We start from the raw sequence: 107,555 nt of genomic DNA, 5'->3' as shown, positions 1-107,555 counted from the left end.
AATTAATGAAATTGTCTTTAAATTTGTTGTCTTTTTGCATCTTGACTACATAGCAAAAAATCGTTCAAATATAGGACATGTTTTTCAACACCTTATTTTAAAGACGGTTTTTACTTGAAACATAGCATAATTTCTACAGACTTCTTTCGAGTCTGAGTTTAGAAAATAAAGTTGTCGTTAACTCGTTTTTAAAGGACTTTGATAGTATATGAAGAAAAAAAACTGAAAAACAGCCTGTTTCTGTATGTCGAATGAACTCTGTCGAGCGACTAAAATGGAAACAAACAGCTGAATTTTTAACCAAAAAGCAGCTGTTTCTATACATTTCAGTCGATCGATTGAACTCGTTCGACCTACAGAAACAGGCTGTAAAATTTGCTTCCTAAAAGCAAGAACAAAAAACCCAAATTTAAAAGAAAATTGTGTCTTAAAAGTATTCTTACTTGTATTCTCCGCAATACCAAAATTTTTAAAGTAAAGACAAAATCTTTGGAACCGGGCATGCTTTTTTTCAGTGTATGTAAACAAAACCATGTCGAATAACGATGGGCGATATATTGAAAGAAAATTTTCCATTTGAGTAAAATTTTGAGAAAATATTCGATAGAAATAAAATTTTGAGAAAATATTCGATAGAAATAAAATTTTGAGAAAATTTTCTATAGAAATAAAATTTTGAGAAAATTTTCTATAAAAATAAAATTTTGAGAAAATTTTCTATAGGAATACAATTTTGAGTGAATCTTCTATAGAAATAAAATGTTAACAAAATTTTCTATAGAAACAAAAATTTTACAAAATTTTGTATAGAAATAAAATTTTGGGAAATATTTTGTACAAAAAAATACATATCGAGAAAATATTCGATAGAAATAAAATTTTGAGAAAATTTTCTATAGAAATAAAATGTTGAGAAAATTTTCTATAGGAATACAATTTTGAGAAAATTTTCTATAGAAATAAAATTTTAACAAAATTTATAAAAATAAAATTTTAACAAAATTTTGTATAGAAATAAAATTTGTACAGAAATTAAATATTGAGAAAATATTCGATAGAAATAAAATTTTGACAAAATTTTCTATAGAAATAAAATTTTGACAAAATTTTCTATAGAAATAAAATTTTGACAAAATTTTCTATAGAAATAAAATTTTGAGAAAATTTTCTATAGGAATACAATTTTGAGAGAATTTTCTATAGAAATAAAATTTCAACAAAATTTTCTATAGAAACAAAAATTTTACAAAATTTTTTATAAAAATACAATTTTAACAAAATTTTGTATAGAAATAAATTTTTGGGAAATATTCGATAGAAATGAAATTTTGAGAAATTTTTCTATAGAAATAAAATTTTGAGAAAATTTTCTATAGAAATAAAATTTTGACCAAATTTTCTATAGAAATAAATTTTGAGAAAAATTTCTATAGAAATAAAATGTTGAGCACATTTTCCATAGAAATAAAATTTACAGAAAATTTTCTACAGAAATAAAATTTTGAGAAAATTTTCTATAGGAATACAATTTTGAGAGAATTTCTATAGAAATAAAATTTTAACAAAATTTCTATAGAAACAAAAATTGTACAAAATTTTTTATAAAAATACAATTTTAACAAATTTTTATATAGAAATAAAATTTTTGGGAAATATTTTGTACAGAAATTAAATATCGAGAAAATATTCGATAGAAATAACATTTTGAGAAAATGTTCTATAGAAATACAATTTTGAGAAAATTTTCTATAGAAATAAAATTTTGACAAAATTTTCTATAGAAATAAAATTTGTAGAAAATTTTCTATAAAAATAAAATTTTGAGAAAATTTTCTATAGGAATACAATTGTGAGAGAATTTTCTATAGAAATAAAATGTTAACAAAATTTTCTATAGAAACAAAAATTTTACAATTTTTTTTAAATACAATTTTAACAAAATTTTGTATAGAAATAAAATTTTGGGAAAGGATTTTGTACAGAAATTAAATATCGAGAAAATATTCGATAGAAATAAAATTTTGAGAAAATTTTCTATAGAAATAAAATGTTGACAAAATTTTCTATGGAAAAAAATTTGTAGAAAATTTTCTATAAAAATAAAATTTTGAGAAAATTTTCTATAAAAATAAAATTTTGAGAAAATTTTCTATAAAAATAAAATTTTGAGAAAATTTTCTATAAAAAAAATTTTGAGAAAATTTTCTATAGGAATACAATTTTGAGAGAATTTTCTATAGAAATAAAATTTTAACAAAATTTGCTATAGAAACAAAAATTTTACAAAATTTTTTATAAAAATACAATTTTATAAAAATTTTGTATAGAAATAAAATTTTGGGAAATATTTTGTACAGAAATTAAATATCGAGAAAATATTCGATAGAAATAAAATTTTGAGAAATTTTTCTATAGAAATAAAATTGTGAAAAAATTTTTAGAAATCGGTTTTTATAAACAGCACCATCACTGATGCAACTCCAGAACGCACGAACCGGTTTTCACAGTTTTCCATTCGTTCGAAAGTCTGTGTCGGTTTGTGTGAAGTTTATAGCAAAGAAAATTCAAGAAAAGTTTCAACGGAAAATCTTTTTTTACATACAGGGCACATTACAAAAAATTATAAATTGAATTTATCGCAGTTGCTTTTGTTATAAAATAATTTTTTTTTTTTTACATGAAAAATGTTCGGAGAACGTAGAGGGTAATAATGTGGTGAAAATATGCTGCCTCATTTTTTGATATCTGGTGGGAGAGGACATTCCCCGATTTTTTTCAAAATTGGGCCAAATTTCTCCGATTTGGGTGAACTTTCCAAGGAATGTTAGGGGCGATGTCGAGACAGAGACCCGCTACTTTATTTTTCGATATTTGGTCGCGGAGTTGGACCACCTGTTTATACGATTTTTGTTTAAAGTACAGTAAAAAAATCTCTGATTTACTTGAGATTTACAGAGAACACGTCGTGAGGTTATGAATATATGTTATGGGGTACCTGAATTTTTAATATTTGGGCGGGAAGGTGACCTCCCCCTTGCCCGACTTTCTGAAAATTGGAACAAAATTATCCGATTTGTTGAAATTTTCAGGGAATGGTTTAAGGGGGCGTCTAGGCAAAGAACAGCTACTTTATTTTTCGATATTTGTCCGATGAGGGGGGGGGGCTCCCCTTTGTCCAACATTTTTTAAAGTACAGTATGAGATATATAATTTTTTAATATTTGGTCGTGGAGAAATAAAAGGGCACAAGGAGACCTCATTTCTCCTCAAGTACAAACCGTAAAATAATTAAACTTTTCCAATTTACTTGAAATGTACAAAGGATGTGGGGTAGGTTATATTGTTATAATGGGTATCTGATTTTGTGATATTCGGAAGGAAAGAGGGGCCTCCCCTTGCCCTACTGTTTTAAAAATTTGCCTTTGATTTGCTTGAGATTTTCTGGGACGTCTACACAATATACGATATATCATTTCTCGATATTTGGACGGGGAGGAAGACCTCGTCTAAAACTGAAAAAAAACTATAATTCTCAATTATAGGTTAAAAAACAAAAAATTGGTTGCAAGGAAACACCCCCTACCCGACGTTTGTTAAGCCTGTCCCTTTTACATCTTCATAACCGCCCTATTTCTGTATATAAAAGAAAAATCAAATAGTCGATTTTTTCGAAATGTACGGGACACGTGTGTGGAAACCATGGAATGATTACTCAGTATTTCAGTTTTTGTGCCAGACTTCCCCTGACCCTACTTTTTAAAAGAGTTCAAATCTTTTCGAATATGTTTATAGATCTGGTTGACTAACTTAACGAAAATATGCTTCGGGAGGCGCAGCGAAGCGGGCCGGGTTACTCTAGTTTTCTATAAAACTAAAATTTTGACCAAATTTTCTATAGAAATAAAATTTAGAGAATATTTTCTACAGAAATAAAATTTTTAACAAAATTTTCTACAGAAATAAAATTTTGGGAAATATTTTGTATAGAAATTAAATATTGAGAAAATATTCTATAGAAATTAAATATTGAGAAATTTTTCAATAGAAATACAATTTTGAAAAAATTTTCTATACAAATAAAATTTTCAGAAATATTTTGTATAGAAATAAAATATTGGGAAATTTTTATCTAGAAATAAAATTTTGAGAAAATTTTCAATAGGAATACAATTTTGGAAGAATTTTCTATAGAAATAGAATTTTGACAACAATTTCTATAGAAATAAAATTTTGAAAAAAATTTTCAATAGAAATAAAATTTTGAGAACTTTTTTTATAATTCAATATCTATAAAAATTTTAATTTTCGTGTTATTTCAAACTATCAAAGTCCCTTGTACGCAAAAACAAAATCACGAAAATTTTTCAAATTAAAATCTTAATTGAGTTTTAAAAATTGTTCAATTAAAAATTTAATTGATTCGACAATTTTTTTAATTTAAATAAAAATCACACAAATTAATAGTATCAACTAATTTTTTAATTGGATCAATTAATTGTTTAATTGACTGTCAATTAATTTTTTAATTGATACTATCATTTCTGTGATTGAAGACATTTCAATTAAAAAATTAATTGGATCAATTAATTTTGTGATTGAATCAGAAAAAAAAAATTGTGTGTTATTTCTCCCAAGTCAAGCTAAAGTCGTTAAAACGTAAAAAAATTGACACATGTAAAATTCAAAGGTTTTTATAAGCCCAAAAAATTGTCACTAATAGGAGAGATCATTCATTCATTCGAAGAAAAAAATCATTTTTTGCATTCTAACCACAAAGATTTAAACAACAACTTCAAAATAAAATTGTTTAATTTGGTAGATTGTGGTAAAATTTTCTTCAACTTTACAACATTATAATTCAATTAAAAATGAGAAGTTCAAATTAAAATTGGTTTAAATTCGAGAATATCTCGATTTTTTCGTTCTAAAAAATAAATTCTTACAAATTACGAATATTTTTATTTAATTAAAATGTGAATTGGGACAGTTTAATTAAATATGTAAAAACTTTCAATCATTTTCTTAACTGAATTAATTGATTACATTTTCAACTTTGATCAACATTTCGTTTGGAAACCCTTTTTGGCCATATTATGCACTATTATGAAATCATAGTTTGGCGGGTTACCATTAATAGCACATTATAATTGTAAATCTCTGTCGGCAAATTAAAACATTATATTTTATATTTTTAAATTTTTATTAAAATTTGTAGTTGAATATTTTTGTATTTGTTTCTGCTTTTTTAATTGTTAATCTTAATGATACGTCTGTGTTTATATGCATCAAAATATATAACTTTAAACAGCAGAATAATATTGGAAATAAAAACAAGGTGGGGTGGCTGTGGGTCTTTTCTCGTTAACAAATTGTGTTCAATACAATTTTATAGGTAAATTAATTTGTTTTGTGTCTAACTACATAATATAAAATTATTCATTTGTTTTCTTATTTTTCAAAATAAATTAACTAACAACTAATATAAAAAAAAAAACATTGTAGAAATTCTTTGCAATTAAATGTCATCGTTTCGTTTACAACTATTTTAACTGACTTTGTATGCTTTGCCATAGCAATTTCTAAAATTGCAGATGTTTGAGCTTCTCAGCAAACTATAAAACGATTTGTCTGCTCGTAATTCCCATTTACAAACCACCGCCTGAACGATCGACACTGATCTTTTGTTTGAGTTGTTGAGCTTCGTGTTTGGCCTCTTCCATTTCAGCCATGCGGGCAAAACGTGAATATGCCACTTCACCAGTTTTAATGGCGGACATCATCTGCAAAGGGAATTTTTAAATTTTTTGTTTTATTTATATTTAAAGAATAAATGATCAATAAATATATACCTGTAGATATTCATCAAGCTCTACTTGACCATTCATGTTGGTGTCAATTTCTTTCAAAATTTCATGTAACTGTTCTCCGGAAATATCAGCATCACCAAAGTTCTGAAATTTGGAATTTATAAAATTTATCATTAAATAATTTATAAATAATATTAATTAATAAGAAATTTTATTTCTATAGAAAATTTGGTCAACATTTTATTTCTATAGAGAATTTTGTCAACATTTTATTTCTATAGAAAATTTTGTCAAAATTTTATTTCTATAGAAAATTTTGTCAACATTTTATTTCTATAGAAAATTTTGTTAAAATTTTATTTCTATAGAAAATTTTGTCAAAATTTTATTTCTATAGAAAATTTTGTCAAAATTTTATTTCTATAGAAAATTTTGTCAAAATTTTATTTCTATAGAAAATTTTGTCAAAAATTTATTCCTATAGAAAATTTTGTCAAAATTTTATTTCTATAGAAAATTTGGTCAAAATTTTATTTCTATAGAAAATTTTGTCAAAATTTTATTTCTATAGAAAATTTTGTCAAAATTTTATTTCTATAGAAAATTTTGTCAAAATTTTATTTTTATAGAAAATTTTGTCAAAATTTTATTTCTATAGAAAATATTGTCAAAAATTTATTTCTATAGAAAATTTTGTCAAAATTTTATTTCTATAGAAAAATTTTTGAAAATTTTATTTCTAAAGAAAATTTTGTGAAAATTTTATTTCTATAGAAAATTTTATGAAAATTTTATTTCTATAGAAAATTTTGTCAAAATATTATTTCTATAGGAAATTTTGTCTAAATTTTATTTCTTTAGAAAATTTTGTCAAAATTTTATTTCTATAGAAAATTTTGTTAAAATTTTATTTCTATAGAAAATTTTGTCCCAATTTTATTTCTATAGAAAATTTTATCAAAATTTTATTTCTATAGAAAATTTTGTCAAAATTTTATTTCTATAGAAAATTTTGCCAAAATTTTATTTCTATAGAAAATTTTGCCAAAATTTTATTTCTATAGAAAATTTTGTCAATATTTTATTTCTATAGAAAATATTGCCAAAATTTTATTTCTATAGAAAATTTTTTAAAATTTTATTTCTATAGAAAATTTGGTCAAAATTTTATTTTTATAGAAAATTTTGTCAAAATTTTATTTCTATAGAAAATTTTGTCAAAATTTTATTTCTATAGAAAATTTTGTCAATATTTTATTTCTATAGAAAATTTTGTCAAAATTTTATTTCTGTAGAAAATTTTCTCAATATTTTATTTCTATAGAAAATTTTGTCAACATTTTATTTTATTAGTTACTTGCTACTAATGCACCCATAATTACCTTAAGAGCTCTGCGAATATCATTGATCGACACATAACCCTTTCTATCCTTATCGATAAGTTGGAAGCGTTTGATGTACGTTTGAATTTCATCCTTGGATAATTTAATTGGTATTCTTTCCTTGACAGCACGGTTAACCATTAGACCCATTTCACCAGCCAAGAATTCGGAAGCTTTTTTGATTTGTTTCTGTAAATACACACACACACATCAAATTTCGATTCAATTTTTTTATCAAATATTTATCGTTTACCTCTTTCTCGTCCTTAGACCATTTCAATTCTTCACCCATAATATCGACTATTATGGGCAAAGCCTCTTGAGCAGCTTGAACATTAAGGAATGACAAACGCAAACGACGAGCAATCATATCAACAGCATTACAAGCATATTCGCGTACACCATAACGAATTTCAGCATCGATATAGGGGAAATCGGGATGAATGCGATTACCAATGATGGGCCAACGTTTGCCGGTGAGTGAAGCCATTTTGGCAACAGCAAAGGCACGATCACCATAGGATTTGGCCAAGTGTTGAGCAACTTCACATTCCAAACCGAAATCCTGTACCAAACGAATATACATGGTAGGTGTCCAGCCTTGACCACCTTCAATCTTCAAAAGAGAGGTAACAGCTTCAGGGCGTTCCGGTTTCAAATTACAAGCTAAAATTAAGAGTACGAATAATTTTTTTGATTTTTCTTCGCTTAGGTTATGGGCATTTTCCCACTCACCTTTAATAGCAGCATCAACGGTATGCTCAGCCATAGCTCTATATGTGGTCCATTTACCACCGGCAATGGTAATCAAATTCGAACTACTCACATGAACAATATGGTTACGAGCCAATGACTGAGTATCGTCTTTGTTGGGATCCGAAACCAAGGGACGAATGCCACTCCAGGCCGACAAAACATCACCACGACGAACCTCAACATCAGCATTAAGATAGTTTTTGATTTCATTTAAAATGAATTGAATTTCATCTTCGGTGGGCTTAGGTGTGTGCGTTATGTCACAGGGTAAATCTGTGGTACCAGCAATTGTTTGCCTCTGCCAGGGTAAGAAGAAAATGACACGTCCATCCGAGGTCGAAGGATCCAAAAGACCCATTTGTTCGGGACTATAATAGCCTGGCAGCACAATATGAACACCTGAGCTGGGACAGCAAATGCTTTTAACGGTGGGATCATCCATTTTGCGTATGGAATCGGTAAATGGACCGGTGGCATTGATTACACACTTGGCTTTGACGGTGAATTCTTTACCAGACATATGGTCCTTGACTTTAGCTCCACACAAGACCTTCTTGCCGGAACCATCATCCTTCTTCAAGAGTTCTTGAACTTCCACATGATTGCAAACGGTAGCACCATGACGAGCTGCTGTTAGGGCCACAGCCAAACACATGCGAGCATCATCTTGTTGACCTAAACAAAAAAAAAGCAGAAAATTCCAAATTGAATCTCCTACAATGGGCCAATACTTTAAACACCCACTTACCATCATAGTAAACAATGGCACCACATAGTTTATCTTTCTTCAACATAGGGAATAGCTCCAAAGCATCCTTTTTCGATAGATAATATGAACTCTTTACATTGCGATCTCCAGCTACCAAGTCATAGCATTTAATGCCTACCCAGTAATAGGGTACTTGCCACCATCTGTATACGCCAAAAAGGAAGAAAACGAGAGAAAATCCAAAATTATATACTCCACAAAAACTTTTATGATTTCATCAAGACATTACTGATATACGGGCAGCATAATAGGCAATGGATGAGCTAAATGAGGAGCCGAATCAAGCATATTTGCCCTCTCTTGCAAGGCTTCCTTAACCATACGGTATTGCTCGTAATCTAACTACAATAAGGCAACAAAGAAATTTACTTTTTTACAAAAACGTTCAGGCATATTGAACTACAGTGCAGAGCTCGACAAAGCCTTTTACTGTTTCACTGTGAAACTTACGCCTAAAATGGCCTTTTGCAAATAGCGAACACCGCCATGAATCAATTTGGTAGAACGGGATGAAGTACCACTGGCAAAATCATCTGCTTCAACTAAAGCAGTCTTTAGACCTCTGGTAACAGCATCTAAGGCACAACCAGCACCTGTGGCACCGCCACCAATAATAAGTACATCAAATTCGTCACCACTCATTAGGGATTTCATTTGTTCAGCGCGAGAAACTAGAGTACGTTTACGTTTCGGTGGTCTTTTCATTTCTGCGACAGCCTGAAATGACAAAAAAAAAAACAATTAAATTACCACTGGATTAGTTTAAAAATAGTTGTATGAACCTACTGTATGTGGTGAATTCCAGCGGTCTATGGTCCATGTTGCCAAAACGGTACCAATTGTAGCACTAAGGGTGGTTACACCCACTTTGTAGAACCTTGATGCCATGGTTTATACTAAAAAAAAATCATGAGATAGAGGTTAGTAAAGTATTTCCTAGAAAATTTGTTTGATTTAAAAAATTAGATAGTTCATTAAAAAAATGTTATCCATTATTATTTATACTTGGATGATATTATTGAATTAATTAAATTTCGAATTGATTTTTTTAAGATTCAATTAATATTTTAATTGAATAAATATTGGCGATATTTGTTTCTGTGTACCCTGCGTCGGCAGAATGTTTTTAAGGTTAAATACGTATCGAAGCACCCGCGTATTTTATTTTATATACAAGTCAATTCAAAACTTAAATTAAATATTTAATAGAACTCTTTATTATGAATGTAGTGGACTGGACCTCTAGTAGTGGTTGAAGAAAAGTACTGTATAAAAAATATTCGTGTACTGTGCCAACAATAATATTCTTGCTTATTGCTATTGTGTACTAGATTGTGGATGGCAAGTAGTTTGAATAGCACTAGTTGGTACTTACTACACGTATTTTTAAAGGTCATTGCTGAAGGTCAAAATTCTTATTTGATTTGCCTGAAATGTGTCGTCCAGAAATATCCCACATTATATATCGATCGCCATAGAAACACTTACTGAGACTATGTAACTCTATGATATCTTCCGACTAGCCAATAACTTCCAGATCTAGGACATAGTAGATTTATCTAAAGTCTTGGGGACATACGATCATGATTGCCACAGTTGGTAGAATTCTACCAAAAATTATAGATTTTTACTGTTTGGGAGATTGGTATAATTCTTGATGTTTTGGTAGATTTTGCAAAACATTCCTCTCCAATTAGTAGGTTTTTCAATTTTCTATAGAAATAAAATTCTGACATAATTTTCTATAGATTCTTTAGTTTCTATAGATTTGCATTTTGAAATAAAACGTTTCAAATATTTTTTTCTATAAAAATAAAATTTTGCAAAAATAAAAAAGAAAACAATTTGACAAAATTGTTCTACAGAATAAAATTTTGCAAAAATTTTCTATAGAAATAAATTTTTTCAAAAATTCTCTATAAAAAAATTGCAAAAATCTTCTATATAAACAAAATTTTGCAAAAATGTTCTATAGGTATAACATTTTGCAAAAATTTTTTATAGAAATGAAATTTTGAAAATGTTTCTATAGAAATTTTAACAAAATTGTTTATATTTTTATTTTATTTTATTTATTTTTTATTTTTTTAACTAACCACAAAAATGTGATCTAAAACTTCAAAATAAGATTTATTTAATTTGGTAGATGTTTGGTAAAATTTTCTTCAAATTTTTGTAGATTTTTTTTCGGAACGAGTGGCAACCGTGTTCCCATGGCTTTCAATGGCTTTAATCCAATCTAATTTTTAAATTTTTAATCAAATTTTAACTAACCACAAAAATGTGATCTAAAACTTCAAAATAAGATTTATTTAATTTGGTAGATGTTTGGTAAAATTTTCTTCAAATTTTTGTAGATTTTTTTTCGGAACGAGTGGCAACCGTGTTCTCATGGCTTTCAATGGCTTTAATCCAATCTAATTTTTAAATTTTTAATCAAATCTGAATTCTACTTTTCGGACCCTTCCTGGCGTTGTTATCGTTTTTTCGTCTACAGTTTGGGCTGGCTTCGTCCACTGCTGGAGGGCTCATACGATAGCCACGTGTGGTTTTCCAGGCAAATATAAAGGCACCGCCCTGCACACTTGAATTCCATCACGAATAGCATTACTTCTGAATGGAATAGATCAAAATGAATTTGTAAGCTTGTCATGATGGGATTTGGTTCTTTCGAGGGTACCCTCTAGAGTTATAAAAAAAACGGGTTTTTGAAAGTCGGTTTTTATCGGTTATAAAAAACCGGACAATTTTTTAAACTGGTGGGCGGTGTTCTAAAAAAATAAATAACCGGCTTAACAGGTCCAACCGGTTTTTTTCCAAATGTAGCAAAAAAACTTACTTTAATATAAATGAAGGCAAAAATACTTCAATGGTTGGATTTTTTATTTTTTGGTTGGATTTGCTTTTTGTGAATATTTTTAAAACATTTACAAACAGAGCTCATTTTATACATAAAAGTACACTAAATTAAGTCGAATAATAATTACCTAAGTAATATCATATATTTTGTAGACAAAATATACGCTGCGAATTGAACAAGCACGAATTGTTTATATTACATCATAGATTTATCTCTGGGATTTCTTTAGAAAATTAACGTATTTTATTTAACAGCTTGGAAATGTTTCGAAAATAGTTGGAAGTTCGCAGAAAACACATTCGGGAAGTTTTTTTTTCATTTCAGATTACATTGAAAATAGAAAACCGAAACCCGGTTTTTATATGATATTAAAAACACCGGTCCACCGAAAATGGCATTTTATACAAAACCGACAATCGGTGCAAAACGAAAAACCGGTCCACCGGTCTTCACCGATCGGTTTTTATCACTCCAATACCCTCCTAAAGGTTACTATTTCTGCACTCGATAATACATCGTATGCACTGTTGCCACTCGATCCCAAAATAATCTACCAAAATTTGAAGAAAATTTTACGAAAAAAAAAATAACCAAAATTTTGCAAAATGTTATTGTCCAAATTTTATTTTTATATGAAATTTTGTCAAAATTTTATTTCGGTTTGTTTTGTTATTGTTGGTTTATTCTCAATCATTATTGTTTTTTATTCAGCTTAAAACCATGCATTGACTAAACTACAAGTGTAGCTTAACCAACAGAGGAAAATAATGTTTGTCAAATTTATGTGGGCAAAGTCCTATAGACTGCAAGATGGTTGTATGGACGCACGTTTCGGAATTACCACATTCCACATCAGCATCCTCTACTTGCAGCAAAACTATCAACCAATTATCAGAATAAATTCGGACAGTTCCCTAAACCCAAACTGAACCACATTTGAACCTTCCGAAAAAAGGTTTATGATAGTGAGCTTTTGCCGAAATAAATCTTTGTACAAACATCTCTCTTTTCCTCTGTTTGTTAAGCTACACTTGTAGTTTAGTCAATGCATGGTTTTAAGCTGAAATCGAAAACAACAATAAAATTTTGTTTCTATAGAAAATTTTGTCAAAATTATATTTCTATAGAAAATTTGGTCAAAATTATATTTCTATAGAAAATTATGTCAAAATTTTATTTCTATAGAAAATTTTGTCAAAATCTTATTTCTATAGAAAATTTTGTCAAGAATTCTACCGTTTTTGGTAAAATTCTACCAACTGTGGAAACCATGCTCACAAGTGCTATTTCTTATTGAGAAACAAGTAAGGAAAGTCTAAAGTCGGGCGGGGCCGACTATATTATACCCTGCACCACTTTGTAAATCCACATTTTCGATACTATATCAAATCCGTCAAATGTGTTGTGTGCTATATAAAAAGGTTGTTGTCCCAAATACAAACATTTAAATCTGACTCCATCTGAACAAAATTTATAATTTAAAATTTAGGTCGGCTAATGGCCTGGGATGGTACACTATGTTAGTAAAAACAAGTAAGGAAAGTCTAAAGTCGGGCGGGGCCGACTATATTATACCCTGCACCACTTTGTAGATCTAAATTTTCGATACCGTATCACATCCGTCAAATGTGTTGGGTGCTATATATAAAGGTTTGTCCCAAATACATACATTTAAATATCACACGATTTGGACAAAATTTGATAGACTTTTACAAAATCTATAGACTCAAAATTTAAGTTGGCTAATGCACTAGGGTGGAACACAATTTTAGTAAAAAAAATATGGGAAACATTTAAATTCGAAGCAATTTTAACCCTGGACAGTCATCCTTCGTCAAAATGACGACGCGTAATTTCATTTTCGATTTAAAATGCATTTTAGTCGATTAGGAAATGATAAATTTAAGTAATACTAATTCAACAATTTTATGAGTTTTTGTTTTATACTAATTAAAAACAAATTGAATAAGAAAATAAACTCAATTTTGGTTGTCATTTTTGCTTACGATGTAAATTATAGCGTCTTGAAATAAGCCGTAGTCAAAATGACGAAGGATGACGTTTGTGTACAAAAAATAAGGATGACTTTCCAGGGTTAAGGAAACTTCGCAAAAGTTTATTTATGATTTATCGATCAATATATATGTATTAGAAGATTAGGAAAATTAGAGTAATTTTTACAACTTTTCGGCTAAGCAGTGGCGATTTAACAAGGAAAATGTTGGTATTTTGACCATTTTTGTCGAAATCAGAAAAACATACATATGGGAGCTATATCTAAATATGAACCGATTTCAATCAAATTTGGCACATGACTATACTACCAATTGTACTCTTTGTGCAAAATTTCAAGCTAATCGGGATAAAACTCTGGCTTCTGGTTCCATATAAGTGCATATCGGGCGTGAACAAACGTGGGAGTAATTTCTAAAAATGGACTGTAGGTTAATGTTTTGTTAACTCCCAGAGTTGTTAAAGCAGAAGCCAAGATCAGTAACCAAAAAATAAAGAAACAGAAAAAAACCAAGTTTCAGATTCAATATTCAGATTTATTGCTGGTGCTCTCGATTATGCTTCTTACCGTCTTCGATGAAGGTGTACAAGTGAAGTTGAGAATTTTAACAATAGTCTAGTAGAGCAATGTTAGTTAAACAACTCAGTAATGAAAAGGACAACTATTTTAATTCATTTGAGCAAAACTATTGTTGTAGAATGGATAAAAAATAGGGTTGCCGTTTGGCTGGTTTTAAAGTTAATTCATTACAATTCAATAATTCGTTTCTATAGTAGATAATTCAATAATAAATTTAAATAAATAATTCATAACTTGAACAAATAATAAACTTGTTGAACTAGATTCAACAGGGCGAAAGATATATATTGGAGCTATATCTAAATCTGAATCGATTTCAAGCAAATTTGGCAAGCATAGCTGCAATGCTAAATCTACTCCCTGTGCAAAATTTCAACCAAATTGGGCCAAAACACTGGCTTCTGTGGGCATATAAGTCCATATCGGGCGAAAGATATATATGGGAGCTATATCTAAATCTGAACCGATTTCAATCAAATTTTGCACACTTGACTATACTACTAATTGTACTCCTAGTGCAAAATTTCAACCAAATTCGTCCAAAAATCTGGCTTCTGGGGCCATATAAGTCCATATCGGGCGAAAGATATATATGGGAGCTATATCTAAATCTGAACCGATTTCAATCAAATTTTTCACATTTGACTATACGACTAAGTGTTATGTTTGTACAAAATTTCAAGCAAATCGGTATAAAACTCTGGCTGCTGGGTCCATATTAGTGCATATCGGGCGAAAGATATATATGGGAGCTATATCTAAATCTGAACCGATTTCTTCCAAAATCAATAGGGTTCTATTCTGACCCAAATTAGCAACATGTGCCAAATTTGAGAGCGATTGGACTTAAATTGCGACCTAGACTTTGATCACAAAAATGTGTTCACAGACAGACGGACGGACGGACAGAAGGACATGTTTATATCGACTCTGGGACCCACCCTGAGCATTATTGCCAAAGACACCATGTGTCTATCTCGTCTCCTTCTGGGTGTTACAAACATATGCACTAACTTATAATACCCTGTTCCACAGTTTGGCGCAGGGTATAAAAAATATCTCGAATGGATTTTCGCGCGAATTTTAAATCAAGAAGTTTTACTGATATTTACCCACTGTCTATTCTCTACATTTTGTAAATATAAATTGAAATTTGTCAAAAAAATTATTAGTAATCTGTATATACATACATATATGATTTTTGTCAGCATGTCTATTTGTATACAACAAAAAAATTAATGCCATCAACTTGTTATTCAAACAATATGCCCATATGGTGGTTCTCTGAAGAACACACAGAAGCTGTATCTCGTATCTCACTCAGTATTTTTGTTGCATTCAACCCCCTTATGAAAATTTGTTGGAAAATCTCCGTAATTAAGAGAAATAACAGTCTCAATTGCCTTCATCAAAATGCGGTGTTATTTCATTTAATATTTTATTTCGGCGTTTTTTTATAAAAAAAAAGAATTTATGTATATGCATATATGTATCATTGAAATGAGTGTGACAAATATTATTTTTTTTATAGTTTTTTTTTTTTTTTATATAGAAACAATGCGTGTAGTTAATGAAAATAAAGAATTATTTATAAATGTATATATATGTAAAAAAAAGTATATGTTTCCATACCCCTGTATTCTCTTATATTGGTAGCTACTATTATATATTGTATAGCAAGGTAAACAAATTAAGTAGAGATGGAACAAATAGCTTCATTATAAAAATTGAGTCATCACCCTGTTTAGATATTTCTTTTTTAATGTTTTCTTTCAATACGAATATTTCAAACATGGATTAACGTTGAAATGATTAATTTGTTTATAATTAGTAACGACCGACCACCACCAAACATATACATGATGTAGAAAAATTTTTGTTGATTGTTATGTTATAAAACACCATTAAGAATTCTGTCTCGGGTTGTTGGTTAAGCCATATTACAAAATTGGTTGATTATTTTGTTTTTAAATTTTATTTCATATAGCACTTCAATGTTATTATTAGTTGTTTATATTAATACGTACATTAAGGAAATATTTAAAACAAAAAACACTTGAAACACTTTTTTGTTTGCAACTCTTTTTTTCGTAGCACTTTTCACATGAGTGTGTCACCTCAATAAGAGTGTAATTCAATTTCCAATGAAATATAAATGCCGCCCTTGTTTCTGCTCCACCTCAACAACTTGTGAATTCTACACTAAGCAAACGATTTTACGCATTCTCTTCTCATATAACACTGTTTGGTTGTATGATGTGGTGGTGTTGTCATCCAAGTCCGACTGAACATTTCAATCTACTACGACACAAAAATATACCCGACGTGCTTGGCGTGGAGCAACCACGGCTGATGCCATAGCATCAAACCTCTAGGGCATTCATTCACCATAAACAATGTTTATGGTTGTCTATAAACAAAAAGGAGAGAACATACGAAATAATTTTACTCACTGGAAATATTCCAGTGTGTATTTTCATTACCCAGTAACAAATGAGAAGTTTGAGAAGTCTATTAAGTTTAGGTAAATGGCTTAAAAATCCAATTTAAATTAATCGTAAATGTGTCATTTTATTTTAATATAATTTATTTAATTTGATTTTTTTGATAATTGACTAAATTAAATAAAAAAACAATAAAAAAATTGAAAGAAATATCAAAAATATAACCAACTCCGACATGATATAGAAAGTAAATATTTTTGCAATATAACTCATTTAATTTGTTTTTTTGTAATTGAATAAATTAAATTAAAAAAAATAAAAAATGATAGAAATATCAAAACAAACTCCTACATGATATAAAAAGTAAATATATTTCGGCAAATAAAAAAAAAATACTAATAAAAAATAAAAAAATAAATAATAATCATGATATTACTCAAAGCAATGGTCAATTCCAAACGTGAATGAATTTTGAAATTTAGGATTTCTTCTACAAATTTTTGGCATTCCAAAAATATTTTTAAAATATTGAAAATACTGCTGTTTGAATGGGTAATACCTCATATCAGCCACTCTTTTTTATATAAACGGTATATATATATATATATATATATATATATATATATATATATATATATATATATATATATATATATATATATATATATATATATATATATATATATATATATATATATATATATATATATATATATATATATATATATATATATATATATATATATATATATATATATATATATATATATATATATATATATATATATATATATATATATAATCACATATAAAAAATTTATTTTCAAATATCAACTATTGTTTATGCCATTAAGAAACATTTGGCTCCTTTCAAAATTGGCTCAACATCAATTTCCTAACGGTCAAAGAACGACAAACATAATGTTCTGAAAGTCAACAAAAAAAAAAAAAAAATAAACAAACCCAATTAATTAAAAATAATAATAAAGAATTTAGTGTGGGAGCGGATTTGTCTGGTCTCATATGAGCTATATGTATTGGTATTAATTTTTCTTTCTATCTTTTAAAGTTTTGCACTAAAAGAAAATAGTTTGGGGAAATGTTCATTTATTTATTTTAATTAATGAAAATTAATTGATATTTTCTTTTTTAATTTTCCAACTTTGAAAGAAAATTAAATATAAAATTATGGAAAAAAAATTTTTGAAAAAAATGTCCTTATTTGGTGACTATATTAAATCATGGATATGGTTCCATTTTCCATATTTAAAAAAATATTCTTATATATAATTAAGCACCGATATGGGTCAATTTTCCATATTTTAGAAAAAAATTCCTTATTTGATGTGACTATATATAATTATGGACCGATGTGGTTCAATTTACTATATTTGAAAAAAACTTCCCTTATTTGGTGAATATATATAATTATGGAATGATTTCGACCAATTTTCGAAATTTGCAAAAAATAATCCTTATTTGGTGACTATATATAATTATGGACCGATATAGGTTAATGTTCCATATTTGAAAAAAAAACCTTATTTGGTGATATAATTATGGACACCGATATTGGTCAATTTTTCATACTTAAAAAAAATTCTGAAAAATAATTTTCCTTATTTGGTGACTATATATGTATAATTTTGGATCGAAATGGGTCAATTTTCGAAATTAAAAAAAATCCTTATTTGGTGACTATATACTCGTATAATTATGGACACCGATATTGGCAAATTTTTCCAACTTGAAAAAAATTTCCTTATTATACATAATTGGACCGATATGGGCCAATTTTCCAAACCCCCTAAAAAATCCTTATTTAGGTTAGGTTAGGTTAGGTGGCAGTCCGATGTATCAGACTCACAAATCGAAAATCGACTTTTTGAAATTTGGTAAAATCGGAAGGCCTACACCGACAGAAAAAGTTTCGTTATATTAACGAAAATTGTCATTAAAAGTGAGCCAATGAAACAAATTCGTTAAAACTATGAAATTTTTCGTTATTATAACGATTTTTCTGTTAATCAATGTAACTTTTCCTACAATTAACGAATATTTTCATTGTATTAATGAAAACTTTTCGTCATATCAATGAAAATTTTTCGTTGGCTCAATTTTAATGATATTTTCTTTGTGTGTAATTTTGCGAAAATCGACTTTTGGTTGTTTTGTCGTATTTGGAAATGTCTAGTTTTAGTCTATTTATTCGTTTTTTTAAATTAAACAATTTCGAATTTTGTTTATATACAAAAGTTGAATTTTTCAAATTTTAAAAAACTCGAAATGCCTTATTTTGACAATATTTAAAAAAATCGACTTTTCAATTTTTTTGCCATATTTGGAAATATTTATTTTATGAAAAGTCGATTTCTTTTTTATTTATTTTTTTTTTATATAAAAATTTCGAATTTGTTATATACATAAGTCGAATTTTTAAAATTATGAACTTTTTTTATATTTTGGAAAAACAGTAATGCCTAATTTTTATAAAATTTGAAATCGACTTTTCTATATAATAAAAAAATCGAAATTGTCAAATAAAAAATCAATAAAAAAAAGGAAATCGACTTTTCTAAATTTAGAAAAAGTAGAAATTCGAAATTTTTACATTAAAAAAAATACTATAAAAGTCTACTTTTCTAAAAAAAAAAACTGAAAACTAGACAAATTAAAAATTTTTTAAAATATTTTGTTTTTTGGGGGTTTCGATCTTTTTATTTTGTATTTATTTTTTAAAATATTTATGGAAAATAAGATCTAATGTATTTCCATATTATTTTGTTGCCAGATCCAATATATAAATCATCTCAGATTAGGCTGGAAATAATCCTAGCGAAACGAATAGTTCAATATTTCTTATATTCGAATTTAGAAATGAACTTGAGAGCCCAGAAAATTTTTTCCCAACAAAGAAAAATCTACTTTTCCAAAATTTTTAAAAATTTCAAATTTTTCGAAAAGTCTTTTTTTTATTCTCACTACAATGTCGATAGCAACTTTCCATTTCAAAAAATATTTTATTGACATTGCAGACAAATTTTTGTTTTTATATATTATTATACATATGTGTGTATATATGAACAAGACGCGCCAATAACAAATAAATTCAATCATCATATCAATCAACATTAAATAAACCCACAAATCGTTGACACCACAAAAATTACAAATGTCACTTAACTGGGGACTGCATATGTGTAGTTATAGAAACTATTAGTGTTTAAAATCAAAAAGAAAATCTGCTATCTAAAGAACACAAGATAGAAGACTATTTAAAAATAGATTTACTTTGTTAATTATTTAATTTTCGACAATTAACAGTGGTTCGACAACTGAGCAAGCAACCACATGCCACACAGCAATGGCATTTGACTTTGGATCGTCTGAGATTTTTCACATTCACTTGGGCCATACACAATAGTGAATCTGTAAAGTGTGCCATAAAATGCACATTTCAAAATAACAAACAAACACAATCACATATCGAGACTTACATATGTATAGATTCCAAAAAAAAAAAATATTTTTTTTCCACTGAATAGCACTTTAGTCTAGACCAGCCAGACATTGGACCAAATATTATTTTTTTTTTATTATTTTTTAGTTATTTTTAAGTTTTTTTTTAATACTTGCTTTTTTTATTCACACACATAAAAAGTGAATTTATTTTAGGTGATTAATTAAAAAAAAATTAAATTTGCAAAAACGTTCATCATGTAATGTGATTGCACAACACATTTGTAAAAATTTTACCAAAAATTTTAAAATTTTTTTGATTTCCATAATTTTTATAAATAATTCGGTAATTGCTTTTGTAATCTCGTTTATCAGCATGCTTACCCGTTATATATTTTAAAAAAATATATATGTATATTTTTTGAAATAATTTTTGATTTTTTCACCGGCACACAGGGACTACGACCGCACCGAAACGACACACTTTCACTATGAGGATGAGATCCTAATGAATTTGTTTCCGCCTCACTCTATTTTCTCTTGCTTGAGGTGATGGCCGATTAATTGGGATTGATTTTCATATAGGTATGTATGTGTGTTAGTATCAAATCGTGTATAATCTTTAATAAAAAAAAAAAACAATTTTTTATTTTTTTATTTAGTAGAATTTTTTGAAAGTAATCACACTCGTCGAATCACCTCTCTCCGTTGATTAGAAGATGTTATTCACTACCATACCGAACGGCTGTGTATTTATTGTGCAACTGCAGTCGTGAATTTTTGCTACAACCAAACGTTGGTCGAAATACCAACAGACAGACTGCTGATAGAAATCAAGTAACCATAGTGGTTCTCTCACCACCGGCAAATGGAAAATAGCAAAATAGAATAGAATTTTCTTAACAACTTTTACTCATTCACTATGCTTACTACACTTTTCTGGCCGAATGACAAGCAGCAATGAGGACTTCATTAAACAAGTGGCGGGCGCTTTATTTTCTATAAAAATTCCTATAGAAAAAAATTTTGACAAAATTTTCTATAGAAATAAAATTTTGACAAAATTTTCTATAGAAATAAAATTTTTACAAAATTTTCTATAGAAATAAAATTTTGACAAAATTTTCTATAGAAATAAAATTTTGACACAATTTTCTATAGAAATAAAATTTTAAAAAAATTTTCTATACAAATAAAATTTTGAGAAAATTTTCTATAGAAATAATATTTTCTATAGAAATAATATTTTCTATAGAAATAAAATTTTGACAAAAATTTATATAGAAATAAAATTTTGAGAAAATTTTCTATAGATATAAACTTTTGAGAATATTTTCTATAGAAATAAAATTTTGACAAAATTTTCTACAGAAATAAACTTTTGAGAATATTTTCTATAGAAATAAAATTTTGAAAAAAATGCTTACTACACTTTTCTGGCCGAATGACAAGCAGCAATGAGGACTTCATTAAACAAGTGGCGGGCGCTTTATTTTCTATAAAAATTCCTATAGAAAAAAATTTTGACAAAATTTTCTATAGAAATAAAATTTTTACAAAATTTTCTATAGAAATAAAATTTTTACAAAATTTTCTATAGAAATAAAATTTTGACAAAATTTTCTATAGAAATAAAATTTTGACACAATTTTCTATAGAAATAAAATTTTAAAAAAATTTTCTATACAAATAAAATTTTGAGAAAATTTTCTATAGAAATAATATTTTCTATAGAAATAATATTTTCTATAGAAATAAAATTTTGACAAAAATTTATATAGAAATAAAATTTTGAGAAAATTTTCTATAGATATAAACTTTTGAGAATATTTTCTATAGAAATAAAATTTTGACAAAATTTTCTACAGAAATAAACTTTTGAGAATATTTTCTATAGAAATAAAATTTTGAAAAAAATTTTCTATAGAAATAAAATTTTGACAACATTTTCTATAGAAATAAACTTTTGAGAATATTTTCTATACAAAACAAATTTTGACCAAATTTTCTATAGAAATACGATTTTGACAACATTTTCTATAGAAATAAAATTTTGACAAAATTTTCTATAGAAATAAAATTTTGACAAAATTTTCTATAGAAATAAAATTTTGACAAAATTTTCTATAGAAATAAAATTTTGACCAAATTTTCTACAGAAATAAAATTTTGACAAAATTTTCTATAGAAATAAAATTTTGAGAAAAATTTATATAGAAATAAAATGTTGACTAAATATTCTATAGAAATAAAATTTTGACAAAATTTTCTATAGAAATAAAATTTTGACAAAATTTTCTATAGAAATAAAATTTTGACAAAATTTTCTATAGAAATAAAATTTTGACAAAATTTTCTATAGAAATAAAATTTTGACAAAATTTTCTATAGAAATGAAATTTTGACAAAATTTTCTATAGAAATAAAATTTAAAAGAAAATTTCTATTGAACTAAAATTTTGATAAAATCAAAATTCTATAGGCAATAGAAATAAAATTTTTACAAAACTTTCTATAGAAATAAAATTTTGAAAAAATAAATTCTATTGAACTAAAATTTTGATAAAATTTCCTATAGAAATAAAATTTTCTATAGAAATAAAATTTTGACAACATTTTTGTAGAAAAAAAAATTGACAAAATTTTCTATAGAAATAAAGTTTGGTAAAATTTTCTATAGAAATAAAATTTTGACAAATTTTTCTATAGAAATAAAATTTTGACAAATTTTTCTATAGAAATAAAATTTTGACAAAATTTTCTATAGAAATAAAATTTTGACAAAATTTTCTATAGAAAAAAAATTTTGACAAAATTTTCTATAGAAATAAAATTTTGACAAAATTTTCTAAGGAAATAAAAATTTTGATAAAATTTTCATACTAATCACAAAATTTTCAAAATAAGATTTGTTTTTAAATTCGGTAGATTTTTGTTACTTTTTTTTCAAATTTTTGTAGAATATTTTGGGCAAGAGTGGTAACCGTGTACACGATCCATAGCAAAAGGTAAATAATATTCGGCGCCGCCAAACTTTCCTCATATAAATTTCATTTTTTGTTTTTGTTATTTTCTATTGCATATTATAATTATCTTGTCTTTTTATTACTATTACTATTTAAATATTTGCTTTGCAGTGTTAATCTAAATATTATATGGTGTGAAACATAGCTCTTCTTGCTTATTTTTTTTTCGATTATAGTCACATTAGTTGGTTGTCTCCCTTGCATTCTTATTCCCTATCCCACTTTGAATTTTGTTAAGTCATTTTCATGATGTAATAAAAGCTGTTGGTAATGTTGTTGCTTTTCATGCTCAGATTTATCTGTGTAGTGTCTTTTGAGTGTTTGTATTATTTTATGGGCATTATTGTCTGTTACTCATAGTGCTCTAAAGTAATTAAACATTAATTGGAGAAGTGTTAATTATCAGAGAGAGAGAGAGGGTTTAACTTTAAATAGTGACCTCCATATATTGCAAAAGAAATATAGCAAAAAAAATTGTTGGTAATAGTAAACACAAGTTGCGAGATTTCATATTAATTTTTAATATACAACAATTTTTTTATTTTTAATCGAAAACTGCATTGCAATAAAATATTGTATAAAGGTGGGTACTAAGTTCGAGTCTAGCCGCTGAAATAAAAAAAGAATGAATTTGTAAAAGCAGAATAAAATTATATTTTATTTTGAGCAAATTTTATTATGACTTGAAGGGGAATGATAAAAAAGAGCAATTTAAAGTTTTTATACTTTAAAATGAATTATTAAAGAAATATGACCATTAAAAAATTGCTATTTGTGAGTGATAATGCGAACCGTCCTTAAGAAAAAAATGTCTATAAAATTTTTCTGCCTGCCTGTTAATGGTAGTGAAAATTGAAGCCAGGCAATTCGTTCGTTGGATATAAAACTAAACTAACCTGCTTTTATATTTAAAAAGCCCAAATGTTGTCTTCCATTCATCCTTTATGATTTCTTACATTATGTTGGCGAATGATATTTGTGTTTGTTTTTTATTTGTTCCCATCGAATCGAGCAATTTGGTTTATAACTATTGCTGGAGCAAATAATAAGATGTTATTGTAGTACTAATAAATTCTCCAACCAAGAAGAAAACGCCTAAAATCAAGCTTTATTTATCATCAAATTTTATTGTACTAATTTTTCATAAACATCGGAAAATTCAAATATATATTTTTTATATATATTTTAATAAATATTATAACATATATGATATATAAAGAGATTTTGTCAAAAACAGAAAGTGTAAATATGGGCATTTCTTAATTAATTTAAATTTATTTTAGATTCTAAAATACATTTTTGATTTTATCCAATTGAATTGATATTTTTCATCACAAAGTTTAATTTTGTCTATCACAGATTTTGATAACAAGGTTAACTAAATGGGAAAACAAACATTTTTTTCCAAAACGGGTAAACAAATCGCATTAAAAAAAAACAATACAAATAAATAACCACATTATTCGTTACACTTAAGAAGTGTTCTAGACTACACTTTACATCGTCACAGACCTAAAAAATTACACGAACATATTTTCTGTGTTGGCCAAGTGTACACCTATCATATGCAAAATTAGAAGATTTTTAAAACAAACAAATAACACATTTCGAAACTTTAATGAGTGTTTTTTTTTATATTTTGCACATTCTATTGAGCAAAATCAGTTGAATATGTCACGAAGTAAAATTTTATAAAACTATCTAAAATTCGAACGAAAAATTCTCCTGACTGTTGTACATTTTTACGGAATGTTTTTTTTTACACATTCTACTGTAATTTTCCTGTAAAATAGGTTTATTTTATGGCTCCTGTCTGGAAATAAAATGTATTGAAATGAAAAAATCAGCTGTTTAAATTTTTCGATCAGAAATTCCAAAATGGGAGCTATATATGATTATGGACTGATATGGACCACTTTTGTAATGGTTGTTAAATATCGTATAGTAAAACCACGTACCATATTTCAATCAGATCGGATGAATTTTGCTTCTCCAAAAGACACCGGAGGTCAAATCTGGGGATCGGTTTATATGGGGGCTATATATAATTAACATATGGACTGATATGAACCAATTCATGCATGGTTGTTGGATACCATATACTAACATCAAGTACCAAATTTCAACCGAATCGGATGAATTTTGCTCTTCCAAGGGGCTCCGGAGGTCAAATCTGGGGTTCGGTTTATATGGGGGCTATATATAATTATGGACCAATTTCGACCAATTATTGCATGGCTGTTTGAGGCCATATATTAACAACACGTACCAAATATCAATTGAATCAGATGAATTTTGGTCTTCCAAGAGGCTCCGGAGGTCAAATCTGGTGATCAGTTTATATGGGGCTATATATAATTATGCACCGATGTGGACCAATTTTTGCATGGTCATTAGAGACCATACACTAACACCATGTACCAAATTTCAGCCGGATCGGATGAAATTTGCTTCTCTTAGAGGCTCCGCAAGCCAAATATGGGGATCGGTTTATATGGGGCTATATATAATTATGGACCGATGTGGACCAATTTTTACATGGTTGTTAAAGACCATATACTTACACCATGTACCAAATTTCAGCTGGATCGGATGAAATTTGCTTCTCTTATAGGCTCCGAAAGCCAAATCGGGGGATCGGTTTATATGGGGGCTATATATAATTATGGACCGATGTGGACCAAGTTTTGCATGGTTGTTAGAGACCATATTAACACCATGTACCAAATTTCAGCCGGATCGGATGAAATTTGCTTCTCTTAGAGGGTCTGCAAGCCAAATTTGGGGGTCCGTTTATATGGGGGCTATACGTAAAAGTGGACCGATGTGGCCCATTTTCAATACCATCCGACCTACATCAATAACAACTATTTGTGCCAAGGTTCACGTCGATAGCTTGTTTCGTTCGGAAGTTAGCGTGATTTCAACAGACGTACATGCTCAGATCGACTCCGAATTTCACCACGACCCAGAATATATATACTTTATAGGGTCTTAGAGCAATATTTCGATGTGTTACAAACGGAATGGCAAAGTTAATATACCCCCATCCTATGGTGGAGGGTATAAAAAAAATGGAAAAGCGGATTATTCGAGTTCTCGTCTTTTACAAGTCGAGATTAAACTTTTGTCGTCTCGACTTTCGACTTTTTGATGTGTTTCTAGCTAGCATCACTTTTACCTTTCGATTCAAAGTCGATTTTGATCACTATCAAAAACGACCATATAAAAAATGGATTCTCCTCTATATTGTCAGAGGAAAATTCGATAAATAAAATAGATTTTTGATGAAATGGGTTCCTCTTTCCCGATCAGTTAAAAAAATGATGGGACAAACTTTTAGGACCCTGTATCGCATCAGAAAGGAATATGTTGAACAATAAATAATTCTGATAGTTGCATTGTAGTAAAAGTGTGGATTCAAATAGATTTTAATATCAAGTGACTATAAAAATCAATAAATTATATGACAATTAAAAATGTTGATAAACTGGAGCACTAGTACCCGTCCTGTAATGGGTCCATTAGTGGCAATTTGCACTAATTTTCCGTAGGGTAGTCATTTGTTTCTCACCTTCAGTATATCCGCAAAATGTTCCACTTTTGGAAGAAATATATGAAAAATAGAAATTTCGTTGAAATACAGAAAACCGGTTAACCGATGGTCAAAACGATTAACCGAAAATGCAAATTTTTTCATTATCCGGTTTCCGTTTGTGTAACTGAAACCGATTAATAGGTTAACCGGTGCCGGTTTTGGACACCCTAATACCTACTCGAAGTCCTTACCTATGCTAACCAAATAAAATTATCAAATGTGATAATGAGTGAATATATGAAAATATTTTGTCATTTTGATTTTTAGGTTAGGTTAGTGGCAGCCCGATATTTCAGCCTCACTTACGACTATTCCGTCCATTGTGACAGCGGTGAACTTCTCTCTTATCATTGAGTACTGCCAGATTCTATGTTAAACTCAATGACAAGGGACCTCCTTTTTATAGCCGAGTCCGAACGGTGTTCCACATTGCAGTGAAACCACTTGGAGAAGCTTTAAAATACTCAGAAATTTCGCCAGCATTACTGAGGTGGGATAATCCACCGCTGAAAAACTTTTTGATGTTTGGTCGAAACTGGTTTTAAACCTACGACCCTGTGTATGCGGATTTAGATGTTAAAAAAGTCTAAAATATTTTGCCAAGGTTTTCTAAATTTAATTTACTAACATTGCTTATTTAATTTAAATACGTTTGCGATCAAAATTTGATAACTGTGGACCTTGAATTGGATACAAAAAATTGTTGAAATAAAAAAACTACAAAAATAAAAGTCGAAAGTTTATAGATGGATTTTTTTGCCCTACGACTTCTTGATAACGTCATCGAAAATTATAAGGGAAAATTATTTTTCTGAAAGGGCCTGTTCGAAAGCGAAATAGTTTACCGCCATTGATAAAAATTTTACATAAATCAAGGTGAGCATAATTTCACTAGCCCATGGGGGCAGTAAGAAATTTGACATTTGTTGAAAATTCTTGACATTTATCACATGTCTTGAATATTTTGATTATATCAAAACAAATAAAAAGTAGTTTTACTAGTTAAAGAAATGAGTACAGAAAACTAGCAATTTTTTCTCATCATGAAAAAATTCACAATGTAAAAACAAAATCAACTTAAGTTCCTTCAACTAAAATAAAACAAAAATAAATGAAATTAAGTACTAAACTATTTAAAAATTTATTCGAAAATAAAACCCTCGATAACTTTATCAATATAATAATGTTGTTTTTGTTATTGTTGTTGATGTTATAACATTGTAATCTTATTAACATAGTGTATTTTCTCTTTTTTGTTTTTGTGTTTCTTTTCATAACATTAACCAATATATTTATAATTATACAAAAACGTTTTTTTTGTTGCTTTTTTCTACTTGTATATATATGTATGAATGCAATATGTATGTTATACATATACAATGTACAAAATAAAATAGTAAATAAATTATTAAACGATGTTTTGTTATGTATGTTTTTTTTTTTTTGTTTAAAATATAACATAAAAAATGTAAAAGGGTGCATGGTTGGGGGGGGGGTGTGCAAAGTGTCTATGCATATAAAGGATAATAATAATAATGATAAAAATTAATAATAATAAAAAAAAATATTTTTGTTGTACATTACAAATTTCGATGGTTTTTGTTTGCTTCCATTTGATTTGTTTTGCTTTGTAAATTTATAAATTTGAAGATGAATCGACTGCCGATTCTGAGACCATGGTTAAATGTTCTCCCCCTTTTCGGCCAGTGCGAGCTAACATTAACACATTTATCAACTCCAATATGTGTTCATCTGTAAATTGACATTGTTTCAAAATATTCTCAATAAAATCAAAACGTTCCACATCGTTTTTGCTGTGTTTCAAAATATCAGGTAATTGTTGCAATAGATTATTGCGACATCCCGAATTGATTTTCGATTTGGCGCAAATGTAATCGATAACCGAATTCAAATTCAAACGATCACATACAACGGAAGACAAGTTCTCTTGCACAGCATGATCGAGAAAATCTTTCGAATGATTTTCCGATAAAGTTTCCAAAACATTGATTTTAATTTTGGGATGTGTCTCCATAGCATTGGAGAGGAATTTCGCTAAAATCCGAGATGATTTCAATTCGGGTGAACTTTCTTGGGCAAAATATTTTTCCAGAATTGTATCCAGTGAACATTGTTCCAAAACCATATTCATGGCCATATCTAAATTAAGTTCTTGAGGTTCTGGATGCTGGCAATGGGACGACATCAGTGTGTCACTATGTGTGGCAGCTGTTGTTGCATTTGTGACGGTATCAGTTGCCATTGTACTTGTTGTAGATTGTGGAGGTAATGTGTCATCTGCTGTTGTATTACGGCTATCATTCCATTTCAATGATGATAAACTCTCCTCCATTACACTGTCTGTAGATTTATTGGCCGCACTTACACTGATGTTAGTTGAACAAGATGGCATGGCTGCAGCAACATTCGTTTGAGCTTGTGTAGAACTTTTATCTGTGGCCGTGGCATTAGTATCAGAAGGATGATTAAACTTCTCAATTTCAATAAGGCTATCCAATTTACTGCGTCTACGCAAAACATGTTTGGCCTCTGAAACTTTGTCCATTATCAAGCACCTAAGAGAATTGAATGAAATTAATAGTTTTCTTTGTTTTTGCATAAAGCCTTAATAGTGTTTCAAAGATAATGAAGAATTGTATATACAAATGTACATTAGGGTTAGTCAACTTTTGTCACTGACCACATTAGGGTTTAAAGCGACTGAATAACATATTAGAAAAAAAATTAATTTACGAAAAAATTAAAAAAAAAATTATATATGCGTAAATAATCATAAAGTAGCTGGCCATGGAAATCTAATGTTACGCTGTTCCCACAATAAATCATAATCGTATTTTTCAATATAGGCGTCGGAAACACAGTTGGTAGAATTCTACCAAAAATTGTAGATTTATAGAAATACAATTTTGACAAAATTTTCTATAGAAATAAAATTTTGACAAAATTTTCTATAGAAATAAAATTTTAAGAAAATTTTCTATAGAAATACAATTTTGAAAAATTTTTCTATGGAAATAAAATTTTGAGAAAATTTTCTATAGAAATAAAATTTTGAGAAAATTTTCTATAGAAATAAAATTTTGAGAAAATTTTCTATAGAAATAAAATTTTGAGAAAATTTTCTATAGAAATAAAATGTTGAGAAAATTTTCTATAGAAATAAAATTTTGAGAAAATTTTCTATAGAAATAAAATTTTGAGAAAATTTTCTATAGAAATAAAATTTTGAGAAAATTTTCTATAGAAATAAAGTTTTGAGAAAATTTTCTATAGAAATAAAGTTTTGAGAAAATTTTCTATAGAAATAAAATTTTGACAAAATTTTCTAGAGAAATAAAATGTTGACAAAATTTTCTATAGAAATAAAATGTTGTCAAAATTTTCTATAGAAATAAAATTTTGACAAAATTTTCTATAGAAATAAAATTTTGACAAAATTTTCTATAGAAATAAAATTTTGACAAAATTTTTCTATAGAAATAAAATTTTGACAAAATTTTCTATAGAAATAAAATTTTGACAAAATTTTCTATAGAAATAAAATTTTGACAAAATTTTCTATAGAAATAAAATTTTAACAAAATTTTCATTAGAAATAAAATTTTGACAAAATTTTCTATAGAAATAAAATTTTGACAAAATTTTCTATAGAAATAAAATTTTGACAAAATTTTCTATAGAAATAAAATTTTGACAAAAATTTTTATAGAAATAAAATTTTGACAAAATTTTCTATAGAAATAAAATTTTGACAAAATTTTCTATAGAAATAAAATTTTGACAAAATTTTCTATAGAAATAAAAATTTGACAAAATTTTCAATATAAATAAAAATTTTACAAAAGTTTTGACAAAATTTTCTATAGAAATAAAAATTTGACAAAATGTTCTATATAAATAAAAATCTTGACAAAATTTTATATAGAAATCAAGTTTTGACGAATTTTTGTGTGGAAATAAAATTTTGACAAAATTTTCTATAGAAATAAAATTTTGAAAAAAAGAAATAAACATTTTGACAAAATTTCTATAGAAATAAAAATGTGGACAAAATTTTCTATAGAAATAAAATTTATAAAAAAAAAAATTTCAATAGAATAAAATTTTGACAAAATTTTCTATAGAAATAAAATTTTGACAAAATTTTCTGTAGGAAATTTTGACAAAATTTTCTATAGAAATAAAATTTGGACAAAATTTTCTATAGAAATAAAATTTTGAGAAAATTTTCAATAGAAATAAAATTTTGACAAATTTTTTTATAGAAATAAAATAAACCGTACATGAATTAAAAAAAAAAAAAAAAAAAAAAAAAAAAAAACAATATTAGGAACCTACATATATGGGTCCTAGTGGATGATCCTTCCCACCTAAAAATACGTTAGCTAACCATATAAAATCATAATTTTTTAACATAGCCGTTAGAAAGAGAGATCTTGGTCCTTTAAATGCTTAATCTTCCCGCCTTCAAAAATCTGTTTTATTATAAAGAAGTAAATTTATGTTATTACATTAACGGCTATCGAGATATCGAAATTTTAAGTCAAATCAAATCTTTTTTTATGTTAAGTTAATAACAACCCTAATATGCCAAAGACTTTACCAAATTTCAACATAACTTTGTTTATATAAGTGATTTACATTTTGTATTTTGGCATGTATTCTTGGTAAACTCATTCAGCGTTAAGATGTGATTTTTTCTTCGAAGACTCATATGCGCATTTTGGTTCGAATTCTTGTCACGTGCTACCAGTTTTGTTTTAGAAAGCAACGCCGACAACTAATTACTACATAAATATAAAGTGATATTAACAGGGATATCTTTTATGCTGGTATCCATCGTAAGTCGGTTTTAATTGGCATCTATTTAATTCGATGAATAAATATGTATACGGGTAAAAAAAGCAAATAACAGTAATCTATGGGAAAATTTCTCTTCAATATTTCGGTATCGTAAATACAATCTACTACCGAAGTGGTAGAATATATAGTATAAACCAAGCAAGACCTTCGAACAAAATAGCAAAGTTCATACAGAAAATAATTGTTTGGAACAAATTAATCAAATTAAAAAAAATCTATAAAAATCTGTTGAAAAACAGATACTTTTACGATTAACCTCCGTTAGAGCAGAGTTAGCTAACCAGTCGACTCAGGATATCGAAAATTAATTTATGTTCCAAAATTAATTTTAAAATGTTGTGTTCCTAACTAAGTTTAAGTCGACTTTTGAAAATTTTTTTAATTCTATCAATCTACTTATGGGATTTTTATCATCTATCCAAACCGATGAATCGACTTGATTCTGACCAAATCTGAGTATTGATACTGACTAAAATTGATGAAAAAAATCATAAAACAGACATTTAATTGAAATGAAAAATGGGACTTCGAGAGTATGTGTATAGGATATCTAATAATTTTCTTGGCTTATAAAAGAAATTTTAGATTTTCAAAAAATAAATTCCAAAAACCTTGTACGATTTATTGATTTGGCAGAAAAATTTCTTATTACATTAAATCGGCACAAAAAATGGTCTAGCCTAGTTACTATAAATCTTACGAAACCCCATTCGAAAGAAATATTTGAGTTTTTGGGTTATTTGAAAATCGGCACAAAAAAAGAGTCTACCCTAGTTCCTGTAAATCATAAGAAACCCAATACGAAAGAAAAACCGTAATCGCAAACTCCATAAGGAAGGCTAAGACCACATCGAAATTGCCAGAAGGCGATGTAATATCACCCTTGCTATGGGTATTGATAGTAAACGAGGTTTTCATTGGGCTGAGTAGCAAAGGCACCAGCGGGTGGCGTACGCGGAAGACATCGTAATATTAGTATCAGGAAAATTCCTGGATACGTTTTCATATGTCTTGAGTGAGACTTTACAGTATCTTTCAGACTGGACTCTTAAAGTCTGGATGCGGATTGGGTGTGAACCTTGAAAAAAAATAGAGCTGGTACTCTTCGCTAGAAGAAGAAAGATCATTGGATACAAAGCTTCTGAATTTCAAGGAACAAAGTTGAATCTCTCGAAATCAATAAGATATTTGGATGTTTTCTTGGACTGTAAACTGAACTGGATGGAAAATACCGCAGACCGCATAAAGAAGGCCTATGCGACATTATACTCTTACCAAAAATTAGTCACGGAACGATGGGGAATGCAACCTTCAATTTTTAATTGGCTTTATACTGCGGTTGGCTACATATAGCTGTCACATTTGGTGGAAAATTAATAGGATAAATAGAACTGCAATTATTTATATGCAAAAGTATTTAAAATGTTGATTTAAGTAACTGTATAAGGCCTTTGTAAGGCTTAGTTACATATGAAAATAAATTAAATTAAATTAAAAGTTGTCATCCTTCACAACCTAACCTAGCCTAATCATCCGGTCCTTTCTCTTCAATATTTTCTATCTCAATCACGGTTGCCACTCTAGCTCTACCAAAATTTGGAGAAACTTTTACCAAAAAACTACCAAACAAAAAAATTATATTTCTATAGAAAATTTTGTCCAAATTTTATTTCTATAGAAAATTGTGTCCAAATTTTATTACATAGAAAATTTTGTCCAAATTTTATTTCTATAGAAAATTTTGTCCAAATTTTATTTCTATAGAAAATTTTCTGAAAATTTTATTTCTATAGAAAATTTTGTCCAAATTATATTTCTATAGAAAATTTTGTCCAAATTTTATTTCTATAGAAAAATTTTGTCCAAATTTTATTTCTATAGAAAACTTTGTCAACATTTTATTTCTATAGAAAATTTTGTCAAAATTTTATTTCTATGGAAAATGTTGTCCAAATTTTATTTCTATAGAAAAATTTTGTCCAATTTTTATTTCTATAGAAAATTTTTGTTCAAATTCTATTTCAATAGAAAATTTTGTCAAATTTTATTTCTATAGAAAATTTTGTCAAAATTTTATTTCTATAGAAAATTTTGTCAAAATTTTATTTCTATAGAAAATTTTGTCAAAATTTTATTTCTATAGAAAATTTTGTCAAAATTTTATTTCTATAGAAAATTTTGTCAAAATTTTATTTCTATAGAAAATTTTGTCAAAATTTTATTTCTATAAAAAATTTCTCTTTAAAATTATATCTATAGAAAATTTTCTCAAAATTTTATTTCTATAGAAAATTTTGTCCAAATTTTATTTCTATAGAAAATTTTCTCTAAACTTTATTTCTATAAAAAATTTTGTCAATATTTTATTTCTATAGAAAATTTTTTCAAAATTTCATTTCTATAGAAAATTTGACAAAAATTTTTTTCTATAGAAAATTTTATCAAAATTTGATTTCTATAAAAAATTTTGTCAAAATTTTATTTCTTTAAAATTTTTTGTAAAAATTTTTATTTCTTTTTTTCAAAATTTTATTTCTATAGAAAATTTTCTCAAAAATTTATTTCTATAGAAAACTTTGTCAAAATTGTATTTCTATAGAAAATTTTGTCAAAATTTTATTTCTATAAAAAATTTTGTCAAATTTTTATTTCTATAGAAAATTTTGTCAAAATTTTATTTCTATAGAAAATTTTGTCAAAATTTTATTTCTATAGAAAATTTTCTCAAAAATTTATTTCTATAGGAAATGTTGTCCAAATTTTATTTCTATAGAATATTTTATCAAAATTTTATTTCTATAGAAAATTTTTTCAAAATTTTATTTCTATAGAAAATTTTGTCAAAATTTTATTTTTATAGAAAAATTTGTCAATGTTTTATTTCTATAGAAATTTTTGTCAAAATTTTATTTCTATAGAAAATTTTGTCAAAATTTTATTTCTATAGAAAATTTTGTCAAAGTTTTATTTCTATAGAAAATTTTGTTCAAATTTTATTTCTATAGAAAATTTTGTCAAAATTTCATTTCTTTAGAAAATTTTCTCTAAATTTTATTTCTATAGAAAATGTTGTCCAAATTTTATTTCTATAGAAAATTTTGTCCAAATTTTATTTCTAAAGAAAATGCCCTAAAAAATAGTTTTTCTTCCTCAACAACCGAATACCAAATTCATGGGCCACCCCAAAACAAATGCAGTTCTCCATTTGGAGAAATTTTAATTGCAAAAGTAATAATTTTGTACAGTGTTTAGCACGGCCATACAAACTCTACCTCGAATTCGAATCAATTTGAGATTTCCTATTTTTGAAAGTTCATTTTGTTTCTATAAGAATACAATGGTTTTTAAAAATGAATATTTTTTAAAATTTTGGCTTGCAAATTCATTCACATTCTACAAATGTTTTTACTTTTTTGTGGACCCATTGTGTGTACGTTCAAACAAAAAAAAAAGCAACTAAATCCATGACCTAGCTACAGCTAGATGTCCTTAAATCATAAAAAGGCCATTTAATTTTACAATATGTATTAGAAATAAAATGCCTGTAGAGCAAAGGTTATCATTGTCGATTACCTAACCTTCTAGAAAAATAAAAATATCAGATTTCAACTCAAACTTAATCTTATGCATTGGCTACAAACAAATGTTTCATAAACAAATGTTCATAATTTTTTTAATACATGAACGCATTTTGTTACATGTATGCAATTAAATACAAATCTATGTAGAAGTCAAGCTTACCTCTTGGGTTTAGTTTTTGTCTCTTCAGCATCCCTCAAATATTCTTTTGTAACCGACACTGGTGGATCATGAAAACTCACACGTTTACGCTTAAAGGCCGGAGATTCAAATGATAGATCCTCAATGCTATCATTTCGTAATTTCCGTTTTAAAATACTTGCCGAGGGACTGGCCGTCGGTGAGGGTAAACGCTTTGAGAATACCAAAAAATCTTTATGCTGAACTGGGGTCGATGTCTGATCAGTGCCGGTTAATTCCATAAGCTCAGTGGCGGGATTACGATGTTGTGAAGGTGTTGAAACCGATGCGGAGGCTTGGCCCGAGGTCGATGTAGAAGAGGATGCTGTGGCTGATATATCTACTTTCTTATTACGTATCATATTTATCAATTGTGCACCTCGACCAGTAAGGTGGGCTGAGGGTTTAGGTCTTAATGTTGGGCTACTACTGTTATTAGTAAGTTTACGATCAGGAGGAGACGACTATAAAAAAAACAAGCAAAAACATATTAGTCCATTACTTAGTAGTGATCATGTGTATTTACTTACCAAGGGTGTAAATCTAGTGGAAGTCTTTTTTGGTGAAACTTCTTTAGTTTGTAAAATCTCTGTTATGGCATTTGTGTTTGATTTAGTGTTGAGATCAATTATTAGTTCATTTGAAAGAATTTCAACTGTATTGTCGGCTTTCTTAGAAGCCTCATCCTTTTTATTGGTATCAGTAGTCACACTATTGGAAACCTTGGCAGTGGTCATCTTTTTTTCACCGTCTTGGGTCTGACGTACTGTATTCATTTGAGTCTCTGTGGCAATTTCTGTTGGTGGTAAAGATTCCACAATTGTTGGTGGTAATTGGGTTTCCTGTTGTTCCATGAGAATATTTTCCTTATCTTTTTCTGTTAGAGGAGTCTCATGATCATCAAATATATCTTCTGTATTAATGGTTGCAGTCGTGACATTTTTGTTTGCAGCACTTTTGCTAGGGCCTAAAAAAATATTTTTTGGGAGAGTTATTCCACTAGACTAATCAAGTTGTTTCTTTCAGTGTACATAATGTGGTGTGTGCATATCTTATCTAATGCTTGCATGTAACAAAAAAACTAAATAATAATAATAAAGAAGGCCACACATACTTGATACATTCTCCATTTGATGGTGGTGTGGTTTGTCTGCAACACTTGATTTTGATTTTTCGCCTGAGGTTTCTTCGGCTTTTTTGTTATCGTTCTTGGTGCGTAGACCAGAGCGACGAGTTTGCTGGCAGAGGAAAAAAATAATAATTATTTTGCTTTGTTGATAATAAACCATAGCCAATGAAAATTGTATTAATTACCCTTCTAATTATGCTGTCCTCTATCGAGCTCATTTTTTCTTTAGGCTCTTCCTCTGTGGTAGTGGCTAGTATAGACCGTTTGGAGTTGCGAGTACTGCGAGTCATTTCCTGTTCAGATTTTTTATCCTCTTCTTGTTGTTGCTGCTGCTCCCTGGGGGTACCTTGAACTTTAGTTTGATTTCGCAAAGAGGTCTTTTTGCTAACTGGAGTACTCATAGAAGATTTTTCCATCTCGCTAGGTCTTTCCACCACTATGGGCTCTGATTCTTCTATAACCTCCTCCGATTGTTGACCTTCCAAGACTATTTCGGACTTATCTTTTTGAGCTATTACAATTTTCTTGGGCGTCCAAGGTTTTAGAGAAGTTTCTTGCGATTGGCTCATATCATTATAGAGAGCTGGTATATCTGCCTTTTCGGCCATTTTCTCCTTTTGCCTTTCGGTCAGTTTATCTGGATTCAAACTCCATACAGATGGTATGACAATGAACACATCGCTATTTCCTTTAACCACTTCTTTCACTTGCTGGAAGGATTCTTTGTTTAGCAATGACCGTAATTTGTCCACTACGTAACGCTTCCATTCATCAAGAAATTTATTATCCACTGAGCAAGTGGAGCCCTTTGCATTGAGAGCCACAACTGCTGACAATACTGCCTTGATGTGCTCAAACATTGCAGAGGCCTCGGTACTTTTGAAACCCACCAAAGCATTGCGTAAAGTGTTCAGGCATGCCTCCAAGGGCTTCTTAGGCAATTGTTGCTTTAATATTTCCTGCATCAAAGCGAAAAATTCATGGTGTTGGAGACTGTCCTTTTCACATTCCAATTTCATAACGGCCATGGCATAGGCATCGAATATTTCGCCAAATGAGGACTCCTCGTGGCGTATCTTCGGTAGGTCCTTTAGTACCCCTCCTACCTTACTAATAAAAGGACGCCGATCTGGAGCATTCTGTCCAGCATTGATTAGTTGTCTCCACAGGGAACAAAAGCCAGTATCAAATCCACTTGTTGACTTGGAACCTGCAAAGCCCACACATACCTGAACCGGCCAAAGTATCCATCGCTCCATTAGTAAAGCATTTTCTCTAACCCTAACGTCCAAAGCATTTTCCTTTAGGTGTTTCAAAAGACCTTGTGACACATTGCGCCATATGATCAATTTCGTTTCGAATGCCTCGAAATCTTCATCGTCTTTTAAAAGGAATATTTGGCCCATCATTATCGAAAGCGACCGCCATTTAATGCGACCCGACTCATGGGCCTCCAAGGAGAACACCTTATCCACACAACGTTGCAGTATAGCTGGCGGTACTATAGATCGTGCCGATATGAAGAGTTGGGTAAATGAATTCAAAACCTTTGGATATAATTCCGAATCATCAAAAGTTTTCTTGGCCACCAAACCTTCGGCGGCCAAAGTATTGATGGCTATGATAACAGTGCGCGGGCTTTTGTTTTGCATCTTTTGTATGGCTGTGCACACATGTATGGTTAAGGGGGCAATGTCCTTGCGGAAAGTCATTTGTAGAAGTTGTCGTAGTAATTGTTGGAACAGGTGTTGTTCTCCCACGTCGGCATCAGCGGATTCATTAACCTAAAAAACAAACAAACATAAAACAATAGCAGCTCAGCGGGGGGTGGTTACGAAGAATATTTGCTTTACACTTACCATTAGTTGAATGGACTCTAAGGCTGCACAAGCAACCGAGGACCAATGTTTTTCCAAAATACTATTTTCCAATATAGCCGAAGGGGATTCCATAGCTTCGAGTTTGTGGTCTCTCAAACAACGATCCAAAAATTCACTTTTTTCACTTGACAGCAACTTGGCCATACATGGTATTGCTAATTCTCTGACAACTTCATATTGCTTAGCAGCACTAATCATCTGTTTTGTATTGGATATCCCACCAAAGCAAAACTGGAGAAATGGTTCTACAACACTCTCAAAGTTATCACCCAATTTTGAACCAAAACGTGTCAATAAATACCACCACACCCTTAATTTAACCTCAGCAGCCTGGGCAGATTTTGACTGAGAACTCTTTAGGGGAATACAAATCAATTTCAAACGTTTGGGCGATGATAGTTCATCGTATTTGGCAAAGATTTCAATTAACAAACGCCAACACAGAAATGATTCTGCCCTTATGGTATTGTCAGTGCTACGAAAACCCAATTCTACTATAGCCAAAAATGCATTAATCGTACTTGCCCCCTTCAACAGTTCTTTGTCAAGTATACGTATCATGTAACCCCACACCCTATGCCAGTGAGGATTACGTTCCTCTCTCAACTTGTGAATCTTTGGAGCCTGTACACTGGCCAAAGAGGCCTTAAGCGCTGGCCATTCTTTGCTGTTGTGTATCTTTTGAACATCCATAGAGGCTAGACCCTGTTCAAAGGCTTCCACAGCCTTTGTCTGTATGGCACGATCTGTATCGAACATCAAGGCCAATATGTCCGACAACCAGAACTGTATCATTTCATCACTTACAATTTTGCTACCCACTAAACCCGTTGTTTTACAGGTGCTCGTCAATAAATCCAACATCTACATATCGAGAAAAAAGAAAGAAAAACGCAATGGATCAATAGAAAAAAACGGTAAGTTTAGCCCATAGCGAAATAAAGAAACGTAGAAAGAAAAGTGGCACAAATGGTCATGGTGACGTACACTGCAATATAAATGTCGCTGATTATTCTTGAGAATTTCTTTTGATGAGCAATAAACTCCATAATAAGCTTGACTCAATTCCGTTTCCATTTTGTTTTTCTGTATTTTTGTGTAAAATTTTGTACTTTAAGGTGTCTTTTATTGAATCGAACGATGTAAAATTCTTATTTTTTACAGCAACTGCTCTTCTTCTCTTTCTTCTGTGACAACTCTGTAACCGTCAAAGCGCGCCAATTTACTAGTAAAAATAGCCAAACAGAGTTGCCACGGCAAGGGAAAAAGCTAAAAAGCCCGCGTAAAAACATCTGATTGTCAGTGTTGTATAAAATACAATGGTAAACAAAGTGCATTTAGGCGATTGTTGATGAGCTCCCACTAAAAGGTTCCATCGATGCCAGATTTATTATTATTATGAATATCAACAATTTATTACTATTAAATAATAAAATTAATAAGACAAAATTTTAAGGCAGGTTTTAAGGCTCGAAATGAACGAACCATTTAAAAATACTCATAGATATCTCACGATTTTCGACCTTTGGGCATGTCAAATTTATCCCTGCCAGCATTTCAAAGTTCGATCGCTACCACAGACTCGTAAATGACATAAAAAACATGATCTGATAAGAAGGTGGCATCGCTGAAACAGCCCTTCCAACATTTTTTGAATTTGACGGCGCTTCTGAGAATCCGCACCACGTCGAAAACAATCGTATACGACATCCAAAAACTCGTCGGAAAAGCTCCATCACTATTGAGAAGTTGTACCACGCCAAGTTACTACAAAAAAGTATCGTATGAGTGCAATTATTAGGTGCCTTTTTTGATAAATTTAGATCGACGCCAATAGGAGCCCCTTCAAACTATCAGGAAAAGTGAATTTTAAGGTAGTTGTAAAAGAATCATTGTGGTCAAGTAAACACGATTGTTTTGATGTTTATTAATTTGATTATACATTTATAAATTCTTATAAATATAACATTTATACAACTATCACATCACATTTTTTTTGCATTAATAAAATAATAGGGCTGTTTTCTTTTTGCACTGGATAGAACTTTTGTATGGCAATCGTTGCACTGGTGTTCTATCCAGTGCAACTATCAGTGCAAGTCGCACCAGAGTCACCATTATATGCGAATTTTGTAGTTGTCAAAATATGAATTGGCAACTAACTAAAATACTGGGGAGGAACACATCTCAAGTGAATGTCACATACTGAAAAGAAGAAGAAACAAAAGCAAATGTAAATAAACAAAACAGAAGTATTTGTTTAAATTTTGTTTCACTTCAACAAAAACAGGAATATGTATCGAATTATGTAGAAATATCTAGTGGCCCAACTTTAAATGTAGCGTCTCTAACAACTTCCAATAAAGGAACTCTCACGGAAGTGACGATTTCATTTGGACATTTCGTCAAAGGCCTTCTCTGTATTTCGTGAGACTCACAATAATTATGGAGTTCGAAAAAATTTAACCGCGCCTTAAATTTTTACAAAAACACCTTAAATGGCATGAGAATCAGTGAAATGTGTTTTATTTTCCTACAAATCAAAGTTTAAATTGCATGGCTCGGGTGGTGGAAGTTTAGTACGAAGGTCCAAAGAAAAGTCTTAATCCAAGAAATAAAAACAGTTCCTTCAATAATGGTGGGGGTAATATTATGGTCTGGGGGTCGTTTTTTGGACATGTTATGGCTCCGATTTATAGAGTATAGAGGGCACTATGCTTTTGGAAATCTTCAAAAACAGTTTGTCCCATGTAATATTACCATAACAATCACGGGAAATACCGTCTACATGGATTATTCAGTGCGATCATGATCTCCAGCACTCGTATAGTGTGCTAAAACAACTTATTTCTAATGAAAAAGTGTGTGTACTTGTACTCTATGTTTCGAATTCAGGCCAATGTCGTTCCTATGTTTAAAAACAAAATAATGTATTATACCCTTCATTGTGGACCAAATTCATTGATACCATCTCAAGTTTGTTGCGAGCTATATAAAGGTTGATATTCACATATGCATGAATTTGAATCTGCACCGATTTAGACAAAATTGTATACACTTCAACAAAATCTATGTACTTAATATTTGAATCTAACTTTATGGGACGAAACATAATTTTAGTCAAAAATAAAAAAAATAATAATAATAAGAAAATCTGAAGTCTGGCGGGGCAGACTATAATATACACAACTTTGTATTTAGATCCACATTTTGATAAAATCTCAATCCTTCAATTTTGTTTAGTGCTTTTTATAAAGGTTTATGTTGCTATTTACCTCACTCGATTTGGACAATGTATATTGTAATACTTCTATAAAGAGTGCGACGCAGGGTATACATTTTTAGGCAATTTCGCAAAATTGAATTTATAATCGGTCGAAAGATTTATATTAGAGGTTTTTTAAGAATCAGTGACCATCAGCACGAAATAACATTATATGAAAATTTACTATAGAAATACATTTTCAATAAATATGCTAAATTTTGAGAAAATTTTCTATAGAAATAAAATTTTGACAAATTTTTCTATAGAAAAACAAGTAAGGAAAGTCTATAGTCGGACAGGGCCGACTATATTATACCCTGCACCACTTTGTGATCTACATTTTCGACACCATCTGAATTCGTTCAAATTTTTTGAGTGGTATATATAAAGATTTATGTTCCCATATACATGCATTTAAATATGAACCGACAATATATTTAAGACCAAAATTCTATTGACTTAAAATTTATGTCGGCTAATGCCCTGGGGTGGAACACAATGTTAGTAAAAAACAAGTAAGTAAAGTCTAAAGTCGGGCTGGGCCGACTATATTATACCCTTCACCACTATGTATACCAACATTTGTGTTACCACCTTAACTACTTCAAATTTGCTGGGAGCTATGCAAAGGTTTGCATTTCCAGATACAAGTACTTATAATGAAGAGAATATTTGTACAAAAACACTAGAATTAAAATCGGCTATCACCATGGGATGAAACACAATGTTAGTAAAAAATATGGGAAATATGAAGCGAGAGAAATTTTAATGCAAGTGTACAAAAGGACATTTATGATTTATCAGGCGATACATATGTATACCAAATATAGGAAAATTTTAGTAATATTTGCAATTTTTGCTACTCACCAGTGGCGATTTTAAAAGGATATTGGTAGATCTCGCCAAGATATGTGGTCAAGTGTGGGTTGTAACATATTATTTGGTCAAGTCGAGCGACTTGGAGCCTTATTTAAAAATCAACTGTTCTGTGGAAATTCTGGCACTACAGGATATGACTAAGATATGAGGAAATCATCACAGAGTTTTGTCTAAAGTGTGGGAATTTTGGTCATATTTGTAATAACTGGAAACACGAATATATGGGGGTTTTATCTAAATCTGAACCAAATCAGATCAAACTTAACACACTTAAATATCTAAAATATTAAAGATTTTAACCAAATTCAACACACATAACGACACCTAAATCTGAATCGATTTCAATCAAATTTACCAAGCATTGCTAGAATGTTAATTCTACTCTCTGTGCAAAACTTCACGAAAATCGGTAGTAAACTTTGGCCTCTGTTGTCATATGAGTCTAAATCGGACGAAAGATATATATCGGTGCTATATCTAAATATGAACCGATTTCAATCAAATTTTGCACTCGTGACTATATGGCCAAGCGTTATGTTTGAGCAAAATTTCAACCAAATCAGGGTAAAACTCAGGCTGAATCCATATAAGTGCATATCGGACGAAAGATATATATGGAAGCTATATCTAAATCTGAACCGATTTCAATAAAATTTGGCACATTTGACTATACTACCAATTGTACTCCTAGTGCAAAATTTCTACCAAATTTGGGTTAAAATCTGGCTTCTAGGGCCGTATAAGTGGACGAAAGATATATATGGGAGCTATATCTAAATCTGAACCGATTTCTTCCAAAATCAATAGGGTTCTATTCTGACCCAAAACACATACTTGTGCCAAATTTGAAGTCGATTGGGCTTAAATTGCGACCTAGACTTTGATTACAAAAATGTGTTCACGGACAGACGGACATGGCTATATCGACTCAGGAGCCCACCCTAAGCATTTTTGCCAAAGACACCATGTGTCTATCTCGTCTCCTTCTGGGTGTTGCAAACATATGCACTAACTTATAATACCCTGTTCAACAGTGTGGCGCAGGGTATAAAAATTTTATAAATTATTGTTCATTAGGCCGTGAAGTACAAAAATATAACAGCAGACATCTACTGCTGTTTTTAGCAGACCTTTTCTATGAGTATACTGGAAGTCGAGTCTGAATTTGGAAAATAAAGTTGTTAACTCGTTTTAAAGGATTTTAATAGCATATAGAGAACAAAAGCTGAAAAAATGAAAACTTAAAATTCGCTTCCTAGAAAGAAGTACACAAAACCGAAATTTAAAAAAAAATGTGTCTTAAAAATATCCTTACTAGTATTCTCCGCTTCTTTGGCTCGGATTTAAAAAAAAAAGGAAAAAAAAGGAAAAAGTAAATTTTTAAAGTAAAGACAAAATCTTTGTAACAGGACATGCCTTTTTTTGAGTGTATACTGCATAATTTTCATAAATAAGGAAATTCGGTTCATCTCCCAAACCTATACCAATGATACCCTTGCTTATGTTTACTAATTCGCATGGGGTGGTTTAGGGTATGATATAGTCGGCCCCGCCCAATACCGATATGGACCAATTTTTGTATGGTTGTTAGAAACCACATACTAACACCACGTACCAAATTTCAACCGGATCGGATGAATTTTGCCCCTCCAAGAGTCTCCGAAGGTCAAATCTGGGGATCGGTTTATATGGGGGCTATACGTAAAGTAATGCGATATGGCCCTTTTCCAATAAGATACGACCTATATCAATAACAACTTCTTGTGCCAAGTTTCAAGTCAATAGCTTGTTTCGAACGGAAGTTGGCGTGATTTCAACAGACGGACCGACCATCATCGGGTCGTATTTTTTCCAAAATGAGGCCGGTCAGGCAGTTACTGTGAATGGTGTTCGCTATCGTAAGATGATAACGAACTTTGTATGGCCCGAATTTGCCCCACAGCTAACGAAACAATGGCTCTTTTGCGCAACAAATTTAATGTCCGTGTTGTCTCACGTAATGGCAATGTTAATTGACCGCCAAGATCATGTGATTTGACACCGTTGGACTTTTTTCTTTGTGGTTATTTGAAAGAAAAGGTGTACGTCGATAAGCCAGCAACAATTCAATAGCTAAAGGACGAGATAATTCGGCACATTAACGGCATAGAACCTCAATTATGCCCCAGCGTCATCGAAAATTTGGACCATCGGATGGAGGTGTGCCACCGAGGTCGCGGCGTCTATTTGGCCTATAGTTTGTTCCATACATAATTGAGTAATACGAATATATCATAATAAAATAAAATTACAATAATGTCCTAAATAGTTTGTGTTTTATTCAAAATCAACATCGGCCCTTGAAAATTTAACCACCCTATTCTTTATGGGGTCTTAGAGCAATTTTTCGATATGTTACAAACCGAATGGCAAACTTAAAAAACCACCATCTTATGGTGGAGGGTATAAAAATAGCATTTGGAATAGTATATAATAATAAAATTGCCTTCTTCATCATTATTTAGAAAATATTCACCAAGACAGTATGATTTTGGTTTGGATTTTGCGGTAAAATTTAAAATTTTCATGAATTTTTTAGATATTTACGCTTCATTTGTGTATAATTTTTCTATTCTTTAGTTAACCCTCTAATGCCCAATCCCGCCTTTAGGCGGGCTTCAATAAATAAGGAAGCTTTTAGTAAAACACACCTTAACACAATAAAAATGGGTAAAATAAAAAGAAAACAGTTGGAACTGTTCAAGAGGCTTTGCAGCATATACTGAATTTTACCTATAAAATTTTCTTGTTTAGTTTTCTTGCTTTTGTGTCGTTAACATTAAATATTTATTCAGATGGCCAAAAAATTGGGGCATTAGAGGGTTAATTATACAAACATAATCCAAAAATGAATAAAGTTAAGTTAATTTGCTTAAGAAATAATAATTCCGATAACTAAAATAAACCTATTTTTTTTAATGGTTACATTTTCTTAATAAATTTTAAAATAATAAAAACTTTTGTCTTACACTTTTCGACATTTTTTATTTTCACGGCGAAAGCTTAGGGAAACCTTGAAAATAAAAAATTTAAAAACAAGTGTAATGAAACTTAGTTTTTATTGATGGAACCATGAACGCCTAAATGTTTTTTAACATATTTAAAAATTTTGAAAGAAAATCTTCACTCCAGCGCCTCTAAAATGGGATTTCGTGATAAAGACTCCTTGTTCCAACAAGCAAACACCTCAAACACACGGCCTGGGATGTGAAAATATGGCTCCTTCACAACACTAAATATCTCAAAACGCAACCACAAAGCCCAGGTAGCAACCCCATTGAAAACTAGGATCTCATTTGGAACCGTGGATCGGACAAAACCAAATTTCATCTTGGACAGCCCTTAAAAGAAGTGTTACAAGAAGAATGGGGCAAAATCTCTCAAGAAACGTTTTGATGCCAAGACGACTGGAAGCCATTTGCGCTAACAAAGGGTACTATTCCAAATACTAAGTGGACCAAAATAATGTCTCATACAATGTGATTACTGATACGACGAATACTTTTGTGAGCTTTTTTTGTAGTTTTTTGATTTAATGATTAAAAATAATACAATAAAATTAATTTCACGATTTTTGTTTACGTTTTGCTGATATGTATATCCATGGAAACATTTTAATAAAACTTTTTCATATAAATGTTAAGCGGTTTGCGATTTCAAGATATTAAAATGAATATTTTTGTGAGTCACTGTATATGTTTTGTTTTTGTTTTTTGTATGACTTGCTTTATGGTCTAAAACAGCAAGAAATCCCTTTCTCAACTAAATATACAAATAAACTTGCGATATTTGTTTGTGGCTGGTGGTGGTGATGTTTTTCTCTGCCTACAATTATTGGTATTTCGTTCCAAAGAAAAACTCATAAACCAAGGTGGCTATTAAACCCAAGACAAAAGGCATCAGCCATGACTTCATTACAATTCCTCGTTCTTTTGCTCAGTATTCCATGTGGGTTCGGATTTTTCTGGAACATTTGTACGCTCTTCAGCAACTAGTTAACCGATTTTGTATTGTTGCATCATTTCACGGGCATATGAACTGTGACCAACTTCTTCGAAATTTTCTGTAGCATCTTTACCAGCTTGTTCGATCAAGACTTCTTCACCACCAGGATGCTCATTGAGAAAAGGGGTCACGTCATACACGTTGTTGTGGATTATGAACCAATTCTTTTCTTTTGTAATATTTTTGGCAACTTCGGCGTGGGTAAATTATTTTACATTTTGCGATGACATGGTGTTTAATTAAATAATTTGTGATATTAAGTTGAATTATATTTCCTGTATATTCTCTCCCTCTTGTGATGGCTGGCCGAAGTCTGTAATTCTACGTTAACTAGGCTTTTGTGATTTTGATGCAATTGGCATATCCATTTCTATACCACACATGCTTGTGTGGTATAGCCACTTGTAAATCCACCACTTGAACAAATTCCCATATTTCCACGCGTTTGGTTGATAAACATGACGCACTGAATCTGTTTCCACGCACGTAGCTGTTGCCAGCAGTCATTTGTTTTTGAAAGGCAAGCAGCAAATCCTTTAAAATTAATAATCACTCTTTCGTTTTTGGTACACTTATTTCTATAAATTGATTATTAAATATATACCCCCTATTTTTATTTGTAAACAATAACTTTGATTTTGACATTTGACGACCAAGTGTTGCCAATCAAAATCGAAATTTGAACTGAAATTTTTTTTGCGTTTTATTTTAGCACTGGTTATCAGTACAAAAAGAAAACAGCCCTAATGATGTTGAGTTACAAGTTGCAAGTCACATGTTGCAGCGTCCATCAGCCAGTGCTTTTATTCTCGATGAAAAATATTTGAAAAACTATCGCTTTATTCCATTTGGAAAGTCAACAATTGTTGTTACCTTTCACAAATTTAAGCGATGTTTTCAACACTTCATTATCGTTTTTATTTAAATAAATTACAAGAAGCTAGTTGCGCTTGGTGTTTCACAAAATATAAAATGGCTCTAGTAACAATAGTGATGGCAAAATACTTTCATGTACATTGCATACTTTTTCATACGCTTCCCCCATCACAGTTGGCGATTTTTGCAGTGTCACTTACTAGTCTGTGGTAGCGATGCGGATAAAATGGAATTGTTGGCTGGGAGATAACTAAAATCTTTTTATGAAATTATTCTCCAAACGTCATTTTGGCGTTTTATTATTTTAAGATTACGGGGCCGTCCGCAAACAATATCTTTTTAACTTTAGTGCAAAGGACATATACAGCCTGTTTCAGTATGTCGATCGAGCTATATCGATCGGTTGAAATGGATGCAAACAGCTGAATTTATAACCAAAAATCAGCCGTTTTTACGCATTTCGCTCGATCGACAGAACTCGTTCGACATACAGAAACAGGCTGATACCCTGCCAGCATTTCAACGTTCCATTTCATCCTCATCGCTATCACAGACTCGTAAGTGACACTGCAACTATCGCCAACTGTGATGGGGTAAATATATCAAAAAGTACAAAACGTACATGGAAGTATTTTGCCATCACTATTGTTACAAGAGCCATTTTATATTTTGTGAAACACCAAGCACAACTAGCTTCTTATATTTTATTTAAATAAAAATGATAATGAAGTGCTAAAAACATAGTTATTTCGCTTAAAATTGTGAAAGGTATATTGGTGAACAATTTTTGACTTTCCAAATGGAATAAAGTGATAGTTTTTCAATTATTTTTCCAGACACGCTGCCTCCATTGGGAATAAAAGCACTGGCTGATAGACGCTACAACATGTAACTTGCAACTTGTAACTCAACATCAATCTTTTATTAATGCATAAAAATATGTTAAATGTGATGTGATAGTCGTATAAATGTTATATTTATGAGAATTTATAAATGTTCAATAAAATTAATAATCATTTAAACAATCGGGTTTTACTTGACCACAATGATTCTTTTACAACTATCTTAAAATTCACTTTTTCTGATTGTTTGAAGGGGCTCTTATTAGCGTCGTTCTAAATTTATTAAAAAAGGCACCTAATAATTGCACTCATGCGATACTTTTTTGTAGTAACTTGGCGTGGTACAACTTCTCAATAGTGACGGCGCTTTTCCGAGGAGTTTTGGATATCGTATACGACTGTTTTCGACGTAGTGGGGATTCTCAGAAGCGCCCCCAAATTCAAAAAATGTTGGCAGGGTAGTTATTACACCTAATATTGTGGAATTTATATTGGTAAACATTTTTCGACATTCCAAATAGAATAACGTGTTATTTGTCCAGGAATCCTGCCTCGATCATACAGAAATTCATTCTCTGACAGATACCGACACCATCATTAGCTCCGTTCGAGAACCCGATAATGTTTGATAATTATCACAATTTTTTACTGAAAGTCTTTTGTTTACTCCAAAAAGCCAGCAAAAAAGAGCCAGGGTGACATCAATTTTGATATTTTAGAAATAGAGAAGTTGCAAGATTTTGCTGGAAAATTTTAATTTTTAGTAAAAACTTGCAAGAGTTAGCACATAATTACCAGCTGTTTTATAATCATAAACAAATCGTACGTGCAATATATTTCAGTGTCATTTAGAAGTTAGAAAAATATGAACATTTTTGTTTCTTTAATTGATTTAAAAGCTGAAAACTGGTTCATGGTACCGGATGACGTTCGCGTTTTTTCCTGCTTATTTTAGCAAAGAGAGTACAATCCATTTTTAGTCTCTACCAAGTTTTTACAGGATATTTTTTACTGGGAAAGTACACAAACAGACCTATTATATTTAATTTGATTTTAGTCGTATAAATGTTATGCATTGAAGAAGTGCCGTCAAATTAAAAAAATGTTGGCAGGGTATTTTAAATTTATCTGTACGAAAAATTTCCAAACATATTCCAGATATGGGCCACACTATAATTTATGTTGGACGACAAAATCGATAATTATTACTGTGATCGACTATAATTTTATTTATTCCATACAAACACAAGGATGAGTATTTTTCACAAGTAACACTATATCAATTTGATAGTGAATCCCATATTCAACATTAATTCAGATGGCCTTGCAAATTGATTGCCTTCAACAAATTTTCCCATAGGTTTGAAACATTAAAATGAAATTTAGTTTGAAAAGTTTTTGGTGATATGTTGAGAAATTGTTGCTAACGTGTTGAATTCTACTGTTGAGGGTAATGTCTATTTTTTGTTGAGAACGCGATTTTCTCAACAATTTTTCAAATTGAATTTTAAGGTAATTCTTTGAAAACATGTTTGAAACCGTATTGAATATAAGCATTTCTCCAATGCTTGTGTTTATTGGGTTTATATATGTATATGGGCTTTTAATGCCGACCACATGTAAGTTATTTTGCAGACATTTCGTACGGAGAATCAGTGTTGGCTATAATTTCATCGATTTTATTTTGCTCTGGATCACCTTACGTTAAGTCAGCTGCATTTAATTGTACTAAAAATACAACACTGATTCTCTTTAAAGAAAACCATTTGCTCGTAATACACCCTGTTGACCGAATTTAGTACACAGTTACGAAAGTTCATTGGATTAGCATCATTGTTATTGTCACTTTAGACTAATAAAATACCATCTTCTGATAGAAATGAGTAACTTTTATGTTGTTTTATAACATAATATCGTTTACGAATTTAGTGCATTTCTAAAATGAAACTTTGTTAGCAACATTTCAACTTGTGCTGCACAATATCTACATATAATTTCCTGCGAAATACGGCGCGTTCCAATAAAAAAATTCAGCTAAAACTTATGCATAATAAAAAGATAAAGAAGGAATAGCAGCGAATAAGCGGTGTGTGTGACGTGTAAAAGTTCGAAATAGTAGTGTTCTGCCAAAAAGAAGGTATCTAAACATTGTTGTTGTGCCATTATTATCAAAATGAATAGAAAACATGAAAACACTATGTTGAGAGTATATCATCAAAAAAACCAAAAAGAAAACTAATTTGGATAATATAAATTGCAAATGAAAAATTGTTATCGTATGTTTGTTGGGAGTTATGAGTGAGTGAGTAGCGGAAGAGGAGATGTATGAACATTGTATATTTGCTGATAAAAAAAGAACCATGGACGCAGACGACGACAGAGTATAATAAGCAAGCAAGCGTTGCTTTTAGCTTAAATTTTGTTTGTGGATTTTGGGACAAAAAAAGAAACACCATTAATGTTTGCCATTGAACTCGTGTGTGATATTGGTATTGTCGTATTCATTTTTTTGCTACCTTCAACTAAAAAAACCGATTTGCGAGCAAAGCCATACTACTATGTTTAATTGAAGGTGGACGGGGTACAACGATACGTTTTGGATAATGATGATGATGATGATCACGCCCATAGATTGTTTTATTCTCTGTTTTTGTTTACTCTCTTGCCTTCCCTATTATTCTTTTACCCAAATTTAGAATGATTTTTTCTCTTTTGTAGTAGATGGATGAACCAACAAATCAATGGAGGAACCATTTGGCAATTCATTGACATTGTGGCTCCACTCAGACTTTCTGGTCAATATCAATCATCAGCTTCAATAGAAGTAGAAGCAGAATTTGTAGTAGAAGTCGTCTACTATGTTGCTATGTATATGGTGCTCTCCCAAATTCGTCATAGTCATTTACCTCGCTCTCTCTCTCTCTCTCTGCATCACCATTTCATTCTTTTTAGTACACAACGATAGTTCTTGTAAATGTAAACAAAAGCGCTATTACATTGGGTAAATGCCAGCAAGCAATGAATTTGACAGCTGATCAGTCATTACGCTAAATTAAATTTAATTGAAATTGTGCTATGATGTTTTATGCATTGTATTAAAAAATATTGCAATTTGAAATCAATGCGACTTTGAAAGTAAATTTATTCAAAAATTCTTAAGTGGTTAAACTGGTAAGCCGGTCGATGATAGCGATCAGAATTTATTGATTATGTGCTCTGAAAAGGTATGGAAGGGGATTAAAAATTTGTAAAACAAAAACCAAGTTAGTGTGAAGTCGTTAGCAGTTAAGTGCTTTACATGATTTGCAATTCTCAGTTGACTATATATAGACTAAATAATCTTACATGCAATAAATGCCTCGGCCCTATGGACTTTTTCTCCAATTACAGAGATTTCGTCCTCAAGAAAATTCTTCCCACTTTAATATATTCGCTTTTCAGTCGCTGTCCGGAGAGTTGGATCTCAAAAATACTGATCCAAGAACATAGTCCACAGAAAAACGCCAAAAATGCCCTAAGATCGGCGTGAGCAGTCGCATAAACTTCTTATCCGGCACTGATTGGAACCAAGGGCCAATCGAAATACTAGGTTGACCCCTTACTAGGAGTAGTAGAGTTCAGGATACAAGTTAACAAACCCCAAGCATACTCAAAGAACACGTTCAATACAACATAACGTTGCAAAAGCAATAACCTTTAATCAGCCAGTTGAGTCTACCTTGTTATTTATCAACGCATATTAGGAGTATTTCTGTTGTTGCACACTCACCTAGACAAACGACGAATTCCTTGGAATACCAAAGGTGGCGAACTTTTCTCCTATCAATGAGTGATGTTCGGTTGTATGGTACGCTCAATGATATGTGATCCTCTTTTTTTTAGCCAAGGCTGGGAATATAAAATATCTTGTCTCTGCCTTATACACTATAATATCAACCAATCTTTATTCCCATGTATTTCAGAGTATATCTTGTATGGAGTAATTTTACTTCATACTCTAATATCGCTAAACCACAATTGGATGATTAGAAACATCCAACAGCTATTATTAAAAAATTTTGTCAAAATCTTATTTCTATAGAAAATTTTATCAAATTTTTATTTATAGAAAATTTTGTCAAAATTTTATTTCTATAGAAAATTTCATCAAAATTTTATTTCTATAGAAAATTTTGTCAAAATTTTATTTCTATAGAAAATTTTGTCAAAATTTTATTTCTATAGAAAATTTTGTCAAAATTTTATTTCTATAGAAAATTTTGTCAAAATTTTATTTCTATAGAAAATTTTGTCAAAATTTTATTTCTATAGAAAATTTTGTCAACATTTTATTTCTATAGAAAATTTTGTCAAATTTTATATCTTAAGAAAATTTTGTCAAAATGTTATTTCTAAAGAAAATTTTGTCAATATTTTATTTCTATAGAAAATTTTCTCAAAATTTTATTTCTTTAGAAAATTTTGTCAAAATTTTATTTCTATAGAAAATTTTGTAAAAATTTTATTTCTAATAAAAATTTTGTCAAAATTTTGTTTCTATAGAAAATTTTGTCAAAATTTTGGTTCTATAGAAAATTTTGTCAATATTTTATTTCTATAGAAAATTTTGTCAAAATTTTATTTCTATAGAAAATTTTGTCAAAATTTTATTTCTATAGAAAATTTTGTCAAAATTTTATTTCTATAGAAAATTTTGTCAACATTTTATTTCTATAGAAAATTTTGTCAAATTTTATTTCTATAGAAAATTTTGTCAAAATTTTGTTTCTATAGAAAATTTTGTCAAAATTTTATTTCTAAAGAAAATTTTGTCAAAATGTTATTTCTAAAGAAAATGTTGTCAATATTTTATTTCTATAGAAAATTTTCTCAAAATTTTAATTCTTTAGAAAATTTTGTCAACATTTTATTTCTATAGAAAATGTTGTCAAAATTTTATTTCTATAGGAAATTTTGTTAAAATTTTATTTCTTTAGAAAATTTTGTCAAAATTTTATTTCTATAGAAAATTTTGTCAAAATTTTATTTCTATAGAAAATTTTGTCAACATTTTATTTCTATAGAAAATTTTGTCAAATTTTATTTCTATAGAAAATTTTGTCAAAATTTTGTTTCTATAGAAAATTTTGTCAAAATTTTATTTCTAAAGAAAATTTTGTCAAAATGTTATTTCTAAAGAAAATTTTGTCAATATTTTATTTCTATAGAAAATTTTCCAAAATTTTATTTCTTTAGAAAATTTTGTCAAAATTTTATTTCTATAGAAAATTTTGTCAAAATTTTATTTCTATAGAAAATTTTGTCAAAATTTTATTTCTATAGAAAATTTTGTCAAAATTTTATTTCTATAGAAAATTTTGTAAAAATTTTATTTCTATAGAAAATTTTGTCAAAATTTTATTTCTATAGAAAATTTTGTCAAAATTTTGTTTCTATAGAAAATTTTGTCAAAATTTTGTTTCTATAGAAAATTTTGTTAAAATTTTATTCCTATAGAAAATTTTGTCAAAATTTTATTTCTATAGAAAATTTTGTAAAAATTTTATTTCTATAGAAAATTTTGTCAAAATTTTGTTTCTATAGAAAATTTTGTAAAAATTTTATTTCTATAGAAAATTTTGTCAAAATTTTATTTCTATAGAAAATTTTGTCAAAATTTTGTTTCTATAGAAAATTTTGTCAAAATTTTGTTTCTATAGAAAATTTTGTTAAAATTTTATTTCTATAGAAAATTTTGTCAAAATTTTATTTCTATAGAACATTTTTTTCAAAATTTTATTTCTTTAGAAAATTTTGTCAAAATTGTATTTGTATAGAAACTTTTCTCAAAATCTAAATTTTTAATTTCTATAGAAAATTTTGTCAAAATTTTGTTTCTATAGAAAATTTTGTCAAAATTTTGTTTCTATGGAAAATTTTGTCAAAATTTTATTTCTATAGAAAATTTTGTCAAAATTTTATTTCTATAGATAATTTTGTCAAAATTTTATTTCTATAGAAAATTTTGTCAAAATTTTATAGAAAATTTTGTAAAAATTTTATTTCTATAGAAAATTTTGTTAAAATTTTATTTCTAAAAAAATTTTGTCAAAATTTTATTTCTAAAGAAAGTTTTGTCAAAATTTTATTTCTATAGAAAATTTTGTCAAAATTTTATTTCTATAGAAAATTTTGTCAAAATTTTATTTCTATAGAAAATTTTCTCAAAATGTTATTTCTATAGAAAATTTTCTCAAAATTTTATTTCTATAGAAAATTTTCTCTAAATTTTATTTCTATATATTTTTTCAAAATTTTATTTCTATAGAAATTTTTTTCAAAAATTTATTTCTATAGAAAATTTTGTCAAAATTTTATTTCTATAGAAAATTTTGTCAAATTTTTGTTTCTATAGAAAATTTTGTCAAAATTTTATTTCTATAGAAAATTTTTTTCAAAATTTTATTTCTTTAGAAAATTTTGTCAAAATTGTATTTGTATAGAAAATTTTCTCAAAATCTAAATTTTTAATTTCTATAGAAAATTTTGTTAAAATTTTATTTCTATAGAAAATTTTGTCAAAATTTTATTTCTATAGAAAATTTTGTCAAAATTTTATTTCTATAGAAAATTTTGTCAAAATTTTATTTCTATAGAAAATTTTGTCAAAATTGTATTTGTATAGAAACATTTGTCAAAATTTTGCCAAAATCTAAATTTTTAATTTCTATAGAAAATGTTGTTAAAATTTTATTTCTAAAGAAAATTTTGTCAAAATTTTATTTCTATAGAAAATTTTGTCAAAATTTTATTTCTTTAGAAAATTTTATCAAAATTTTAGTTCTATAAAAAATTTTGTCAAAATTGTATTTCTATAGAAAATTTTGTCAACATTTTATTTCTATAGAAAATTTTGCCAAAATTTTGTTTCTATAGAAAATTTTGTCAAAATTTTATTTCTATAGAAAATTTTGTAAAAATTTTATTTCTATAGTAAATTTTGTCAAAATTTTATATCTATAGAAATTTTTTTTATAATTATATTTCTATAGAAAATTTTGTCAATATGAAAATTTTATTCCTATAGAAAAATTTGTCAAAAAATAGATATTATGTAGTCGGTTTTTGCCCAACATTAACCCATTGTTAATTGTTTAACGTAAAAAAATATTCGTGTACTTTATATAACCAATTACCTGTGCTTAAATGTAGAATTCATGGTCAATATTGATAAAAAAATAACTCACGTGCTTTATCACAAACAAGTTTTTGCCGGTATTTGAGACAAGAGAAATTAGTCTACAACAAACAAACGAGTTGCTAATAATTTCAGCCAGTCAAATTATATGTATTTCCAAAATGGCTAAATCTTAGAATTATTCTATTAAGTATAAGCTCAAAAAAAAAATTTAAATTTTCGCATAGTTTTTATCAATCTACAAAATTAAGAACAAAATATTTTCTAGAATTTAAAGCAAGTCACTGCATCGTTTCACAGTATTATGTGTGTATGTGTGTGTACCGCTTGCGAGCATTAAACATTGAATGACTAAAGTCAGTTACATACAAAGTAAACATTACGTCAACATAATAATATGGGTGGCTTTTGCTTTGCTATAGGAGGATGGTGGTGATAGCTCCGAAAAAGAATGATTACCTATTAAAGTCACGTTTATTGTATGTATGAGCCCTATTAATTTTAAAATATGCGTTGATTCAATTAGAGACGGTGAAAAATAGACGAAAATAAAATATGACATTTATTGATAAATATTTTTCCATTATTACTTACATTTCACTTCATTCTATGGTATGGGCTTCACTGGCTTTTTGAATGGTTGTAGCTGCGATGTCCATTCGGTTAATTGTAGTAGTGGATGAATTGTTTTGACAACATTATTCTCTTCAATGATGATCACTCTTATTAAAGTAATCCTTTTCGATTTTTGTAGTACGATTTGTCCTTTGTTAAAAATGATCCTCAAGTTCGGCAGTCACCTGATAATTTAGCGAAATTTTCTGGCCAGCTACCATTATTTTAAGAACTTAGAATAGGAAACAGTAGCTGGGACAAGATCTTGAGAACACCGTAGATGGGAAAACAATTTGAAGCCTAATTTATGGGTTTTTATGTAGGTTTGGCTAGGTAAGCGAATAGGTGGCTCGTGTCATGTACACGGTTGCCACTCGTCCCAAAAATTTTCTAGCAAACTTTGAAGAAAATTTTGCCAAAAACAATACTAAACAAAAAAATGTTTCTTTTGCAATTTTTTTCTATAGAAAATATTGCCAAAATTTCATTTCCATAGAAAATGTTGTCAACATTTTATTTCTATAGAAAATTTTCTCAAAATTTTATTTCTATAGAAAATGTTGTCAAAATTTTATTTCTATAGAAAATTTTTTCAAAATTTTATTTCTATAGAAAATTTTTTCAAAAATTTATTTCTATGGAAATTTTTTCAAAATTTTATTTCTATAGAAAATTTTGTCAAAATTTTGTTTCTATAGAATATTTTGTCAAAATTTTATTTCTATAGAAAATTTTGTCAAAATTTTATTTCTATAGAAATTTTTTTCAAAATTTTATTTCTATAGAAAATTTTGTCAACATTTTATTTCTATAGAAAATTTTGTCAAAATGTTATTTTTACAGAAAATTTTGCCAAAATTTTATTTCTGTTGTCGGTCAGGATCAACTTTAAGGACCCACGAACCTTAAATTAAGAACACACGATTTGGTGGTATTGATATAATAAAACGAGTTTTATTTATTTGACCTTATAAATGTATAAAGCTTATGTTTGCAAGGTATGCTGGGGAGTCGGTGATTTATTATGTAGCCTCTTAGTAAAGATGTCGGCGGATTGTTGGTTGTTGACGATTTGGTTCGGCTAAAGTCGTTGGTACGGAGTCGGCGATTGTTCGGTTCGGATCCCGTTGATGGGTTATTCTGCAATGATGGTTCGGGATTGTCGTTGACGATTCGGCGTTGTTGAATATTCGGTTGATGATCCGGTGGCTGTCCGGTGTTGATGAGTCGGTTGTGTTGGTTGGTCTATGTTGATGATTCAGGTGATGCGGCGATTCTGTTATTAACAAAATATACAAACTACGTGACGAACTACTAGTGGAAGCAAGCTAATAGCCGGAGCTATTAGTGCGGAAGCAAGCTAATTGCCGAAACAATTAGTGCGGAAGCAAGCTAATAGCCGAAACAATTAGTGCGGAAGAAAGCTAGTAGCCGAAGCTATTAGTGCGGAAGCAAGCTAATAGCCGAGGCTAATAGTGCGGAAGCAAGCTAATTGTCTAAACAATTAGTGAGGAAGCAAGCTAATAGCCGAAGCTATTAGTGCGGAAGCAAGCTAATGGGCGAATAACGATTATTGCGCAAGCAAGCTAACTGCCGAAACAATTAGTGCGGAAGCAAGCTAAATGCCGAAACACTTAGTGCGGTGGTAGAGTTCCTGTCGCTTAGTGTGAACTGAACAGCGGTCGTGCCACTCGTCGTGTTCAATACCCTTCAGCTGTCGGGACTCATCTCGTTGCCCAAAAACCCCGAGTTTATATTCTCCCACAGACACGACGTAGATGAGAATTATACTCATAGCCCGCAGAAATAAATGTCGTTGAAAGTCAGAAATGTATTTCGTTCCGTTAAAGTTTGTATCGATCCATTTTCTGATGTAGCCCCATCTCCCGATTTAGATAAATTTATGAGTTATCTAAAATTTAAACATAGAAGCTTCACAAAGATCCAGATCGGTGTAGTCTCTGAAGCTGGTCCAGTTGGATTTCTTTTGGCTGGTGCCAGCACAGAACACATTAAGACAATTTTTTTCGGTAGTTTTGGAATGAGAGAAGTCACCGTACACGACATACACAAAAAATCTTTGATTTTGCAGCGCGTATTAAGTTTCAAAGCAAGCATCGGATCACCCTCCGATATTGATCTTTCCATTCTTCTGGTATATTTTACCATATTGTCGAGACATAGATTCTTGTGTTCAAATTTTCTCTAAATCTCTGTAAATATTTTTCTAAATTTTGATGATTACATCTTTTTTTAAGAAACAAACATAATACAGGTGTTATTATCTGTGATTATAAATCTAAAGACCTTAATGGTCAATTTATAATTGTAAAAGTTATCAGTCAATAAGTAAATAAATCTATTTTTGAAATGCGAATGTTGCACATTAGTAACACAATTGATAATTAATTGAACTTGTTTAATATTTCGTCATTGTTGTCCACTGCTATTTTATTGTTTTTGTTTGCTTTATTTAGTTCGTTCTATAAACAATAAATAATGTTATCTCTTGCTTTAATAATGAACGTGAAATTCGTTTTTGGAGGTCAACTACAAAACGGCAGAAAAATCACGTGTATAGATAAATTTCAAATATCGACTAAAATGGTAGCATTATATGTTTCCCCGGGGTGTAATCGTTCAACAGAAACTATAAAAGCAAGACAATATGAAAAATAGTTTAATGAAAATGGTTTCAAATTTAAGAAAATATAATAAAATTTTGCTTATAAGAGAGAGAAAAACATTTCGAATTTTCTAGCATCAGATTTTTTATTCCCCTAAGGATCATTAATTAAAATAATTAATCCAAATAATTTATAATTCAATTAACTTATGTGATCTATTCAGTTTTTTTTAAAATGTTGATAATGATTTTTCTGTACACTTCAACATCCAAAATGCCGATTTTTTTCCATTTTTTCTCATTGATCCATTGGTCAACATTTGCAAATTTGAAATACTACAGTATGATTACAATCGATAGGCAATCCATGGTGACAGTTTCGAAAAGTACTTGACGACATCGCGAAATGCCCTCGAATTATAAATTGTTAGTATAGAAAAATATAATTTCCAGATAATTTCATAAAATGGACGTTATCTTGAGTTGAAGAAGATATCAAAATAATACTTCTTTTTTTATGTTCCATAAAATCTTGGTTTCATATCTTACTTTTTCGTTATATACATATTAAAATTATGGAAATTTGTTCCAATATATTTGCATTAGATTGAACAAAAAAACTGGTTTCATTCTCCCCACAATGAGTGGATAGAAGATGGCTCATCTCAAGATATTCAAACACTAACAATTTTTTGTTTTTTTTTTGAAGATTCCAATTTAAATTCTATTTGCAATTCTAAACTTTTGAGATCGCCAATCTAACATATTATTTCCTGTTTTTCGTTACAGATTAAGTTTAGGTCCATTGATGCATTGTCGCTGTCGAAATGGGGAAATTACTTTCGAAAATTTTTGGTAACAAAGAAATGCGCATTTTAATGTTGGGACTTGATGCAGCAGGAAAAACAAGTAAGTCCTCAAAAACATCTGTGAAAAATAAGAAATAATTAATTTGTTTTGTTTTTTTCAGCTATTTTATACAAATTAAAATTAGGGCAATCTGTAACTACAATACCCACTGTTGGTTTTAATGTGGAAACAGTTACCTATAAAAATGTCAAATTCAATGTCTGGGATGTTGGTGGACAAGATAAGATAAGACCACTGTGGCGACACTATTACACTGGTAAGGAAAAAATTAAAAAAAATCTACGCGACTTCATCTTGGATTATTGTTTATATTCTATGTTAGGGGTGTTCGCATATTTACTCAATTTAACAGAAAGTTTAGCGATAGACATTGCGTAAAATTTCAGTTATGACAAAATTGTAGGGATTGGCAATAGATATTTGTTAAATTTCCTTTTAAGATATCGCCAAAATTTTATTTGTATAGAAAATTTTGTCAAAATTTTATTTCTATAGAAAATTTTGTCAAAATTTGATTTCTATAGAAAATTTTGTCAAATTTTATTTCTATAGAAAATTTTATTTCTATAGAAAATATTGTAAACATTTTATTTGTATAAAAAATTTTGTCAAAATTTTATTTCTATAGAAGGTTAGGTTAGGTGGCAGCCCGATGTATCAGGCTCACTTAGACTATTCAGTCCATTGTGATACCACATTAGTGAACTTCTCTCTTATCACTGAGTGCTGCCCGATTCTATGTTATTAAGCTCAATGACAAGGGACTTCCTTTTTATAGCCGAGTCCGAACGGTGTTCCACATTTCAGTGAAACCACTTAGAGAAGCTTTGAAAACCTCAGAAATGTCACCAGCATTACTGAGGTGGGATAATCCACCGCTGAAAAACTTTTTGGTGTTCGGTCGAAGCAGGAATCGAACCCACGACCTTGTGTATGCAAGGCGGGCATGCTAACCATTGCACCACGGTGGCTCCCATTTCTATAGATAATTTTGTCAAAATTTTATTTCTATAAGAAATTTTGTCAAAATTTTATTTCAATAGAAAATTTTGGCAAAATTTTATTTCTATAGAAAATTTTGTCAACATTTTATTTCTACAGAAAATTTTGTCAACATTTTATTTCTATAGAAAATTTTGTCAAAATTTTATTTCTATAAGAAATTTTGTCAAAATTTTATTTTTATTGAAAATTTTGTTAAAATTTTATTTCTATAGAAAATTTTCTCAAAATTTTATTTCTATAGAATATTTTGTCAAAATTTTATTTCTATCGAAAATTTTGTCAAAATTTTATTTCTATCGAAAATTTTGTCAAAATTTGATTTCTATAGAATATTTTGTCAAAATTTTATTTCTATAAGAAATTTTGTCAAATTTTTATTTCTATGTTGTTATTGTAACGGTTTTAATGTAATTTCATCCAATTTGTTCAATGCTTTGGTACTTCAGCTGGTGTCCAGATCTAGGAACTCTGCGACAAGGATGGGGTGTAGGCTAAGCTGGGCAAGCAAAAAGATGACGAGTGTCATGTGGCCCTTGATTACAGATGGGACACACGTCAGTTACGCTGCTATCAATCACTGATATGTATGAATTGATGCGGCTGCACTTGCCTGATCTTAATTGGGCCAAAACTACCGTGGTCTGCCGTGGGAGGTCTCTCTCCTTCGGTGCTATGGGCGGCGGTCGGACTCCGAGAACAGGATGAACCTTGTAGCTTCTCACCGCTTTAGTTACAGTATCCTCATGAATCCTGTTCAGACCTGCCTGGTATGCTGCCTGATCTAGAGGCTCCTTTTATAACGCTGGATTTCGGGCTTTAGAAGGTGAAGATCAACCCTTACATTCCTGGGTGGAGGTTGTCTATCCATAAGATGGTGATTTGGATGATAACGACGATAGCAACCCAAGAGGTACTGCTTTGACAAAATCTAATTGTGTCGACGCACTGGGATGATCTTGGTCTCCGCATAAAGGTGATTCAGGGGTGTACTGCGGAGACATCCTGTTGCAGTTCTAAGGGCAGCGTTCTGACAGGTCTGTATGTTATTCCACTGCGTGTTGCTAGTTTGAGGCGCTGCTGGCCGGCCAATTGCCTTATATGTTTCCTTGTCCGCACCCCAAGTTCTGCCGGCAAGCGACTTGAGGACCTTGTTCCTACCGCGGAGCTTATCACAAATTGCAGAGACATGGGCGGACGAATTAAAAAGGCTGTCGAATGTGACCCTGAGAATCTTGGGTTAATTTGTGGTCGGAATTATTTCGCCGTTGACTCTGCACCTGCGCAGTTGAATGTCAGAATCGCATATGTGATTAACAATGGGCCCGAGGACAGGTAGAGATTAAACAGTGCCGGAGATATCACCCTACCCTGGGGAACTCCCTGTTTAACTCTACGGGGTTTTGACTTCCTGTCCCTGATTTCCACATATGACTTGCGTCCGCACAGATAATTCAGAACCCAACGTTTGGTTCCTGCCGGTAGGGACGTATTGTCGATGTCCTCGAATAGTGTGGCATGGTTGACCCTATCGAATGCCTTCGATAGGCCAAGCGTCACTAGGACCGTCCTATCGAATGCCTTCGATAGGTCAAGCGTCACGAGGACCGTCCTGTGACACGGCTTGGGCTGATTGAGTCCCATTTTGACGTGTGCTGAAATGGCATGCAAGGCTGTCGTCGTAATAGTTTGGTGATATTTTTTCCTGAGTAGCGACAAATCAATGAAAATTTCTAAAATATATTTGAAAAGTGGAACCAATCCATTTTTCGACTGATATGGGATTTGGCATAAAATATGCCCAAATATTGTTCGAAATGTCTTTACATAGAGGTACAAATAGAAAAAGTGAAGAAACGGTTTTATTCTTAAGTTTTTTCTTATTTTTTCCTATGAAATTTGGATCTTAAAATTAATGCGAAATCGATACAGTGGATACTTAAAAAGATGACTGTCTTAATCGAAGAAGGCGGTAACTTTTTGATACTGGTAGGGAAAATTGATGTAAGGAAGGAGCCACCAGTTTCCACCAAAAAATTATCTCTTTTCAGAAATAAAATGTTGACAAAATTTTCTATAGAAACAAAATTTTGACAAAATTTTCTATAGAAATAAAAATTTCACAAAATTTTCTATAGAAATAAAATATTAACAAAATTTTCTATAGAAATAAAATTTAGAGAAAACTTTCTATAGAAATAAAATTTTGAAAGAAATTTTCCAAAGAAATACAATTTTGACAAAATTTTCCATAGAAATAACATTTTGATAAGATTTTCTATAGAAATACAATTTTGAAAAAATAAAATTTTGAGGAAACTTTCTATAGAAATAAAATTTTGAGAACATTTTCTATAGAAATAAAATTTTGAGAAAATTTTCTATAGAAATAAAATTTTGAGAAAATTTTCTATAGAAATAAAATTTTGAGAAAATTTTCTATAGAAATAAAATTTTGACAAAATTTTCTATAGAAATAAAATTTTGAGAAAATTTTCTATAGAAATAAAATTTTGACAAAATTTTCTATAGAAATAAAATTTTGACAAAATTTTCTATAGAAATAAAATTTTGACAAAATTTTCTATAGAAATAAAATTTTGACAAAATTTTCTATAGAAATAAAATTTTGAGAAAATTTTCTATAGAAATAAAATTTTGACAAAATTTTCTATAGAAATAAAATATCGACAAAATTTTCTATAAAAATAAAATTTTGACAAAATTTGCTATAGAAATAAAATTTTGACAAAATTTTCTATAGAAATAAAATTTTGTGAAAATTTTCTATAGAAATAGAATGAATTTGGACAAAATTTTCTATAGAAATAAAATTTTGACAAAATTTTCTATAGAAATAAAATTTTGAAAAAAATTTCTATAGAAATAAAATTTTGAAAAATTTTCTGTAGAAATAAAATATTGACCAAATTTGCTATAGAAATAAAATTTTGACAAAATTTTCTATAGAAATAAAATTTTGACAAAATTTTCTATAGAAATAAAATTTTGTGAAAATTTTCTAGAAATAGAATGAATTTTGACAAAATTTTCTATAGAAATAAAATTTTGACAAAATATTCTATAGAAATAAAATTTTGAAAAAAATTTCTATAGAAATAAAATTTTGAAAAATTTTCTATAGAAATAAAATATTGAGAAAATTTTCTATAGAAATAAAATTTTGACAAAATTTTCTATAGAAATAAAATATTGACAAAATTTTCTATAAAAATAAAATTTTGACAAAATTTGCTATAGAAATAAAATTTTGACAAAATTTTCTATAGAAATAAAATTTTGTGAAAATTTTCTATAGAAATAGAATGAATTTTGACAAAATTTTCTATAGAAATAAAATTTTGACAAAATTTTCTATAGAAATAAAATTTTGAAAAAAATTTCTATAGAAATAAAATTTTGAAAAATTTTCTATAGAAATAAAATATTGACCAAATTTTCTATAGAAAAAAAAAGTTTCTATAGAAATAAAATTTTGACAAAATTTTCTATAGAAATAAAATTTTGTGAAAATTTTCTATAGAAATAGAATGAATTTTGACAAAATTTTCTATAGAAATAAAATTTTGAGAAAATTTTATATAAAAATAAAATTTTGACAAAATTTTCTATAGAAATAAAATTTTGAGAAAATTTTGTATAGAAATAAAATTTTGAGGAAACTTTATACGGAAATAAAATTTTGAGAAAATTTTCTATAGAAATAAAATTTTGAGAAAATTTTCTATAGAAATAAAAGTTTGACAAAATTTTCTATAGAAATAAAATTTTGACAAAATTTTCTATAGAAATAAAATTTTGACAAAATTTTCTATAGAAATAAAATTTTGACAAAATTTTCTATAGAAATAAAATTTTGAGAAAATTTTCTGTAGAAATAAAATGTGAAAAAAATTCTATAGAAATAAAATTTTGAAAAAATGTTTCTATAGAAATAAAATTTTGAAAAAATTTTTCAATAGAAATAAAATTTTGAGAAAATTTTCTGTAGAAATAAAATATCAATTTTGAAATTTTTTTTTTATGGTAGATTGTGGTAAAATGTTTTTATTCTGGTGGTACTGATTATTAATTACAATTCAGTAATGATAATCAACCTCTTGGAAGGGATAGTTTTTATTGCTAGAATATGTCCAGTAAAATTTTGCAGCATTTTCTATTCACCTATTAACAAGTTGAAGTTATCTTATAATTGTTCGAAATATTGTTCGAAATGTCTTTACATAGAGGTACAAATAGAAAAAGTGAAGAAACGGTTTTATTCTTAAGTTTTTTCTTATTTTTTCCTATGAAATTTGGATCTTAAAATTAATGCGAAATCGATACAGTGGATACTTAAAAAGATGACTGTCTTAATCGAAGAAGGCGGTAACTTTTTGATACTGGTAGGGAAAATTGATGTAAGGAAGGAACCACCAGTTTCCACCAAAAAATTATCTCTTTTCAGAAATAAAATGTTGACAAAATTTTCTATAGAAATAAGATATTAACAAAATTTTCTATAGAAATAAAATTTAGAGAAAACTTTCTATAGAAATAAAATTTTGAAAGAAATTTTCCAAAGAAATACAATTTTGACAACATTTTCCATAGAAATAACATTTTGACAAGATTTTCTATAGAAATACAATTTTGAAAAAATAAAATTTTGAGGAAACTTTCTATAGAAATAAAATTTTGAGAAAATTTTCTATAAAAATAAAATTTTGAGAAAATTTTCTATAGAAATAAAATTTTGAGAAAATTTTCTATAGAAATAAAATTTTGACAAAATTTTCTATAGAAATAAAATTTTGAGAAAATTTTCTATAGAAATAAAATTTTGAGAAAATTTTCTATAGAAATAAAATTTTGACAAAATTTTCTATAGAAACAAAATTTTGAGAAAATTTTCTATAGAAATAAAATTTTGACAAAATTTTCTATAGAAATAAAATATTGACAAAATTTTCTATAAAAATAAAATTTTGACAAAATTTGCTAGAGAAATAAAATTTTGACAAAATTTTCTATAGAAATAAAATTTTGTGAAAATTTTCTATAGAAATAGAATGAATTTTGACAAAATTTTCTATAGAAATAAAATTTTGACAAAATTTTCTATAGAAATAAAATTTTGAAAAAAATTTCTATAGAAATAAAATTTTGAAAAATTTTCTATAGAAATAAAATATTGACCAAATTTTCTATAGAAATAAAATTTTGACAAAAGTTTCTATAGAAATAAAATTTTGACAAAATTTTCTATAGAAATAAAATTTTGTGAAAATTTTCTATAGAAATAGAATGAATTTTGACAAAATTTTCTATAGAAATAAAATTTTGAGAAAATTTTATATAAAAATAAAAATTTTGACAAAATTTTGAATAGAAATAAAATTTTGAAAAAAATAAAATTGTGAGGAAACTTTATACGGAAATAAAATTTTGAGAAAATTTTCTATAGAAATAAAATTTTGAGAAAATTTTCTATAGAAATAAAATTTTGACAAAATTTTCTTAGAAATAAAATTTTTACAAAATTTTCGATAGAAATAAAATTTTGAGAAAATTTTCTGTAGAAATAAAATGTGAAAAACAAATTCTATAGAAATAAAATTTTGAAAAAAATGTTTCTATAGAAATAAAATTTTGAAAAAAATTTTCTATAGAAATAAAATTTTGAGAAAATTTTCTGTAGAAATAAAATACCAATTTTGAAAAATATTTTTTTTATGGTAGATTGTGGTAAAATGTTTTTATTCTGGTAGTACTGATTATTAATTACAATTCAGTAATGATAATCAACCTCTTGGAAGGGATTGTTTTTATTGCTAGAATATGTCCAGTAAAATTTTGCAGCATTTTCTATTCACCTATGAACAAGTTGAAGTTATCTTTGACTATTTTTCTTGTTGAAGTCTTCGATTATGTGAAAAACCTCCAATAAAAATTTCTAATAAATAGTATTATTCATTGGATAAACCGCGAACGGAGCTATTATAAAATTTCCCTCTTGTCACATTCTCCATATTTATTTATTTTATAGTTGCATTCTGAAGGTCATAATTTTTTTGTATTGATAATACCGAGTATATTTGCTGATTTGTTTGATTTTATTTTCTCTGTTTTTGTTTTTCCAATAGGTACGCAAGGTCTTATATTTGTTGTGGATTGTGCGGATCGTGATCGTATCGATGAAGCGAGAACAGAATTACATCGAATTATAAACGATAGGGAAATGCGAGATGCCATTATTTTAATATTTGCTAATAAACAAGATTTAGCGGATGGTAAGTAAATTTCTGTTGAAATTTATATACATAGAATTTATTTTTATTGATTATGGTGATATGTGATATTATTATATTTATTCGTATTTTTATACAATTGACAATGGTTGTGTGCAATTTAAATGTAATTTAGATAATTCTTAACTTACATCGTTAGAAATCAGCCTCTGTTCAGCATTCTGGGCTATGGAAACAATCACCATAAGAACGGTGCAAAGTTCGTACGAACTGAAGCTAAAATATAGCCAACCATGGATAAGACACTACTGTCATCGCTCAGCGTCATTTTATATTCTTACCTATTTTCACTGCAAATCTCTGAGAAGCCACCGTCATGCTGCAATGCATAGCCTGGTTGGATGACTTCATAACCAGTGAAGTATTGACGGAACAATGTCTTCTGTCTGGCAAACAGTTTAGTTACTGCGCTATGGGTCCAGTTCTACTAAGCTGTGTCAAGGTCTTTTAACCTGTGGCCAAAAGATATAGATGTGGGGGTTAGCCGTCAAATGACCACGTTACTATCAATTCCGGATAAATAGGAGGTGAAATGACTGCACTTGCCTTCACCAAAACGGATTTGTCGTATGCTGCCACATTAGATTAGGTTAGGTTATGTGGCAGCCCGATGTATCAGGCTCACTTCACTTCTCTCTTATCACTGAGTGCTGCCCGATTCCATGTTAAGCTCAATGACAAGGGACCTCCGTTTTATAGCCGAGTCCGAACGGCGTTCCACATTCCAGTGAAACCACTTAGAGAAGCTTTGAAACCCTCAGAAATGTCACCAGCAGTACTGAGGTGGGATAATCCACCGCTGACAAACTTTTTGGTGTTCGGTCGTAGCAGGAATCGAACCTACGACCTTGTGTATGCAAGGCGGGCATGCTAACCATTAGACCACGGTGACTCACGGTGCTGCCACATTACTTCCCTATTTTATAGTGTGGTTGGAAAATAATTAACCATGCATCTGTGTAGGATTATGCTTCTGTGTCGTCCTGATTACTGTTCAGATCTGGTTGGTATGATATCATTTTAGAAACTCTCTTCTCTGGCTACAGACAAGAAAAATGAATACTTATGTATAATAGCAGTGTCCCTAGGCTGATGGCTTAAAATGTCTTTCGAGTATTCCTCAAGAATCTGAGGATTTTTCGATGGTTTCCACGAAATTGATGTAATTCCAGCTTTCAAAGCTGTGTGGATAACTCTTTTGACGACTTCTTAATAGTAGGTTAGGGAGTCACCGTGGCGCAATTATTAGTATTGCATATAAACTTTATGGGTTCAATCACAGTTTCGACCGAACACCAAGGGTTTTTCAACGTTGGTTTATACCCACTAAGTTTCACCACAATGTAAAGGCCTTGACTATAAATATTAGGCCCCTTGTCATTGAGCTAAAGATGGAATCGCGCAGCACTCAGTGTAACAATGGACTGAACAGTCTAAGTGAGCCTGAAATTAGGGTCTTTCGAGTATTTCTCACGAATTTTAGGATTCCAAGGTCGAAATTAGAATCTTTCGAGTATTTCTCACGAATTTTAGGATTCCAAGATCGAACGAAATTGCTGTCTTGGCATAAACGGACAAATAAGACAATAACTCTTGGAAGTTATACTGCATACAATAGGCTATGGATTCTGTCGCGGAACCAAAAGACAGTGAAACCCAATTCAAACTTCCTATCCATCTGAGAGAGCCTGAATGTAATGGACAGTATTCGTGATAAAGCGGTGGCACTTGTTTTGCTGCGGCTGTGTATTATCGGAAATGGGAGGTTCTTCCGCTTTATCCATACATTTAAAAATTTAAGTGCAAGGTGGAAATAGTTTTTTTACGGTTACAAAAATTTGAAATGTAAAACAAAACGGACAGAAGGACAGAAAAGAAAAATACATCTTTGTTGGGATAGGATGGGGTGTGTCCAGAGTGATCTGGTAGTGAGACGGGTAGGCTAACCTGGGCAAGCAAAAAGGTGTCGAGTGTCATGTGGCCCTTGATTACAGATGGGCCACACGTCAGCTACGCTGCTATCAATTACTGATGAGTATGAATTAAGGCGGCTGCACTTGCCTGATCTTAGTTGGGCCAAAACTACCCTGGTCTGCCGTGGGAGGTCTCTCTCCTCCGGTGCAATGGGCGGCGGTCGGACTCCGAGAACAGAATTAACCTTGTAGCTTCCCACCGCTTCAGCTACAGTATCCTCATGAATCCTGTTCAGACCTGTCTGGTATGCTGCCTGATCTAGAGGCTCTCTTTTGTAGCGCTGGATCTCGGGCTCTAGAAGGTGAAGATCAACCCTTACATTTCTGGGTGGAGGTTGTCTATCCACAGGATGGTGATTCGGATGACAACTTCGATGGCAACCCAAGAGGTACTGCTTTGACAACATGTAATTGTGTCGACGCACTGGGATGATCTTGGTCTCCGCATAAAGGTGATCCAGGGTTGTACTGCGGAGACATCCTGTTGCGGTTCTAAGGGCAGTGTTCTGACAGGTCTGTATGTTATTCCACTGCGTGTCGCTCGTTTGAGGTGTCCACACTGGCGCTGCTGACCGGCAAATTGCCTTATATGTAGTCAACAAGGTTTCTTTGTCCGCACCCCAAGTGCTGCCGTCAAGCGGCTTGAGGACCTTGTTCCTACCGCGGAGCTTATCATAAATTGCAGTGGCATGGGCGGACGACTTAAAAAAGCTGTCGAATGTGACCCCGAGAATCTTGGGGTAATTTGTTGTCGGAATTGTTTCGCCATCGACTCTGACATTCAACTGCCTGCGTACTTCCGCCGTCCATGTAGTGAATTTGGTTGTTTGTGCGATTTGACTTTCAAAACAGATGTAATAGGTTTGCCCTTACAGTGGCTCAAGGTACTTCTCCCCCTGTTATTCACGGATATCGAGTAAATGCAGATGATATTGGAAGGCAGTAGTATGCTTAAGGGAATATATGGAAATAGGATCTGGGCCACAAAGGGGCTTAAACTTAAGGATATCTGAACTAATTTTGATTGGACTTCATTACGATCTGTAGTCACGGTTGCCATTCGGGCCAAAAATTATCTACCAAAATTTGAAGAAAAATTTACCAAACTAAAAAATCTAACAAAATCAAAATTTTATTTCTATAGAACATTTTCTGAAAATTTTATTTCTATAGAAAATTTTCTGAAAATTTTATTTCTATAGAAAATTTTCTGAAAATTTTATTTCTATAGAAAATTTTCTGAAAATTTTATTTCTATAGAAAATTTTCTAAAAATTTTATTTCTATAGAAAATTTTCTGAAAATTTTATTTCTATAGAAAATGTTCTAAAAATTTTATTTCTATAGAAAATTTTCTGAAAATTTTATTTCTATAGAAAATTTTCTGAAAATTTTATTTCTATAGAAAATTTTCTGAAAATTTTATTTCTATAGAAAATTTTCTGAAAATTTTATTTCTATAGAAAATTTTCTGAAAATTTTATTTCTATAGAAAATTTTCTGAAAATTTTATTTCTATAGAAAATTTTCTGAAAATTTTATTTCTATAGAAAATTTTCTGAAAATGTCATTTCTATAGAAAATTTTCGCAAATTTTTATTTCTATTGAAAATTTTCTGAAAATGTTATTTCTATAAAAATTTTCTCAAATTTTTATTTCTATAATTTCTAAAGAAAATATTTAGTTTTAATACAATTACACCAAATAAAATTAAATATAAAATAATGTATAATATTTATTTTTTTAATTAAATAATAATTAACTCACTTAATTTTTTAATTGAAAAATTTTTCAAATTTAATTTCAAATTTTTAGTACAATGTTATACAGAGTTATTTTTATTTAACTAATAATTGACCCAATCAATTGTTTAATTAAAAAAAATCCAAATAAAAGTCAAATTTGAATTTTAATTTTTTTTGTAAAATTTGTATAGTGTGCAATACCAATATAGCGTTAACGCTTTTTAACTCTGCTTTTAAATAATAATTTTTAAAATGTCACACCAAAAAAATAACCTATTTTTCTCTATATTTTTTTTTCAGCAATGAAACCTCATGAGATTCAAGAAAAATTAGGTTTAACTAGAATACGAGATCGTAATTGGTATGTGCAACCTTCCTGTGCAACAACCGGTGATGGCTTATACGAAGGTCTAACGTGGCTTACATCCAATCATAAATTATGAGAATAATTTTCATAAATTTAATAAATATACAAACAAAAAACCAACAACAACAACAAATACCACTACAATATAACAATAATAACAACAACAAAGAGAACAACCGAAAATAAAATAAATATTCCCCCGTATGCATGTTCTATTTGAATATAGAGGAAAAGCAAAAAAAAAAATGAATAAAAAAATACTGGAGAAAATTCCAAAACATACAGATTACAGAAAAAAAGAAATAAATCAAACAGAGTTACGAAAACAAAAAAACCAAATTAATAATCAACAATAGAAAGAAAGAAAACAAAAATTTTTTTTGGAAAATTTTGAAAATATTTAAAATCAGACGCAACTAAAACAACAACAACAATACTACTACTACTCTTCTAAAAACAATACCAACAGTAAACCAACCAAACAAACAAAATAAAACAACAGAAACAAAGGAATTCTAAAACTACAACAACAATTTACCACACAAGACAAGAACAACAACAACGTGTTTTTTTAGCATTTAAGTGAAAACATTTGTAAATTTATTATTGAAAACAAAAAACAAACAAAAAAACGGAAACTGAAACAACAAAACACAACACAACCATTCACAATACCAGTATCTCATATAAAAACGAAACTCCAGTCGCCTCCCCCACCCCCACCTCATGTATACCACACACACACAAACAACCAACCAACCGGTGGATGAAAAAAGGAAGAGGTCCATAGCCCGGATTCCTTTACTTATCCTTATCCTTACTCTTATTCGTGTCTCAGCCACCTCTGTCTATCCTCAATTCCCCTCACTCAGTTATAAAATGGATAAAACAAGGATATGCAAAGTCCTATAAGTAACTAAAAAGTATATGCATATATTATTATTAAATATAGTAAATATTATTATTATTATTTACCTTATTATTATATTATGTATTTTTTTTTGTTTAGATGTAAACTTTAAGTTTTTTTAAAGACGACTTGTTAACGAGTCATTAAAAAACAAATTAATTTAATACAAAAATAATTGATTCAACAAGAAATAATAATAGAAATTATTACCAGCAAAACGAGAAAAAAGCAAGCAAATAGTGTGAAAAAAATTATGTAATTTAAAGAAAAACAACCAATCAAGCATCAAAATATAAAAGAAAATCATAAAAATCGAAAGAGAAAAAAAAAAACTATTCAAAAAGTTTGAATAAAGAAAATAAATAAAAACAAATAAAACACAAATACAACTTGGGCGGACTGAATTCACCAAACTCATTTCGAAGGGAAATTATCCTGTGTATAATGAGTATATTCAACATTTCTTTACGAAATAAGTTTGGTGGAGTAAGTCCATGTTTTGTCTATTATATCTTTAAAGTTCTATAGAAAATTTTGTCAACATTTTATTTCTAAAGAAAATTTTGTCAAAATTTTATATCTATAGGAAATTTTGTGAAAATGTTATTTCTATAGGAAACTTTGACAAACTTTCATTTCAATAGAAAATTTGGTCAAAATTTTATTTCTAGAGAAAATTTGGTCAAAATTTTATTTCTAGAGAAAATTTGGTCAAAATTTTATTTCTAGAGAAAATTTTTACAACATTTTATTTCTAGAAAAATTTAGACAAAATGTTATTTCTATAGAAAAATTTTGTCAACATTTTATTTCTATAGAAAATTTTGTCAACATTTTATTTCTATAGAAAATTTTGTCAACATTTTATTTCTATAGAAAATTTTGTCAAAATTTTATTTCTATAGAAAATTTTGTCAAAATTTTATTTCTATAGAAAATTTTGTCAAAATTTTATTTCTATAGAAAATTTTGTCAAAACTTTATTTCTATAGAAAATTTTGTCAAAATTTTATTTCTATAGAAAATTTTGTCAAAATTTTATTTCTATAGAAAATTTTGTCAAATTTTATTTCTATAGAAAATTTTGTCAAAATTTTATTTCTATAGAAAATTTTGTCAAAATTTTATTTCTATAGAAAATTTTGTCAAAATTTTATTTCTATAGAAAATTTTGTCAAAATTTTATTTCTATAGAAAATTTTGTCAAAATTTTATTTCTATAGAAAATTTTGTCAACATTTTATTTCTATAGACAATTTTGTCAAAATTTTATTTCAATAGAAAATTTTGTCAAAATGTTATTTCTATAGAAAATTTTGTCAAAATTTTATTTCTATAGAAAATTTTGTCAAAATTTTATTTCTATAGAAAATTTTGTCAAAATTTTATTTCTAGGGAAAATTTTGTCAAAATTTTATTTCTATAGAAAATTTTGTCAAAATTTTATTTCTATAGAAAATTTTGTCAAAATTTTATTTCTATAGACAATTTTGTCAAAATTTTATTTTAATAGAAAATTTTGTCAAAATGTTATTTCTATAGAAAATTTTGTCAAAATTTTATTTCTATAGAAAATTTTGTCAAAATTTTATTTCTAGGGAAAATTTTGTCAAAATTTTATTTCCAGGGAAAGTTTTGTCAAAGTTTTTGATTTTGGTAAATTGTGTCAAAATTTTTATTCTTATGGAAAATTTTGTCAAAATTTTTATTCTTATGGAAAATTTTATTTCTATAGAAAATTTTGCCAAAATTTTATTTCTGTAGAAAATTTTGTCAAAATTTTATTTCTATAGAAAATTTTGTCAAAATTTTATTTCTATAGAAGATTTTGTCAAAATTTTATTTCGTTAGAAAGTTTTATCGAAATTTATTTTGATAATTGGTTGATAGTTTTGCTGCAAGTAGAGGATGCTGACGAGGAATGTGGTAATTCCGAAACGAGCGCGTCCATCCAACCAAATAAATTTGATAAACATTTTTTTCCTCTGTTGGTTAAGCTACACTTGTAGTTTAGCCAATGCATGGTTTTAAGCTGGAATCAAAAACAACGAAATTTTATTTCTATAAAAATGTTATTTCTATATAGAAAATTTTGTCATTCTTATGGAAAGTTTTATCAAAATTTTATTTCTAAAGGTGGGTATTAAGTTCGATTTTATCCGCTAAAATCGTAATTTTTTCACGATTACTTTTCTTTAATAATCCATTGTAAGGAATACAAACTTTGTGAAAATTTGCTTTGGGCAATTCCCCATCAAGTTATAATAAAATTTGCAACAAATATGTATACTTTTATGCCTTTTTTACTGATTTAGTTTTCACTTTAGCGGCTGAACTCGAACTTAATACCCACCTTAAAGAAAAATTTGTCAACATTTTATTTCTAAAGAAAAATTTGTCAACATTTTATTTCTAGAGAACATTTTGTCAAAATTTTATTTCTAGAGAAAATTTTGTCAAAATTTTATTTCTAGAGAAAATTTTGTCAAAATTTCATTTCAATAGAAAATTTTGTCAAATTTTTATTTCCAGAGAAGATTTTGTTAAGATTTTATTCTAATGGAAAATTTTGTCAAAATTTTATTTCTATAGGAAATGTTGTCAAAATTTTATTTCTATAGAAAATTTTGTCAAAATTTGAGTTCTATAGAAAATTTTGTCAAAATTTTATTTCTATAGAAAATTTTGTCAAAATTTTATTTCTATAGAAAACTTTTTTTGAAATTTTATTTCTGCAGAAGATTTTGTCAAATTTTTAAAAATTACGGTAACAACATCAGAAATCATCTCAAAAGTTAGGTTAGCTTAGGTTAGGTGGCAGCCCGATGTATCGGCCTCACTTAGACTATTCAGTCCATTGTGATACCACATTGGTGAACTTCTCTCATATCACTGAGTGCTGCCCGATTCCATGTTAAGCTCAATGACAAGGGACCTCCTTTTTATAGCCTAGTCCGAACGGCGTTCCACATTGCAGTGAAACCACTTAGAGAAGCTTTGAAACCCTCAGAAATGTCACCAGCATTACTGAGGTGGGATAATCCATCGCTGAAAAACTTTTTGGTGTTCGGTCGAAGCAGGAATCGTACCCACGACCTTGTGTATGCAAGGCGGGCATACTAACCATTGCACCACGGTGGCGCCATTGAACTTTCGAAAAGTGCAAAGGCTCACTGATGCGTAAAAAAAGTTAGACTGGAAAGAGCCAAAGATTTGCTTCTGCGATAAGAAGCTAATCCGAACTGGGCAGTTTGTGAACAAACAAAATCATTGATTTACTTGCCAATGACGTCAGCTGAAAATTTGCACCTTCAATTGGCCACAAGAATTCAAGCGCTGTCGATGGTCATGGTGTGAGCCGCCGCAATGGACGTGTTTTCAATTCGTAGTCAAAACGGCCCAGTGATAAAGGGTGGTTAAATTGTAAGGGCCGATGTTGAATGTGAACCACACCTAAACGCCAAGTTTTTTCCGAATTTTATTTGACATTTCTCTATTTCGGACTTACTCAATTTGAACCATGGAGAGATACACAATCCAACAACGTTTTAAATGGTTCCAAAAAATGTCAACAATGGATGATCAATTTTCGAAGAAAATCATCTTCAGTGATGAGACACATTTTCACCTCAGTGGATTCGTCAATAAACAGAATTGCCGCATTTGGGTGAATGAGAATCCAAGAGTGATTGTCGAAAAACCAATGCACCCACAAAGAGTGACTGTTTGGTGCGGTTTATGAGCTGGCGGCATCATCGGGCCGTATTTTTTCCAAAATGAGGCCGGTCAGGCAGTTACTGTGAATGGTGTTCGCTATCGTGAGATGATAACGAACTTTTTATGGCCCGAATTGGAAGATATGGATGTGGACGATATGTGGTTTCAGCAGGACGGTGCCACTTGCCACACAGCTAACGAAACAATGGCTCTTTTGCGAAACAAATTCAATGGTCGTGTTATCTCACGTAATGGCGATGTCAATTGGCCGCCAAGATAGATCATGTGATTTGACACCGTTGGACTTTTTTCTTTGGGGTTATTTGAAAGAAAAGGTGTACGTCGATAAGCCAGCAACATTTCAAGAGCTAAAGGATGAGATAATTCGGCACATTAAGGGCATAGAACCTCCATTATGCCTCAGCGTCATCGAAAATTTGGACCATCGGATGAAGGTGTGCCACCGAGTTCGCGGCGCCCATTTGGCCGGTATTTTGTTCCATACATAATTGAGTAATACCGATATATCATAATAAAAAAAAAATTACAATAATTTCATAAATAGTTTGCGTTTTATTCAAAATCAACATCTTCCCTTGAAATTTTAACCACCCTTTACTACTGTGCTCTAAGTCTAACCGGTATGTTTTTCTCGACTAAACCCGGAAGCGACTGCATCAGCATCTGGGTGTCGAGGGCTTGGACCGGGAAATTTTTTACAATACCTGTGAGAAAACGCCAGATATTGCGTTCTCACTTCCGTCCCATTTGTGCTTTGGAATCAAACCATCCACTGATCTCTGTTTAAATATAGGATGTCTGCTGAATGACGTAAACTATTTTTGATCCATTTAAACATAGAGGCTACAAAAAAAATATTGAAACGCTTAAAATTATTAGAGATAAATTGGTAGAATTTTAAAGTAGAATAGAGAGATATTTTTTTCATAAATTTTCCACACATAGAAATGCTTTGCTCAGGAATGAAAACGTTGTGTCGAAGTTGAAGTCGACTTTTTATAATCTTCAAACTCGACTGAAAGCCCTTTAATATTTTTAAAAATATATAGACTAATTGATTTTTGTTTTTGATCAAAATTCACTAATCAACTTTTAAGAAAAAATCTCGAAAAGTCAATAGAGAATATATGGGATTTTGTTATGTCGACAAGTTATCGCGATGACAAAAATCCACGGTTTTATTCCCATTATCATTCCTAGGATACCCACTTTTAAATTTAAGTCGGTCGATTAATTTTGAATATCTAAAAGTACTACTTCTAGCACTAGGCGGTGTTGATGGCATTTTCTCTATTTGTACAACTCCATGGATAAGAGGGAATGAATTAAAGCTAAATTACTTAAAATTTAAAATTTTTAGATATCATCCTCTACTACATACATTTTTTCCCAAATCCCTCATACGAATAATACCCAAATTTGGGAGGTTAACCTCCCCCCAATACACACAAATCATTCCTCATCAATAGCTCATTGCACCATATATCACATAGCATAGCATCCAAAAGGACTGAAAGAAAGAAATAAATGAAATTGAATTAAATAGGATTAAATTTTGATTTGTATTTGAAATGCAGAGCAGAGCAGAGGCAACAGCCAGATCAGATAATGGTAGGTCTAAATAAAATCTCAGCAAACAGCAACAAATTGTAACAAATGGTACTCATCCACATTTGAGAGAAATTCCAGTGAAATAAATTCCAATCCCCTTTTGTATAAATTGTGAATGAATGTGTCTGTTATACTGGGCCACCATAGCGCCGCCATTGACCTGTGCTCCCACTATGATGTTGGTGACGACTGAATTGAAGATTTTTCTTCTGACTCCCCCCTTACTGAGTAAAGTAATCAAACAGCGCAGCAACTGAGCTAGATGGTGAGGTTGAACTGTCATTTGTTCAAATATCAACAACCACCACCACTACTACTATAACATAATACATACACAAGAACAACAACAACAGTGTTCCCACACACACATATACATGTTCTTGGCATCGGATACGGACATACAGGATTCGGGCAGACAGCCATAATATTGTAAAGCTGAAAGAGAAAAGTCACTAAACAGTGTGGCCACCTATTCTATATTCTTACAGTGGTAATAGGAAATTCCCTCAAAAATGCAATAATCCTTAATGTAAAGGGTGATACGATCAAAATTTGGTCAAGGGAAAACGCGTGTAAATCGGTGAAATCGTTTATTTAAAAAATCAAATTAAATTTCTTTTTCAAGTTCAATTAGTATAAAATTCAAGAAAAATGTTCAGTTACACTGAAAAAACAGTGAACCCTTTTCCATTGCAAAATTAACTAAACTGTAGTAATATTGACCATGTTTTAGCCCTTAAGATTTTTTTCAACTTGTCTAGTTTATAATTCTCTTAAATTTTAGTTCATCTATAACATTGTATTTTAGTTCATTTTTACAACACCATCAGATTTATATACCCCTACCAAGTTAAAAAGTCAGTATTAACTTGGTTTACTTGCTTATTTTTTGGGAAACCCGATAATAAAAATTGGTTAACGGTCTCTTTAAAATGTCGACGACTAAACTATTTTTAAATCAATCGTTCCACAGTACAGAGAAATTAAATAATTAAAGGAACAACAAACCGTTTTACTATTATGAAAATGTTCATACAATAAAATTAAACTTTCTTTAAGAAAAAGTACTTTATTATAACAACTTATTAGTTTTTTATTCATCGTAAGTATATTTTTCACATATCTTGCTGAAAAAATGGAAGGAATAGTGAAAATGTTGAAAAATTAACATGTAATAAAATATCATTTTTTAGCTCTTTAAATTAGCTTGTAACTTACCATATTTGGGGGCATTTTATTAAATGGTGTAAGGCATTCAACTTTTCTTAGATAAAATTTGTACCTGAAACAATTGGAGAAATAATGTTTTAAGTAATATATTAACTCATAAAATTGTGTTGTTATCGATGTGAAGGACAAAATACAATAAATATTCTTGTTAAAAGAAAGCCAAAGTTTTAATATAAAACTTACCAATTCTCTATTACATTGTACGCTGAGGTTAAAAAGTTATCGAAATTCATTTGGGGTTACTCTGAAATTAAATATTTATTTTTTTACATTAAATAAAAAACATTAAATTTGTTTCCAAAAAATCTATTTAAAGAAATAATATGCATAAAAAAGTAAATATTCTGGTTAAAAGAATGTTAAAGAAAGCTTACCAATTCATAAAAATGTTGTTATTCTGAAATTAAATATTTGTTTTTTACATTAAAAATATTAAATTGGTTTCCAAAAATATTTGATTAAAGTAATACTAAAATAAGGTATTAAAAACATGTAATTTTGATAATAAAAAGGTCATAAAAACGTAAATATTCTAGTAAAAAGAAAGCCAATTTTTAAAAGAAAACTTACCACTTCTCTATTAAATTATACGTTGAGGAGAAATATAAAAATTTGCCCGAATCCATCTGGGGTTGCTCTTAAATTAAATATTTTTTTACAACAATGTAAAACATGAAACTGGTTAAAAAAATAATAATAATTAGCAAATAATAATATACATAAAGAATATTATTTTTTAAAAGAAAACCACATTGAAAAAAGAACACTTACCTATTTATGATTGAACTATACGCTGAGGTGTAACAAACAATTTTCCAAATTCATCTGGAGTTACTCTGAAATTGAATATTTATTTTTTACATTGAATAATAAAAATTAAATTGGATAGAACAATTTCAATATATTTCCATTTCAGCATTTTTTTTAAATATTTTTTTTCTAATTTTTTTTTTCCTAAATATTGAACATTCTTAATAACTTTTTTCTAAGCTACCGATCGTCACTTCGCCATTGTACAGCTCATCGCTAAAATATTAATAACTTTCATTTAAAAGTTTTAATAAACAAACACCAATATATGTCTCAAAAAACCAAATATTCTATACCTTTATATTCCCTTGTTACATACTTGCTAAAAAGGTGCAACAGCCCACGCCAACGCCAACTATACAACTGAAGCATGCCAAACAAAACCAAAACATTTCTACAACAACAAAAACACATGTGCCTTCATTGAAAACAACACCTCATCCAGACAAATAAACCATTCGCGAATAATAAACACACACAAACCACTGAAAGAACAAAAATAAAAACAACCCCACGCTCAGATATATACACCACATCCCCATCACTCGCTACCATTTCTCATTATTGCATTGTATGCTCTCACTCTCAAAAAAATTTCAAGTAACATCATCTTTACATTAAACATATTCCACTTTGACGAGAAAGATCTCTGTACTACGCATTATTTCATCGCATCTGTCCACAATTTACCCTAAAAACAATACTCTTAAATGCATATCAGTATAAGAACGATGAAACGTTTAACTTAAAATTAGCAAAAACTTCATGAAATGATATCTACCCATTTTTGACGAAAATGTCTATAAATTTAATTACATGTGAACTAAAAATATTTCATTGAGAAACGTTGTACCAACTATTATTAACTATAGGAATTGCCAGTAAGAAATTGCTATCCGCTTTCAAGTTCAATTTGTAAAAAAATATTTTCTCATACAAAAACTCTTTATAGTAAATTACACTTATTATTTAGAAAGTATTTTACATTTCATAAGTAGTTTTATAGTATGACGAAAGAATTTTTAACTACCAGTTAAGAAATTTTTTAAGGAAATTTCCATCGTATTTTGTAGGGTATGAACTAAACGATTGCTACTTTAAATTTGTAAAATTTCCTTTCGAGTAGTTAATTTTCGTTAAAGATACGAAAAATGAACTAAAATTCTGGAAAATTCTTGTAATAAATTATTGTAAAAATCTTCTTAAATTTACGAGACACTTTTTTTTCTGTGTAGGCTTTCGCTTTTCCAAATCCAAATTGCCGGGACTCACGCTTGACACCCGCCATCAGATTTTGTACAGCCACCTTGTCCACCTTCTTCTCCGCAGAAAGCCAGTTTGCCTTGAACTGCTGCTCGTCCTTAGCAGTTTTTTGGTCTTCTGTAGGTTCCGCTTGACAATAGCCCAGTATTTCTCAATTAGGCGGAGCTCTGACGTGTTGGGAGGGTTCTTGTCCTTGGGAACCACCTGCACGTTGTTGGCGGCGTACCACTCCATGGCCTTTTTACCGTAATGACAAGATGCCAAATCCGGCCAAAACAGTACGGAACAACCGTGTTTCTTCAGGAAAGGCAGCAGACGTTTATTCAAACACTCTTTCACGTAAATTTCTTGGTTGACAGTCCCGGAAGCTATGAAAATGCTGCTTTTCAAGCCACAGGTACAGATGGCTTGCCAAACCAGATATTTCTTTGCGAACTTTGACAGTTTTATGTGCTTGAAAATATCTGCTACCTTTCCCCTTCCTTTTGCCGTATAAAACTCCTGTCCCGAAGCTGCTTGTAGTCGGCTTTGACGTGGGTTTCGTCGTCCATTACCACGCAGTCACACTTCATCAGCATCGTCGTGTACAGCCTCCGGGATCGCGCTTTGGCCATCGTATTTTGTTTATCATCGCGATTTGGAGTCACTACCTTCTTGTAAGTCGATAGTCCGGCTCGTTTTTTGGCTCGATGCACGGTCGTAGACGATACACCCAGCTTATTTGCGGCATCTCGGAGAGAGAGGTTAGGGTTTCGCTTGAAACTACCGGCAACTCTCTTTGTCGTCTCAGCGGCTTCCGGTTTTCGATTTCCCTCCGATCCAGACTTCCTGGCTGTCGACAAACGTTCCCCAAACACTTTAATTACATTTGTAACGGTTGATTTGGCAACTTTTAGCGATTTTGCCAGCTTTGCGTGCGAGTAGCTCGGATTTTCGCGATGCGCGAGCAAAATTTTGATACGCTGCTCTTCTTGCTTGGACGGCATTTTGACAACTGAAGAGTGAATTCCAAAATCAAAATAGGATCAACATTCTACACACACACACCTTCAAAATGAGGGGTGTTCAGGTTTTTTAAATGCAAAATTGAAAGAAATACGTCAAGTTTATATTGACCAAATTTTGACCGTATCACCCTTTATACAATCCTTAAGGAACTTTTATTGGTTTTGCTAACGATTCGGTTCCAAAATAACGATGCATAAAGTAAAAACAAATCTCTTATGTGTGGTCCTTACAAAAAATGTCCGTCGACCAAAAACTTTGTTCGCTTTGGATCCCACACAAAGATTGGTCAAAAGACGCAGAGAAGGAATATGATCACCCCAACCATGTTCCAAGAGAAAAATGTTACTTTTTCACGGAAAACATGTAGCATGTTTGTCGAAGCCATTTGTTTGCCAGTTGTCTTACAAGAAATCAGGAAAACCAACCGCCGAAGGCATATTACTCTTCACCACGACCATGCTACATGGTCGCTGCGAAAAATTAACATGGTGCTCTTGAAACCTGTTTGATGTGATCATATTCCTTCTCTGGATGAAGAAATTCTAATAAAAATACGATGACGTCTTTAGCATTATGACAGATGGTGAATCGCGATTTTACGCGTAAGTCAATAGCGGCCGAAAGTCAATAGCGGCCGCAAGTCAACAGCAGTCGATTGTAGGGTGTTTCAGAGGTGTTGAACCAAATCCGACAAAAGTTGCTCACGCACGAAGCATTTCTAAGCAAATGAGCGCCTATTTTATCGGAAAACTGGACTTGTCGCAATCGTACCACTAGAACAACGCAGAACTAACAATTCTGAGTGGTACACAACCATTTGTTAACCAGTTGTCTTACAAGAAATCAGGAAAACCAACGGCCGAAGGCATATTACTCTTCACCACGACCATGCGAACCCTCACACATAGGCTCAAACAACTGCATTGAGGCCTCAAAATTTCGATTTGATGGGACATCCACTGTATAGTCGTAAATTGACACCGAATGCCTTCTTTTTATTTCCGTACGTAAAAATTAAATGAGAGGTTAACGTTGTTCGACATCTGAAGAAGCGGTTGATGCGATCAGAATGCATGTTTTGGAGATGGTTAGCATGCCCGCCTTGCATACACAAGGTCGTGGGTTCGATTCCTGCTTCGACCGAACACCAAAAAGTTTTTCAGCGGTGGATTATCCCACCTCAGTAATGCTGGTGACATTTCTGAGGGCTTCAAAACTTCTCTAAGTGGTTTCACTGCAATGTGGAACGCCGTTCGGAGTCGGCTATAAAACGGAGGTCCCTTGTCATTGAGCTTAACATGGAATCGGGCAGCACTCAGTGATAAGAGAGAAGTTCACCAATGTGGTACCACAATGGACTGAATAGTCTAAGTGAGCCTGATACATCGGGCTGCCACCTAACCTAACCCAACCTCAATCAGAGTGGCCAAAATGGTTCGACAATTGGTTCAAACTCATGCAGAAGTTTTAATATTTTAATAAGCGTTTATTATACCCTGAAGGAGACGAAATAGACACAGGGTGTCTTTGGCAATATTGCTCAGGATCGGTCCCTGAGTCGATATAGTCATGTCCGTCTGTTTGTGAACACATTTTTGTAATCAAAGTCCAGGTCGCAGTTTTGTCCAATCTACTTCAAATTTGGCACAAGTATGTATTTTGGGTCAGAATAGAACCCTATTGGAAGAAATCGGTTCAGATTTAGATGTTGCTCCCATATATATTTTTCGCTCGAATTGCAATTATATGACCCCAGAAGCAAGAGTTTTACCCTGATTAGCTTGAAATTTTGCACACCAAGTACAATTAGTAGTATAGTCAAGTGTGCGAAATTTGATTGAAATCGGTTCAGATATAGATGTAGCTCCCATATATATTTTTCGCTCGAATTGCACTTATATGACCCCAGAAGCAAGAGTTTTACCCTGATTAAGCTAATCAGAAATTTTGCACAACAAGTACAATTAGTAGTATAGTAAAGTGTGCTTAATTTTATGGAAATCGGTTCAGATTTAGAAATAGCTCCTATATATCATTCGCCCGATTTACACTAATATGAGGCCAAAGTTGTACTCTGATTTACGTGAAATTTTGCATAGAGAGTAGAATTAACATAATAACTATGCATGTCAAATTTGGTTGAAATCGGTTCAGATATAAAGGGTGGTTAAAATTTCAAGGGCCGATGTTGATTTTGAATAAAACACAAACTATTTAGGAAATTATTGTAATTTTATTTTATTATGATATATTGGTATTACTCAATTATGTATTGAACAAAATATCGGCCAAATGGGCGCCGCACACCTTCATCCGATGGTCCAAATTTTCGATGGCGCTGAGGCATAATGGAGGTTCTATGCCGTTAATGTGCCGAATTATCTCATCCTTTAGCTCTTGAATTGTTGCTGGCTTATCGCCGTACACCTTTTCTTTCAAATAACCCCAAAGAAAAAAGTCCAACGGTGTCAAATCACATGATCTTGGCGGCCAATTGACATCGTCATTACGTGAGATAACACGGCCATTGAATTTGTTGCGCAAAAGAGCCATTGTTTCGTTAGCTGTGTGGCAAGTGGCACCGTCCTGCTGAAACCACATATCGTCCACATCCATATCTTCTAATTCGGGCCATAAAAAGTTTGTTATCATCTCACGATAGCGAACACCATTCACAGTAACTGCCTGACTGGCATCATTTTGGAAAAAATACGGGCCGATGATGCCGCCAGCCCATAAACCGAACCAAACAGTCACTCTTTGAGGGTGCATTGGTTTTTCGACAATCACTCTTGGATTCTCATTCGCCCAAATGCGGCAATTCTGTTTATTGACGAATCCACTGAGGTGAAAATGTGTCTCATCACTGAAGATGATTTTCTTCGAAAATTGATCATCCAGTGTTGCCATTTCTTGGAACCATTTAACTCGTTGTTGGTTTGTGTATCTGTCCATGGTTCAAATTGAGTAAGTCTGAAATAGAGAAATGTCAAATAAAATTCGGAAAAAAGCTTGGCGTTTAGGTGTGGTTCACATTCAACATCGGCCCTTACAATTTAACCTTTAGATATAGCTTACATATATATTTTCCGATTTGGGCAAAAATTGCCAAAGCACCCAAATTTTCCTTGAAAAATCGCCACTGCTAAGTCGAAAACATATAAAAAAGACTCCAATTTTACTATACTTCTAATACATATCCCATCTTTTTTACTAACATTGTGTTCCACCCCAAGGCATTAGCTGACTTAAATTTTAACCCCCATATACATAAAATTTAACGTAAACTATAAACCTACTATTACCATACAAATTCCTTCGATAAGTTGTCAATAAATTATTGCTCACGAATATGGGTATAAGTCTATAGATTTTGTAAAAGTCTAACAAATTTTGTCCAGATCGGGTCAGATTTAATTACATGTATGGGAACATAAACCTTCACTGAAAAACAGTGAACCAATCAGGAAGAAAACTTTTGGTCAATTTTAGAAAATTTTGAATATTTTTAGAAAATTTTAAGCAAATAATGGGTGATACGGTCAAAATTTGGTCAAGGGAAAACGCGTGTAAATCGGTGAAATCGTTTATTTAAAAAATCAAATTAAATTTCTTTTTCAAGTTCAATTAGTATAAAATTCAGGAAAAATATTCAGTTAGGCTTTCGCTTTTCCAAATCCGAATTGCCGGGCCTCACGCTTGACACCTGCCATCAGATTTTGTACAGCCACCTTGTCCACCTTCTTCGCCGCAGAAAGCCAGTTTGCCTTGAACTGCTGCTCGTCCTTAGCAGTTTTTTTGGTCTTCTTTAGGTTCCGCTTGACAATAGCCCAGTATTTCTCAATTGGGCGGAGCTCTGGCGTGTTGGGAGGGTTCTTGTCCTTGGGAACCACCTGCACGTTGTTGGCGGCGTACCACTCCATGGCCTTTTTACAGTGTTTCTTCAGGAAAGGCAACAGACGTTTATTCAAACACTCTTTCACGTAAATTTCTTGGTTGACAGTCACGGAAGCTATGAAAATGCTGTTTTTCAAGCCACAGGTACAGATGGCTTGCCAAACCAGATATTTCTTTGCGAACTTTGACAGTTTTATGTGCTTGAAAATATCTGCTACGTTTCCCCTTCATTTTGCCGTATAAAACTCCTGTCCCGGAAGCTGCTTGTAGTCGGCTTTGACGTAGGTTTCGTCGTCCATTACCACGCAGTCAAACTTCGTCAGCATCGTCGTGTACAGCCTCCGTGATCGCGCTTTGGCCGTCGTATTTTGTTTATCATCGCGATTTGGAGTCACTACCTTCTTGTAAGTCGATAGTCCGGCTCGTTTTTTGGCTCGATGCACGGTTGTAGACGATACACCCAGCTTATTTGCGGCATCACGGAGAGAGAGGTTAGGGTTTCGCTTGAAACTACCGGCAACTCTCTTTGTCGTCTCAGCGGCTTCCGGTTTTCGATTTCCTCCCGATCCAGACTTCCTGGCTATCGACAAACGTTCCCCAAAGACTTTAATTACATTTGTAACGGTTGATTTGGCAACTTTTAGCGATTTTGCCAGCTTTGTGTGCGAGTAGCTCGGATTTTCGCGATGCGCGAGCAAAATTTTGATACGCTGCTCTTCTTGCTAGGACTTGCTTTGACAACTGAATAGTGAATTCCAAAATCAAAATAGGAGCAACATTCTACACACACACCTTCAAAATGAGGGGTGTTTAGGTTTTCTAAATGCAAAATTGAAAGAAATGCGTCAATTTTATATTGACCAAATTTTGACCGTATCACCCTTTAGTATTACAAACGCTGACATCATACCGATATCACAAAAATAAGTAAATATTTTACGACAAATTCAAGAAAATGTATTAGACATAATTAATTTTTTTCACTTGTTAAAGAAAATTTTGTAGTTTGAAGGAAAAAGTTGGAGTTATAAACTCCAAAAATGTCTTTAGTGACATACGAAGTTTATGATGGACGCATTTGCAATAAAATTTACAAATTTAAAGAAATAATTAACTATTTTGTGAAAAATACAAATTTAATAAATCTTTATGCTTAATTTGTGTATAATTTGTTTCCGTTTTTTTAGTTCATTTAACTAACGTACGCAAAAAATTATTAGGTAAAGGAAACTTTCTCCAAACATAATAATACCATGAACTAAAATAAAGTTAAGTTGGCTTTTGTGAAATAGAGAGTTCACTTTTTTTGAGTGTATATTTGCCTTCTAAAATGCTTTCTTTTTTTGGACTAAAATTCTCAACTGGCTGTATTAAAAAAAGGCAAAAAGACTTCTTATTAAATCACTATTTTGGTATATGTAAAAATACAACAAATACGAATACTTTTCCCCTCAATTTTATATCAAAGAGTAAATATGGTAATGTTGATCTCTGCTTTGTTGTTAATACCTTCGCTGGCTGAGCTCACATGTCGCATGCTATCGCATTCTAACCTCCATTCAGACCAGCCAAGTAATCTTTCACATAACGACACTCACACACACGCCTGCTCATGTATATTCATCTACCTTTGATGTGTTCTTTGGTTAATACCAACAATAACAACATTTCTAAAGAGTATGCTGCTGAAGGTTTGTTAGAGCGGCAGAGATGGGATCTGAGGCATATGTATGTATGTGCGAGCGTGTGTGAGTGTAGGTATACAAACAAACGACATAGTGGTTACTTTTTGATTTCATAGATTTCTCGTATTATGCTCCACCCATGATGATATGACTAAGGGAAAAACGGGCGTGGCTTAGCCTTAGCCTTATACCTTTTGCGGGGGGGTGGGGAGCAAAATCATGTCTTGATTTTTGCGTGAGGATAATATATGATTTAATGGAGGCGTTCATATTCCATAATGTGTATACTGTGACATATAGTCTCATATTTACTTCCATGCTTACATACGCAAATGCAATGTACATCTTTAACTTATGTGCCCCAACTGTCAATATCATTTTTATTATATGTCTTTTACTTTGACTTTTAGGGGGGGATGGAGCTCAAAGAGTGACAGAGAGAATGAGGTGAACCGTTATTCATAAATATACATACAATGTATCTGTACGGTGATGGTATTTTGTATTGATATTTATGAAAATATGTGTATTTGCATCACTACGTATAACTTTTTCATGCATTTGTATTTTCAAACAATTTGTATAATTACTACTGCAGGCAACATTTCTTAAAGAAAAGTTCTTGGTTTAATAATATTATCATTTTTGTTTTCAAATATTATTGAAATATATGGAAATAATGTAATTTATGTGCAGTTTCTCATCCTCCGATATACTTAACCGGTTAGTAAAATTTGTTATCAACATGATCATTTATAACAAGACATTAAGAAAACGGCTCTAACTCGTATAATTTACAAAATTTCAAAAATTCACTTTAACCCGATATCAACTATCTCTTATGAATTAGGGATTTCAAATCCACTTTTAATAGATTTCGAGCCTAATGTGTATGAGGTATTAAAAAGGTAAAGAAAAAAATCATTTTCGCCAAACGGAGCCCTACACTGACACAATAATCACTGATTCCGAGCCAAAAACAAATCCTAAATTCAGGCTCGATTTCAAGTATAAACCATGCGAAGTTTCAAGTTAGAAGCTTGATGAGTGCTCTTTCGCATTAAAATTGGATAAATTTGGCTATGAACCGAGGTCACGGTTACCAATCTTGCCAAAAATAATCAAAATTTGAAGAAAATTGTACCGAAAACGAACAAATATATTAACAAATCTTTTTTGTTTTTGAAATTTTTGTGATTAGTATGAAAACAAAAATTTTATTTTCTTCGAAAGGAATGTTTTATTATTTTATTTTAGAAGTTTATTTTAATATTGGTAATATTATATATGTATTATGATCTCTCTTATAAGGGACATAATTACTTTTTTTTGGGGGGTATATCTAACAGGTTGGCTGATAAGTCGCCGGTCTGACACATAGATGGCGTCGTTAGTATTAAATGCATATTATTTTTATATAGTACCAACCTTCAAATGATTCGTGTCAAAATTTGACGTCTGTAAGTCAATAAGTTTGTGAGATAGAGCGTCTTTTGTGAAGCAACTTTGTTATTGTGAAAAAAATGGAAAAAAAGGAATTTCGTGTTATGATAAAATACTGTTTTCTGAAGGGGGAAAATACGGTGGAAGCAAAAACTTCGCTTGATAATGAGTTTCCGGACTCTGCCCCAGGGAAATCAACAATAGGGCTGTTTTCTTTTAGCACTGGATACCCTAAGCCGTGAAGGACTAAAAGAAAACAGAGTACTCGTTTATCCAGGACATCTCCAGAAATATGCAACACTGTCATCAGCTTTTTAAAAACAACCACAGAAAAGAAGTGAAATATTGCATTTTTAATTAATGAAATGATCATATTAGTAATAAATATTTACTGATGCCATTATTTATGGCACTGTACCACTTTGAATTTCTTGTTTTTCGATAAATTAGTCACAACAAAGTGCTATTGTGAATCGAAGAAGCGTCACTTTATCAAAATGCAATCTGGCAACATCGGCGCGACTTACACTGATGAGATGTTCTGGATAGAACACCAGTGCAACGATGTTCTGGATAGCTCATACAAATGTTGCATTCAGTGCTAAAAGAAAACAGCCCTAATAATTGATTGGTATGCAAAATTCAAGCTTGGTGAAATGAGCACGGAGGACGGTGAACGCAGTGGACGCCCGAAAGAGGTGGTTACCGATGAAAACATAAAAAATCCACAAAATGATTTTGAATGACCGTAAAATGAAGTTGATCGAGATAGCAGAGGCCTTAAAAATATCAAAGGAACGTGTTGGTCATATCATTCATCAATATTTGGATATGCAAAATGGGTGCCGCGCGAGCTCACATTTAACCAAAAACAACAACGTATTGATGATTCTGAGCGGTGTTTGCAGCTGTTAACTCGTAATACAACCAAGTTTTTCCGTCGATATGTGACAATGGATGAAACATGGCTCCATCACTACACTCCTGAGTTCAATCGACAGTCGGCTGAGTGGACAGCAACCGGTGAACGGTCTCCGAAGCGTGGAAAGACTCAAAAGTCCGCTGGCAAAGTAATGGCTTCTGTTTTTTGGGATGCGCATGAAATAATTTTTATCGATTATCTTGAGAAGGGAAAAACCATCAACAGTGACTATTATATGGCGTTATTGGAGCGTTTGAAGGTCGAAATCGCGGCAAAACGGCCCCACATGAAGAAGAAAAAAGTGTTGTTCCACAAAGACAACGCACCCCACCCACCGTATTCTCCAGATCTGGTCCCCAGCGACTTTTTTTGTTCTCAGACCTCAAAAGGATGCTCGCAGGGAAAAAAATTGGCTGCAATGAAGAGGTGATCGCCGAAACTGAGGCCTATTTTGAGGCAAAACCGAAGGAGTACTACCAAAATGGTATGAAAAAATTGGAAGTTTGTTATAATCGTTGTGTCTTGAAGGGAACTATGTTGAATAATAAAAAAGAATTTTGACAATAAAATGTGTTTTTCTTTGTTAGACCGGGGACTTATCAGCCAACCTGTTATTCCTCTTTTGGCGTTTTTGGGTGTATAAATATTCCTTGAATGTGACGAATTTTAAATGTTTTAGCGATTTTAGCTTGCACCAATAAGGGAAAGTTACCACTTCTACAAGAAGACAGAACTTACAATGGACTTTGACAATATGACCTAACACGAAAATTAATTTTTTTAAATATATTGAATTTATATATGTATTGTGAAAAAATTTTATTTCTATAGAAGATTTTGTCAAAATTTTATTTCTACAGAAAATTTTGTCAAAATGTTATTTCTATAGAAATTTTTTTCCAAAATGTTAATTTCTATAGAAAATTTTGTCAAAATTTCATTTCTATAGAAATTTTTGTCAAAATTTTATTTCTATAGAAAAATTTGTCAAAATTTTATTTTTAAGGGAAATTTTTTCAAAACGTTATTTCTATAAAAATTTTGTCAACATTTTTATTTCTATAGAAAATTTTGTCAAAATTTTATTTTTAAGGAAATTTTTTAATTTTCTATAAAAAATTTTATTTCTATAGGAAATTTTGTCAAAATTGTATTTCTATATGAAGTTTTGTCAACATTTTATTGCTATAGAAAATTTTGTCAAAATTTTATTACTATAGAAAACTTTGTCAAAATTTTATTTCTATAGACAATTTTGTCAAATTTTTATTTCTATAGACAAATTTATCAACATTTTATTTCTATAGAAAATTGTGTCAAAATTTTATTTCTATAGAAAATTTGTCAAAATTTTATTTCCATAGAAAATTTTGTCAAAATTGTATTTCTATAGAAAATTTTGTCAACATTTTATTTCCATAGAAAATTTTATAAAAATTTTATTTCTATTGAAAATTTTTATTTCTATAGAAAATTTTGTCAACATTTTATTTTTATAGACAATTTTATCAACATTTTATTTCTATAGAAAATTGTGTCAAAATTTCATTTCTATAGAAAATGTTCTCAAAATTTTATTTCTATAGAAAGTTTTGTCTACATTTTATTTCTAAAGAAAATTTTTTCAACATTTTATTTATATAGAAAATTTTGTCAAAATTTTATTTCTATAGAAAATTTGTCAAAATTTTATTTCCATAGAAAATTTTGTCAAAATTTTATTTCTATAGAAAATTTTGTCAACATTTTATTTGCATAGAAAATTTTGTAAAAATTTTTTTTCTATGGAAATAGAAAATTTTGTCAACATTTTATTTCTATAGACAATTTTATCAACATTTTATTTCTATAGAAAATTGTGTCAAAATTTTATTTCTATAGAAAATTTTCTCAAAATTTTATTTCTATAGAATATTTTCTCAAAATTTTATTTCTATAGAAAGTTTTGTCTACATTTTATTTCTAAATAAAATTTTTTCAACATTTTATTTATATAGAAAATTTTGTCAAAATTTCATTTCTATAGAAATTTTTGTCAAAATTTTATTTTTAAGGGTAATTTTGTCAACATATTATTTTTAAGGGAAATTTTGTCAAAATTTTATTTCTATAGAAAATTTTGTCAAAATTTTATTTTTAAAGAAAATTTTTTATTTCTATAGAAATTTTATTTCTATAGTAGATTTTGTAAATTTGTTTTCTGTAGAAATTTATTTCAAAATTTTATTTCTATAGAAAATTTTGCCAAAATTGTATTTCTTTGGAAATTTTTTCCAAAATTTTATTTCTATAGAAAATTTTGTCTAAATTTTATTTCTATAGAACATTTTGTCCAAATTTTATTTCGATTTGTTTTGTTATTGTTGGTTTGTATTTCATTCATATTTGTTGTTTTGATCTCAGCTTCAAAACCATTGCTCTGACTAAACTACAAGAGTAGCTTAACCAACAGAGGAAAATTATGTTTGTAAAATTTATTTGGGCAAATCCCAAGATGGTTGGATGGACGCATGTTTCGGAATTACCACATTCCTCATCAGCATTCTCTACTTGCAGCAAAACTATCAACCAATTATCAGAACAAATTCTGCAAGTTCACCAAACCCAAAGTGAACCACACTTCAACCTTTCGAAAAAAGGTTTATGATAGTCGGCGTTTGCCGAAATAAATCTTTGTACAAACATTTCTCTTTTCCTTTGCCACCTTCAAATCATCGGTTTGAGTGCAGTTGGATGGGTTTATTTTGATCGTGGTTTGTACTTCAATCATATTTGTTGTTTTGATGTCAGCTTAAAAACCATATGCGTTGACTTAAATTTCTATAGAAAATTTGTCAAAATTTTATTTCCATAGAAAATTTTGTCAAAATTTTATTTTTATAGAAAATTTGTCAAAATTTTATTTCCATAGAAAATTTTGTGCAAATTTTATTTCTATAGAAAATTTTGTCAAAATTGTATTTCTATAGAAAATTTTGCCAAATTTTATTTCTATAGAAAATTTTGTCAAAATTTTATTTCTATAGAAAATTTTGTGCAAATTTTATTTCTATAGAAAATTTTGTCAAAATTTTATTTCTATAGAGAATTTTTATTTCTAAAGAAATTTTTTCAAAATTTTATTTCTATGGAATTTTTCCCAAAATGTAATTTCTTTAGAAAATTTTGCCAAAATTTTATTTGAAGTATGAAGTTGGTTAGGAACATTTTTCAAAATCTACAAATATGTCAAGAATTATATTATATATAATTATATTCTACCAAACAGTTAAAAATCTACCATTTTTGGTAGAATTCTACCAACTTAGCAACCACAATGGACTGAATAGGCTAAGTGAGCCTGATACATCGGGCTGCGACTATACCTAACCTAACCTAACATTTCTATAGCCGATTTAACTTTATTTTAGTTCTTGAACTTCAACGATATGAACTTAATGTGAAAAAAAGTTTTAACAAATGAAATACACAATTTTACTAAATACGAATTTTGAACTATTCGAAAAGGTTATTTATTTATTTATTTATTTTATTTAGGGAATTACACATACAACAAAATTTTAACAATTTTTTCAATTAAAGTATGTGTCTATCATTGCAAGGTATGAAGTTAATTCTTATCATAATTACATATTAAAATATTATAGAAAAAATGTAAGAAAACGAAAGCAATTAAACTAAATACATATAAAATTGGTATTAGCATTGAAATATTTTAAGTAGGTTAATGAACATATAAAAATAAGATTTCATATAACAAAAATTACTTTACTAAAATAAAATATAGAATATAACAAAATATAAAAAAGTTAAAAGTATTGAAATAGAACAAAGTTAAGAAAAGAAAATTATTGCAAATTCTTAAAATGATTGAAAAGTGATTTCTTAAATTTGTTTGCGTTGCCAAGGGATTGAAGGTTTGTTGGTAACGAGTTCCAAAGAAAGACAGAATGTAGCATAAATTGTCTCTCGCTCACTTGAAGTCGATGTCGATCTGGTATAAGCAGTACACCTCTGTTAGACCGCCCGAAACGTATCTTGTCATATAAGTATTCAGGTTGTTTCAAGTATATTATCTTGTGAAGGAAGAGAAGGGTTCGTACCTTTAACAAGTCCAATAACGGGAAGCCATATAAGGAGTTAATGAAAGAAGAACAGCTGTCGTATCTTTTTAAGCCAAATACGTAGCGAATTATAGCTTTGTATACGGATTCCAAGCGCTGTTTACTTTTAGCATCACATTTGCTGAACAACTCACAGCCGTACAGAAGGATAGGTAACAAGTATGATTTGGCAAGCAAAATCCGAATGTGTATAGGCGTAAATGATTGAGAATGGTATAGTGTACGCAGCATTCCAAATACTTTTCCAGCAGCAGATGATATATGATCACTCCAAGAGAGGTTATTGTTGAAGATTATACCCAGGTTTTTGGAACGGTTGACTACTTCAATTGCTTGTCCCCTTAGTAATACTGGGTTATAATTTGTAATGTTGCGACGTTTGTTTGTAATTATCATACATTTCGATTTATCCGGGTTGAGAGTCAATGAATTACTGGCAGCCCAGATGCAAACTCTTTCCAAGTCTTCATTAATACGAGACACCCCATCCGCCAAGGAGTCATGTTTACAACTTAAATATATTTGTACATCGTCTGCATACAAATGGATTTTGGAATTTAATAGCTGATTAGGGAGGTCATTCACATAAATGGAGAACAAGAGAGGTCCAAGTATTGAGCCTTGCGGTACTCCCCTAGATAGTGGAAGGGGATTCGATAAAGATTCACCAATAGCAACTACTTGAGAACGATTACGGAGGTAACTAGATAGCAATGATACGGCTGTATTTGAAAAGTTGTATTGAGAGAAAAGTTTACTACAAAGGATGTCATAGTCCACACAATCAAACGCCTTCGAATGATCTAACAATACCAAAATCGTGGCAAAACCTTTATCCATTTCCATTCTTATATCGTCAGTAACTTTAACGAGTGCTGTCACACAACTATGATTTTGTCTGAATCCAGACTGTTCCGTTGTCATTAAATTGTTAATATTCAAATAATTACATATTTGTTGATGTATTAACTTTTCAAATACTTTCGAAAGGAATGGTAGAATGGCTATTGGTCGAAATTCAGATGTGGTGTTAGGTTTAGGTATTGGCACAATCTTTGCAAATTTCCATACTGTTGGGAAGGTGCTACTCATGATTGCTGTGTTAAATATGTGAGTGATGTACGGTAAAATTAGAGGAAGTATTATTTTTATGAATCTTGGATGCAAGTTATCCAGTCCCATTGCATTTGACCTGACGGTCTGAAAACTTGTAAGTACTTCGACATCCGTAATACACGAGAATTCAAATGAAGAGTTTGCGTCAAATGGATTCACATAGGAAACTGAAGGTGCTCGTATGCTGTTGTCGGAGAAATTGAGGAATTTTTCATTTAGCTCATCTGGATTCGCATTGATTGTATCTGTTAGAGGTTTGCCAATTCCAATTTCTCTTATTTTACGCCACTTACTTTTTGAGTCGACGGCAGATCGGAAACTTTCCTCAAAGTGCTGACGTTTGGCATTGCTAATTTCTTTATTTACTTGTTTTCTTAGTAAACGGAATTCTTCATGCAATTCGGAGGTTTTAAAACGTCTCCATCGTTTATATGCAATATCTCGTTGTTTAATCATGTTTTTTATAGACGTGTTAAACCATGAGCTATTAGTGTTGCCTGGACGGACTATTCGTGTTGGGACCGTTTTATTCACTAGATTAGAAACGTTCTCATTTAAATATGAAATTTGATCATTTACTGATACCTTATTATATATAGCATTCCAATCCATTGAAACAAATTCTTCATACAATTGACAATAGTCAATTTTTTTGAAATCAAAAACGGTACGGTGACACTCGTCATTTCGATGCAAGTGACCATAGGACATAAATATAAGGTCATGTTTGGAAAAACAGGGAACACATAATTGATCATATTTTAAAACTTTACTTTTGTCATCTACCAGGAATAAGTCAAGCAAAGTGTTTGATGTTTCAGAGTAGTGAGTAGGTACAATCTCGTTAACATTGTAAAGACCAATTGAATTGAATGAGACTACAATGCTATCGTCTTTAAGTGCATTAGAGTTATAATCACCAGCTAAAATAACGTCGTCATAACACGTAGTTACAAGAGATATTTCATGCATAAAATTGTCAAAATTTATTCTTGAATTTGGTCTATATACAGCGCCAACTAGTGCATTTTTTCCGTTGTGTTTGATTTCAATTAAGACATACTCAATCCGTTCATCTGGTTGGGATTGTTTCACTACTTTAAATGCGACATTGTTTTTAACATATACAGCTACACCTCCGCCGTGAGAGCTTCGGTCATTTCTCACAATTTTATATCCATCTACCTTAACCTGAGCATCAGCGACCGATGAAGTGAACCAGGTCTCAGAAACACAGACAATATCAATTTTTGAATTCTCAAACAAATGTCTAAACTCGTCGATTTTCTTGGTTAAGCTTTGAGCATTCAAGTGGCAGACATTAAAGCCATGACATTGTTTCGCTAGAATCCTTAATACACTGCTTGTACAATCAATGGAACTCGCTGGTGTAGTATTAAGTAAGGACATAGAAAATAAACATTTTGGCAACGCAAATTGGCTTTACAATTATATAAGTAGTAATAAATATAATGATAAATTTATATGTTAACAATATGCAAAAAGAATTTATATTTAAATATATAATAAGAATCGTAGAAAACCTAGGCCTCATTCTCTTGGTCCGATGGAAAAAACTTATTGAGTTCTGATATATCATCAATAAGTATAGGTTCAGCTTCAGCATTTTGTTTAATAAAAATGAGTCCCCGACGAGAAAAAGCAGATGAAATAATTTTTTGTTTTTTAATTTTAATTGCAGTTTGAAGTATTTTGAAGTTAGACGAAGTTAAGTTTTCGTTTAAAAATATTGGTTTATTGGAGTCATAGCCAATATGATTGAGCGATAATTGACATTTATTTTGTTTGCAGAAGATGGATACAGCTCTTAGTAAAAAATGTTTGTCATACGGTGTAAAAAGTTTGATAATTATGGTTCCATCAGGAGTAGTTTTATTCTTTTTGTTTGTAGATAAGCGATAGATTGTCTTATAAGGCGGAACATTAATGTTAAGAGCACAACATATGTTTTCAAAATGCTTGCATAAATTTTCAGTTTTACTGTATGGTATCCCGTTAATTCTTATCTCACGAGAAACTTTGAGATTTTCTTGCTTTTTTATTTGTGATTTTAAAAAGTGTACTTCGTTTTCCAATTGAGTAATCTCTTCCTTACACTCAGATTCAATTTTGTAAATAGTATTCTTTAAACTAGTAACCTCGTCTTTCACAAGTTTAATATGGTTGTCGATCATTTCTGATAGTTTATTTTCCAAAACAGCAAATTTGTTGTTCATATGATTAAGAATTTTTTCCTCAATTTGTCTGAACATTGTTTGCATAAAATCCGATTGTTTCTCGAAGCCTTCCTCCATTACATTCACAACACGAAACGGCGAATCATTATTACCAAGTCGCGGTGTCTTAGAGTTTCCAACTGTTGAGATGCCTGCATCGTTGTCGTCTTCTCTTTCTCGTTTAGAATCAAACATTTTAAGCTGTGTATAGTCTCCGATATAACGGCCAGCGTTTTGATCGTGTGAAGTGTCCATTAATATTTGTTAATGTTAATTAAATGTTACTCCTCAAAGTATGCAATAGGAATTACACAGTTTTGTTAGCTCTTAGTAAAACTGTTATAAAAAGCTTTCAGCAATATCGAGTAGCAATATAAATTTGTAAGTAACCACAAGTAATACTTGTCAATAACAAATCTCTCAATATTGACTGTTTCTCACTCTCTCTCTTTGTTATAGTTTTGTTTTGGTTTCACTTTTAGTTTTTTTTTTTTTTTTGGTTTGTGTAATGCGTCGATCTTATATTTTCAAATGCAAAATTTTCATTTTTAATATCGATTGACAGTATAACAATATCACCAATGTATCGCACGGTTGCATTTGCATATGATTGTTACTTTATTTGTCCATTTAACGTTGTATTTTGTATTAAAAAAAAGCTTTTATTGGGAGCTTATGAAAAACACGTCTACACTGTTTGACACTTATCTTATTTCTACTTAAATTGTCTTTATACATTTCTAAAACGAATAGAATTTATTTATATCTGTCTTAGTTAAAAATTTCTAAATTTTTGTTCACTGTTTTTGGAAGTACATATCGAAGCAAATTAGTCACGTTGAAGGTATAATTAAAAAAATGTGACGTATGATTAACATTATATTTTATATAACGTATATGTTAGTTGGGCCTCATCATATTGTTAGGTTGGACTAGGTAACTATGGATAGTAACTCTCAAAAGGCAACCTATCGATGGTGGTAAAGTTTAGTGTTTGAAAAGATTTTTCAAATAAAATAAAAAAAATATATTCACTATCATATATAATATATTTTAAAATATTTACTATTTCTAAATTTAATTTTGTTTATACCAAATTATAGAAGATCATTGCATTTAAAAACAACAAAAGCAAAGGCGATGTAATTCATGTCAAATCAATTGGAGTTGGGTAATATTCCAATTATTTCGAATTTAATTCGATATAGCCCCAATATACATATGTACATAAATTTTTTCTACATATATCAATCCAATATCTTCAATAGTGTCTTCAAATTTACATAAACTTTGTAAGAACAGAGAATTATTTTTCTTATTAATTATTTTAAAATATATTTTAACCAATTCTTCCAAGATAAAAAATTTCTCTCGTTTAATATAAAAACAATAAAAATTATATACAATTAAAGTAGGATTGAAATATCTGCTATTAAATCCCAATTTCTTGTTATACTCAAGATCCACTCTTTTAATGTACTTCAGTGTATAACTTTCTATTGATTATCATTTTTCTCCAAGAGAAAAAAAGTATTTAATGAAACAAAACCATTCATTGACTTTCCATGGATATTGTTTTTATTTTTACTGTTGCTGTTGCTGCTGCTGCTGCTGCTGCTACTGAGATTTGTTCAATGAGAGTATTCTTGTGTATGTGTGTGTATATATATGAATCTCTGCTTACTTCATAGTCTATATATGAATACAATGTTGTGTGCTCCCGAGTGTATTGTGAAAGGATTTAATATGAACTTAAGTTATTTTTCTTTATTGTTGGGCTAAAGCTTAAAGCTAAAATCACATTAAATAAATCTTTGCTACTAATTGCCATTTGCTGAAAAATTTAATTATTCACCATTCGTACAGATTCTTAATTCGGTCGTTGAGATTTTGGGTTGTTGTTTTGCGAGGGTTTATTGTTGGTGTTGGATGATTACTGAGAGCATAGAGTTTTTGTTTAATTGTTTGAGAGTGTACTCTATATTCTGTCATTGTGATAATGTAAAGTTACTGTAATAAAGAGGAGCTAAGAACTTAACCTATAAATAAAGATCAAAAATTTTAAAAAATCTCCCCGAATTTTCAACCCGTCTGAGAGATTTAAATTAAAATCTAAATAAAAATTAAAATGAAAATATATTTTTATTTGTACAAAAATTTATTTAGGCAAAGCCGACTATCGAAAAACTTTTTTTCCGGGAGGTTCGAGTGTATTTTATGTTACTTCGGGTTTAGTGAAATACCCGAATTTATTCTGATAATTGGTTGATAGTTTTACTGCAAGTATATGATGCTGATGAGGAATGTGGTAATTCCGAAATGGCCGTCCATCCAACCATATTGCAGTCTATAGGGCTTAGGCCAATTAAATTTGACAAATATAGTTTTCCTCTGTTGGTTAGGCTACGCTTGTAGTTTAGTCAACGCATGAACTCAGCTTTAGGGTCATTTTCATATAGCTCCGTTATGCTTTAAATGTCAGTTGACGAAAGGTAAATTTAAGATATTTTTGAAGCGGAATAATTTTAACTGAAAACGGTTAACGGTTAAGTTCATAACGTATGTGTATATAGGTGTGTATATGTTTAAAAGTTTGTTAGCTAAATTTGCTCGCTAAAAGAGCTTCGTGAAAAAGATTATATAAAATTTTTTGTTTAATTAAAAAATTCTTTAAATAAAAATTTATTAATTGTTTAATTAAAAACAAAAATGATATCGAAGAAAGTCATTCTTACTAATGTTATAAATAAACAAATATAAAAAAAAACAATTCAAAATTTTATATGTGTATATGTTTAAAAGTTTGTTAGCTAACTTTGCTCGCTAACGGAGTTTCATGAAATATAAAATTTTTTGTTTAATTAAAAAATTCTTTAAATCAAAACTTATTAATTTCTTAATAAAAAAAATTATATCAAAGAAAGTAATTCTTACTAATATTATAAACAAACAAATATTAAAAAAACAATTCAAACTTTTATAATTTAGTTGGTCTGAAAAATGTTTACTATAACCTAAAATCTAATAAAAATCTCGAATATTTCATATAGAGCCCCCAATGCATAGGGTATTCGCACAAACAATGTGTAATTGAATTTAATCAGAGCAAATGAAAAAAAGAAGAGAATACACCATCACTGATGCTGGTGCTATAGGACAATGGAGGGTAACCCCAACAACAGCAACAACAATAATAACATTAACGTAATCAATAACAGAACAACAATTACAAAACAAAGAGGAAAATGTCAAAGCACACGATTATCAGCTCTCGGTCATGATTTGAATTTGGGTTCATGTAAAAAGAGCAAAAAACTGCAATGAGAATACCTATAGACATACTAACGCAAATAAAGGGTGATTTGTTAAGAGCTTGATAACTTTTTTTAAAAAAAAAACGCATAAAATTTGCAAAATCTCATCGGTTCTTTATTTGAAACGTTAGATTGGTCCATGACATTTACTTTTTGAAGATAATTTCATTTAAATGTTGACCGCGGCTGCGTCTTAGGTGGTCCATTCGGAAAGTCCAATTTTGGGCAACTTTTTGGAGCATTTCGGCCGGAATAGCCCGAATTTCTTCGGAAATGTTGTCTTCCAAAGCTGGAATAGTTGCTGGCTTATTTCTGTAGACTTTAGACTTGACGTAGCCCCACAAAAAATAGTCTAAAGGCGTCAAATCGCATGATCTTGGTGGCCAACTTACCGGTCCATTTCTTGAGATGAATTGTTCTCCGAAGTTTTCCCTCAAAATGGCCATAGAATCGCGAGCTGTGTGGCATGTAGCGCCATCTTGTTGAAACCACATGTCAACCAAGTTCAGTTCTTCCATTTTTGGCAACAAAAAGTTTGTTAGCATCGAACGATAGCGATCGCCATTCACCGTAACGTTGCGTCCAACAGCATCTTTGAAAAAATACGGTCCAATGATTCCACCAGCGTACAAACCACACCAAACAGTGCATTTTTCGGGATGCATGGGCAGTTCTTGAACGGCTTCTGGTTGCTCTTCACTCCAAATGCGGCAATTTTGCTTATTTACGTAGCCATTCAACCAGAAATGAGCCTCATCGCTGAACAAAATTTGTAGATAAAAAAGCGGATTTTCTGCCAACTTTTCTAGGGCCCATTCACTGAAAATTCGACGTTGTGGCTCGTTAGTAAGTCTATTCATGATGAAATGTCAAAGCATACTGAGCATCTTTCTCTTTGACACCATGTCTGAAATCCCACGTGATCTGTCAAATACTAATGCATGAAAATCCTAACCTCAAAAGAATCACCCTTTACATATACTTAGGTTATGGGGGAGGGGAGGGAGTGAATAATACTTGTATACCAAACTGTGTGTATATGAATGGGAGAGATTTTGTTTTTGTATGATTTCCAGAGTGTTTTTTCTTGGTGTTGTTTGGTAAAGCGGAGAGGAAAAACGAAAAACCAGGGCACACGACAAAATCATAGCGTTATTCAACAAGACCAAAGAGAGAGTGAGTAAATGTGTGAAAGAGAGAAAGCCAGCTTTTCTGAAAACAGAAAGAGCAAGATTATATCACTAGTAAATGTAGCAGTAGTAGCTGCAATGGTATATCAAGGGGGGCCTTTGCATGTAAATATGGAAGCCATTATGGTTATTAGATTTTTCGGGGAGCAAACAAGTCGTTATTTTTTTTGTGTGAAAGCAAAGAGAGTGGGGAAGAGTATCCATTATATTTCTTGGTACTGCTCTTTTGTGGCTGGGCTTTAAAGAGCAGCAGCGATGGTTGACATATAGCAACGATGCTGAGGAGCAGCATTGCAATGGCTGGCAACAAACACTAAAAACCCCAATCCTCTGCCATCAAGAAGGACGAATCAAAGCAACTACCAGAAGATTTTAGTAGAATATTCGCTCGGCTTTGTTGTCATTGTTGTTGTGTTTGCTACATATGTGAGTGGTTCAAGTGGGTGGTGGTGTTTTGCCAGTCTGATGCTGCCACAAGAAAATCGTTGATGGTATGCAGAGGATTTTTTGCTATCTTCATCTTATGGATGATTCTAATGCTATATCAAAATCTATGATTCTCTTGTAGGGTTGCCATATATGAAGGGAAATTTGGAAATAGAATTTTGTTGAAGTCCCAATTAACAAACTTAATAATGACTACACGCAGAGAAGAAACATGATTGTCACAATCATTAGTTTAGTTTAGTTTTACGGAAAATGTTCGACGAATGTAATGTTGTTGTTTAAAAATTTTGAATTTCAAAAGAAGAAATAGAAAACAAATATTTTTTGTATTTAGGGTGGAATTACAAACCATGCAGTCATGCGTGCGTACGTTATATTGAAATTGACGAACAATTAAAGAGTTAAAGATAGAAATAAAATTTTGCAAAAATTTTCTATAGAAATAAAATTTTGCAAAAATTTTCTATAGAAATAAAATTTTGACAAAATTTTCTATGGAAATACATTTTCTACAAAAATGTGATGCAAAGTTCAATTTTTTTAAATTTGGTAAATTTTTTGGTAATATTTTCTTCAAATTTTGGTTTATTATTTTTGGCCCGAGTGTCAACCGTGTATGTAATTCCACCTGTAGGAACACTAAATTTAAGCAAATTAATTTTTATCGTGTCCTATTGAAAACTGGGAGATAGCTACATAATTTTATGTCGTATACATTTTGGTTTAATTTATTGAGGAAATTTAAATTAAAATTTAATTGAATTGATAATATTGTAATTGATGACAAAAAATATTTTTTTTACTAGTCGTAGTGTAGAGTCCATAAAAAGATACGCAATGTTTACACAAATAATTTTTTTTAATTCAATCACGAAATTAGTTGTTCCAATTAATTTTTTAATTGAAATGTCTTCAATCACGAAAATGATAGTAACACAGTTTTAATTGGACATTAAAAAAACAATACTTGATTAAAAAATTAATTGATTTGAAAATTTCAATTAATTTTTTAATATTTATACCCACCACCATAGAATGGTGACGGTATATATATTCTTGATCAGGGAGAAATTCTAAGACCATAAAACGATGTCCGTCTGTCTGTCTGTTATAATCACGCTACAGTCTTCAATAATGAAGCAATCGTGCCGAAATTTTGCACAAACTCGTCTTTTGTATGCAGGCAGGTCAAGTTCGAAGATGGACTATATCGGTCCAGGTTTTGATATAGTCCCCATATAAACCGACCTCCCGATTTGGGGTCTTGGGCTTATAGAAATCGTAGTTTTTATCCAATTTGCCTGAAATTTGAAATCTAGAGGTATTTTATGACCATAAAGAGGTGTGCCAAAAATGGTGAGTATCGGTCCATGTTTTGGTATAGCCTCCATATAGACCGATCTCCCGATTTTACTTCTTGGGCTTATAGAAACAGCAGTTTTTATTCAATTTACCTGAAATTGGAAATCTAGAGGTATTGTAGGACCAAAAATTCGTGTGCCAAAAATTGTGAGTATCGGTCTATATTTTGGTATATTCCCCATATAGACCGATCTCCCGATTTTACTTCTTGGGCTTATAGAAACCGCAGTTTTTAGCCAATTTGCCTGAAATTGGAAATCTAGAGGTACTTTAGAACTGTAAAGAGGTGTGTCAAAAATGGTGAGCATCGGTCCATGTTTTGGTATAGTCCCCATATAAACCAACCTCCCGATTTGGGGTCTTGGGCTTATAGAAATCGTAATTTTTATCCAATTTGTCTGAAATTGAAAATCTAGAGGTACTTGAGGACCATCAAAAGGTGTGCCGAAAATGGTCCGTATCGTTCCATGTTTTGGTATAGCCCCCATATAGACCGATCTCCCGATTTTACATCTTGGGTTTATAGAATTCGTAGTTTATATACAATTTGCTGAAATTGGAAATTCATAGGTATTTTAGGACCATAAAGAGGTGTGCCACAAATGGAGAGTATCGGTCCATATTTTGGTATAGCCCCCATATAGACCGATATCCCGATTTTATTTCTTGGGTTTCTAGAATCCGAAGTTTTTATTCAATTTGCCTGAAATTGGAAATCTTGAGGTATTTTCGGGCCATAAAGAGGTGTGCCGAAAACGGTGAGTATAGGTCCATATTTTAGTAAAGCCTACATAAGAACGATCTCCCGATTTAACTCCTTGGGTTTCTAGAAATCGTAGTTTTTATCCGATTTGCCTGAAATTGTAAATATTCTGGTATTTTAGGCTCACAAAATCGTGTATCGGATTAAGTTTCTATCGGTCCATTTGGTAATGCCTCCACATAGACCGACTTCACTTCTTGAGGGTATAGAAGGCGCACTGATCATGGAAATTGTTTGAAACTCAATGTAGAATTTCCAGATTTTACTTCTCGGGTGAAAATCTACAGATTTAAGATTTCAAATCAAGACGTTATTTTATAATTTTCTTGCACACTTACAAGAGATGTGATTCCTCTAAAACTCAAACAAAAATGGTTCTTATAAATCCAGAATCTGATATATAGATTTCATAGGTGAAATCTTTAAATTTATCTTCGGGAAGTGTTCTCAAGTCCTCAAGCCCTCCTGTAATTTCAAAGGAAACCCTAATATTTGGTTCATGGTAGTGGGTATTTAAGATTCGGCCCGGCCGAACTTACTGATGTATATACTTGTTTAATTGATTTTTAATTGATTCAATTAAAAATTTAATTGATGTTGATTGTAAAACACAATTAATTTCTTGAATTAAAAATGTAACTATTTTCAATTATTTTCTTATATGACTTTGTGTTTTTAATTTGATTAAAAAATTGATTGTTTGAAATAAATTTTTATTTAAAAATTAAAAAAAATCATCACATTTTTAACTGACTTAGTCTTCCGAGTTTGATTAAAAAGTTTATTGTATTGTTTAATTAAAAAATTTAAAATTTTCAATCATTGACTTAATGTTTCTATCTTGATTAAAAAGTTAATTGTATCAATTAGTTTATTAGTTGAAAAAAATTTCAACTTCAATCAACATTTTAATTGGAAATATTTTGGTGTTTCGTACCGGTATTTTGTGTTTGATACCCATAAGTGTATGATATTGCCCTCTTATAAAAAACTCAATTAATTCCGGTAATATGGATAAAAGTCTAGAGAGTTTAGATTTCAAACCATTTGAAAGGCATTAATTTATCCGATTTTTTTAAGGATTTAATTTAATACTGTTAATTAATTTGTCTTCAAGTGATTTAAATCTAATCATAAAACAACATCTTTGACCGGTGAGTACAATGTTATTTATATTTGTGCTTTACATCTCTCTCTCTCTCTGTGAAATATGACATTGACCAAAAAATAAACGAAATTTAATGAAATGGCAACTCTGTCTATAACTGTCATTGCTGATGCTGTTTTTAAGAGTTCTTTGCTGTTTTGTGTCATTGTTGTGTGGGTGGGATGGCTTTGGCCATGGCTCTGGGCTGAATGGTATAATGATGATGGTGCTGCTGAGCCAACTGGGCCACGATGGTTGGTGGTTGATGATGATGGCCCCGTAAATGGTGTCCTTTTTAAGTACATAGCTGTCAGACAGACGCCTATACATACACACACACACGCAAATTAAAATATGAATCACTATATCTTTGATGCTCAGTGCTTTTCGAAAGCAACAACAACAACGTTGAAAATCACTGGCAGCGAGGGAGTAGGCAGAGAGTAATGTAGAGATAAATAAAGGCAAAATAAAACAACATCAACATCGCTGCTGATACTGATGATGAGTCTGATGACGACAACTTTACTTGTGCCGTGCTCTTTGCTCATTCCTGATTGCGGGTTAACATAAATTGAAAAACACACACACACAGATATACATTGTAATATATTGTGTGTGTGTGTATGTTGGTTAAGGGTTGGTTATCAAATCGTTTTGATTGTTGTTGTTGGTGTTGCCATGAAAAAGCCCAACAACAATAACAACAATATTGAAATCCTTAGCTACAATAGCAACAACCAAAAGCTTGTCTCATGGAATTGTTATAGTAAGGCCTGGTTCGTTGGTTGGCTGGTTGGTTGTTGGCTGCTTGGTGTGTTCTGTGATGTTGTGATAAATCTCAGATCGTATATCGAAACGTTAACATAGCGGATTCACATTTAACCTGTCGCTCGGTAGCTCACCATCATCGTGTACGTCCTGCATTTGCTAGCTGGCTGGCATTCTGCATAGAAATGTGAAAAAGAGAGGTGGACCATATTGGAAATACAAATACTGACACGCCAGACTCTATCCTGTGCTGTGCTACACACTAATGAAAAATAAATTCAAAAATTAAAAATTGAAGTGAATTATCCTCTCGGTCTTACCAAACAGCAATAACACCAACAACCAGCCACCACAATTAATCACTTTCGAATTAATCCTTCGCCAGCAGAGTTCTATTGCGGCAGATGCTGTTCGAATGTTCGAAGACTTACTCATACAAATGGATGGTGTTTATTTAAAGTGAAAATTTGATACAAAAACCCACATTTAAGTGATGAAAAGAAAATTTTATCAAAATTAAAAATAAAATAAAATGAAATGAAAAAATTGCAAAATTTTCAAAGTTTAAATTTAAAGTGAATTTAGAACAAAAAAAATAATTTAAAAAAAAATATATATTATACAAAAAATAAAATAAAATAAAATTATCCTTAAACATTGGATATTTGAAAATTCTATCCATTGGTGAACTAACATGAATAAAGAAGAATCTGTGGCATTATCACGTCCATTAGCTCAAGGTAAATAGAATGCAAATAGGCATTTAAAAGAAAAATCATGCCGACGGCATTATGTCTTGGCTTGTGTTCGTGAAAATTTTATTACTGTTCGAACATTTTTTAAACTGTTGGAAAATTATTTCAAATCCCAAATTTAAATTGGGTTAGTGTAGTAGGGAGCTATAGTGGTGCAATTTAAACAATTTTATTGTGCAAGTCGGAAGGTATGTGCCGGATCTTTATCATAGAGAAAGAACCGACACCCATCTTTTTTTCTTCGCCACTTTTTCTACAAAACTGCGTCTATTTAGCCCATTAATTTACCTTTTTAAATCGATATACAGTGAAACCTCAAGAATTGGAAGTGGAGCCATTTTTTTTATCTTTTTAAATCGACCGGGAAACCTCTAGAAGTGGACAGCCACGACCTATATTTTGTCTCTACACTCAAAAAAAGTGAACTCTTTATTTCACTAAAGCCAATTTAACTTTGTTCGTGTTCATTTAACTTAGTTCATGGAATTATTATATATGGAGAAAATTTCGTTTACTCTAATAACTTTTTGTGTACGCTAGTTAAATGAACTAAAAAATGGGAAAAAATTATACACAAATGAAGAAAATGAAAGATTTACGAAATTCGTACTTCTCACCAAATAATTCATTATTTCTTTAAATTTGTAAATTTTACTACAAATTCGTCCATCATGAACTTCGTATATCACTAAAGACTTTCGTGCAATTTTGAACTCCAATTTTTTCTCTCAAACTACAAAACTTCCTTTAATAACGGCCATTTTCATGTAGCTCCGTTAGGCTTTAACTGCCAGTTAACAGAAAGTAAATTGCAAATATCTTCTCTCCGGTTAACTTTAACAGAAAAATTTTCGTCAGTTAAGTTCCTAACTG

The 107,555-nt window shown here is 30.4% G+C and overlaps 4 protein-coding genes, 1 long non-coding RNA gene and 1 pseudogene across 9 annotated transcripts; 1 reads left to right on the top strand and 5 right to left on the bottom strand.

Annotated features, from left to right (window-relative positions):
* Window positions 1-5,176: 5,176 nt before the first annotated feature.
* Gpo1 (glycerophosphate oxidase 1) lies at window positions 5,177-20,908 on the bottom strand. 3 transcript variants are annotated; one of them, XM_075313663.1, is made up of 11 exons: window positions 20,770-20,908; window positions 20,455-20,690; window positions 9,501-9,610; window positions 9,165-9,431; window positions 8,944-9,056; window positions 8,694-8,857; window positions 7,925-8,620; window positions 7,443-7,855; window positions 7,190-7,378; window positions 5,850-5,951; window positions 5,177-5,780 (listed from the first exon to the last, which is right to left on the bottom strand). In XM_075313663.1, the coding sequence occupies exons 3-11, from the start codon at window positions 9,600-9,602 to the stop codon at window positions 5,646-5,648; spliced, it is 2,181 nt and encodes a 726-aa protein (XP_075169778.1). In that variant the 5' UTR covers window positions 9,603-9,610; window positions 20,455-20,690; window positions 20,770-20,908; the 3' UTR covers window positions 5,177-5,645. The 3 variants fall into 3 exon arrangements, with proteins under 3 accessions (XP_075169778.1, XP_075169779.1, XP_075169780.1); XM_075313664.1 differs by lacking the exon at window positions 20,455-20,690 and having other exon boundaries at window positions 20,770-20,906; XM_075313665.1 differs by lacking the exons at window positions 20,455-20,690; window positions 20,770-20,908 and adding an exon at window positions 16,195-16,348.
* A 6,898-nt stretch (window positions 20,909-27,806) lies between these two features.
* Rif1 (Rap1 interacting factor 1) lies at window positions 27,807-39,566 on the bottom strand. Its single transcript, XM_075309032.1, has 7 exons — window positions 39,334-39,566; window positions 38,326-39,210; window positions 36,652-38,250; window positions 36,452-36,575; window positions 35,868-36,304; window positions 35,320-35,801; window positions 27,807-29,270 (listed from the first exon to the last, which is right to left on the bottom strand). Exons 1-7 carry the CDS (start codon window positions 39,421-39,423, stop codon window positions 28,331-28,333), a joined length of 4,557 nt encoding a protein of 1,518 aa, XP_075165147.1. The 5' UTR covers window positions 39,424-39,566; the 3' UTR covers window positions 27,807-28,330.
* Window positions 39,567-40,238: 672 nt separating this feature from the next.
* On the bottom strand, window positions 40,239-47,241 carry LOC142238421 (uncharacterized). 2 transcript variants are annotated; one of them, XR_012722723.1, is made up of 2 exons: window positions 47,139-47,241; window positions 40,239-40,551 (listed from the first exon to the last, which is right to left on the bottom strand). It is a non-coding gene; the product is annotated as an uncharacterized LOC142238421 (long non-coding RNA). The 2 variants fall into 2 exon arrangements; XR_012722722.1 differs by lacking the exon at window positions 47,139-47,241 and adding an exon at window positions 42,479-43,798.
* On the bottom strand, window positions 45,570-47,153 carry LOC142238420 (cytochrome b5-like; annotated as a pseudogene).
* Window positions 47,242-50,070: 2,829 nt separating the features above from the next.
* Arf6 (ADP-ribosylation factor 6) lies at window positions 50,071-71,143 on the top strand. 2 transcript variants are annotated; one of them, XM_075308785.1, is made up of 5 exons: window positions 50,071-50,389; window positions 59,460-59,579; window positions 59,641-59,796; window positions 66,689-66,835; window positions 70,873-71,143. In XM_075308785.1, exons 2-5 carry the CDS (start codon window positions 59,498-59,500, stop codon window positions 71,013-71,015), a joined length of 528 nt encoding a protein of 175 aa, XP_075164900.1. In that variant the 5' UTR covers window positions 50,071-50,389; window positions 59,460-59,497; the 3' UTR covers window positions 71,016-71,143. The 2 variants fall into 2 exon arrangements, with proteins under 2 accessions (XP_075164900.1, XP_075164901.1); XM_075308786.1 differs by lacking the exon at window positions 50,071-50,389 and adding an exon at window positions 51,404-51,423.
* Window positions 71,144-87,217: 16,074 nt separating this feature from the next.
* On the bottom strand, window positions 87,218-96,106 carry LOC142240146 (uncharacterized). Its single transcript, XM_075311854.1, has 3 exons — window positions 93,665-96,106; window positions 87,567-87,712; window positions 87,218-87,494 (listed from the first exon to the last, which is right to left on the bottom strand). The coding sequence occupies exons 1-3, from the start codon at window positions 96,104-96,106 to the stop codon at window positions 87,218-87,220; spliced, it is 2,865 nt and encodes a 954-aa protein (XP_075167969.1).
* Between the last annotated feature and the right edge of the window lie 11,449 nt (window positions 96,107-107,555).

Source organism: Haematobia irritans, chromosome 5 (genome assembly GCF_050003625.1).
Source record: "Haematobia irritans isolate KBUSLIRL chromosome 5, ASM5000362v1, whole genome shotgun sequence".
Classification (NCBI taxonomy): Eukaryota; Metazoa; Arthropoda; class Insecta; order Diptera; family Muscidae; genus Haematobia; species Haematobia irritans.
Note: the sequence above shows the minus strand (reverse complement) of the source record. Positions and strands in the feature narration are given on the sequence as shown.

Coding starts and splice junctions, on each gene's coding strand:
- Gpo1 (XM_075313663.1), bottom strand. CDS start 9,602: ATGGCATCAAGGTTCTACAAAGTGGGTGTAACCACCCTTAGTGCTACA. Junction 9,057..9,164: donor TGCAAAAGGCCATTTTAGGC/GTAAGTTTCACA, acceptor GCCTTATTGTAG/TTAGATTACGAGCAATACCG. Junction 7,379..7,442: donor GGTCTAAGGACGAGAAAGAG/GTAAACGATAAA, acceptor GTGTATTTACAG/AAACAAATCAAAAAAGCTTC.
- Rif1 (XM_075309032.1), bottom strand. CDS start 39,423: ATGGAAACGGAATTGAGTCAAGCTTATTATGGAGTTTATTGCTCATCA. Junction 38,251..38,325: donor TAGAGTCCATTCAACTAATG/GTAAGTGTAAAG, acceptor TTTGTTTTTTAG/GTTAATGAATCCGCTGATGC. Junction 35,802..35,867: donor CCACTAGATTTACACCCTTG/GTAAGTAAATAC, acceptor TTTTTTTTATAG/TCGTCTCCTCCTGATCGTAA.
- Arf6 (XM_075308785.1), top strand. CDS start 59,498: ATGGGGAAATTACTTTCGAAAATTTTTGGTAACAAAGAAATGCGCATT. Junction 59,580..59,640: donor TGATGCAGCAGGAAAAACAA/GTAAGTCCTCAA, acceptor TGTTTTTTTCAG/CTATTTTATACAAATTAAAA. Junction 66,836..70,872: donor TAAACAAGATTTAGCGGATG/GTAAGTAAATTT, acceptor TTTTTTTTTCAG/CAATGAAACCTCATGAGATT.
- LOC142240146 (XM_075311854.1), bottom strand. CDS start 96,106: ATGTCCTTACTTAATACTACACCAGCGAGTTCCATTGATTGTACAAGC. Junction 87,713..93,664: donor GTAAACAGCGCTTGGAATCC/GTATACAAAGCT, acceptor TATTAAACCAAG/AACTTTTCTTTAAGAAATGT. Junction 87,495..87,566: donor CATCACCGTACAGATACATT/GTATGTATATTT, acceptor CCCCCCTAAAAG/TCAAAGTAAAAGACATATAA.